Below are 115,365 nucleotides of genomic sequence, written 5' to 3' on the forward strand. Positions count from 1 at the left end.
ATCTCCTCTCAAACTCCTCCTCCTCTATCACGCTTCAGAACTAGGGCACTATCTCTCTGCATTTTATTTCAAAGTCACACCCCTTGGTTTGGGCCCCTCCCACCCAGGGACCACCCATTCACTGCCCCCATTGACTATCCACAGGGGCTTACTCTTCTATTAATCCCCAATGCAACAGGGGATTACATGTGAAAATAGCTTTATTATCATTGGAAGCAAATATAAAGGCATATAGTGCAGGACTGAAATCCACAATACAGTATTGCAAATAACAAAGAAAGCTCTCAAGCAATGACAAAAACATTTTGAATATAATCCTCCCTTCCTTCACAGACCCCTCTAAAACCCCCTCCCTTACTTCCCTCCTAACAAATAATACAAAACTAAGGAGGTTTAATAAAACAATATAAACCTCACAAGTTTGCTTGTTTTCAATAGTGTCTGCCAATGTTTTGGGCCATTCAATATGGTGGCAAGTTCTGCCACTGGCTTCAGCACACAGAATGGGCTAGATAAAGCTCATGCCATTTCCTGTCATATTAAACCTCCTTGGAGCTTTAGAATGAGGCTTGTAACCAAAGAAGGTGGATGAAACCAGGAGATGGGGTGAGCCTATCTAGTCCATTATATGGGCTAAAGCCAGTAGGTGGAGCTTGTTGCAGTTTAGTTCACCCAAAACAAGAGCAAAAGATTATTAGAAATAGCGGACTACCTATGCATGGTCCATCTGTAAAAAGTCTAAACCTGTTCCAGTTGGATAGGCTGTGCCTTAAAAAGTGGAGGACAAAAGGTTTTATTTTATTTTTTCACTTATTTGATAGCTTTTTAATTTATTTGAAAGCTTCCCATATGTAGATATAAATATCATGAAATAAAAATTGAATATCACTAAAACAGCTAAAAAAATTATTGTAGCTGGTAGAAACAGCACTTATAAACTCTGTATTTGTACTAATTTTTCTACACTGTTCTGTACAATACAGATAGCCAAATTTCAGTGAGGATATCCTGTTTCCTGATGGGTTCATTTTAACTGTTGTAATCTGCCTTGGGAAGCCTGGTGTTACAAAGATGGAATATACTGAAATTAAACAGAAGTAAAATTAAACTCTTCTTTTATTGGGGTACATGGAATCACATCTTCATCTGTTTTGTAGAAGTTTACATTTTAGATAAGCAAATGGATTATTCTGTTTTGAACATGTTTTATAAGTAAAAATACAAATAAATATTTTGTTTCATGCAGATCTATTTTGTTTAAACATAACTAAATGGGCTATAAACCCTAATGCAGTCCATTGGTTTTCTTATATTTTGTTCATGTGATGACTTATACTGTGCCAACACTGAAAATGCTTCTCTCTATCTGGTCAATAATAAAAGGAGCTCATTGTGAACACTATCTACCTTAAAAGGTTGTTTTGTGGCTGTACATGAGGAATTATAATATTGAATAGATAAGTGTATGTTTGTGTCCCTACTCATGCATCCAAAGTTTATATAATCCTCTTCAAGAAAGCCAGTTAATCGTTTAACTTATTAGTGGAACAGAACCACAGAGGCATAGTACAGTCACATTTTCAATATGGTAATAGTTAGGGCCCAGCTAAGGAATAGATTATTTTGAATTAATTTTCACTGGACCAAACTTGCTTTCCTTGTGCCGTCACCATCCAGTCGGATAAGCACTGTCTTAAAAGATAGAGGATAAAGGATTTTTTTGTTTTTCTACATTGATATCACACATTATCCTAAGCAAAGTTTGGTTCAATGTGGCTTACATTAAAAAAAATACAGTGACATAGAATAATAGAATTCAGTTTCATCATGGGAGCAAATAAGTGGATATATCTGAAACATTTAACAAAATTGAGATGAACATATATACCCAACTGATCATTTACAAGTCTGTCCTTTAATGATTCCGCATGTTCAGAAATCACAGTCATAAGTATAGACAGTTATTCAAATATTATCACATGCATACACCAGAACAGGCATCCATACACACAATGCAAAACAACTTCTACAGACTGCATCCAAAATGTAATATTTATTTACAGTGCACTCCATTTAAGTGCACGTCGGATAAGCGCATGCTCTGTTTAACTGCATGCCATACTTCAATCCCATTTTGGCGCCATCAATTTCTATGGGGACAAACTTCAGTTTAGCGCACCACTGATAAGTGCAAGATTTGCTTATATGCATGGTTTAAGACCGCTCCCCTGCAGGAAAGACTCCGCTTAAGTGCACACATGGAATATGGAAGCCGATTGGCACGTGACAAAGGGGTGAAAAATTTGAAATCTCATTGGTTACCTTCCACAGGCAGTAACCAATGAGAGTTAATTTGTTAGAATAAGCGAAATAAAGTTGTTAGAGTATACAATGGAGTCGTCGTTGTCGCACAATTGTAAGACTTTAACACTGGCTGAACGATTAGAAGTTCTTAAAAAATTAGAAAAAAAACAAAGTCAAGCATCTATTACTAAAGAATATGGGGTCAATCCCAGTCAAATTTCATGTACCTTGAAGCAGAAAGATCAGCTTCTGGAAGACTGGCAAAACAATACAAATCCACACAGGAAACGTAAACGAGCGGGAAAAGCTGAGGATGTTGAAGATGCTCTTCTTCGGTGGTTTTCTCAAGTCAGGAGCAGGCAGTTTCCTGTCAGTGGTCCACTGCTTATGGAGAAAGCTAATCAGCTAGCTGAAAGTCTTGGACTAACTGAATTCAAAGCCACTGTTGGATGGTTGGAAAGATGGAATGAGAGGAACAACATAAAATTCAAGAAACAGCATGGTGCAAAAAAAGATGCTGATGACTTTGGTGCTGAAAATTGGGTTGTTTCAGTTCTTCCTACCATCTTGAACGAGTTTGCACCTTGTGACGTTTTCAATGCTGATGAAACCGGTCTCTACTGGCGAGCAATTCCTTATGGAACACTTGCATTCAAACAAGCCGAAACTACAGGAAGTAAAACGTCGAAAGACCGACTGACGATCCTCCTTTGCTGCAATATGGATGAGAGTGAGAAGTTGGAACCACTCATCATTGGAAAGAGCAAACAGCCCTGTTGCTTCAAGAATGTTAAGCGACTTCCTGTGTCATACGAGGCTAACGCAAATTCATGGATGACTGGGGAAATTTGGAAGCAGTGGCTAAAGAAGTTAGACACTAGAATGCGGGCACAAAAGCGTCAGATTTTGTTGCTTTGTGATAGTTGTGCTGCATACAGTGATGTCAGGCTGTCTAACGTCAAGGTGGTCTTCCTGCCACCAAACACTACCTCTCTGATTCAACCTATGGATCAGGGCATAATAGCCAATTAAAAAAAACATTATCAGGCTCTTGTGCTACGTCGTTTGATGAGCGTTATGGATGACCCGACTGGCAAGTATAAATGTGCTGTTGAACTGGCTCGTAACCTATCACTGTTGGTTTCCCTACATATGCAGAAAGAAGCCTGGAATCATGTTACACAGGCAACCATTGTGAACTACTACAAGCGGGCAAGCTTCGTTAAGGATGTGGAGAGGGATGAAACAGATGCAGCTGTTGCAAACGCGTCAGATGAACAGGCTATTGACATCCTAGCCGGTGTTACTGAAGAGGAGTTACATAGCTGTTGATTACGATCTACAAACAGCTGCTGACCTCACTGATGTCGAGATATGTGCCTACATGCAGGCAATGGCTGATGATGAAAGAGATGATGAAATGAGCAGTATAGCACATGCTGATGAAATTCAACAACCTCCTGTCACTTTTCCAAAATTCCAGACAGCAGATATACAGATCAGCATGACCCAAAGCAGTCCAAAACAAGTAAAGTCAGAAACAACACAGTTTATACCTGATTGTTCCGCCACCCTTAGGATTCAACCTTTGGGTTTAAAAAGCAAAACCATTTGCATGTAAGGACTGGATAAATTAATTAAAACTAAGTTTAAATCAAATGCCCTTAATATGCAATGCTTAGTAGCAATAATGAAACAGTGATTGAATAGTCACATAGCAAGCAGCCTGAGCCAACAGATGTATTTTCCATTGAACATAATTAACTTTGTATGAACTTGGCGGCTAATGTGCTGGACAATGTTGGCACATTTAGGCTGACACTGGACTTCTGCATGAAGGTAGTTCTGCCCTCATTATTCAATATCTTTTAAATGGTAGTAATAAAAAATATCAAGTGCATTTTTATAATATAACCACTGCAAACCACAAAACAAAAGGAGCAAGTTCCCACATGCCATCTTTTTCATTTAGGCACAGGAACAAAAAAGATTTTAAATGCTCCAAGGTTTCAACCTAATTCATGTTTGATGTGGGATATAAATGTCATATATCTGAAACAGTCAACAGCGATGCAAACCTCTACCCTACAAATTCAGCATATCCAAACTGACAATAATGACGCAACCTCTATTTCACAAACTCAGATCACCACACCCCAATTCTTACGATATACGTAGACTACACAATTGCTGATCATTGTAGTAAATGCATTATATCAAATAATCTGAAACCTGTAATCATCTCTCTTGAAATATGTAAGCCACATTGAACCTACCAATGGGTGGGAAAATGTGGGATACAAATGCAATAAATAAATAAATAAATTGATAGAAACTCTACATGTTGAGCATCTGATTCTCATAGCATGATGTCTGTTTTAGTAGTCCTTTACCAGGTGAAAAAAAAATCTCTGCACAAATATAACACTGCTAGGTTGCCCCTATAACCAGCCCCTCCAAATGACCACACTGATTACGATTTATAACAAATTACTGTTCTACCTATGAAACGTTATTCCGTTATTATTTATTTATTGCATTTGTATCCCACATGTATGATGCATTAGTGAATATTAAGTGTGGCCTTTATGTGTTTTGTTTCTTTCCGTAAATTTTTTCGAAAAGATGGGTCTTCAATAATCTGCGGAAGGAGGCTTGCTCGTTGATTGTTCTTAAGTTGCGCGGCAGTGTATTCCAAAACTGCGTGCTCATGTGAGAAAAGGTTGATGCGTGTAGCGCTTTGTATTTCACGCCCTTGCAATTGGGGAAGTGGAGGTTAATTCAACAACCTCCTGTCACTTTTCCAAAATTCCAGATAGCAGATATTCTCAGTGTATATCCGTATGCTGAGCAAGTGTTTGAAAATATAAGTGAGATTAAATAAAAATGCTACCAAGTTGTACCAACAATAAAAAAACGACAACGAGGATGCACCAGCTCATAGGTTTGTTTGCTCTTTTGAGTGGACTGGGATGACGGCTACGCGGGAAACAGAGCTAACCTAATGTCTTCAACTTGTTGACGTCATCCCGACTCCTGTTTTCATCCAACCTCCTTGCTTGGAGCGGAACTGCTTAGTGGACTACTTCCGTGTTACTAGTTTATCGGTCTTGTCGCGAAGTTATGATGTTCGTAGTCTCGTGGCTGTTGTGTGACAATTTCAATTTTTTGGCGCGGCCAGTTGAGGTCGGCTACTTGGCTTATGTTGTTCCTGGGCTCTCTCGGGTTTTGGTACGACTACATTAAGACCGACCGGGTTTGCTTCGATCTTCTTGAGCCGTGCAGCATGGACATGGACGACAAATGGCTGGAAGAGATGATGGAGAAGAGCTTCACCGATTTGAGAGAAGAAACTGTGAGCGCAGGAGTGTAAGTAGACTCCCAGTCCATTCTGCCGGGGGAGAGAAAGGGTTCTCTTAGCTTATGCCTTCTCAGTAGAATCGTTGTTAATAATTGCCGCAGATGTGTTAGGCGGTGTGATTGGGGTTACCATCCTTTACACAGGTTGAATGGCGCCCTGAACGTGTCTCCGAATCTAACTTTTTAATGACCAACAGGTCTCCGTCTTTTCCTAAAGACTCGGGGAAAGCGATAAAGAATCTCTTGATTATGTTTATAGTCAGGTTTGTAATACAGTGAAATCTCATGTCTGTGATCAGTTCTGTAATTCAGTGGGAAAAAAAATCTTTCTTGATCCGAGTGTGAGTCAAGTTTGATTAGCATTTTTTCTTACTAACTATATCTTCATTTTCGGTGGTGGTGGGGTGGGGGGGGGGCGATTGGTTGGTCGATCCACTGTACTGGCCAATTTTCTTTTGAATTCTATTTATTAAACCGATTTTCTTTTATTGATTTGTAAGATGACTAATCTTTTTTGATTCTTTTATGTGTTAATGTAGACCACTGGACTAGATGAGGCTCTTGGCCCAGGATGCTGGCGATTAAGGTCACTTTTGACCTTACCTGATCTACAGGTTAAGCCTTTATAGCACTTCGCCCTCCTCTCTCTCACTCTCCCTTAGCCCTGTAAAGTTTGCTGGTTGACAGCATCAGCAGCAGTATGATTGACTGCCTTCAGCCAACCCCTGGGTATTCCCTCTTCCCCATTCTGCTACTGGCGACCAGTGTAAACACAGGACTGGGGGGGGGGGGGTGAGAGTGAGAGAGGTGAGGGAGTAGTGTAAGGAGTGGGAAAGAGAGACTGGATCGTGGAGGGGGGTGGGGAGAGATGCCAGCCTGTAGAAGGGGAGAGATTCCAGCCCAGGGTCAGGCAGATTCTGAACCCACTGGGGGAGGGAGGGGGCACAAAAAGTGGTGCGATGGGGGGGGGGTCACCAATGCAAGTTGGCTTAGGGTGCCACCAACCCTTGAGCCGGCCCTGATGCAGACATCCTGTTTCTTTAAATGACAATGGTGGTGGCACATTTTAGGCTGATTTATGGAGGTAAATCGGGTACAAACTTTGAGGACAAGAATCCACTTTGTCAGGACTCATGTTCCTGAAAGCAGGTCCCTCAATTAATTGGTTAGTGTCTAATGTATATTTTTCCTGTTCTAAGACTAACACAGTTACTCCTCTGGAATGTGTATGGATGATTAACAGAATGAGACACTATTTTGGAAAGCGAAAAGTTCCATTTGAATCCTAGCAAATATCCAAGTTGACTGATTTGACTTTACCCTAGTGCCCTTCCTTTAAGGCATTGTTTTAAAAATGTTTTGGTTCTTCCTTTGATCGTTTTTTTTGTATTTTATTTCCCTCTAGTTGCGGTAATTGCACAATGTTAGTTTGTTGGCTTTAGTCACAGAGGCAGTTATTCATTTGTAAACTCTGGTGGTAATGGGAGACATTAATTTTATTTTGATGTTCCTAGTGGAAGCAGGGTATTTTTTTTTTTTTTTTAGGGATTTACATTTTATTCATACATAACGTAACATAGTGGTTGATGAGACCTGGTTTTATTTGTTTGTTTAAAAACTTGTATTCCCCTCAATCCCAAGGTCTTTGGTGGATCACAAAAGTACATACGTAATATATAGATTAACAAACAATAACCAGTTTCTGAATTTGATAAATTTCCATTTTCTCAATTGGTTGATGAGTCGCTGTTGATGTAAATGGAAAGTGAGACCCGTTTATCTTTTGAGTTTGAATCTTACTGACTTGTTAACAGTAGATCAAGATTTTGAAGGGGAAGTTTTTGCACTTACCATGCATTACGTGAAGAAATGAATGCAAGGTAAAGTGTAAAGTGTGCAGTAACTGTTGGGGCATGTCCAGCATGTGCTGTGCAGTTACCTCACAGTGCAGACATTTACTGCACAGTAACTGTATTAGCAGACACCATGGTATAAACGCCCCTGTGCTATCTGCCAATGTAGTTATTGTGGATTGTTGTAGAGATCCTGCAAACCTGGCACCTACTGGGAGTGTCCTTGGTGGGTTAGTGGCAAGGCAGGAAGGATGTTCAGACATGCCTGCCTCATTGTAGCAGGTTTAAAAATGGCAGCTTTGACTCCTAGGAGTAGTACTGTGAGACTAGTGCTAGAGGTCAGAGCTACCATTTTGAACCCAATCTGGCGGAATAGGAGCTTCCAGAGATTTCTTCTCCCCCACCCCCATCCACCAAGGACATCTTGGTAGGTGCCAGGTGTTTGCGTGGGAAGCGTTTCAAAGAACTCGATCAGGGTGGGGCTGGGAGGGGTCAGGAAGCTTATTAGGATTTTTTTTCTCTGCTGCGGACCACAGAAACTGCCTTTCGTGCTGACTCCAATCTCAAAATGGCTGCTGCAATCTCCAGCAGCAGTCTTGTGAGGCTGTCGCTAGAGACTGCAGTAGCCAGTTTGGCGGTGGAGAGGACATGGGCAGGAACGACTGGAGGCTCACTCTTGCCTCGACTACCCACTGCACCACCAGAGAGGATGGACAGTAGGCCTGTTGAGGGGCGGGGGAGGGTTCAAGAGGAGGGCTCGTTCTGTGTGTGGGGCAGAGTGGCTTCTCATTACTTACAAGGTCCAGGCCCTAGCTGCCAGTTTCAGCCGAAACTGTGGCAAATTTTGGCCACAGATACTGAAAAAATCGGTTTTGGTTGCCCTCTGGTAGTAGGTCTCTGAATGTCCTCTCCTTGGATCACCATCCCAAATGTGCTGAAGTTGCTTGTTAACTTGTGCTTAGTTCAGCAATGCACTGTGGTAACCTTGGCTAGCAGATATCATGTGACTCCGTGGCACAGGACACTGTAATACTATCAATGACTAGTATGCATTTTCAATATTGTTTATTGGTTACATTAAATGCCGATTTAAACATACAGAAGTATTCATGAAATGACAAGAAGTGAAAATTTTCTGGCTCCACACCTCCAATAGATGTTTTTAACATTTCAATTTAAAAAACATTGATGTAGAGAGAGTCTGGGAAAATGACCTAGGTATACCACTGGAAGGAAAGAACTGGCACAATACTAGAGCAGGATAAGAGAGTATCTCATTTTGTATTGTTAACCCAATCTTTGCAGCACATACAGCAATCTGGACACTAGGGGGCTCATTTTCAAAGTACTTAGACCAGTGCTTCCCAAACCTTTTTGGTTCATAGCACCGTTTATGTCCAAGTAATTGTTTGCAGCACCTCCCCCAGCCACATAAGTCTCCCCTCTCGGCCACACAGGTCTCTACCCCCCCCCCCCCAGGCCACACACACAGGTCTTCACCCCCCCAGTCACACAGGTTTCCACCCCCACCCACACATTTTTTTCCACTACTCACCTTCACCTGGAGCATCTGTTGGGGGGGGGGCTTCTCTGCAGTCTCCAGCTCCACTTCAGGCTCCCTGCTGCTGCTGCTTCTCTAGATGGGTAGCAGCAGTGGCAAAACAAGCTACAGCCATGCGGCACTGGACTCTCCATACAAACACTGTTGGCTGTGCCCCTGAACAGGAAGTGATGTTCAAGGGGGCAGGATCATCAGCCATGTGTATGAAGAGTCCGGCCCCGCCCCATGTGGCTGCAGCTTGTTTTGCCGCCGCTGCTACTGCTCATCTAGAGAAGCGGCAGCAACAGAGATGAGTATGTGGGGGGGAGCAGAGAGGAGGTGGTTTGGGTGGCGGAGGGAAGGAGGTCTGGATTTTCCGTGGCACCCCTAAGAGTTTGCTGTGGGGCACAGTTTGGGAACCGCTGACTTAGACTTACATAGTAACCTATGGAACTTTGTAAGTCTAAGTGCTTTGAAAATACGCCTCCATGTAAGTTTAGCCATGTTGGATAGTGGTAATCTCAGAAAGAATAAAGGGTCCTTTTCATACCTGTTCCATTGTGCTGCATTGCAAGCACATTGGTGATAAATCTGAGCTGACATATGCCAGATGCTGCAAATATAGGAAACTTTGTCTTATAAAATGATTAGATAGAAATAGTTAGCTTTGACTCAAGATTTGTCCTTGTATAAGAAACGGTTACTAAATTTATTACTTGGTTTTGGCACTTAAGTTATACTTACAACTGGAAAGAAATAGGCTAGGTTAATTATAATAATTGGTGGAATTTAGCATGTTTGACCGTTAAATTTGAATGTGTAGCAGCAAATAAGTCTAATTCATTACTTATATATGAAAGAGTTTGGAAACCTTTTAGATGACATGTTGGAGACTTATAGAAGGTGATTGTCTGAGCTCTCTGTGCTAAAAAGATGGCCATGTTCTTCTAGTACATTACTTTGAAATGGATTGATGTTTTTAAATTGACTATTTAAGATGAATGAAGAGAAGTAAACTAAAAAAAAAAATCACATTATTCAAGATGATGGTGATAAAATATCAGAGCTTGGCTGTCCTCATCCTCCCACTTATCCTGAGCATGAAGACAGATGTAAAAGCAGTCAGCACAGGGCCCTTCATGTGAGGATGCACTCACAGACCCCCATGCTCTGTGTTTGTTTTCAGTCTAACACGAAGCCTACCCAGGGGGAAAGGGGCATGGCCTGAGAGCATTAATTGAATCACAGGCCCTGTGTTGACAGTGTGGAGCATACATAGGTCCAGAGGGAGGGGAAGCAACTCTGTTTCTGTGATCCCATTCGGGGTCTGACCCACAGTTTGGGAACCACTGCATTATACGATAGACAAACATGGTGATCCTTGGTGGTGATAATTAGTAACTCTCTTGTGATTTTTTTTTTCTAACAATTCTTTTAGGTTAAAGAAAGGAGTTCCTGGAACCCCACTCTGCAAAGGCTTGAATAACCGATACTATACTTTGGCTGTGAAGGATGTGCAAAATCCCGGAGGGCTTCCTGAGAAACACCTGAGTATTTCTGCTTCCCAGACATTAGATGATATTGAGTTGTGCATCCTAAAGAATGACTGGTAATGAACAATCTGTGTATAAATTTCTAACTGGTGTGTAACCATCCAAGAATACAGAATGATGGGGAGGTTTGGAGAGTAAGATACTGCTTGTTAAAATGCTTTTTTTATATAAATTTAGTGTCTTGCAAATCTGTCTAAGAAATAGGGTAATAATGTAGAACTACACAAAACTCCATCATAAATCCTACAAAATACGATTCCTTTAATTCTATCATTCCATATCATCAAGCTGATCAATCCATAGACTGGTGGGTTGTGTCCATCTACCAGCAGGTGGAGATAGAGAGCAAACTTTTGCCTCCCTATATGTGGTCATGTGCTGCCGGAAACTCCTCAGTATGTTCTCTATCTCAGCAGGTGGTGGTCACACACAGCAGCAGCTCTGGCTAGGCCTCCAAGCCTAATCCTTAGGTTTTGTTGAGGCCTGGGGTTGAGGGCTCTTTTGAGCAAGTGCAAACCTGGTGGTGCCAGGTCCCTCCTTTTCTCCCCCCTCCCGCTGGCTCCGTTTAAAAAAAAAAAAAAAAAAATTTTGAACGTCTTTAAAGGCGTTTATTTCGACGTTTATTTAAGCGTCTATTGCAGCTACTCACTGGGACACCAGGTCGTTACAACTCGGAGCGGACAGCAGGTAATTTTTACCTTTTTATTGCGGGCAGGGGGTTCCCCGATTCTTCTCCTCGTGGCAATGGCGTCGGAGGGCGAGGGCGCAAAGGGTCGCTCCCCGGGTCGCTCGAGCGCTTCTAGAGGGGATGCGGGGGTTTTTAAGTCTGATTCGCCCTGCTTGGGTGACAGTTTCGTGACCGATGAATGTCCCGGTCCTTCCTCCGGCGTGGCGGTTTTTCCCGCCATAAACGCCCATCCCCCGCTCCTCGCCTCCGCCATCTTGGCCGGCCACGCGGCTCGGACGGCTTCTTCTTGGGCCGCCCTTGAGGTTGGAGACATTAATGCCATGAACGCCCTTAATTTGGGCGACGGCTCAGAAGCGGCTAATATCAAGAGCCGTTCTTCCCGCGCGGCTCCTTCGCGGAGTTTCGCGCCGGACGCCATCTTGGATGCGCAGCATGTCTCTCCCCCGCTATTGCGAGCGCCGGTTGAGAGTGCGCCTAGGGCTGTTGCCCAGGCTGCGGAAGTGCACAGTATGGGGGGTTTTCTCCCCCGAGTTTGTTTTGCTGTTGCATCAGGCCTTCCTCATGCACAACGCTGCCCCTGCTCCCTCGTCTGGTAGAGAGGTTGAGGTTCCCAGAGGTAAACGCCCTCGGGTTGATTCCCAGGCCTTGGAGGAATTTGTCTCCTCCGATGTAGATGAGGGCAGCGTGTCTGAGGTCTCCCAACGGTCCTTTGCGGATTCCTTGGAGGAGACGGATCCCCGCTCGGATGGAGCGGATGACCCCTCTGCGGCGCGGCTTTTTCGCCCAGAGGATTTGCCCAACCTGTTGTTACAGGCCATGGACACTTTGAAGATTTCCTCTCCGGAGGACGTCTCTCCCTCAGCCCCTGTTGGCTCTGCCATTATGCTGGGGACGAAGCGCCCGCCTAGAACCTTCCACGTGCATGATGCCATGCACACCTTAATTTCGGCTCAATGGGATGTCCCAGAAGCGAGCCTTAAAGTGGCTAGGGCTATGTCCCGCCTCTATCCTTTGGCTGTGAATGAACGTGAGGCCTATCTGTGGCCTACCGTGGATTCTTTAATCACTGCGGTGACTAAGAAAACGGCTTTGCCGGTGGAAGGTGGCACGGCCCTAAAGGACGCCCAAGACAGGAGATTGGAGGCGGCCTTAAGGTCGTCCTTTGAGGCGGCTGCTTTATGTTTGCAGGCCTCAGTTTGTGGCTCCTATGTGGCCAGGGCGTGCCTGACTATGGTGCAGCGGGCTTCCCCCTCGGATCATTCCTTGAGGGCTGATTGGCCGGCCCTGGAATCGGGCTTAGCCTATTTGGCAGACTTGCTGTATGATGTCTTGAGAGCCTCAGCTAAAGGCATGGCTCAGACAGTCTCTGCGCGGCGGTGGCTTTGGCTGAAACATTGGTCTGCTGACCACGCCTCTAAATCCCGCCTGGCTAGATTGCCTTTTCAAGGCAAGCTGCTTTTTGGGGTCGAGCTGGACAAAATCGTGACCGATCTCGGCACGTCTAAGGGCAAGAAGTTACCAGAGGTCAGGGCTCGGGCTAGTGCTCGTCCCGGTTCCTCCAGAGGACGGTTTCAGGAAGCCCGTCGGTACCGCCCGGGCAAGTCGGGTTCCTCTGCCCCCTCTTACTTCAAGAGAAATTTCTCCCCCAAGCAGCGTTCCTTTCGCAGAGACCGCCGTCCCGGAGGTGCTCCCTCCGGTCCTCCCCCAGGGGCTCGTACCCAATGACGGGGTATTGGTCCACGCCCCAGTGCAGATTGGAGGACGGCTGTCCTCGTTTCTGGGCGAGTGGACCACAATAACTTCAGACGCTTGGGTGCTGGAAGTCATCAGAGACGGCTACAAGCTAGAGTTCTGCCGACCCTTAAGAGACGGGTTTGTACTCTCTCCCTGCAAGTCTCCGGTCAAAGCTGTGGCAGTGCAGCAGACTTTGGACAATCTGATCCGCCTGGGTGCGGTCGTTCCGGTGCCAGAAGGTCAGCTTGACAAGGGGCGTTACTCCATTTACTTTGTGGTACCAAAGAAAGGAGGTTCTGTCCGGCCTATCCTCGACCTCAAAGGGGTCAATCGGGCCTTGAAAGTGAGGCACTTTCGCATGGAGACTCTCCGCTCTGTTCTAGCGGCAGTGAAGGCAGGGGAGTACCTGGCATCCTTGGACATCAAGGAAGCATATTTGCACATTCCCATCTGGCCTCCTCATCAACGCTTTCTGCGTTTCGCAGTCCTGGGACGACACTTCCAGTTCAGAGCCCTCCCGTTCGGGTTGGCTACTGCTCCGCGGACCTTTTCCAAAGTAATGGTGGTCATAGCGGCCTTCCTGCGGAAGGAAGGAGTACAAGTCCATCCTTATCTGGACGACTGGTTGATCCGAGCCCCCTCTTATGCAGAGTGCGGCAAAGCTGTGGACCGGGTAGTTGCTCTTTTGAGCTCCCTGGGATGGATCATCAACTGGGAGAAGAGCCAGCTGCGCCCGACTCAGTCCCTGGAGTATCTGGGAGTTCGATTCGACACCCAAGTGGGCAGAGTGTTCCTGCCAGACAATCGGATTGTCAAACTTCAGGCTCAAGTGAACCAGTTCCTAGTAGCCTCTCCTCTTCGGGCTTGGGACTATGTGCAGCTGTTGGGCTCTATGACGGCCACGATGGAAGTAGTGCCCTGGGCCAGGGCTCATATGAGACCACTTCAACACTCCCTGCTGCAGCGCTGGACTCCGATCTCGGAGGATTATGCTGTGCGCCTTCCCTTGGATCCAGCAGTGCGCAAGGCGCTGAGCTGGTGGATGCAGACAGACAAGTTGTCTGCGGGAATGCCTCTGGTGACCCCAGAGTGGATTGTCGTCACGACGGACGCCTCGTTGTTGGGCTGGGGAGCCCACTGCTTGGGAAGGACAGCGCAGGGTCTTTGGTCTCCGGCAGAAGCAAAGTGGTCTATCAACCTCCTGGAACTCAGAGCCATTCGGTTGGCGCTTTTGGAGTTCATCCCGGTACTGGTGTGGAAGCCGGTACGGGTCCTGTCGGACAATGCCACGGCTGTGGTTTATGTCAACCGCCAGGGAGGTCCCAAGAGCGCCCCTCTAGCCAAGGAGGCCATGGCTCCATGCCAGTGGGCGGAAGCGAACCTGGAACAGCTGTCAGCGGCCCACATTGCTGGAGTCATGAATGTCAAGGCGGACTTTCTCAGTCGCCATACCTTGGAGCCCGGAGAGTGGCAACTATCGGCTCAGGCGTTCTTGGACATCACGAAGCGCTGGGGCCAGCCGAGCCTAGATCTGATGGCGTCATCGGCCAATTGCCAAGTGCCGCGCTTTTTCAGCAGAGGACGGGACCCTCGATCTCTGGGAGTAGATGCTCTTCTCCAACAGTGGCCGACTCAAGAGCTCCTCTATGTGTTCCCGCCCTGGCCCATGTTGGGCAGGGTGCTAGACCGGGTGGCAAAGCATCCCGGCAGGATCATCCTGGTGGGTCCGGATTGGCCCAGACGTCCCTGGTATGCGGACTTGATCAGGCTCTCAGTCGACGATCCTCTGCGGCTGTCAGTGGAGCAGGGCCTGTTACATCAGGGTCCCGTGGTGATGGAGGATCCCTCCCCCTTTGGTCTTACGGCCTGGCTATTGAGCGGCAGCGTCTGAGGAAGAAGGGCTTCTCAGACAAAGTCATCGCCACTATGCTGAGAGCGAGCAAGCGCTCTACTTCTACGGCTTACGCCAGGGTTTGGCGTACCTTTGCAGCGTGGTGTGAAGCAGGCTCACTTTCTCCCTTCACTGCTCCAATTTCTTCAGTGTTGGCGTTCCTGCAAGAAGGTCTGGAGAAAGGCCTGTCGCTCAGTTCCCTTAAAGTCCAGGTAGCGGCTCTGGCTTGCTTCAGGGGCCGCCTGAAGGGTGCTTCCCTGGCTTCGCAGCCAGATGTGGTGCGCTTTCTCAAGGGAGTTAATCACCTGCGCCCTCCTCTGCACTCAGTGGTGCCTGCGTGGAATCTCAACCTGGTGCTGATAGCATTGCAGAAGCCGCCGTTTGAACCCTTGTCGAGGGCATCTCTGAAAGACCTGACGTTGAAAGCAGTCTTTTTGGTGGCTATCACTTCAGCCAGAAGAGTTTCCGAGCTCCAGGCGCTCTAGTGTCGAGAGTCTTTTCTGCAGTTCACTGAGGCAGGAGTGACTATTCGCACAGTGCCTTCCTTTCTGCCCAAGATTGTTTCTCGCTTCCATGTGAATCAGCAGCTCTGTCTCCCTTCCTTTCGTAGGGAGGACTACCCAGAGGAGTACTCTGCTCTTAAATATCTAGATGTGAGACGAGTCATCATCAGATACTTGGAAGTGACCAATGATTTCCGGAAATCGGATCATCTGTTTGTCCTGTTTACAGGTCCTCGTAAGGGTCTGCAGGCTGCTAAGCCTACAGTGGCAAGATGGGTCAAGGAAGCCATTGCGGCGGCTTATGTGGCCGCGGGGAAGGTGCCGCCTGTCCAGCTGAAGGCTCACTCCACAAGAGCTCAGGCGGCCTCGATGGCAGAGGCCGGTTCCGTCTCCTTGGAGGAGATATGCAAGGCGGCAACTTGGGCTTCGGCCCATACATTCTCCAAGCATTACCGCTTGACTGTGGCTGCTCGGGCGGAGGCCCGGTTTGGAGCTTCAGTGTTGCGGTCAGGGATTTCTATGTCCCGCCCTGGGTGAGTACTGCTTCGGTACATCCCACCAGTCTATGGATTGATCAGCTTGATGATATGGAAGGTAAAATTATGTATAATCATACCTGATAATTTTCTTTCCATTAATCATAGCTGATCAATCCATAGCCCCTCCCAGATATCTGTATTGTTTTTATTCTGGTTGCATTTCAGGTTCAAGTTTAGTCTTCAGTTACTTCAGAGGACTTCGTGTTCAAGTTTTTTCACTTGGATTCTTCAAGAGTTAAGACGAGTTTGTGTTACAGTGAGCTGCTGCATTCCTCTCCCCTCCGTTTTACGGGGCTGGATTGAGACTTAAAATTCTGCCGGCACTCCCTCCCGCTTCGTGCGGCTGTAGGGCAGTTTTGTACCCTTCCCGCTTCGGCGGTGTTAGGGTCAGTCAGCTCCTCCCGCGGTTGCGGTTGCAGGATAAGCCAGATCCCCCCGCATCGGCGGGTGTGGTGTCCCTCCCCCGCTCCGCGGGGATGAGCTGGACGGATTCCCCTCCCCCACTTGTGTGGGGATGAGCTGGGTTAATTCCCCTCCCCCGTTTCGGCGGTGGTGAGCTGGGCAGAGTGTCCCTTCGTGGGTGTAATTCTCTAAGTGCTGAGTCCTGCGGATGGTGCTTTGATATCGACATACTGAGGAGTTTCCGGCAGCACATGACCACATATAGGGAGGCAAAAGTTTGCTCTCTATCTCCACCTGCTGGTAGATGGACACAACCCACCAGTCTATGGATTGATCAGCTATGATTAATGGAAAGAAAATTATCAGGTATGATTATACATAATTTTACCATCTAAATCCATAGTTGTTACACATGAATCCTTTCTTTAGATACAAAGGCTAGAGCTCGAACTGAAAAAGATATTATCAAGTCCTAATAGTCAACAACCATACTTTTTTGGCATTTGCACTGAAACATGTTGAGCATTCACAATATATCTGTTATCAATTATTAGTAAATAAATGGAATTGCAAAAAACAACAAGGCAAACGATCTGCAAAATCCAATATGGGAAAAAAAAAGCCAGCAGATCAATGTCACAACAAAAAGATTTTATTGAAGATACCGTGTATGAACAAATCGCCCGACACAGGCCGTGTTTCGCCCACCTGGGGGAGACTAGGCAAATTCATGGGAGATGTGTTGGGATCTCGGATTGTTCTGACCTTCGAGAGAATGTTGCTGAGTATACCTGGACATTGGGGTATAGGCACGCAGGGAGAAAGACTATTCTTGAGCAAGGCATGCATAGTGGGGAAAAAGTGCGTTCTCAATCACTGGATAATGGACATGCCTCCCTCTTACTGGTACTGGAGGAATAAGCTCCATCAGCTAATGTTGTGGGAAGCGAGAGGAGCGAGGTTAACCCCCAAAAGACAAATGAGGTTCTTGAGTATCTGGGGGAAATATTTAAACATGTTACCACCCCAAGCGCGAAGTCATGTGCTTAATAGACTATCTTGGGATACTGGAAGAGATCGGACAAACTAAAGTATGAAGCATGCAACAGGCGGGAGGGGGTGGGGAAGGAAAGGACAGGGAAGGGAGGGGGGAAGGGCTTAGGAAGGTACACAGACTTGATATTAAAGAGCAAACAAGAACTTAATAGATCATGCTCATAATTATAGGGAGAGGAGGGAGGGGTAAGGGGGGGAAGAAAGAGTTATATATACATAAAAGTTGATGACAGATTGTAAATGTACCTTCAAGGAAGACAAGACACTAGATAACCTATGCGAATATATGCTTGATTGTACTTTGTTGCAATGTTACTGTATGTAGCAAATTGTTGTGTTCAATTCTGGTCACCACATCTCAAAAAAGATATAGTGCTACAGTGCTCTTTTACGAAGTTGTGATTTTGCGAGCCTCTTCTCCTACCATCTCTATCCTAGAATCTGATAAGAAATTGTTCAATATATTGTTGGCTGTTGCTTTACACTTGATTGTTTCAAATTGGAAAAATAATGTGCATCTAAATTATAATGAATGGTGGAGTTACGTGTGTGTGATTAGAAAATATGAAACAATTCTGGCCCATAAACATCGGAGAGTTAAGTCTGTCTTAAAGACTTGGGCTCGTTTAGATTTATTTTGTCAAGATCCTAATAGCACTAACTGACCACTGTATAACTGCTGATTGTCTAAGGGTATTGTCATGGAATTCTGATAATGTTCTGTTTTTCTCATTTATACTTATTTAATTTGCCTTGGATTGTTGTTATCGTTTGATTTTTCCTTTCTGATTTATGTTTTGAAAAACCTTAATAAAAATATGAAACAAAAAAAAAGAAAAGGTACAGAGAAGGGTGACAAAAATGATAAAGGGGATTAATAAGAGTGCAAAATAATTATTTTACTATAAATGTTGGGGGGTGTATACGTTAAAGAGCAAAGATGGTGTTCTGTCAATCAAAACTTGAGCTATAATATTATGACCCTCTGGGTCCACTGAAACATACCCAAGAACACAGTCATCAAAGAAGGATTACTGAAAATGGAGCAGGTCACCACTGACCGTAGCGAAGGTGCTTTGAAGTTATATTCTCCAAGGCTACAAATAGGTCTGAGCATCTACTACCTTCTCCAACAGTTGTGTGCATCCTTCATGAGTAACCTACAATTTAGCCGGGTATAGGAGGGCAAACCTAATTTGTTTATATAGTGCTGTACAAATGAGAGTAAACGTCTTGCGCAGTTGTTGCATGTGTTGCGAATAGTCTTGAGATCAAAGTATGGGAGAGTTTTGGTAGGAGAGCTTTTGCCCCTTCCAGATGGCAGCCAGAATGTGCTGTTTGTGCGCAAAGTTCAGACTTTTATACTACAACATTTTATTGAAGACCAACCAAGCATATACAGCCAATTTGCATTGATACAGTATGTTTACAGATGATTACATGCTTACAGAAAGAATTACCTTTTGTCTTCTATTTATTAAACATTTTTAACCCTTCTCCCCCCCCCATGTTGTACTAAACCGCTAGCACCATATACAGCTTACTACAATTAGTTTGCCCCAATTGTTAACGCCCTTCTCCAAACCTCCCCCCTCCCCTCCCCCCATAAAGTTCAGACTTTTAAAAAACACCAGTTGCTGTCTGTTAGAGGCCTGTCGCACAGGCCCCACACGAAGAGCATGTTCCATACAAAAACAGTCCCCCAGATTTAAAGTCTGGGGGAAATCCAGATTTCCAGAAAGGTAGGTAGATCTTTATCCATGAAAGATTTAGGCAAGCCTATCAAACGCAGATTATTCCTTCTGCTGTGGTTCTCTAAATCATCCACTTTGCCTCCTATTCCAGCACCCTTTGCTTTAAATTGGTTTGAGTCTCCAACATTGTTGCAGTGCGGTTCTCCAGATCCAACGTTCTTTGCAAACCAGCTCCAAGCAGACATTATGCAGCCGTTTGTATGCGTCTTCCGCCTGATCGAAGATCTACAAATTTTTTTTTTATCTAAGGCAGCTTCAACTGCTGCAATTACCTCTGCCATTATTTCAGACACCCATGCCGAGCCCACTGTGGTGGTGGCATGACTGCGCTAGTCAGCCATTTTGTGGTATGTCAGCTGCAATTTCTCCCTCGGGAGTGGGTTTCGAGGTCATCCCTCTCCAAACTCGGCATTTCAGAGCTCCACTAGTCAGCTATGAAGTGCATGGATGTTGATTTATCTAAGGTAAGGATAGAATTTTGGGTGATAATGCAGATAAAGTGCTGATAATAGGGAGGACTATATGGAGCTGAACTATTCAGCGTCCACCCCATATCATGCAACACATCTGAAAATGTTTTTTGAACTTTAGCTTTGATCCTTTGATTATGGGAGAATATTTTAATTTGACAATAAATCCCAGTGTAAATAGCTCAAAAGGCTGACAAGCATAAAAGAAGGAAATTGTAGAATATTTAATAGTCATTGAACCTTATTGGCATTTTGGAGAATAAGACATGGAAATGAGGGATTATACTTTGTATTCACATCTGCATGGAATCATATTGCAAAATTAATATGATGTTAATTGAAAACACAGTGGTGCAGAATGTCCACAGGGTGAAATATCACAAATCATATGGTAAGATCATGCTCCTGTTTATATTGAATTGGGATCTTAAAAGATAGGGTACAGTTTTGGAGACTCAATATGCCTCTGTTAGAGGGTCATGAGACTTTAAAAAAAATAGTAAAAGATATAAGGGGATTTTTTTTTTACTTAATAAAATCATGACAGTGTAATGGCAATTTTCTATTTGGGAAAATTGTTGAAGTAGAAATAATTTTCTTGAATATTTTACAATCTTGATTTAACTCAATATATGATTTGGAGAAGATATCAGAGGCTGATATCTTTTCTGAGTTGTATATTCAACTCCCATCCATCCTCCAAATAATGGAAGCTCATTTTCAAAGCACACAGACTTACAAAATCATATGGATTGCTATGTAACTTTGTAAGTCTGTGTGCTTTGAAAATGAGCACCTATGTGAATGACCTCTAAGGCATTATTTTAATCAACAAGATACAAGAACTATAAAATATATTTTTCTTTGTATATATGTCTGACTAAATGGTAAGATTTTAACATAGTTTACATGCATAACAAATTACTTTTGGACAGTGTATAATTCACCAAACACCTTGACTGAGCTTGCTTGAGTTCTGTGTGTTGACTCTTCTTTGCTAACAGTTTGTAACGTAGCATGCACATAAAATTGTACTGATTTGGATGCCTTGCAAAGAATTGTGTGTAAGCCAGAATGTGTACTTGCCAGGGACCTGCTTCCAATAGAAGCTGGTGACATCATTCATTTGGAAGGAGAAAGTGACTCAGATGGCACCTGGACAATCGATGGAGAATCTGGATATTTGATTATGTACCCAGACGTCCTCATCTCTGGTACCAGCATCGCAAATAGTATTCGCTGCATGAGGAGAGCGGTGCTGAGTGAAAAATTTAAAGTGAGTAGTCTTTCGGCAGCATTAACGCCACTGTCTTTTTATTTTGTATTTAGTAGTACCAGCTAGATTATTCAGAATATCAAACTCACATGGCTGACAAGGTAACGGTGACTTCTGTAGTGCAAAAGAAACATACTTAGATAAGCCAGGAAAAGTCAGCTGTCTATTCTCTGACAATTCTGGATGCTAGCCTGGGGTAAGGCAGTCCCAGAGACACTAGTTTGTGCAACTCCATTAATTGCTGGGAAGCCATTCTAGCCTTCAGCTACTGGTGGAAGTAAACTAACCTTGAAGCAGAATGGAGTTTTCCCTTGTACAACCTAGATACATTTCACATACCTGTCAAGGTGTAGTTGAATTTGTCTCAGTTGACATTCTTTGCACACTAAAATATGGAAACTGGCAGAAGTACAGTAAAGACCCTACTGGGAGAAGTCAGATGGGGCAGCTTCTCAAGTCAACGCCAAAACACCAAGAGAAGCAAATTCTTCAACCAAGTAAGAAGGATGCAAGCAAGCAGGGAATCCCCTTAATTTTCTCCTCAAAGATTTTTATCTTGGAAGTCCTCTTTCTATTATGTTTATGATCTTGGCCATTGAGAGGTTTAATCTTCAGGTGGATTCTCAGTGTTTGCAAACTTTACTTGCCTATATAGGGAGGACCTAGGTTAGAATTTGGAGTCTGTGGGCTCAGCTTTTACTGAGGAGGCAGTGAGGCTTATTTTCAAAGCACTTAGCCTCCCAAAGTTCCATAGAAACCTATGGAACTTAGCCTCCCAAAGTGCTTTGAAAATATGCCTCACTGTTTCCCCTTAAAGGTTCAATCACTTCTGCCTGGTTTTCCTCCAGAGGAGATTAGCCAGAGGCGTAACCGTCACTTCTTGTAGAGGGCAGAGTCCAGTTCTGGCTTGTTTCAAGGGACATGAGCAGAAGAACTCCATAGTAATTCTCTGAGGGAATCGTTACCTTGGAAGATAAAAGCATGTGAGACCCCCAATTTGTATAGTCATCTCTTCCTGGAATCTGAGCTTAGGCCTACTGGCTCTGACCTCATTTCTCTTAGGTCTTGTGGGTTACCATCTCCATAAGTTTGGGTAGTACCACTCTTCTGCCTGAATTTAGGCTTAATATTTGCATTTGTAGGAAAGTCTGGTGAGGACAGGAACCACCATGTTCATGTTGGGCATAAGTCTCCCTTGTAGGTTCCCAGGCCCTTTCAAATGGGTGGAGGAGTAGCCTAGTGGTTAGAACACCAGTCTTGACATCCAGAGGTGGCCGGTTCAAATCACACTTCTGTTCCTTGTGATCTTGGGCAAGTCACTTAACCCTCCATTTCCTCGGGTACAAAATTAGATTGTGAGTCCTCAAGGGGCAGAGAAATTCCCAGTGTACCTGAATGTAACACACCTTGAGCTACTACTGAAAAAGGTGTGAGTAAAATCCAAATAAATAAAATGTAAGATCCCTTGGCTGTGGAGGGGTCCTAAAAATGACAGTGACCTCTAAGGCATTGATCTCTAGAGGAGTTAAGGAGGTGACTGCCTCAGGCTGCACCAGTAAGAGTTTTCCGGTACCAGAGGGCAGATGAGCCTCAGGACTCCTTGGGGCAGAGTTTGAACCTCTCTTCAGATGACATGCATCACCACTGTAAGCCCCAAAGTTCGGCTGTTTAGGCCAGGAGAGTGTTTGTCTTTGGCACAGAGTCCTGAGAGCTGTTATGGCTTCTTCCCATGTAGTCCAGATAAAATTTGGGCAGGTCCTGTTTGTCTGGCATGGACAATAATGAAGATAAAAACTTTCCTATTGATCTTCCTTTCTTTGAGTCCTCTCAAACCAGTTCAGAACAGGCAGTTGAGGATAAAAACAAGTGCATTGTTGAGCATTTTGGAGTTATTTGGGATTAATTGGTTTTTAGTCTTACCTCTGAGTTACTGACCAAGGAGAGACATCTTTTTGACTGTATCAGATTTGGTTTTGATGGTGGTCTAGAAACTTGAACAAAACTAATATTTTTTTCATTGTCTTTGATAATGTGTTTTTTTGTTTTGTTGTTGTTTTTTTTAATCCTGGGTTCTTGGCTTTGGCATAGCTATACTAAAGAGCAAAGGCTGCACCAGTCCCCTGTAGAGGACTCTGCCTTTTTTTTCCTGTATCTGCTAGCAGGGAGACGCTGGGGCTCATTTTCAAAGCACTTAGACTTACAAAGTTTCACAGGTTACTGTGGAACTGTGTAAGTCTAAGTACTTTCAAAATATATTTCATAGCCTACCTATCTAGGCTGATCTGACGGGACTAAATTAACAGGTAAGTTGAAATTTCAAAATCCACTTACTGCACAATATCTGTGAAAATATTGTTTGCAGATATATTTGCATGTTATGGTCTGTGTGAACTTCATATGTGGTCACAACTCTTACAAGACCATACTGAATAATCTTGGGTAATTTCTTGCAGAGAATTCATATTTTATGCTTTCAGCTTTCTGTGTATCAGCACACCAGAAATTATCCCTGTTAGTGTTAATTTGTACAAAATATGTTTTAGTCAAGTTACACTGGTTGGCTTTTGTGGGGTAAAATGTTGCTTATGTGATTTGAAAAAGTGTTACTAGGACACTGTTAAATTTAAAAATACATACATGTCTCTAAATAAAGAAACCTGCCAGAGTCTTTATTCTTTTGTAGGTTTGTGATCGTGGATCATTCCAGATGTTGATTGGTACGATGCTACATGATGTTTTCCAGAGAGCTGTAACTAGTGACTTTACCCAGGAAAATCTACAGGAGATAGCCTTTAAAACAGTGCATGGCCCAAAATACCTTAAAGAAATGTAAGTAATTCCAGCGTGATTCAAGTCTCTCCCATTAGCTGAGATTTGCAGTGCTGAAATAGTGGCTTAAATTCAGGTGCTTAAAATTTTAAAACAAAGCAGAACAAAAGCAGCAATGTCTCTTTTTATTTCCTTTTATTGGGTATAGGTTGTACTATGACAACAGAGGGAGCCCGGTAGTCTTGGTAGAAAGCTGCGCATGATAAACAGATCAGCATAAAAACTTCTAATCGAACTCTATCCACCTTACTGGGCATACTGGATAGACCATGTTGGTCTTCATTTGCTGTCATTTACTATGTTTCCTTCCCTTTTGCATCTTTCAGTCTGCACCTTTGATGCACTTAGACTTATCAACATTTAAACAAATAGGTCATTGGGCATATCCTTGTAGAATGGAAGTACATTATGGCTTTCTGATCTTGAACAAAAGTTGAGCACGGTGAACTGTAGAAAAAAGTGTCTTATGTATGTATGCATGCATGCAACCCTCCCTCCCTCCCTCCCTCCAACACCCCTAGCCTGTCAGGTGTTCAGGATTACCGCAAGGAATTTGCTTATGAAAGAACTGCATGTAATAGAGACAAATTGTATATAGTTCTCTCTCATTCATATTCCTTGTGGTAATCCTGAACACCTGATTGGCTAGATGTGCCTCCAGGAGAGGTTTGAGTAGCACTGACCCATTTATATTTTATGGGCCCAATATTCAAACAAAGCTGAGCCCCTGAGTTTATGCTCCTAAATTTGTGCCCTATTTTTAGCCAAACTTAAGAGCCTAAGGATCTCTTTATCAAGGCTCTGCTAGCAGCTCCCGATGTGGTAATGCCGACAAAGCCCATTCACTTTGAATGGAGTCTGTCGGCATTGCCGTGTGAGAACTGCTTTGCATCTTTATAAGAGGCCCTAAGTTTTCAGCTGAAATTCATCTTAATTTTGGAGCTAAAGTTATGCTTATAAATTTAGGCCTGCCATTCATTTGCTTAGATTTATGAGCCTAATGCTGAAAATAAGTGCTAAGCTAATTATTTTCTCCATCCTAAATCTGACCCTGTTGTCACCCACTGCTTATGCTCCTAAATGTAGAAGTTAAGTGAAATTTAACTTAACTTAAATTTAGGCACTTAGCCCTAGTAAATTTTCACAGACCAATGTAGGAGCATTAATCCTTAAATATTGGGACTATATATACCTGGCGTCATCCACTATACTCAGCGGGTTACACAACATGCAGAAAAATGGACAAAACAAATGTAACGTCAGATAAAATCAATAAAAGCTGACAACAGCAAAGCATAACATTTACTTAATCAAAGGTTTTTTGAAGAAATAAAGCCTTAAAGCGTTTTACTGAATTGTCAGTCAATCTTAGTTCTGGTGTTAATTTCCCATTTGTCTTGAACTGTTAAAAAAACCCAAGTCCATATGTCTGCCAAATTTATCTGCCTAACTGCTGGAATTGAAAGTGTCCTTGTGCCTGTTAATCTCGGTGTGAGTGGGATTATATTAAGGCATCATCATTCAGCTCTTGATGAGCATATAAAAATTTAAATTTAGTCCTGTAAACTACTGGTAACCAAAAGAGAGAGAATAGATGCAGAAAGTTTTATGCTTGTGTCTTAGCACTAGGAAGCAGGCAAGCTGCCAAAATCTGTACACATTTTGGGCTTTTATAGTATTCGCTGGAAATTCTGCAAACAATGAACTGCAATAATCTATCTTGGAAATCACCAGTGCTGATAGTACTGACCTAAGTCATCTGTGGTTAAATAAGACTGTGGTGTATATAAGACACTTAGGGGCTCATTTTCAAAGCACTTAGACTGACAAAGTTCCATAAGTTATTATGGTGTTCATTTTCAAAGCATATAGACTTACAAAGCTTCATGGTAACCTATGTAACTTTGTAAGTCTATGTGCTTTGATAATGAGCCTCTTCATTGATAGAAAAAGTATGCGAACACATACAGAGAGCAGAGCCTAATATATCACTGAGATGATGAACCTGAGAAAGTACAGGAATTATATGATCTTTAACTATGTGAAACAGGGATATGTATATTGCTTGCTTGTTATGTAAAATATATATTACTTAAAAGCAAGTTGATTCACAGTCATCTACTCTTCAGTAACTAGTAAACATTTAGATAGAATGTCTGTTATGATGAGGCAAAAAGATTTTCCTTTTCGTCTACCGGGCTAGTACAGAAATGCATGGGTTGTGCCCCTCAGCCAGCAGATGGAAACTGACATAAGAGCTGTAAACTCTGCTTTATAAGAGGTACCATGCAACACCAGTATTCTCTGTCAACAGCAAATGGACTGTTCTGGTGAAGGAGCTCCCAGACTCACCTAGACAGAGGGCTTGTCCAGAGTCTGGCATGGGAGGTCCTGTGTAGTTGAGACCTGGAAGAGTCCATTCTGGGCAGGCATCTTTAGGGTGTGTTTCCACTTTTTTTCATCTCCCTTCCTCCCATAGTCTCAGATATAGAAAAAAGATCCTTGAGAAGAGTAGAGGCAAGGGGCAGCCCTGCACCTACTGCTTTAGTGGAGGGAGGTTGCACTGGAGCCTGATTGTTGGAGGGGATCATGTCAAGAGCGACTTCAGGATTCGTCCCTCCAGGAGCAGTGCGGCTAACGGGAACTACAGGGAACAGCAGTCAGGCAGCTCAGCCATTTGATTGTTCTCCCTGGTGCCGGCAGCACCACATGAAGTGATGCACCCTCTTTCGGTTTCATGGAAGCACCTTCAGAGTATGATAAGTGCTTCTCCTGGTGCAGTAGATGCCCAAGCAGCTCTGGACGCTGTACCTTTTTGCCATGGGGGAGCTTCTGGTCAGATGGCATAGAGGACAAGCTGAGGAACTATTATTGCTCCTTGGTGAGAAGGTCTAGGTTCAGAGAGGCTAGGTGATACTAAGGAAGTTCTGCCCAGCATTCATGGCTCCAGAATAGATGGTCATCCTTTCATTTTGAGTAAAAGGAGTCTCATAAGGTAGGAAGTATAGAGCAGCCTCTAAGAGTTTTTTTTTAATGTTTTTATTAAAATTTTCTTTACATAACATCAACAAATCCTAACATAACAATCTAGGCACTTTCACATTTATGCATCAGTTTTTAATGAGGTCTTTGGGGGGGGGGGGGGGGGTCTGTTTCTCAGGGGAGTGAATAGGAGGTCTGCTATCAACTTTTTTCAAGGAATAGACTAGGATCACTTCTTACCACGGGTTCTAGAGATGATAAGCAAAGGCTATATGTTAGAGCTTTCCCACCACCTTTCAGATTCATATATAATGTTGTGCACCAGCCAAAGCCAAGAAGTCTGCAGTGGTAGCTAGTTTGGCCAGGCTGCTGGTGTTGGGGGTTGGTGGTGCCTGTTCCAAGAGAGGAGTAGGAAACAGATCATTATTCCATCCATTTTGTGCTTCCAAAAAACAAAGGCTTCTTTGAGCCCATCCTGGATTTAAATGTTGAACTTGGTCATCTTGGCACTGTGTTCTGGAGAGTTTTTCATAGTCTTGGATTTCAAAGAGGCATACTTGCATGTTCCAATTTGAGGACCACATCACAGATTCTTAAGGTTGACCATTCTGGGTCCGCATTCTGTTCCAGGTTCTACCCCCCCCCCCCCCCCCCCAAGAACTGTCTCTAAAGTTATGCAGAGACGGGGTTTTGGCTTATCAGAGCAAAGTCAAAGGCAGAGAGCCATTGAGCTACTGCTCAGGTCGTCTAGTTACTCCATTCCCTAGGATGGGTAATCCACCTTTAAGAAGAGCAAATTGGAGCCAATACACTGCATAGAGTACTCTGGTGGGTTATTGATAGTTTCAGTACCCACCAAGAAAAGATATTTTTGCCCAAGCAGAGAAGGTTGAATCTCCAAGCTCAGATATGGGCTCTGAAGGAAAGAAAGGTGTCACGGACCTCAGTTCCATAGCCATAGCTGTCTATATTGGGCTTGGGCCCTTATGCATGTTCTTCAGTTGTCTCTCCTCATTTGGTGGTCTGCGCAGCACCAGTTACACAATGCTTCTGAGCTGGTGGCGTAACCTGCAAAATTCAATGAAGGGTATGGAATTCAAAGCTCCCAATTGGTTGGTGATGACATCCAACACAAATTTGGTTGGTTGGGAAGCTTATTGAGTCAGGTGGTTCAAGGACAGCGGACACCAGTTGAAGCAAAGCGGTCAATAAACCATTTGCAATTTCAAGCCATTCGGAGAGTGTTGGCAAGCATTCCAGGAATTGTGCAAGACAGTCAGACAGTGTTTTGCAACAGTTTCACTGTAGTTGCTTATGTCAATTGACGGGCGGAACCAAGTATTAGCAGTAGCGAAGGAAATAGCTATATTGCTTTGGTAGGCCAAAAGTCATCTTCAGATGTCAGCAGCACACAGTGCAGGCTCCCAGAATGCATAAGCAGATTCTTTTGAACATGTATGATTTGGATCCAGGAGAATGTGAGTTAAAGGCCTTCTCTGACACGAGGTTATTTAGTGTTGAATTTGATGGCAACAAGTTGGAATGGAGGTAGAGGACAGTGGGAGATGGACAATGGCTTCCTAAGGACAAACCAAGAGGACATGAAAAGTTTAAAAACACAGTTAATTGATGAATGAGAACTCAACACAGTACTGCGTTTCAGCCAACAGGCCTGCTTCAGGAGTCTCAATACTTTATCACATGAGTAAAACATCAAATAGTCCAAATATGACAATGAATACCAAAAGGATATGGAAAAAAGACCTTTGGTAATATATATGTAGGCCTATCGATGCTTTCTAGAGGTTTACAAGTTGGAATGCCAAGGTGCTTTTGCCATGATCCAAAGGTTTCTTGAGTTGGTGTATCTTACTCTGTGTTCTTTCTCCCATAAAAATTTTTGAGAGGGCATTTTTTGGTCAACATTTGCTTTCCTACAGGACTGCTGGAGAGAAGGAACTATATGGTGCCCCTTACAGGGCACAGCTCACAGCTTTTATGTCTCTGTCTTCATCTGCTTGCTGAAGGGCATAACCCATGTGTTTCTGGACAGGTCTGGTTGGACTTGAAGAACAAAACTTTGCAGGTATGATCAAATGTTTTTCTTTAATCATGTCCAACCATAAATTGGCCTTTTAAATACAATTTTATGAAAATAATAGTGTGTACACAAAATATAAGAATAAAATGAAAATTGCACTAGCAGGATGATATGTCTGTTCAAAATAATAGATACATAATAGGTATAAAAACAACATGATCATGATTACAATACCTTTTAGATAACAAAAAATGTAATATCACAATGCATGAAAACAGTGAGATGTGAATATTATAAGAGCAATTTAACGGTACATTAAAATATGAAAAGTGTCAAAATCTATGATGATGAGATACTGTGAAGCAAATGTGTACGTAGTGCAATATAAAACACATAGACTACATTCAAACAATAAACTGAGTGATTAGCGTGTATGTCAAAAAATGAGTGATATGGAGGTGTATTTTCAAAGCACTTAGTCCTTAGTTCCATAGGTTACTATAAAGCACTTAGACTTGCAAAGTTATATGGAGGCATATTCTCAAAGCACTTAGCCTTCCAAAGTTCCATAGGTTTCTATGGAACTTTGAAAGGCTCAGTACTTTGAAAATATGCCTCATAGACATACAGAGTTCCATAGGTTACTAAGTACTTTGAAAATGAGCCCCATAATGTAACTTTATAAGTCTAAGTACTTTGAAAATACACCTCAAATTGATGAAAAAGAAGAACAAAAAGAACAAATTCACCACTTTATCACTTATTTTTTGACATATTTGCATTTCTTGGACATGCTAATTACTCAGTTTATTGTTTGAAGATAGATTCTTAATGCACCCTTGTTGGGTCCATGAATTAAATGCCTTTTTAGTCCAGACTTGATGGCCCTTGGTGCTCTTCTTTTTTGCTGTGTGTGCTGTGTGCTTTGACCCTCTTTTTGTCGCTGTGACTTTGTTATAGGTACGAGTTAAATGTGAATCAAATTGAAATCATGCAAGAAGTAGAAGAATATCTTCCTTCATTTACCAAGTGGGCAAGCTACTTTCTACACAGATCTCATGTCTGTCAGCAAGATATGCAACTAAAACTGTAAGAAACTGTTGCTTAATTTCACATTTCATTGTACCTAGTTCTCTGCACAATGAGTCTTGTATTAAATTACTGGCATTAGTAAATGTTTGCAATAATGTCCATGTTAACTAAGCTTAACTGCATTTTTCCAAGGTGTAGTTAACTATTTTGCAATTGTGCTCATTTTTTGTGTTTTAATCTGTTACTTTTCTATGCACTAATAATTTAAATACATAGTTCTATATTTCATTATCTCAGAAGCATACATTTTAATGGTTGAATCTCTTATAACACACATTAAAAGCTCTGTTGGCAAGCATTTGCATATGCAGCAGTGTTAGTATACTTTAGTACATGCACATGAAATTGTAATTATATGGCTATCCAGTGGTCATATCTCAGCAGCACAAATACATGGTGCATGAACTTCTAGAACAAATCCTACAGATTAGAATGTGTATCTTCAAGAGAAATAGTGGTTGTCATTAGTCTCAGACACACCATGCTACTGTTGTCTGAGCTGATGCTTGTAAGATCTCAAGTAGTGTGTTTTTCTTAAGCTTTTCATAAGTTTTTCACTTGCTCATCTTCCAATGTGGTATATATCATTCAGTGTAAAAAATGTAACGAAGGATGCTATATTGGAGAAACAGGCCAGATGCTTAAGACAAGATTCAATTTACATAGACATCATATGAACAATACTGGTGCCAGCAGGGTTCCCACGCCTGTTGGTCAACATTTTACAGGACCAGGACACTGTACCAGTGATTTCACAGTGAGAATCCTCAAAGGTATCTTTAAAACCATACAAGAACGTAAGACCTTTGAAGTCAGAATGATTGAATATTTTAACACCCAACAGAAAGGACTTAACAAGGATCTGGGGTTCCTAGCCCATTATAAACCATAAAGCTGTATGTCTCTGTTGATCACCCTCCCCTTACCTATCCACACCGACCCTGTTAGAATATCAATGATATGCTTTGATGTCCCCATGCATACTTCCTACCCACCCCCCTCCTCCCACCCTGTCAGACTGTCTTAGTAATGCTTGAATGTTTTCACTTATATACACTGTCAGCCAGCACATTTGCTTATTTCCGATCTGAGGAAGAAGGGCAACCTTCGAAAGCTAATCAAGAAATGTATTAAGTTATGTCCAATAAAAAAGGTATCATCTTATTTTCTTTTCCATGTTTTATTTTGTTTGATTTCTATTGATAATCATAAGCAATAGAAAGATAAGTGGAAAAGTTAGTGGGGTTTGGTTTTTTTTTTTTTAAATTTAAGCAGAAAATACAAAGTAATGTATTCCAAGAGAAATTTGCTGCTTTGTAGCCATGGTTTTTGTTTGTTTTTTTTCTTCTAAATTTTGGGATGCTTTCTTGCAGACCAAGTGATGGCAACAAAGAAGACCCAGTTTGCAAAATTGAGGTTACAGACTTCATAGATATTGAAGAAAATATTTGGTCTCCCAGATACGGGCTGAAGGGCAAGATTGATGTAACAGCTGGTGTAAAAATACATCGCAGGTCTAAAACAGATTTTAAAGTTATGCCATTGGAGCTTAAGTCTGGCAGAGAGTCCAACTCCATCGAGCACAGAAGTCAGGTATGAATTACCGATAAAACAACTGAGCATTCACACTGCTCTTAATAGGTTGTATGCTTCCATAGGTGGTTACTAAACTAAGATGTGTGTATCAGGGCTGTAGAGTCGGTACACCAAACCTTTGTCTCTGACTCCTCTATTTTTCTACTGTCCAACTTCTACTGTGTACAGTAAATCTAAGAGAAATGTATTTAATTATGGAAAGATAGGATATTCTTTATGAACAAAATTAGGACTAATAGACCACAAAATATATTATTTGAAGTTTGAACAAAGAACTTGAACAAAAAATATATATGTTACAACATTAGATTTATCATTTTATAAGTTTTTATTATGAAGTTTGAGTCGGAGTCAGTACATTTTTACTGACTCTGACTCCACAGCCCTGGTATGTTTAACAATGTATTTTTTTTTTTATTAGAAATTCTCTTTATTAAACCAACAACAATGTTGTGCGTTTTTATTTATTTTAATTTGGCTTGCTATTTTATGACTGGAAATACTAGTTAAAACTAGGGAAGAAAGAACATAAGAGTAGCTATACTGGATCAGACCATCTAGCCCAGTATCCTGTTTTCCAAACAGTGGCCAAGTCAGGTCACAAGTATCTGGCAGAAACCTAAATTGTGGGCATATTTTTTGAATTGTGCGAGTACATCTGTGAGCTATCAAGCTGGCAATACTTGAAACATATTTTATTAAAAAAATTACATTTAACATTTTTCAGGTTGTTTTATACACACTGTTAAGCCAAGAAAGAAGATCGGACCCTGAAGCAGGACTTCTTCTTTACCTCAAAACGGGAAATATGTACCCAGTCCCTGGCAACCATATGGACAGACGTGGTACGGGTTCATAGCAGTACTTCTGTGTGTTGTTTTATAGTCCGTGTCAAATGCTTTCTTGGCAATAAAGATTTGGCAAAAATTATCTGCCTTTCATCTGTAAAGAACAGGAGTGCTCAGGGAGCTTAGACACGTAAATATTTTGAGCTTTTTTTTCCTCAAATTTTTCTTTACCTGTCTTAATCATTCCCTATTCCTTGAGTTCTCAACCCAGTCCTTGGGACACACCCAGCCAATCAGGTTTCCAGGATATCCACAATGAATATGCATAGTATAAATTTGCATGTATTGTCTCGCAGATAAACAGGACCCAGGCCATGTAAAGCTTTGAATGTCATAACCAACATCTTAAGCTTTGTCTACCCTACCATGGATAATCAATGCAAATTGCAGAACAATGGCATGACCTGATTCCAACAAATACTATCCTAAAATGGCCCCATTCTGGACATATTGAAATCTTTATTATCTTTCCCAGGAGCCCAATAGAAGTGGGCAATTGCAAGGGGAAAGGATCACCAGTTTTAGGGCAACTCGTAACTCCTACCCATAACCTCCGCTCTCAAGACAAATCACTCCTTTCAGTACCCCTCTCCACCACCGCCAACTCCAGGCTCCGCCCTTTCTGCCTCGCTTCACCCCATGCTTAGAATAAACTCCCTGAGCCCATACGCCAGGCCCCCTCCCTGCCCATCTTCAAATCCTTGCTCAAAGCCCACCTCTTCAGTGTCGCCTTCGGCACCTAACCACTATACCTCTATTCAGGAAATCTAGACTGCCCAATTTGTTTGACTGCACATTTGTCCATTAGATTGTAAGCTCCTTTGAGCAGGGACTGTCCTTCTTTGTTAAACTGTACAGCGCTGCGTAACCCTAGTAGCGCTCTAGAAATGTTAAGTAGTAGTAGTAACTCACATTCCATATAGAGCTTAAACACAGCTTTCTTCACTGTACTATAAATACAGAGCCTCCATATAAAGTGTACCCTCCAATTTAACTCCCAAATCCCTAGCTGTTCTTGCCTCTTTACATTTTATGTCTCCAATGACATGACCAAAGAATTTGACCTTTAAGGGATCACTAGCCTTATCTTCAAAAGCTCTGTTTTAACCACAATAGAAAGCCAATAAGGAAACAAAAATTAAGATAATTGGTTGTTTACCATTTATCCTGGTACAAAGAGTCACACGTCTTTAACGTGTGGCCCAATTGTTCTTACCTGGCTGGTTGGTGTAGTGGGGGAGGAAGAAGGAATTTGGTGAAGGGTGAAACAGTTTTCAAGAGTACTGTTCTTATAATTGGACTCCAGTTGTGGGATATATGTTTTCCTTTAGGGGTTAACACAAACCTTTATATGAGGCTGCTGCACAACTGCAGATTAGGCATTTATTCACTAAGGGGCCCAATTTGATTACTCTTGGTGAATAAATACTTGATATACAGTCACCCATAATCCTTTACAGAATCTGCTGCATTTTCATAATGAGTATTTTGTCTTTTTCCACAGAACTATTAAAGCTGAGAAACCAGTTGGCGTTTTACTTTGTGCATGATATAACGAAACCTGGCAGTGGAAATGATCAGGCACACCTTTCTCCTTTACCTGCTATTATTACTGACAAACAGGCCTGTAAATATTGCTCCCAAATGCACAACTGTGCACTCTTCAGCAGGTAAGGAAGCTTTGGATTTTCTTTTCATGTGTTTGCAGTCCTAGGATTTTAGAAGCAGGTGGGCATACTTCTGGTCTACATACTGTCTTTGAATACAGCAGAAAATACACATTTTACACAATAGGTGCCCATTAGTGGTGAATTTTCAGTAATGAGACTTTTTTTTTTCATTTTAATTGATGTGATCATTGTAAAGGAGCTCAACCCAAATCCCTCTGGTTTTACCAAAGCCAAAAAAGAGGGGATAAAAGTGCAGAAGTAAAAATCCATGATTTAACAAGTGAGGAAAGGTTGCAAAGCATGGTTTATGGATAAGGATTAATATCTTGGGGAATGTCTTGGAATGCAGTTTTGTCACTTTTCAGACTGTACAGCAACAGAGGTGTTCTGCTTCATCCCCTCCTTTCCAAGCAGCCTGCAGGAAACAGCGGGAAAGGGATGATCCCAGAACTGAACAATCAATCTTCTCCCTAATCCCACCCCACTTCTCTCCAATTCATCTTCACCACTTCAGTTGCTCCTGCCTCTGATCCACCTATGCCCTCTCACTGTTCCACTTCTTTTTCTGTAAGAATTAATAGTCCTTGGGGAATTCTGTGCAAATGTTACTTCTCTAACTTCTACAGATTACAGCTGTTAGTTATACCCTAAAAATCACATGCAATTACGTCATATATTTATTTCTGTCCTCATTCTCCATATGTAATTATAATACTAATTTGCTTAGTATCACATTTACTTTGTTGTATCAGCATTACTAAATTTCTACAGAATCAGCAAGTAATTAGGTGAAATTACAGTAAAAGTTAGATTAAGTCATTTCCAGTATCAGAAGGTCATTAGGGTCATTCTTATTTGCGACATCAATGTCCTCATAACCACAAGTTCTGTTTACTCTTACCACAAGTTTCATTTACTGCCTACCACCTGTTGGACTATCAAAATTAGCTGGTTCCTTAGTAAAACTGCTTGCAAACCATTTTTATTTCCTGGTTAGGCCATATTGCAAAACCTTGACAAGAACAGCTGCTACAGGGCCATTTTCAGTAAGTGTCAGTAAATATACCATTGCAAGCATTTTTAACCTTTTGAGGCCTAGTTCAGCACACAATCTGACAGACTATTGTTCAGCCTGTGATATGGTATGATCCATATTAACAGTCGACAGACAGACGACTCTCTTCTCCTGCCACCCGGCACCCAGCCTTGAAAAAAAAAAAAACACCCTGTGAAGCACCTCGCATCTGCTCTGGTCTGCTCTGCTGTAAAGGAAGCAAATCACCTCATCACGTCGGCCCTTCCCTCACTGTGTCCCGCCCTCGCGGAAATAAGAAGTTACATCAAAGGGCGGGAACACAGTGAGGGAAGGGCTGACGCGACGAGGCAATTTGCTTCCTTTTCAGCAGATGCAAGGCGCTTCACAAATTTTTTTTTTTTTAAGGCTGGGTGGCAGGAGAAGAGCTGGTAGGCAGGTGGGGACTGGGTCAGGGAGGGGGGCTCAGATGGGAGAAGGGGTCTGGGACTGGGTGGGGGGGCTCAGCTGGGAGAAGGGGACTGGGTCTGGGGGGGGGGGGGGGGCTCAGATGGAAGAAGGACTGGGGCTGGAACTGGGGTCTGAGAAGGGGGCAGGAGGGAGAATGGGACCATAAAAGACAAAATATATCTGCAGTATGTGCTAAAGCTCAAATGCTGTTACGTGATGTGTATTGCAACATATACAGCGTTCAGTTTCTATCATTGGGTCGTAATTTAACTCCAAAGAAGAATATTTTTATATATGTTTTTTTATATATGGTTTTACTTCTTATGGTAACATTTAGCAATAACCCTCTGAGCAACTCAGCAACAGAATATAGAGTTATTCAAAAGATCTGTACTTAATCTTATGAATCCAGCACTATCTTTTAAATGTTCAATGGGGGCCACCGTTTCACTCCGGCAAGGCTTCCTCAGGAGCAAAGTGCTGTTTAGCAATGCTGAGGGTCTAGGGAGACAAAATTAATGATTATGAATTTCAGAATAATGATGTAAAATAATATGCACATCACCACAATCCGAGGGTTCACTTACTTGCGACGGAAGCGTTCTGTGATACAAAATGGCGCTTCGGAGTCATACATTGAACAGCTGGTTTAAATAGGAACATTGAATGAATTCTTAAAGAGATAGCACCTGAAGTGTCTAAACAAACCTGTGATTGAATGATTTAGTAAAAAATATGCCAATTGACTGAACTATTCAGACCATACGATTCAGTTGTTTTTAGGTTAAAAATCCACCTTGTTTCCCTTCTTTGTAATACTAATTTTCGATTGCCACTTCTGCTCAATGTCTCAACTTTGTCTATTGCAAAACATTCAAGATCTTCAAATTTATGTTGTTTTTCCATACAATGCTCTACAAGCGGTTCTTTCAGAACCGATCTCCTGATGTTGGATCTATGTTCTAAAATCCTGATTTTTAAAGATCTAGTCGTCATGCCGATGTAAGTTAAGTCACAAGGACACTTGATCAAATAAACAACATGATCAGAGAGGCAATTCGTGAAATGTTGAAGTTGAAAAGTCTTGTTAATTGAGGCATGAAAGAATGCTTTAGTCTGTTTAGTGATTTTGCAAATCTGACATGTTCCGCACTTGTAATGGCCACGAATCTTGCTCGCAATGTTTTTGCTTTTGGATGTTATGTCTGCAGGACTTAAAATGTCTTTGATATTGCTTCCTCTTGAGAATGCAATCCGCAAACTTTTTTCTTGAAAAGTGGGAATTGATTGCATAATGTCCCATCTATTTTTAACTAACTGTGCCAAATGGGAACCAGTTTCAGTATATTTCATCGCCATTGTAAATGTGTTGTCATCCTCTTTCTTTTTATTTGTGGTTGATAGAAGTAATTCTCTATTGTTAAATTTGGCTCTTTTGTATGCCTTTTTAAGAACTTTCTTAGAGTAACCTCTCTGTTCTAAATCGCTCATTAAAGATTTTGCTTGTTGCTTGAAAGTGCTCGGATCAGTGCATATTCTTCTAAACCTAAGCATTTGTGAAAATGGAAGGCTGTTTTTAAGCTGAACTGGATGACAGCTGGAATTATGAAGGAAAGTGTTGCGATCAGTATTTTTTTTGTAGACTTTGGTTTTGAAAATATGGTTACTGATGGATATTTCTATATCTAAATAATGAATGGTAGAAAAGGAATGTTGTTCAGTAAATTGAATGTCAGAGCTGCAGCTGTTAATCCATACCATGAATTTTTCTAGCTCTGTCGTTGTACCTGTCTAGAGCATAAAGACATCGTCAATAAATCTCCACCAGTGTACGATAAAGGGTGACAGAGTTATCCATTCAGATTCAAACTGAGTCATATAAAGGTTTGCGATTGATGGGGCAAAAGTAGCTCCCATTGCTACCCCACTAGTTTGTAAATCACAGGACTTGTTCTCTAAGAGCTAGGAGTTCTTTGCATCGGGCACACACATGACCTCTCAGCAACTGGGAGATAATCATACATGTGACACTGAATGCAAAAGACTGGATAGCATCCCTCTCGCTGCTGGACTACTGTCTGCATCTTAGTATTATAGAGTTGTTTAATTAAAACTTCTTAAGGTACTAGGGATATCAAATGAATATTAAGAGTCTTAAGGTTGGTGTAATTTGTAATTAATTTAGTGTTTGCTTCTCAGAAACTAAGTATAATTAAAACTAATGAAAACTCCCCTCTTGTTGTCCTAATTAGAATAATTGACTATAAACGTAGAGTTGGGTGGTTGGGAATGAGGACTGAACTAGGCCCTACTGTGCTTTCTGTTAATGCTGTGACAGAAGATTCAAGTTTTAAAACTATGGGGAAAAGGGTATGGAGACTTTCTAATAGAATTTAAAAAAAAAGCAAACTTTAACTGTGTTTATCAATATCCTACAATTCCTCTTGTAAACCTAATCTTTAAGTTAACAAGCACAGAATAAAATAATGTCACTTTCCCATAGAGATGTTCTCTTCTCTCGGAGCTTCTCATAAAGAGATTACTTCTCTGCTGTGTACTCTGCTGATGCTAGTAGGCCCCAGACCACAATTGATTGATTATTTAACGGACTCTGGTCTGTCCAAACGCTCCCCAGAAGTGCAACAACAACTCCCTGCCCCGCTGCAAGCATTGGAGATTTAGAAAGCCATTAAATCCTTTTCTACATGTACTGCATTCGGCCCAGATGGATTTTCGTCTGAATATTACAAATTAATGTCTTTTCATATTTGTGGCCCTCTTGTAGCGTATTATGAAGAGGCAACATCCCAGGGTGCTTTTCTCCCCTATGCTAATGAAGCTTTAATATCACTAATCCACAAACCGGTTAAACCCCATGATAGGCCTGAGTCCTTTCATCCTATTTCTTTGTTAAATGTGGACCTGAAGATCCTGGCCTGCGTTCTGGCTGACCGGCTGGCCATCCGTCTCCCATCCTTAGTTGGGGATCACTAAGTAGGTATTGTTTGTGGATGTCACTCAGTTTTAATTGTCTGTAAGGTTTTTTTTTTTTTTTTTTTTTGTTACATTTGTACCCCACTCATGGCAGGCTCAATGTGGCTTACATGGGGCAATGGAGGATTAAGTGACTTGCCCAAAGTCACAAGGAGCTGCCTGTGCCTGAAGTGGGAATCGAACTCAGTTCCTCAGGACCAAAGTCCACCACCCTAACCAGTAGGCCACTCTTTTATCAATAGCCCACAGCAAGGATACCCAAGAAACTTTGTTTCTGGTCAGCCTGAACTCAGAAAAGGCCTTTGATGAGGTGCGGTGGAATTATTTATTTTAGGTTCTTCGGTATATTGGTATAAGGGGGTGGTTCTTTAGTGTAGTGCAGACTTCATACGTCAATCCCAAGGTGGCCTTGCTTGTGAATGGTGTGCGCATAACCACCTTTGATGTTCAAAAAGATACCAGGCAAGGCTGTCCTCTCTCACATCTTTTTTTATACTTTACCTCGAACCTCTTCTTTGATTCAGCTCGACCATGATGTTTCGGTGTGAGTCACTCTTTTTTTAACTGTTAAAGTTCTAGCATTCGCTGATGACCTACTGCTCGTGTTCGCCCGTCCCTATTGAGTGCTTTGTAACTTACTTACTATTATTGATGAGTTTAGTTTCTGTTCGGGATTTCATCTGAACTTGCAGAAATCAATGGCATTATTACCGATTCTTTCGTCCATGAGGTAGGACTGGGAAGGGGACTTCTTACAATGGGCATCAGGTGCCTTTATCTCGGTGTCTCTTGTATTTGATTCTGTGCCTTGTTGGCCTTGTTGATTATTGTGCTTTGTGACTTATGTAGACTTTGTTCTTTGTACTGGCCATTTATTGAATTTAATAAATATGATATTGGAAAAACATTCTGTAAAATTCTTCATAGCTTATTTGTAGAGTTCCTCTATCATAAGGCCTGAAATTCCCTCCTGTCTTCGTTTTTCAGGCTCCAATCTCCCCAGTTCCTTCTCTAACTCCAACTTCAGTTTTCTTTCCCTCTAACTCCCAAGACCCATAATTCTGCCCCCAAAGTCTTCTCCCACATACAATACCCCCATCTCTCATTCTTCCTCCCCCAGCCATACCCCCACCTCTCATTCTTTCTCCTTTCCTCCCTAGCTGTTATTGTATCTTTTCCCTACCCTCAGGTTTGATCTCCCACACACCAGTGACACACATTCGCTTGTTGCTCCACCCTCATGACACAGTCCCCATGGTGCACGCTTACCTTGCTCTGTCCCCAATACCCATGGCACAGTCTCACCTTGCTCTTGCCCCATTATCCTCCTCCAAGGACAGAAGCAATGCTCTGTTCCCTTTCTCTGTCCCTCCCCCCCTGCTGAGCTGGCATGGAAATAAGAGGAGGAAGTGAACTGCTGCACATCGGGTCACTTCCTCCTCCATGCTGGGGTCTCCCTTTTTTTCTTCTGGTAAAATTGGATAAACCCACACATTGAGACTGGTTTAGCAGGATTTAATGAAAGGAAATTAACAGGTTAAAAAAAAAGTCTCCTCAGAAATTAAAGGTAGAATTAACTAATTTATGGAACTGTTAATTGTCATGAAATAGGTGAAAAGATGACACTTTGTAGGTCATTATCATTTAGTTTGTGACAGTAACATTTGTTTATTTCATGTATTTAACAGAGCAGTGGAACAAGACCTCGGTGTCTTTTCTCCTCCTGGCATGCTTTTCATAGAGAAGCAGATCCAGCATTTGAAGCCTTCACATTTGAAGTACTTTGGTCTCTGGTGTCTCATGTGTTCTTTGGAAGCACAATGCAAGGAGGGGAAGAAGGGACGCAGAAATATCTGGCTGAGGCCTACTTTAGAGAGGTAGAGTATATTTGTTTTTCATTTGGCTGCCATCCTGGAATGCTTGGATTTGGAAAGCTTGACACTGGATGAAACATTGTCTTTCTGCTACCAATACCATAGCAATTGGCTGTACGTGGCATTGTACCAGCACACCCCATTTAACAGCAGTAATGGAAGTGAGGTGATGCACAGGCAAGTGAACTGTGGTAACACTGGACATAGGACAGCCTTTGCTATAGGCAGTTCTATAGTGCAGATTTCATCACTTTTGTTACAGGCTGGTCTTGGAATAGTCTGTACCTTTCTAATTCTTTAGTAATTGCAAAGCTAGTTTATAAAGCAAGAATGCCACACACATTCCTGGATAAAGTATGTATTTTTATTCTTTTGAGTTGAGCAATATTTTTCAAACAGAAAAATAAAAACAAAATAAACTTGTTTGTAATCACTGAAACGTTGCATGTTTGAGTAGGTTACATTACATTATATCTTTTCTTATATCCCGCAAACTTTCACAATTAGTGATTCGATAGCATGTTTGAGTAGGTTACATTACATTATATCTTTTCTTATATCCCGCAAACTTTCACAATTAGTGATTCGATATGGGTCACAAGGTTAAGAAACTAGGCACATACCAAGGAATATACAGAGTAGTTTCTGGAGAAGAGATTCATAAACAATTAGCTGGATAGACTTAGATCTCTCCATATCATACTTCTGGGAATGAGAGACAGAAATATGCTCATTTTCAAAGCACTTAGCCTCCCAAAGTTCCATAGAAACCTATGGAACTTAGCCTCCCAAAGTGCTTTGAAAATATGCCTCATAGTCTCCCTTTCCTGTTAGAATATGTTGGTTTCTTCCAGGTGGTCCAGACTACCTTCAGTCAGAGGTAGGATGCTAGGCTTGATAGACCATTGGTCTAGCTTAGCATGGCATGTCATATTTGTGCCATCCTCTGTGCTGTCCTATTTGGCAGTCGATGTATAGCCTTGGGGGGCAATTCTATGAAGTGGTTCCTGGAGGTAGGCGCCACTTAGGTACATCAGAGGTGCCATTATTTGGCAGGTCGGTGCCATTATGAGGCATATTTTCAAAGCAGTTAGCCTTCCAAAGTTCCATAGGTTTCTATGTTCACTAGGCACTATTCTATAAGGTAGACCTAAGTGCCACAGTGCTTAACTGTAAGGGAGAGTGTACACATAGAAGAATGGGCAGCCCAGGTGTGTGTCTCCCAGGTACACATGTAGTATATAGAATAATTTAAACTACAGATGTCACTTGGCACACCTAGGCGTGCCAACTTATGCCTGCTATTGACATGATGTAAGAGGGTGCACAAATGCCAACTTACACCAGTATCTACTACTACTACTACTACTTAACATTTCTAGATGGAATCTTGGCACCAAGATACCATTATAGAATTGGTGCTGAGCCCAAGGCATTGGAGTGCATAGGACTGAGGTGCCAATTTATAAAATTTGCCCCCTAGAGGGGCAGATGTTTTCAGGCAAAGAGAGATCATATTTTTCATACAGTTTTAATTTGGATTTTTTTTAAACCAATAATTGCCTTTTCTAATAGGAGTATAGCACTGGGATGTTTTTGCAGGTCAGGGGAAATTCCACTTCACTTTTCAAGCATTTCAGTACCTTGACCTCCAGTTTAAATATTGATACTAAAATCTGAAATTTGATTTAGCCAAAACTGAGATGTTCTGCGTCTTAGTTCTCATTCTCCTCAAGCTGATCCATTTAGAATCACAGTTTACCAGGTTGTTGTAAAACTGATGCTCCTAGGAGGCAGCCTGCGCTTTGTGAAAATTGCCATCATTTTGTTTGCTGAACAGAACTTCTATAACATTAAGCGTCTTTTACTGTTATGATGAACGAAAGAATCAGCTTCATGTTCTGGTTTTAGCTGAGTGTGGATTTCTTATGCATCCCAGCTCTTTCTATGTTCTAGGGAGCAAGATGGAAGCTGTGTTGGAAATCTGATTAGGACAGGGAAGGTAAATGCAGTTTCTGAAGGGCGGTATCTGCATCACTTCCAGCGTACTCACGGCACCATGCCTGCGACAAATCTGATGCAGGGAGATCGTGTGCTTGTAAGTGGTCAAGAAAAGGGGTTTTTGGCCTTGTCCTGTGGCTACGTGTCTGAGATCAACCAGACGAAAATCTCTTGTTTGCTGGACAGGTAGAACTATTTTACATTTAAGAACTGCTTTTTACAGTGTTTGTTATCCACATGAATATTGTGATTACATTTTGGAACATTGGGAAAATGTGACAGGAAAGATAATGTATTTTCAGATTTTCTGAAAGCATCAAGGGGAGTAGATGGGGATGAATGATATGATTGCAATGAAGTGCCATGGGTGGAAGGTGTGTCCAGACTGTTTATGTTCCTGTTTGTAGGAACAGTATCCCACTGTGAGGGAGTCTATATGATGCTACCACTCCCCCTTAATGACATTCCTTCACAGAGTTAGAACCACCTTAAAACTCACAGTCCTGCCCTGGATATGAGAGGGTCAGGGCCAGGAGGGCATAGTCCAGGAAGTGGATGATGCTGTTGTAGTAGGGACCTAGGCATGGTTGAGGTGCTTGTGGGAGGCAGGAGCTGCAGAATGTGGACCACAATAATCCAAACTGTATGTGCACAGTGCCTCAGTTCCATACTAGATGTGGCAACTCAGATATAGACCTTGCTTAAAACATTCCAAACAATGACTTGTGTAGTATGATTTTATTTAGGAAGAAAAAAAGGGCATGTAAGTCCCTCTACACAATTAAAATGCATCCAAGACAGCAAGAAGATCTTTTTTTTTAAATGAGAATGAGCAGCATATTAATTAAAGGTTTTGTTAATTAAGAATATATGTGTGTGTGGACAGGGGAGGGGGAATCCTTAACACTAAAGAAATGTATGTGCTACTGTATAATGTTATATCTTTTTGAAGTGCATGACATATAGGAACCAATGAAGTACAGAATAATTCACAGAGAATAATTGATTGCATTTGTGCTGTGCAGAAACTTGGCCAAGCTTCCTGAAGACACTTTGTTTATCTTGGACCACGAAGAAGGAGTTGGTGGATTAGATGTTCATCTAGGAAACCTTTCCAAACTGATGGAAAACTCTGCTGAAAGGTTTACAAGTTACTACTGTATTTTACAAGTCTTCCTCCAGCCACCTTGTTCTTTTCATAAATTGCATTAAAAGAGGCAGAAGAATTATTTATGTAAAAAAAGTTTAACAGTTGAGAATATTTGATGCTAAATCAAAAGCCAGAAGTATAATTTACAATAATTTCTAGAGACTTTTTTTGTGATGAAAACTTTATTGCAAGACAATTCAGTGCAGAGTGGCACATATTCAGCTTTTCCATACTGCAGTCAACCATACTCTGAATGTGTATCGGAGAACTCAGTCATTTCTCAGTTTTTCTAGTCAAACTTTCTATCATAAACAAACCAACTTAATCAATTTTAGGACATTTTTGTCAGAATTGTATAACTGGCATGGGAGAAATGAGCCTATTATGTGTTTTCAGAGGGGGGAGTTGTTTGTTGTTCTTGCAGAAATCTTGAAAACAAAACAAGCCATTGACCTTTGGGTTATATTTCATTGATCAAAGATATAGGCTGTTCTCTTGGTGGCCATGTTTGTTTGCTGTTTGGAGAGAGAAGGCAAGCTCTGTATCAAAACCACTAAAATCATCTTAACTTTAAAATTTTAAAAGCTGCCTTTATGGAAGATGAAACCAAATCTGTAAGATGTTGGGTTCTCTTCCCACTCCCCTTGAACAAAGACTGTCTCTAGCAATGACTCTTTTGTAATCATTTTTTTTCTTTTTCCCTTTCCTTATGCTCCAGTGAAAAACTGAGAAGTTTAATCATTGATTTCCATAAGCCACAGTTTCTGCAGCATTTAAGCTCTGTGCTTCCTCTTGAAGCAAAGAACACAGTTGCTGACATCTTAAAAGGTACTTGGCGTCACTGTTTGTTTTGGGCCATAGCTTCCATCATTTCTTTCTTCTGCTTCTATTTGGAAATTTTTTTTACTACTTTTCATGATCAAAGTGGGCCTATTTTTGGTATAATGGTGTCTGTCATGATTAATCAAACCCTTGGGCTTTAAAGAAAAAATTAAAATACGTTAAAAGCTAAATAAAAATGGATTTATATTAACTAGAGCAGTGGTGTTCAGACTGGCCCTTGTGCCCCTTACCTATCCAGCAAGTTGCATCTCCAGGATGGCTCTAATGAATTTGCAGATTGCCCTGCTTTCAGAAATGATGCAAATAAACTGGTGAAAAAAAATCCTTCTTACTGTAATCAGCTCTTGACAGTGGTTGCATAGGCTTCAGACAACCATATAGTATGTTATAAATGTTTTAATTCAACTTAAACACTCAATGTGAGAACAGTCACTTAAAACATAAAGCCAGTTACTTTGGTTCTGTAGCATCTTGAAACAGAGCTTCATGACCATAGGACCTGGAGGACTCCTAACAACTCTATATACAGTGGTGGAAATAAGTATTTGATCCCTTGCTGATTTTGTAAGTTTGCCCACTGACAAAGACATGAGCAGCCCATAATTGAAGGGTAGGTTATTGGTAACAGTGAGAGATAGCACATCACAAATTAAATCCGGAAAATCACATTGTGGAAAGTATATGAATTTATTTGCATTCTGCAGAGGGAAATAAGTATTTAATCCCTCTGGCAAACAAGACCTAATACTTGGTGGCAAAACCCTTGTTGGCAAGCACAGCGGTCAGACGTCTTCTGTAGTTGATGATGAGGTTTGCACACATGTCAGGAGGAATTTTGGTCCACTCCTCTTTGCAGATCATCTCTAAATCATTAAGAGTTCTGGGCTGTCGCTTGGCAACTCGCAGCTTCAGCTCCCTCCATAAGTTTTCAATGGGATTAAGGTCTGGTGACTGGCTAGGCCACTCCATGACCCTAATGTGCTTCTTCCTGAGCCACTCCTTTGTTGCCTTGGCTGTATGTTTTGGGTCATTGTCGTGCTGGAAGACCCAGCCACGACCCATTTTTAAGGCCCTGGCGGAGGGAAGGAGGTTGTCACTCAGAATTGTACGGTACATGGCCCCATCCATTCTCCCATTGATGCGGTGAAGTAGTCCTGTGCCCTTAGCAGAGAAACACCCCCAAAACATAACATTTCCACCTCCATGCTTGACAGTGGGGACGGTGTTCTTTGGGTCATAGGCAGCATTTCTCTTCCTCCAAACACGGCGAGTTGAGTTCATGCCAAAGAGCTCAATTTTTGTCTCATCTGACCACAGCACCTTCTCCCAATCACTCTCGGCATCATCCAGGTGTTCACTGGCAAACTTCAGACGGGCCGTCACATGTGCCTTCCGGAGCAGGGGGACCTTGCGGGCACTGCAGGATTGCAATCCGTTATGTCGTAATGTGTTACCAATGGTTTTCGTGGTGACAGTGGTCCCAGCTGCCTTGAGATCATTGACAAGTTCCCCCCTTGTAGTTGTAGGCTGATTTCTAACCTTCCTCATGATCAAGGATACCCCACGAGGTGAGATTTTGCGTGGAGCCCCAGATCTTTGTCGATTGACAGTCATTTTGTACTTCTTCCATTTTCTTACTATGGCACCAACAGTTGTCTCCTTCTCGCCCAGCGTCTTACTGATGGTTTTGTAGCCCATTCCAGCCTTGTGCAGGTGTATGATCTTGTCCCTGACATCCTTAGACAGCTCCTTGCTCTTGGCCATTTTGTAGAGGTTAGAGTCTGACTGATTCACTGAGTCTGTGGACAGGTGTCTTTCATACAGGTGACCATTGCCGACAGCTGTCTGTCATGCAGGTAACGAGTTGATTTGGAGCATCTACCTGGTCTGTAGGGGCCAGATCTCTTACTGGTTGGTGGGGGATCAAATACTTATTTCCCTCTGCAGAATGCAAATAAATTCATATACTTTCCACAATGTGATTTTCCGGATTTAATTTGTGATGTGCTATCTCTCACTGTTACCAATAACCTACCCTTCAATTATGGGCTGCTCATGTCTTTGTCAGTGGGCAAACTTACAAAATCAGCAAGGGATCAAATACTTATTTCCACCACTGTACAACTTTAGGCTGGATAACTACAAAAACTGGAGTCAGGAGACCCAACAACTGCAGTCTCCAAATTAAAAGAATTGTGCGTTCTTATTGAATTTTTCACTGAAGTGTTAGAGGTCTGCAGCTGCTGCAAAGTGCTGCAGCCCATCTGATAACAGGCTGACGAGAGAGGAAGTGGCTTAGTGCTTAGCGCAATGAGTTGAGAACCAGGGAAGCTGGAGGTCAAGTCCCACTTCTGTCAACGAGGCTCTTTGTGACCTTGAGCAACTCACTTTCTCCCATTGCCTCAGGTACCCACTTAGATTGAAAGCTCTTTATCACCACTGTACAGTGCTGCATACATCCAGTTGTACTATAAAAATAAGTAGTAGTAGTATTAGGATTAAACACCAGTACTAGCTGCCAGTAGAATATAATATTAATTTTAAGATTCTTTGCTTGGTGTATAAGGCTCTAAGAAAGTTGAGAGCTGGGTATTTGAGCCAATATTTGCAGTGGTATCTACTGGGGCAAGTTCTTTGCACTTGTCAGACAATCTTTGTAAAAGAACTTCCAACTAAGGCGGTTAGTCGGGTAAGGGTTGGACAGTGGATATTTGGATGTCGAAGATAAAAACAGTGGAATAATTTGCCTTTGCAGATCCAGGTGGTGAAAGGATATTTTTCGCTATCTGATTACAATGCTAAACTTCTGACCACAGGAACCTGCTGAGTGGCAGACTACAGCAGAACAGGCTAGCATAATTTCCAAGTTCTAGGAGAGGAAAGCAGATGATGAGAGTTAACGAGAAGAGAGCAGAGTCATAATGAAAATTATGGGATCCTGGAAGGCCATAGGAATTTTCTTGGAGATTCAAATATTTTCCTTGATATCGTAAATACTTATTTCTGTACTTTTCTTAAAAATGTGTTGATGCTCCCTCTTTCAAGGAATTTATGCAGAGATGGGAACTTGGGCCTCCCCATTTTCAGCTTACTGCTCTAGCCTTGCTCCACCCTCCTAAGTGAAGGGGGAAGAAGGTGTACATGCAGACCTACAAAGGAAAAGGAGATGTTGGTACTGAAAGAAGATTATTTTTTAAAAATTATCAATAACCATTGTGTTCCTCTTGCTTTATGTATAGGTTTAAATAAGCCTCAGAAGCAGGCAATGAAACGGGTACTGCTTTCAAAGGATTATACACTGATTGTGGGCATGCCTGGAACAGGGAAAACCACCACCATATGTTCTTTGGTAAGGCTCTGGCAACTAGAAACCATTTACAGCATCAATATTTTTTTTCTTTGTGATACTAGGTATCTAATATCATACTGCTAAATGATAAAGAAAACATGATATACTCCTATTTCCTGTACATCCTTACCAGACCAGTCTAGACAAGTGTTTATCTTCTCCCAGGAGATGGAGACAGCATAGAGCATAGGGGCTGTGAAACAAAAAAGTGAGGTGGACTCAAGGAGGGTATCAAAATGTAAAAGTCTATTATAAAAGGCATAAAACCGACCCGACACAGTAATGTTTCGGCACAAAGGCCTGCCTCAGGGGTCAAAACAGATCCTGCTGTATTTTCACCTCTAGGCACACTGACTAGGTGCTCTCTGTGACTCCTAATCCTCCCCTTGATGGATTGCTTTCTTGCTCCCTTAAAAGGAGAAACTGGGTTGTCAATCTGTTCTTTGGGCTGCCATCAGACCAGGCCAATCTTTCCTAAGTTTATACATAATGATTCACTGGGAGATCCAGGACCTTAGTCTCTCCCAGATCCTTCACAAGCTTTTCAAGATCCTCTCCAAATAGGTGCATTCCCTTAAAGGGAAGTTTGCAATGACACACTTTGGAGGCTGCATCCCGCTGCCCAATGTTTGAATCAGAGCAACCGATACACTGACATTATTACCACCATCGAATTGGCCCATCTATACCAAATCATAGAGTGCATTCACCAAGAAAGTCACTTCTGACTCCTTGGAGGCTATTACAGGCAAGCAATTTGCTTTCATCTCTTGACATCAAAAGATGACAAAATCTATGAAGGACAGAAAACCTCCAAGCTCCTTTCTTCCACCCAGATTCCTCTCCTTTTGCCTCCCTTGACTTTCATGTGTGCTACTCTACCCATGGGGCTGAGGTTATAATACTAGTGACAACTAGTATTGTGTGGGGAAATCTTGCCTGACCAATTTACTTCAATTCTTTGAAGGAGTGAACAAACATGTGGACAAAGGGGAGTCGGTTGGTATTGTGTATCTGGATTTTCAAAAGGCGTTTGACAAGGTACCTCATGAAAGGCTACAGAGGAAATTGGAGGGTCATGGGATAGGAGGAAATGTCCTATTGTGGATTAAAAACTGGTTGAAGGATACGAAACAGAGAGTGGGGTTAAATGGGCAGTATTCACAATGGAGAAGGGTAGTTAGTGGGGTTCCTCAGGGGTCCGTGCTAGGACCGCTGCTTTTTAATATATTTATAAATGATTTAGAGATGGGAGTAACTAGCGAGGTAATTAAATTTGCTGATGACACAAAGTTATTCAAAGTCGTTAAATCACGACAGGATTGTGAAAAATTACAAGAGAACCTTACGAGACTGGGAGACTGGGCGGCTAAATGGCAGATGATGTTTAATGTGAGCAAGTGCAAGGTGATGCATGTGGGAAAAAAGAACCCGAATTATAGCTACGTCATGCAAGGTTCCACGTTAGGAGTTACGGACCAAGAAAGGGATCTGGGTGTCGTCGTCGATAACACACTGAAACCTTCTGCTCAGTGTGCTGCTGCGGCTAAGAAAGCGAATAGAATGTTGGGTATTATTAGGAAAGGTATGGAAAACAGGTGTGAGGATGTTATAATGCCGTTGTATCGCTCTATGGTGCGACCGCACCTTGAGTATTGTGTTCAATTCTGGTCGCCGCATCTCAAGAAAGATATAGTAGAATTGGAAAAGGTGCAGCGAAGGGCGACTAAAATGATAGCGGGGATGGGACGACTTCCCTATGAAGAAAGACTAAGGAGGCTAGGGCTATACAGCTTGGAGAAGAGACGGCTGAGGGGAGACATGATAGAGGTATATAAAATAATGAGTGGAGTGGAACAGGTGGATGTGAAGCGTCTGTTCATGCTTTCCAAAAATACTAGGACTAGGGGGCATGCGATGAAACTACAGTGTAGTAAATTTAAAACAAATCGGAGAAAATTTTTCTTCACCCAACGTGTAATTAAACTCTGGAATTCGTTGCCGGAGAAAGTGGTGAAGGCGGTTAGCTTAGCAGAGTTTAAAAAGGGGTTGGACGGTTTCCTAAAGGACAAGTCCATAAACCGCTACTAAACGGACTTGGAAAAATCCAAAATTCCAGGAATAACATGTATAGAATGTTTGTACGTTTGGGAAGCTTGCCAGGTGCCCTTGGCCTGGATTGGCTGCTGTCGTGGACAGGATGCTGGGCTCGATGGACCCTTGGTCTTTTCCCAGTATGGCATTACTTATGTACTTATGTAACAGTGTGCTAGAACACAGCAAGTGATTGATATGGGGGGAAAGAAGAAGAAAAGCAGAGTCTGACTCAAAGTTACTGCCAAACATAATCAGGCAGCATTTTTTCTCTGACTTTCTAAAGTTAGGATTGGTTTGAGCACCAGTTTAGCCATCGTAGATGTTGCCTCTTACACCTCTTGTGTCCAAAACATTCAACAAGTCAAACCAAGCTAAATTGATTTTAAAGTAACTCCACAAACCAATTCCATAAAAAATGGAGGAAAAGACCTCAGTAGACCATAATCCATTTACTCTCACAGTGGGCTACAGAGGTGTTTTCCTCCATTTTTTATGCAATTTGTTATAACATAAGAATAGCCATATTGTTTCAGACCAATGGTCTAACTAGCCCAGTATCCTGCTTCCAACAGTGGTCAATCCAGGTCACAAGTACCTGGCAGAAACCCAAATAGTTGCAACATTCCATACTACCAATCCTATGGCAAACAGTGTTTTCTCCCATATCTGTCTCAATAGCAAACTATGGACTTTTCCTCCAGGAACTTGTCCAAACCTTTTTTAAACCCAGGTACGCTAGCTGCTGTTACCACATCCTATGGCAACGAATTCCAGAGCTTAATTATTTGTTGAGTGAAAAAATATTACCTCCTTTTTGTTTTAAAAATATTTCCATGTAACTTCATTGAGTGTCCCCTAGTCTTTGTACTTTTTGAAAGAGTAAAAAAATGTATTCACTTTTACCTGTTCTATACCACTCAGGATTTTGTAGACCTCAATCATATCCCCCCTCAGCCATCTCTTTTTCAAGTTGAGCCCTAACCTCCTTTAGCCTTTCCTTATATGAGAGGAGTTCTATCTCCTTTATAATTTTGGTTGTTCTTTTTTGAACCTTTTCTAATTCCGCTACATCTTTTTTTTTTTTTTTTTTGAGATATGGCAACTAGAATTGAACGCAGTACTCAAGGTGTTATGGAACAATACAGAGGTATTTCAATATTCTTGGTCTTATTTTCCATCCCTTTCCTAATAATTCCTAGCATCTTGTTTGCTTCTTGGGCTGCTGCCGCAGACTGGGCAGAAGATTTGAGTGTATTGTCTTCAATGATATCTAGATCTTTTTCTTGGGTGCTGACTCCTAAGGTGGACCCTAGCATCAGATAACTGTCATTTGGATTATTCTTCCTAATGAGTATCACTTTGCATTTTGTCCACATTAAATTTAATCTTCCTAAGGTATTCCTGCAGTTTTTTAGTCTGTATGTGTTTTAACAACATTTAAATAGTTTTGTCTCATCTGCAAATTTAATTACCTCACTTGTTGCGATTTCCAGATCATTTATAAATATGTTAAATAGCGCCAGTCCCAGTACAGATCCCTGCGGCACTCCACTATGCACCCTCCTCCATTGAGAGAAATGGCCATTTAATCCTACCCTCTGTTTTCGGTCTAATAACCAGTTCCTAATCCACAACAGAACATTGCCTGCTATCCCCTGTCTTTTTAATTTTCTCAGGAGTCTGTCATGAAGAACTTTATCAAAAGCTTTCTGAGAATCTAGAAAATCTGGAGTTACTTTGAAAACAATTCTTGCTTGGTGTATTTTGGACACAAGAGTTACAGGCTCATCTCTAGCTATTTTGTTTGTGATTGCCTCTTACAAGTCACCTTTTTCTCACAGGTCCGCCAACTTTGAGGCTGACCCTGCTCATGTTGGAAAAAGCCTGAACTGTCCATGTTTTCTTACAGGCATGACACTGTACTTTTTTCTTGGCAGGGAGCTAAGGACAGTCTTGGAGCATCAACTGACATTTTCAGAAACATGTTGGGGTTGGACTCAAGTGTTCTGTAGGCCTTAGTTTGCCCATCTCTGCCCTAAGGCTATGGAAACAAAATCTCTTTATTTCAGACCTCTAAAGCCTTCCATTTTATAACTACTGTTGTTTCAGTCTTCATTGCTGTCAGTTATATTAGTCTATATTTAATATAAATATTTTTTAAAATCTTCTGTCTATATTTTATTGTATCCTCTACTGTTTTCAAGAAGTGTCCTACAGAACAGGTAGTTGGGGAGGATAGGTAGCCAAGTACTGATTCACCTGTTAGATAGCCATGTATCGATTGACTTGTTGCAGCTCTTGTTTTGTTTATAAGTAGCTTCTAAATTTAATAAAGGGAGTTTTCTCCCAGAGAACTGTTTTTAAGTTCCTCTTCTAAAGCACACACTGGTGTTTCTTTCCCTTACAGGTGAGGATTCTTTATGCTTGCGGATTCAGTGTGTTGCTAACCAGCTACACACACTCGGCTGTGGACAATATTTTGCTGAAGCTGGTTAAATTTAAAGTAGGATTTTTACGTTTGGGGCGTGCTCAGAAGGTTCATCCAGATATTCGACAGTTCACAGAGGAAGAAATTTGCAAAGTGAATGCAATTAAATCTTTATGCCATTTGGAGGAGCTGTATAATAGCCAGGTAATTTTTTAACTTTCATTATTCCTGCAGCCTGAAGGCAGGCTGGAACCAGATGCTTTCTGCATGCATGCAGCAGCTCTTATTTGTTCCCAGGAACAGCTATCCAATCTCTGGATTAAACTGTGTTTCCATTACTTAGCTTTCCACTATTCCAGAACCTGTGGGATAGCTGTGTGCATCAACCAATAAGTGGAGATAGAGAACTGAAAACTGAGCTGAGACATATCTCTTGGCATCCAGTCTGGTGCCTCTGTTTCTGAGTGATTTGCTACTTGTCCAGTTGGTCAACTGATCTTCAGTTGAACTTTGCGTGTGACTTGAGTCTGTAGAGTCATATCTGGAGCTCTTCAGATCCCTATCTCTGGTGTCCCACTAATTTACTTCTTTCCTCCCTTCATCGCTTCCCTGTTTCCTTTGGAGCTGTCCTTATCCAGCATAACAACCTTAAAAAAAAAAAAAAAAAAAAAAAAAAGGAGAAGAAATGAGGTTTACTGGTGAGCGTGGGACAGAGTATTAGTCCTGATCTTTTCTCATCTGGGATAAGTCTTGTGGAGAATTTGAGCTTGGGGGGAGCAGCCGGCAGTGGTAGGTCTGACTAAAGTTCGACTCAAACTGCTTGGAGGGCTGCAAGTTCTACTTAGTGTAGGGGAGGGATCCTGAATCACCACTTGGGACTGCATTGTGTTGCTCTTGTGCCAGTCGGGGTGAATGGCATCTCCCACGGAGGCAGTTAAGAGGTTTTCCTGCTGTGAGACACACCGGCCAGTGTTGGGGTGTTGCAGTACATGCAAGCCTGGAATCCTGAGGGATGTGGGGAAAACAGTCGGCAGCATGTCTTCAGCTTTGACACAGCATCCAAATATGCCAGGGACTTCGGGCTCTCTGGCGGGACCGTAATGGAAAGAGAACTTAGGTCTTACCTGATAATTTTCTTTCCATTAGTCCTTCCCACTATTCCAGAGGCCTGCCTGAGGTTTTTTTTTTTTTTTAATTGACTTTTGTTAGAAACTCATAGCAGAAAACATACAGTCCATAAAGTTACAACTTAACAAGCCATCAAATACACAGCTAATCCCATTCCAACCTCCCTTCTCCCCCTACAGCTAAGCCAAATAAGCCCCAAAGTATCAATACTGGGACAAAAACCAGGTCAGGCCTTGGATAACCTCGCGAGGTTTAAAGCTCATGGGATTGTGGCAGATGCCCCTGCAGTAGGCTTCTGCCAGTGATGTTAAATGGCCCAAGTCTTGTGAAAAGAAACTTGTCCATACTAAATCTGGTAGATATAATCCATTTTGTAAAGGACGGACCATAGCCAAAGTAGGTGTAGACGGTCACTTTCAGGCCACAGCTAGCACAAGTTTGCTAGCTGTAAGGAAACTGGTAGCTATTTTGTGATGTTCTTCACCCCAAAAGGCTTAAAATGGAGCAAGCAATACTCAGCCTGAGCAGGATAGGCAACCTGATGAATCTGCTGGAGGGTTTGCAAAACAGCCCTCCAAAATGTTTGTATCACTGGACAGGACCACCATACATATCTCCTCTGAAGCCACCATTCCTTCAGCATTGACCAGTTCCAGTTTTAAATATCAGTGAGGCAATATGGGGTGTAGTACCAGTGATATAAGATTTTATAACTATTTTCCTCTAAGCTACTAGCGATTGAGGCCTTTAACAAGTGTGAAAAGGTGATTTCCCATTGATGACATTCCCACTACTTCCCCAGATCACTTTTTCACTTGTTAACATAATATATGATAGGAATGTTTGAAAGAAGCAATGCTTTATACAATCGAGTAGTGCATCCCTGTCAATAAACACCTAGCCACCCGCCTGGGGTTACCCTGTGGTCACTTAGAGGGTCTATCCCCAGCACAACTCAGGTTCACCTGCCACTTGTGCTCTACACTAGCACCCTTCTCCCGCTGACTGGGTCCCAACCGCCTCTGGGCGAGTCTCCAATTATCTCCAGTGATTTCTAGGTTACAGGAGACAACACTGTCAGTGGTTCCACAGTTCCCAGAAAGCACTCACAGACCCAACACACAAACCAACAGGATTCTTTATCAGTCCAGACAGGCAGAGGCAATAAACTTAATTGTTTACTGTCTTAAAAATTCAACAATGAACAAAAGATGTGCAATCAGCAAACAATAACAGGTAACTGAAATATGGATTAATTATAACACTAAAACATTTGTTCACTTTCTAAAAAGTATCATGGAAGACCAGGACATATAGCTGTTGACAAGTTATTAAATGTAACTGTTTACAGGACCTTAACAAAGAGATCTCTCTCTCTTTTCTTCCTAGCTAAGACTGGGGGAAAAAAAACAGTACAATCCAAATGACAAGAGCTCCTGGGCCAATCAGAGCCCAGTAAAGTTTTAAAAGTATATTGCTCATAGTATTGTAGATCACTTCTTCACTGAGTGAAACTAAAAGAGAGAGTATTCACTTTTCTGTAACAGTGTTAACATAAAACATGCACCACCTGCTGGTCACTAGAAGAAATATGCTTCAGGATTTAAGGCAGTTTTACAGGCTTAAAACACACTGTCCTGTCACAATCCCTAAGTACCGTCCCCTCTCAGAGCCGCTCAGGTTTCCGGGAAATGTTAATTAGTGTGAAATAATGGATCAAATAACAATTTGTCACCTTGCTTGGTGCTTGGTGCTTCCTGCATATCTGAGGTCCAGCCTTGTTTGCTTGTCTGGTTCATGTTAGGTTAACGAGTTGTTTAAGGTTGTTGTGTTTATTCTGAGTTTCTCCTTACCGTTTGTCTATGTAAATACTGAGGTGCTGGAGTGGATACCAAGCGATATATCTCAACTCAGTTTCAGTTCTCTATCTCCACCTGCTTGTTGATGGACACAACTATCCCATAGGTTCTGGAATAGTGGGAAGGACTAATAGAAAATTATTTCATTTCATCTTCATTTTATTCCATTTGTATACTGCCTTTATCCAGAGCATTGAACAACTCAACATACATATACATAGGAGTGAAGGAGTGGCCTAGTGGTTAGAGCACCGGTCTTGTTTCGATAATACGGGTTTCCCTGCCCCTTCGCTGGGACGTCCTTCAAGGACATCCTCTGGAAAACTTGGGCGCCCCTTTTGATTATGCTTCTCCACATCATCTTTCCTGCACTGAACTGTTAGCCAGCTTCTAACTTAATACTTTAAAATCATTAACAGCACCTATTGACAATTGCAAGTGCATAAGTTAGATATCCCAGGCGGAAAATGAGAATATCCAACAAGGTCAAGAGCAGTTATCCTCCTGGGAAGAGATGATCCAGACATATTAAAACAAATGAGTCCTGGAAATAATTAAATAGGAGAGAGAATATCTGATGAAAAAAATGGAATTTGGGGTAAAATAGATTTAAGCAAATAACTTTATTCACTGTTTGTTCTTTCAAGTGTTTCAGCTATAACGTTCTAGCAGACATTGGCTAGAGCTCCCTGGAGCTCATATTACATTGAATGACAGAAATGTTTATCTGCTAAATGATGGTGGCACCCTTGGTAATGAGCTGTACAACCAAATTTTGCCCATGTTGAAAATTTGGAGAATTGAGCCCAATTTGCCTTCCAAATCTGACCCTTTGGATGGCAATCCATAAAAGGGCCTATCATGTAGAAGTTAATAAAACAGAGAGAACTTTGTTTCAGTTCATTGGAGAATACTTTTTTTTTTTCTTGTTTTTCTTCTGCTGGATATTTAGCCTGTAGTTGCAACAACGTGTATGGGAATTAAACATCCTATTTTCACTCGGAGGCAATTTGACTTCTGCATTGTGGATGAGGCATCACAGATAAGCCAGCCTATTTGCATAGGCCCCCTTTTTTATGCCAGCAGATTTGTGCTCGTAGGTGACCATCAGCAGCTGCCCCCACTTGTGCAAAGTGCAGAAGCAAGGTAAAGAGAACTATTTTTACTTCTTTTAAAGCCACATATTTTTGTGAACACGGCTGTTCTAACCTCATATTCATGGAGGCAGGGTGTATTGTTACGCATATTTAATATGAGTATTATCTGTGTTTAAGTGCATTATCTGTTTAATAGCTGGCACTGTGTACTTTGGCTTTTCTTCCTCTCCCCTCCACTATAGTTTGCAAAATCCTGTGATTGACTCCTTGTGAGCTTTCCCTATTGGCCATTAGCTCTAAGCTAGGGCCAGCCCTCCCTCTCTGTCCCTGTGAGCTATATGGGGGAGCCCAATCTTCCTAGTATGCCTCTGTGATCAGCAGCTGTTCTAGGGGCTGATCCCTTCTTAATCTACTGTGATTCCATCATGATTTTTTGCCATCTTCCCAAGTCATTTCTCATTAATTTTCCCTGAATTACTCCCCCTTATTCCCCTTTGAGTGTTACAGTTATTCCTCTCAGCTGGGCTGAGATTCTGGCCATCTCTTTGTCTCTGAGATGGCTAGATGCAGGTACTATGGTCAAAAGGCAATAATTCGGTCCAAGCAACTGAACTGTAAGTTGGATTTTCTTTGTTTATAATAGTACTACAACAGTAAAGAAGATTTGCTTAAGAATTGAGAGTCTACTGGTAAAGCTTCTCCTTGGGAGTTGGGGGGTATAGTTTAGTTGGATGTTTAAGCTACACTATATCTAGAACAGCACAGTGAAAATTCTTGGACAATGCATTAAAAATCTCAGGGGGAATGAAAAAGTCTTGAAATAACTTAGTGGATTCTACTGACATAGATTTTAGTGGACATTCTCAAAGTATCTCATGTGTGGATAACAGAGCATGTTGAAGTGCATGTGTGCATACGGATTAATTAAACATTCCTCATTGCGAAAGTGACAGAGTTAAAATTGCATTGCTTGAAAGTACTTATGGTGTCAGTTTCAGTAGAAATTAAGACTGTTAGAATAAAAAGCCTGATAACACTGGCTGCTAGACAGTTCTGGTTCGTTCAAGGAAACACTCTCTGAAGAAATTTATTAAAGCTAAATTGCATAGCTTGGAGCAATACTTTGTGCATTTAAGTGGGACTGGTGCTGGTAATCTTTGCAAATAGAAGCAGACAGCTTGGAGCCTTAGCTCCCATCAGAGCTATAGTGCAAACCTACATAATTAGCTAAGCCAGGCTTGCACAGAGCAAGAAGCTGTGCCACCTCTCCTATCTTTGCTTCAATAACAAACATACAATTAAGCCACACTCTCTGCCTGCAGGCTGTTTAGAAAACAGAAGATTGCTATATAGGGACTTCCAGCTTACTTCAGTCTCAAGCAAAGTATCTGTTTGACTTCAACCCCCAGTCCTGCTGTTCCTATTAAGTAACATTTTGCCACAAAGCCAAGGTTCACTCTGCAGAGGTGTTCTAAGGAAAAACCCCCCACAGAAAAATGAGTTTATTTTACAAGTGCAAGCATGGAAGAGTTTCTTGAGCCAGACAGAGCTGTAATTGAGCAGACTGACACAGGGGACACAGCAGAAGCCAACCTTGGTAGTGAAAAGGGTTCAAAGTCCAAAAGACCTCATATACCTACAGAGAAGGCCTGAGAGATGTATGAAACTGAATTAGAAAAATATATATCTCTTTTGGAAAAACTTTGTCTCAAAGTAGAGCAAGAAATGCTTGAGGTTTCAAAGGGGAGCAAAGCTGAGGGCCTCCATGGAAAAATACATCAGACAGTCTGGGCCCAAAGAGAGAAACAACAGGCCATAGATCTGAAATGCCCAGGCCATGGTGGCAGAAGAAATGAAAGGCACAGAAACACACACAGCCCCTGCAAGGGAGAATGAGTCTCAACACTCTGGCAGCTCCAGACACAGCCCTAGAAATTTGAGGTCATAGGTCCCTAAAATCACACAGGGCAAGTCATTCCAGCAGGTCCAATATAGGCTCTATTGCTCTTAAACTGCAATTGGATATAGTGGTTGCCAAATCAAAGATTCTTTATAGTAAACAAGAAGCAGACTTAGAACTTGAGAAACTTAAGCTAGGAGAAGAGAGAAAGAAAGCAGCAGCTCCTGCTGCTTTGACAGCCCGTGGTAATGCATCTGCTTCTGCTGTGGCCAATGCTAATGCCACCTCTGAATGCAAAAAGGGGAGCGTTAAACATTCCCTGGAACCTACTCCAGCAAGACAAAGAAGCGGCTGTCCTTGAGGCCCAAATAAAAGTATCACAATAGAGTAGTCCTCTGCACTCACCCTAAGTTCCTGCCGAAGGTGGTGTCAGAGTTCTAGTCAATTGTCTTGCCAACATTTTTTTCCCCGTCCTCATACCCGCCCTAGCGAAAGCAGTTTGCATACCTTGGACTGCAAGAGAGCATTGGCCTTTTTACGTGGAGCGGACAAAGCCCTTCAGATAGTCCACCCAATTGTTTGTTTCTTTCGACCCCAACAGGAGGGGAGTCGCCATCGGAAAACGCACAATCTCCAGTTGGCTAGCAGATTGCATTTCCTTCACATGCCCAGGCTGGGTTGACTCTAGAGGACCATGTCATGGCTCATAATGTGAGAGCCATGGCTGCGTCAGTGGCTCACTTAAAGTCATCCTCCATTGAAGAAGGCTGCAACGTGGTCATCAGTCCACACATTCACATCTCATTACTGCCTTCAGCAGGATACCTGATGCTACAGTCAGTTTGGGCAGTCAGTGCTGCAGAATCTGTTCAGGGTTTAGAATACAACTCCACCCCCCTAGACCCATTTTTGTTCTGTTCCAGGCTGCACTCTCAGTTAGTTGTTTATGGTTTCAGGTCAATCTATGTTATGTCCTCGCCATTGCGAGGCCCAATTGATCAATGTTTATTGTTTTGAGTGAACCTGGATGCTAGGGATACACCACATGTGAGAACAAGCAGCCTGCTTGTCCTCGGAAAAAGCGAAGATACTTACCTATAGCAGGTATTCTTCGAGGACAGCAGGCTGATTGTTCTCACAAACCTGCCCACCTCCCCTTTGGAGTTGTTTGTTTGTTTATATGCTTTTTGATTAAACTAAGGGGGCACGTTCACGCGACAGGCGGGAAGTCATTCGCTCATGCGTGGTGTGAGCGGTTTGCGCACCAGAAGGCTCTGGCAAAACCTTTTATTTTTGCTGGTGAAAAATTAGCCGTTTCCTGGGACAACGTGGACGTCAACCCACATGTGAGAAAAATCAGCCTGCTGTCCTCGGAGAATACCTGCTGGTAAGTATCTTCGCTTTACAGAGGGATCTATTAGAGCCGTAGGATTATGGATTGTGGAAGCGAAAGGTAGCGTTACCTCTGTAATACACCAGTGTATCAAATGTTGTAGACTATAAGGCAAGCATTAAAAACAAAGGATGGCAGATTTGCTGGCAGGCTGGCTGAGTACCTTGGTCAGTTGTGACACAATGCACAAGAGGTGGAGCATCAAACAGTAAATTTTGGGCTGTGATTTTTACATTCATGAGCATCTGGGCAGTTCACATTGAAGTTATTGAGTCAATGGATACTTGAAGCTTTGTTAATGCCTTGTGAAATTCTTCTCCATCAGAAAAATCTCAGCAGGAATTCAGGCCAAAGTATCAGCCTGCCTGTCTGACATTGCCGCCTGGATGTCTCACCGCCATCTGAAACTAAACATGACCAAGACTAAGCTTCTTATCTATTCCCCTAAACCAACCTCTCCTCTTCCCCCATTCTCTATTTCTATGGATAACACTCTCATCCTCCCTGTCTCATCAGCTCGTAACCTTGGGGTCATCTTTGACTCCTCTCTCTCCTTCTCTGAACATATTCAGCAGACTGCTAAAACCTGTCGTTTCTTTCTCTACAACATCACGAAAATGTGCCCTTTCCTTTCTGAGCACACTACCAGAACCCTTATCCATACTCTTATCACCTCTCGTTTAGACTATTGCAACTTGCTTCTCATAGCCATCTCGCTCCTCTTCAATCTATTCAAAATTCTGCTGCACAACTTATATTCTGCCAGTGTCGCTATGCTCATATTAGCCCTCTCCTCAAGTCACTTCACTGGCTCCCTATCCGTTTCCGCATACAGTTCAAACTACTCTTATTGACTTATATGTGCATTCACTCTGCAGCTCATCAGTACCTCTCCACTCCTCCCTGGGAACTCCGTTCACTGGTTAAAACTCTCTGATCTGCAACTTTCTCCTCCACCGCTAACTCCAGACTCCGTTCCTCTTATCTTGCTGCACCATATGCCTGGAATAAACTTCCTGAGCTGGTCCATCAAGCCCCATCTCTGGCCATCTTCAAATCTAGGCTAAAAGCTCACCTTTTTGATGCTGCTTTTAACTCCTAACCCTTACTCACTTCAGTACCCTTCTTTTATCATCCCCACCTTAGTAATTCCCTTATCTCTTATTTGTCCTGTTTGTCCAAATTAGTTTGTAAGCTCTGTCGAGCAAGGACTGTCTCTTCATGTTCAAGTGTACAGCTTCATACATCTAGTAGCGCCACATAAATGATAAGTAGTAGGTCCAGCTAAGTAGATCTGTTCCGACTGCGGAACCAACTTTGTGGATGCTTGCAGAGAGTTGAACTTCACATCTACTAAATTAGACCATTCTGCCATTGAGAAGTACCTGGATCTTCAATCCTCCTCACTCTTCTCATATGGAAGGAGCATGGGAGCAAATGATTGGAGTAGCTCATCTTATCCTGGATGCCATGCTCTTGGAAGCTGATCATCTTCGACTAATACAGAAAACTCTGACAAACATTTTTGCAGAAGTCACTGCCATCATAAACGCCAGACCCTTGTTAACAGTACCTTCAGACCCAGAGTTGTCAGCGATTTGATGGAAGCAGGTTCAGTACCACTCGGATATCTTTTGGAAATGTTGAAAGAGAGAATACCTTCCTATTCTGCAATATCAGAATAAGTGGCAAGATAATCAGCCTAACTTGCAAAAAGGCGACCTTACATTACTGAAAGACAGCCAAGCACAGCGTAGTTGGCTTTTGGGGCTCATCACTAAACCTTTCCAAGTGAAGATGGGAAAGTCTCTATAAACTGGAATTCAAAATCTCGAACCAAGGGACACTGAAGACCTTCACCTGACTAGTCACCAAAGTGATAGTTCTCTTACCTCATGAGAAAACGTGAACATCGTGGATTGTAGTCCACTCCAGAGACTCAGATTTTTCTCTCTCCTTTGTGTTTGTTTTTTTGTGTTGTCTCTTTCTCATTTCAGCTCCTGCGAGACTGCCAGAGAGAAGTTGCCAGAGCAACAGTACATTGGAGACAAACAAGAAGTTGCCAAGTTTAAGATCCAAAAATGAATGGACTTTTGCATGTTTATGTTTATGCTTTAAGAAGTTAAATAGTGGTATCTACCACTACCAGGTGGGGAGTGTTTTCTATCCCCATATTCATGGAGTTAAGGTGTGTTGTATGTATTTAATAAGCGTATTTTCTGTGTTTAATTGCATTGTCTGTTTAATAGCTAGCACTGTGTACTGGGGCTCCGTCCCCTCTTTAGTTTGCAGTATCCTGTGATTGACTCCTTGTGAGCTTTCCCTATTGGCTGTTAGCTCTGAGGTAGGGCCAGCCCTCCTTCTTTGCTTCTGCAAGCTGTGTGAGAGAGCCCAGTCTTCTAGCATGCCTTTGTGATCAGCAGCTGTTCTTGGGGCCGATTCCTCCTTAATCTACTGTAATTCCATCAAGAGTTTTCATCATCTCCCCATTCATTCCCTATTCATTTTTCCAGAATTACTCCCCCTTATTCTCCTTTGAGTGCCACAGCTTTTCCTCTCGGCTGGGCTGAAGTTCTGACCATCTCCTTACTTCTGAGGTGGCTAGATGCAGGCTCTATGTGCAGAAGGCAATAATTCTGCCCAAGCAACTGAACTTTAAGTTAGATTTTCTTTGTTTATTATGAGTATTACAATAAAGATTTGCTTAAGAATTGAGAGTCTACTGGTAAAGCTTCTACTTGGGGGGGATGGTTTAGCTAGCTGTTAAGCTACACTATACTTTGCCTAGAACAGCACGACTCCATCAATAGTTGCACCTTCAATGTAATGCTTTGATGTATGTGTTTTAATAGGGATCTTGGAATGAATGAAAGTCTCTTCAAGAGATTAGAGCAAAACAAGGAGGCTGTTGTCCAGCTGACTGTACAGTACAGAATGAATAGGTATTTAAATGTTTTGGTAAACATTAATCTACATTTTTCCAATGATACTTTAGGTTAGTTTTGTAACACTTGAAAATTTCTTTTCTCTAGTAAAATAATGGCATTGACGAATAAACTGATGTATGAAGGAAAGCTGGAGTGTGGGTCAGAAAGAGTAGGCACAGCCACTGTGTGTCTGCCCAACCTAAAGGATTTGAAGCTAGAAATGGAATTGTTTACAGACGATTCAGAAACGTGGTTGAAAGATGTACTCGAGCCAAGCAATGCTGTCTGTTTCCTGAACACAGAAAAGGTGAACTGGATTATCCTCCTCTTCGGTGGGCTCCTTAACTCTGCACAATACACACAGAATGGGTAGCAGATCCTTTACTGATCTTCTGGTTCCATATATCTCTTGGACATGCTAGACTGTTGAATATTTTTGCTCTAATGGTTTATAGTTCTACCTTTTTAAAATAACATAAAATCTGAAATTAGTCCTCATGGAAAAGTAATAACACTTTTTTCCCAGATTATTAATACAAAGTCTAAAGAATAAATTTTCCATCTCAAAAGAATGAGGTGTACTATTATGTCTTTGTTGTTTTGGACAGATACCAGCACCAGAAACTGCAGATAAGGGTGGAGTAAGTAATGTGACAGAGGCAAACCTGGTGGTGTTCCTGACCTCACTCTTTATTAAGGTAGATTTTTTTTTTTCTTATGCAGTTCTCTAACATAATTATAACAAATTTCTTTAACTCAGAGGTTCTCAGTCCAGTCCTCAGGATATACCTAGCCAGTCAGATTTTCAGGATATCCACAATAAATATCAGGAGCTCACAGTAAAAGTACTAGTTTGACAGAAAATTTAAATAAGATTGTGCTTTCAGACCATTGTAACCCTAAATGCTTCATGAAGTGTGTTTCTCTAATGTAAATCGGGATTCTGCTTTGACATCTTGTTTTCACAGAATTATTTGTGTAAATTTTGTTGTCTGATCTTCAGTGACCTCCAGGCAATATCTGTAAAATGCATAGTAGTGTTGACCAATCCAAAATAATCTTCCAAAAACTCAGCAAATCAGCTTCTATCATTTAATAAGATGGTGATTGTAACCCAGTATACAATTTAATCAAAAATATTTCCAAGTAGCTCCTGTCAGTAAATCATGCTGCTTGCACTGTTTAATCAGGCAGCTAGTCCTGAGCTGCATAATATAGGAAATCTGTTCAAGTGTTTACAAAATAGAAATGACAGAACTAAAGAATTGATGAAAAATAATAATATATTTGGTTCACTAAGAATATTCACCCTAGAATTAAGGGTACTATGAAACAAAATAGTCCTCTGAAATCTGGTAGTGTGGAATGGCTTATGAAATTTAATGTGGACAAATGCAAGATGATGCACATTGGAAAGAATAATCCAAATCATAGTTACCTGATGCTAGGGTCCACCTTGGCGGTCAACACTCAAGAAAAAGATCTAGGTGTTGTAGATAATATGCTGAAATCTACTGCTCAACATGCAGCGGCAGCCAAAAAAGCAAATAAGATGCTAGGAATTATTAGGAAAGGGATGGTGAATAAGATCAAAAATAATATAATGCCTTTATATTATTCCATGGTGCGTCCACACCTTGAGTATTGCGTTCAGTTCTGGTCACCGTATCTCAAAAAAGATATAGTGGAATTAGAAAATGTTAAAAGAAGAGCGACAAATGATAAAGGGGATGAAACTCCTCTTGTTTGAGGAAAGGCTAAAGAAGTTAGGACTCTTCAGCTTGGAAAAGAGACGGATGAGGGAAGATATGATTGAGGTCTACAAAATCCTGAGTGGTGTAAAATGAGTAGAGTTAAATCGATTTTTTTTTTTTACTCGTTTCAAAAGTACAAAGACTAGGGGACACTCGACAAAGTTACATGGAAATACTTTTAAAACAGGAGGAAATATTTTTTAACTCAATGAATAGTTAAGCTCTGGAACTCTTTGCCGAAGGATGTAGTAACAGCAGTTAGTGTATCTTGATTTTAAAAAGGTTTGGACAAATTCCTGGAGGAAATGTCCATACTCTGCTATTGAGACAGACATGAGAAGCAACTGCTTGCCCTCAGATTTGTAGTATGGAATGTTATGATGATTTGGGTTTCTGCCAGGTACTTACTTGTGACCTGGCTTAGCCACTGTTTGGATGGACCACTGTCTGACCCAGTATGTCTACTCTCATGTTCTTATGTTCTAATAAATGTGGCTGAATTGAGGGCGAAAGCTTTAGGAGAAATTTTACTGTTCATAAAATATGCTGAGAGGATAAAGATCACGTGACGCCATGGCCGGGAGAGGCTGTTAGTTCAGGCTCCTCTGACTCCCGTTGTCTTCCTCATATAGTTTTTTGTGAATCTCCGCGTCCCCAGCTGGATTAACTGCAGTGGAATGATGCAGCTAGTTTGGGCAAGTGAAACGTGCCGAAGTGCAGGTATGGCAGCGAGAAGCGCCCATAAAGAGAAGCTCCTTGGTAAAGGCGGAGAAGACAGGATGGCGCCGCTGGTGAGTGCGCCGGCCCCCACTGTATCGTCGGCCTGGATCGCTGAGATTACCGCGGAGATGTCCGCGGTACTTGAAGATCTATTGGAGCGGAGACTGACACCGATTGATTTAAAGCTGGAGCAGGTACAATCACAGCTAGCAGAGCTGTCATGAGACTGTGTGGCCTTTCAAGTGCGTGCTAGTGAGGCGGAGGACAAAATCACGAGGGTGGAAGAGACGCAGGGCTCCTTAAAGCAGAAGTTGCTAGCTTTAGAGGAAAAAGTAGAGGACCTTGAAAATAGGTCCAGGTGAAACAATATACGAATAGTGGGGTTGCCTGAATCAATTTTGGACAAAGGTTTGGGGAGTGTTTTGTCGATCTGGGTTGGGAAGGAACTTCATTTCCCAGCAAGCTCGGGACCTCTACAGATAGAACATTCCCACCGCCTGGGCCCGAAGAAGGCAGGAGCGTTTAAACTGCGAGTGGTAATCCTGCGGATGGTGAACTATGTGCACAAACAAGAGCTATTGCAAGCTACCAGGTCGAGCAAACAGCTTACCTATGAAAGAGAGCAAATAAGGTGCTTTCAGGATTATTCTGTGGGGGTGGCGGCGAGACGTCGAGCCTTTTCTCCAGTGTGCTCTGTATTATTTGCCAAGAAAGTGAAATTCGTTTTGCAATACCCGGCGAAACTGAGAGCTACACACAATGGAATTACAAGTGTCTTTGACTCGGTGGAAGCGGCGCAGAAGTTTGTGATGAGTTTGGGAGAAGCAGAGGCTATGGGTTGCTAATTGACATTGGAAGCAGGCATAACGGTTGATTGTGTTCAGATTCTTCAATCAAGACTTTTGGATGTTGGGAGCGATTGTTGACCATGTGGAGAAGAGAAGAAGATTTTGAAGGACTAGCGCTTTTGTTGCCCGGGAGGGGTAACTTGGACATTATTGTTTTCATTTATAGGTTTGGATGTTTGGGTTGTTGAGAAGCAAAGGGGTTAGTTATATCGGTGAATGTATGAATGAGTGGTAAGAGTGTCTAGAGTGTGACTTGGTGCTGGAACTTAGAATGATTGTAGGTGGTCAGGAGGAGGATGCGTTTGAGGGGGGGTCTATTATATAGGGGGTAGTGCTAGGCGGAGTGTATGGATGCTGATTCGGATAATTGGGGAGTGGTATTAAATAGGGAAGAGGGATAGCGGGAGCGGTGTTGAACGTGATAGCTCTGATAAGGGGAGCTGCAATGCTTGGGGGGGGGATAGGAGGAGGGGGAGGGCTAGATGGGAAGGGGGGGAGAGTGAAAAGGGAAGTAGAACTGAGCTTAGCTAACGTTTTGGGAAGGAGGGGGGATTGTTTTCTAGGTAACCACTTGAAGGGTACAGGAGTTAGTGATTTGGAGCAAGATTGGAGTTGGGGGGGGGGGGGCAGAGGCTGGGATGCCCTCTCTGGGTTCACTATGCTTTGCCATTGAGTATAATCAAGACACACAACTTGGAGAGATAGTGAAGATTATAACTTGGAGTGTCGGTGGGATTAACTTACCTATAAAGCGTTCAAAGATTTTGCAATTCTTAAACAGACAAAAGGTAGATATAGCGCTATTATAGGAGACTCATTTGAATCAGGTGGAACACGCCAAGCTTAACTCGTGGTGGGTGGGGGAGTGTGTGACAGCACAGGGAAAGAAGGGGGGTCTAGCAGTATTGTTCCGTAAGGTGTTAGTCTCCCTGGTGAACCCACTACTTGTGGACCCCAAAGGGCTATATCTAATTTTGGACGCGGTGTTAGATCGATAGAGACTGCTTATCTGTAACCTGTATGCTCCAAACACCTATGACCGCAAATTTTATCAAACTGTGATCAGTTTCCTAGTGCAACAGCCCCATGCTGCTTTGGTAGTCGGTGGTGATTTTAACGCAGTCTGGGATCCCCTGCTCGATAAATCGCATCCTGGGGAGAGTTCTACTTATCATCTTAATCAGGGCTTGCTACAGCTGGGCCATGTGTTGGATTTGGTGGATGTGTGGCATTTGTTACATCCTATAGACAAAGATTTCACTCATTTATCGCGTGCGCACTCAACCCAGTCGCGTATTGATTATCTACTAGTGACCCGTCAGATGTTTGGAGATGTGATTAGAGCAGAGATTGGACCATATACCATTTCAGACCATGCCTGGGTTACTTTAGATTGGTCACTGGCATCCTCCCCTAGGCCATGCAAGCGATGGACATTTCTTCTTGAGCTATATAATGATACGATACTTAAAGAGCGGCTGAGAACTTGCTGGGAGTCGTATGCAGTGCATAATGAGGAGCATAAGGAAGATGCTATTCTTTATTGGGAGGTGGCGAAAGCGATGCTAAGGAGAGACATTATTAGTCATGCTTACTTTGTTCGGTCTTCACGAGATAAAGAAATATTGAGGCTTAGTAAGCAGCTATGTAAGGTGCGACAGCAATTTGGTCAGACTCATGAGAGCCGATATAAGCAACAAGTATTAGAATTGCAGATTGCTCTCAATGAATTGTTACATCGGAGGGCGATAAAGTCCCAAATATATTATCGATACCAGTTGTATAAGCATGGGAATAAGATGGGCAGGTTGTTAGCACGTCTGGTACGGCCACGTGGAGGCCCCAGGAAGATCCTTACTATGAAGCAAGTTGGAGGGGGGTATGCCAAGTCAGATGAGGCAATACGGGATGTTTTTCAGGATTTTTATACAGGGCTTTATGCCCCGCCGCCGGAGTCAGGACTTACAAGTCAAATGTATCTAGACAATCTTAATCTTCCAGGTCTTAGGCCTGCGGAGATGGAGTGCCTCAACAAGCCAATAACGGATGATGAGGTGGCCTTGGTGATTGCGCGGAGCCCATTATTAAAGGCTCCCGGGCCTGATGGCTTACGGACTGAATTTTACAAACTGATGGGGGAAGGAGTTATTCCTGATCTTACTAGGTTTTTGAATACACTTATAGAACGTAAAACAATGCCTCCTACATTGAATACGGCCCAAATTATTGTTTTGCTTAAGCCAGGGAAAGATCCTACAGTGCCCGCATCCTATAGGCCCATCTCCCTTTTGAACTTTGACGCGAAGTTGCTGGCAAAGATACTTGCTAATCGTTTGGCTCGTCTGTTGCCGTGGTTAATACATGAGAGCCAGGTTGGATTTGTAGGGGGTAGATCGGTGGCGAAGAATTTGCAAAAGATACTGACTACGTTGGAATATAGTTGGCAGGGGAGGTTGCCATCACTACTGATAAGTTTTGACACTGAAAAAGCCTTTGACAGGGTGCATTGGGATTTTCTTTTTGCAGTATTGGAGAGGTATGGGTTTTCAGGAAGGTTTAAATTAGATTAACACTGAAGATCCCCTCTTTATACCAATTAAACGTGTCAGCGTTAGTTGAAGATACAAAAAGGCAGTTAGATTCTTGGATGGACCTTCCTTTGCCACTGTTGGGGAGGGTTAATTTAATAAAGATGGTTATATTCCCCAGATGGCTCTACTTGTTGCAGGCGTTACTGCTCCGGCTCTATAAAAAAAGATTAGAAAGTGGTGACCAGGCTTTTTAGCCGTTTTTGTTGGGCCCATAAAAAGGCCAAGCTGAGTCAGGAAATACTGACTGGGGCCAGGGGGGGAGTGGGATTTCCCAACTTGTTTCTTTATAACCAGGCGTGTTTACTTCGGCACCTGGGGGACTGGTTTAATTTAACGCAGACATATACACCTACAGACTTTGAGCAGGAATATTTTGGCCCCCATGGGTTCTTTTCACTTTTACATCTGTACACGGGGCGTATGCCTCGGAGGCTAAAGAAGAACATGTTGCTCAGACCTTTGTGGGAGGTATGGAGCTGGCTGGTGAAGCTGCTGGGGGGGGAACCCAAGAGTTACTGATCAACTGCCCATTCGTGGTAATATTGATTTTGAAGCTGGGATGGACAACCCGGTTTTTCGTGAGTGGTATCGCAAAGGTTTCTCTATATTAGAGCATCTCATACAGGAAGACGGGGGGTTGCTTCCATTCGATGTTTTACAAGATAGGGTTGGGCCTGCTTGGGGGAATCGGTTTGCGTATGCGCAGGTCAAACATTATGTGGCTTCTTTGGATCACTTATCTTTTCACCAACATCTGGGAGTGCTGCTTCGTGCTTTCTTTCAAGAGACACCAGAGGAGCGCCTTTCGATTTTAGGTCTTCATAAATCCATAGTCCGTCGAAGCCCTAGTAAAAATTTTGACCATCTCAAAAGTATGATGCATGGAATATTTTGTTTTATCCCCAATGATAGTTGTTTAGGTTCCAACAGATGTTCACGATGGTTGAACAACGCTCGTTTTATAAGCATGTTTAACAATCTTCTTAAGAAGATTGTTAAACATGCTTATAAGTACATAAGCACCGCCATACTGGGAAAAGACCAAGGGTCCATCAAGCCCAGCATTCTGTCTCTGACAGCAGCCAATCCAGGCTTCAAGAACCCGGCAAAACCCCCCTAAAAAAATTTATAAATGAGCGTTGTTCAACCATCGTGAACATCTGTTGGAGCCTAAACAACATTCATTGGGGATAAAACAAAATATTCCATGCATCATGCAATACACCATGTTATCCCCACAAATTGCTAAAATTATCTATAAACACTGGAATATACTGTCAGCTCATGAAGTCTTTTCTACCCAGAAATGCATGGTGTCTTACTCTAGACGAGCCAATTTGACTGATGTTTTGTGTCATCATGATATATGGAGCAATAAAAGTGAGATCTGAGTGGGTCATGTGAAATGTGGCAAGTGTATTATGTGTGATGTTATGGAGGAAACAAATTTTGGGATACAATAAAAAACAAATGGATTTTTGTAAAAAATTATTCTGATTGTATTTCAAAAGCCGTGATCTATATGATCACTTGCCCATGTGATGATAGATATATTGGACAAACCAAACGGATGTTTAAAACTAGACTGTCAGAACATAAGCATGCAATCCAAATAGAGAAATTACACATGCCTCTGGTTAAACATTGCGTCGACAATGAATGGCTATACATTTAGCTAACTACGATGCATGGTTATAGAACATCTTAAAAATAATGACAGATGAGGGGACATTTCCCGTGTTTTACATCAAAAGGAACAAAGATGGATCTATTATCTTCAAACAGTTACTCCAAATGGATTAAATGGACCATTAGAATGGGAGGCGTTCTACTAACAAACAAGTTAGGGTTCATTGATTGGATATTTAGACATGATGACGATAAAGTGGGGAGGTGTGATTCCGGTGATTGACTGTTCTGTTGGTTATCTATTGGATGTTACTCTTCAAATGATGTCAAATTTGGGAGGACCAACCCCCCCAAGGCATCCTATTTAAACAATCGCCATTTTGAATCATTTTGTTTGCTAGGATTGAAAATATTGGTTTATATTTTGATTTTCTCCTGAGGAAGCAGCGAAACAGACGGGTTGCTTTTCTGTCGAGAAATTTTACAGAGATCCAGCTAGGGGATCGAACATAATGAAAGATCAGGACATTTTCGATAAGTTTTCACCAGTAGAAACAATAGTGGCTACATTTGAATGAATTGTGATTCATCTCCGTCTGAAGCTAAGTACAATTTAGTTTTAAGTACAGCCTGGGTAGATGAAAATACAGTACCATTTAGCCACGAATATATTTACCACTAAGTTGATATAAGAGAATAATTTAAGTGAAAACAGAAGGATTTAAAGTCCTATGTTACTTTCAATATCCTATGATTAATAGAGATAATTTTCAATCTTTAAATTTCGAACTTGTTATTGCTTTTCTAAGCATTTAGATCAGACATGTACTATGACCCCTCCTTCCGTTTTTTTCCACTACAGATTTTTTTCTTCCGTGATTAAAAGTGTTTTTGGAAGTTTTTTTACTCTGTAGTTGTTTTTGCGGTTGAAGGTAGAGCCTATGATGCTAGCCATTACAGTGGTGTCCTACTCTAAAGGTACCCTGGGCTTTTGAGGCAATTTTTTTTTAACAAACATTAAGGTCTATTTTGAATGCTTGAATTGCAATTAATTATCAGAGTATTGCTGAGCAACTCGATTGTTTCTGATTTTATATACTCTGAACAGTTTTTGTGAATTTTTGCTTATTAGATAACTAGTAAATCAGGCCTGTTTCTGACACAAATGAAACAGGCGCTAGCAAGGTTGTCCTCGGAGTGTTGTATGTTTGAGAAGAGTGTGTGTGAGACTGACTGTGTTAGAGAGAGAGAGTGAATGTGCGAGTGTGTGTGTGTGCCAGAGAGAGAGTGTGTGTGTGCCATGGGCCCCCCTCCAAGTTCCCGGGTCGCCCCCCCTCCCTCCCTCCGAGTTCTCGGGTCCCCCCCCCCCCCCCCCCCGCCAATTTCCAGGGTCGCCCTCCCTCCCTCTGAGTTTCAGGGTCCCCCTCCCTCCCTCCCCCTCCCTACCTCGCCCCCAGTTCTAGGGTCGTCGTCCCTCCCTCCCTCCCAGTTCCAGGTGCACTTGCTCCAAATTGTAAAAATCATCTTCACACAAAAGCAGTGTTAAAAGGCGTGCAGCCTCGGCCCTTCTCTCTGTGTTAGCTCTGGTCCCGCCCTCATTGCGGAAACAGGAAATGAGGGCGGGACCAGAGCTAACAGAGAGAAGGGCCGAGTATGCACGCCTGGGGGGCGGTGACCTGTGGGGCGTGGCGTTGTGACGAGGGCGGCAGGGGCGGGGCCTCATGCTGGTGTCGTGCTGTTGGTCAGTGCTGCAGCTGACGTACCTGGAAGTACGTGACGTCGGTTCAGTAGGTGGAGCCTTACAGAGCGCAGGAATGCTGCAGCCACGGTCCACGGAGTCCGCTTCAGAACGTTGGAGGTGCTTTTTATTAGATAAGATGTAAATTAAGAGTTCTTTGCCGGGCCGGATGGCACTGTCAAACATGCTGGATTGTAAAGTCAGTGGGAGGAATAGATATGGGGGGGGGGGGGGGAGATAAGAGTTACGGGGAGGATGGGAGAAAATTGAGAAAAATTTCTTTGATGATAGCCTTTATTACTTGCATAGTCTGCAGGGTGTTTTGATACTCGAATTGTTACATGCAAATCTGTTGGCTTTGTTTAATATGTTGAATCATCAATATAATTGTTGAAACAAAAAAAAATGTGCTGAGTGTGGAGACTGTACTGTGGAAAGTGTCAGAAGGCCAGTGCTATGTTTGTCCAAATGAAGGAGCTGGGATCTTGAACCAGGTTAGTGAGAGCGTGCAGAAATAGTGTGTATTATCCAGAGTATGTATCAGATGTTCTGAATTCCATGTTCATTAGAAGAAGCAATAGAAATGTAAGTGAGATTTAGTTTAAGACCTAGAAAACTATATTCCATACCTAGTAAGATGGCGACCGAGCAAGTTGCACCTAAGTGGGCTTCGAGCTCCGAGACTCGGGCTTATGAAGAGCCGAGCGTCAGTGGAAGCAGTACCAGGAGAAGAGCAGCAGCGGCGGTGGATGACATCGGGTCCCGAGCAAGTTGGCGACTACACCCGACTGGCGGCGGCGGACGAGCACGCCACGACCCCCATAGCAGGGAGAGGCAGATGAACCTCTCCCCACGGGGAACCATGTGATACCTGCACAACGTTATTCGCAAGGCCAGCCTACCTCCCACCCGCCTGCCTACCACCCAGCTCAACGATAGGCGATTGAGACTCTCCACTCAGCGCCACCCGGACGAATGAACCAGGCCACGAACCAGGCTCGCTACCAGGACGCCGACACAGGAGAACAGCGAAAATGGGGAGTCGGACCCAGTGCGGTCGTCCCAGAAGGCGGAGACCGAGGAGACGTGAGAAGCTCCGAGCGAGGTTGATGATACGCCAAGAGCCCGGCCAACGGCGCCATGTGGCTCAACAATCAGAGCAGCGGTATCGGGGTAAATAGCAGAAGCAAAGCGGCATTGAACTCCGGGTGTCTCCCTCCTGTGATCCGGCGCAGGGTAGCGACATCCCAAGGCTGCTGCCTCCTACCTCAGCTCTACCTCCAAACACAGAAACAGCTCCAGAGCAGCAGAGCCTCATTGACCCGAACTCCGACTACGCCCACCCCTACCCACAATCACAGCTCTCAGAATCACAGAGACTCAGGGTCCTGAAGCACCACTTCCAAATATCCAACTGTGAGTAAACTATCCAAGTTTACCCAAAAACTGGAACTTTATATAGAAAATGGCCTAGTTACGCCCTGGTGTGCCAAGGCCTTTCCTAAGACACTGTGACTTACAGTGGTAGCAACCAGCTAATAGGAGACAATCTAATGAAGAACTCTACCCCTGAACTTCCCACCCCCACCGCTCACTTATATATACAGGACCGGAGCATCTATCCCAAACTGACACCAAAATGAATACAATCAAAATACTCCTAGTAATCTACTCCCTATCACTGACCCACCTAACACTATCCATCCCACTTACAGAAAATAATATCATACCCATCCTACAAAATCACCAAAGACTGATCAAACACTCCACACTTCACCAAACTGACACCCACTAAATCAAAGGTAGACTATCCAAATACGGACAATATCAACAAAACGGAAGGAAAGATCACAACAAACATACATCATCCAAGGAACAACAACTAACAAAAATCCACATATCATCAAATCCAGCAGCCCCATACCAAAATATCCAAGTGGGCTACATTAATGCTAGGTCCGTAGTTAACAAAACAACAACAATATCAGACTGGATCAGCTCAGAAAACCTCGATCTTATCTTCATCAATGAAACGTGGATCCACGATCAAAAGGACCCCTTAATCCTTGAACTATGCCCTCCAGGTTACAAAATCACTCACTGGACCAGATTGGAAAAGAGAGTTTACCGAACCCAATTCACCACCGAAACTATTGCCAAATCCATAACACCCCAACTAGAAATTGCTTCATTCAGAATCCATAACAAATCCCTGATCGATCATTTGAACTGTGTCCTGTTTTACAGACCACCCAGTAACTGGAACGAAAGCCAGCCTATCTTCACGGACTTCATATCAAACACTTGTATAAACAACTCCAATACACTAATATGAGGTGATATAAACCTTCACCTAGAAGACCCCAACTCCACCAACGCACGTGAATGCAAAGACTTCCTACAATCCTGGGATCTCAAATGACCTCACATGCAAGCTACCCACACCAAGGGACACACACTGGACCTCTTATCACACAAATTGTCCACAGACCATAACCTATTAATAACCGACATCAAATGGACAGAAACACCTTGGACCGACCACTACAAACTGAACCTATCCCTAGACTGGCAGAAGAAGGGATTAAACAGTACACCAGAACATACAACTTACACTAGGAGAGGGCAAATAGACCCACAAGTATTTTGGCAACTGATATATGACAATGAATGGATTACACGAATGGACTCTATACATTACCTCAATCACTGGGAGGATAAATGCAGAAGCGTACTAAACGAAATAGCACCCTGAAAGACAAGAATATCAAGAAGACAAAACTCAATACCATGGTTCAATGATGGACTAAAAAAACTCAAAACATAATCCAGGAAATTTGAACGAGCATGGAAAAAAATAAAAGACGAACATACAACTTAATGCATGGAAACAAATACACAGAAAATACAAATATGCAATAAGACAAACCAAAAGGTCCTACTACAAAACTAAAATAGGACCGGATTACAAAGATTTGAAGAAACTATTCCAACTCATAAATAAGTTACTAGACACCACGCCTATCACCACAACCAACACAAGACATCCCACCCGCAGACAAACTTGATAATTACTTTAACGAAAAAATAATAAAACTACGCAGCACACTTCCTCAGCACAACACCAACATCGAAAAATTCATCAACGGCCTGGACCTAATCCCTGGTGGATACCCAGCTGACCATATGTGGTCAACATTTACCCTCCTCACCACTGAATCAGTTATACAAATGACTCGTAGGTTTGCCAACACCCACTACAAACTGGATATATGTCCCAGTCATCTACTTAAATCCGTCCCCGGCCGCTTCATAGCAGACCTCACATCCCACCTCAACTTCATGCTACAACAAGGTCTCTTCCCCAAGGAATATGGTAATATCCTACTCACACCAATACCAAAAGACACTAAGAAAAATGCAAACGACCTCACCAATTACCGCCCAGTTGCGTCTATCCCACTAGTAGTCAAATTGATGGAAAGCTTGGTGACCAAAAGCTCACGGAATACTTGGACAAGTTCTCAGTACTACACGACTCACAATCAGCATTCCGCCCCCACCATAGCACTGAAACCGTCCTGGCGAAATTCAAGCAGGAAATAGCCACAGGTAAAAGCTTACTCCTCCTCCAATTCGACATGGTAAACCATAATATACTACTAAGACGGCCACTTTGGGATTGATGGAAATGTACTTAACTGGATCACGGGCTTTCTAACCACCAGAACATACCAAGTAAAATCAAACTCAAACATATCACCACCATGGAAAGCAGCCTGCAGAGTACCTCAAGGATCACCACTATCACCAATACTGTTCAATATAATGGTGATCCCACTGGCAAAGTCCCTATCCAATCGAGGCCTCAACCCGTTCATCTACGCAGATGACGTTACAATCTACATTCCCTTCAGACTTAACAGAAATAACCAACAAAATCAATGACGGCTTGAACATCATGGACTCTTGTGCAAATTCATTCCAACTGAAACTGAACACTGAAAAAACACACTGCCTCACCCTCTCATCTCAACATAACAAGCACAAACCCACAACCATAAATGCTCCATGACACACCCTCCATATCTCAGACAGCCTAAAAATACTCGAAGTCACAATCAACCGTATCCTTATCCTTGAGAGCCAAGTAAACTCCGTAATAAAGAAAATGTTGTATTCAATGTGAAAACTTAAATGATTAAAACCTTTCTTCCCGAGAGAAATTTTTTAAAACCTAATACAATCAATGGTCCTAAGCCATGCAGATTACTGCAATGGAATCTACGTGGGATGCAAAGAACAACTCCAGACTGCCCAAAACACAGTAGCCAGACTGATATATGGTAAAACACGATTCGAAAGCGCTAAACCCCTACGAGAAAAGCTACACTGGCTCCCAATCAAAGAACGGATCATCTTCAAAATCTGCAGTTTGGTCCACAAAATTATCTACGGCATAGTCCCAGGATACATGATCTCATAGATCTACCAACCAGAAACAGAATCAGATCATCACGATCATACCTAAACCTACATTACCCAAATTGCAAAGGACTTGAATACAAAACATCCTACTCATCCTGCTTCTCATATATAAGCGCACAACTATGGAATGACTCCCAAAAGCTGTGAAAACAATCCAAGACCATCTAAACTTCAGGAAATACCAACCTCTTCAAAAAGGCCTACCCCACTGATCAACAATAAATCCCCACACCCAGCAACACAGCATAACCAATGATCGTACTGGACAATATACAAAATCATCACTCCCTTCAACCCTCATGTTGCCTGATACACACCTACGTCATGCGACCACAGTATAACCTTGTATTTGTTATCAACTGACTTGGTGAACGCCATTATGGTACTATGTAAGCCACATTGAGCCTGCAAATAGGTGGGAAAATGTGGGGTACAAATGTAATAAATATTCCCTTTATGGTATCCATGTTGAATTTGTAGACTTGCTTCTCTCTTTGGTCTTCTGTAAGTGTTCTCTGAGGACAAGCAGAATACGAAGTTGTCAGAACATGGGTCTGTCACTGACGGAGCCCAGTGCAGAAATGCTACTCCAGCCTAGGTTTCTAGAACCTTTGACAGCTCGCTGTGTATGGGCACCATTTCCTGCCTCCCGTTGTAAGACAGGACCAGTTCAGTCTTTCATTTTCCATGGAGCCAGTTGGTCGCACATTTTTCCACAAGATAGACAATATGAAAAATAAAGTAATCGGGGGGGGGGGGGGGGGGGGGGGGATATATAGATTAAAGTTTATATTACAAACATAAATATACATAAAACCACAAATACTAAAAGGTAATACAGTGGGTGGCCATCAAAATGATTTATAACTCAAAATGAATGTCCACTTTCAGTTATCTCTGCCATATATCATATGCCCTCAGCCTATCATGTTTATTTCCACCAAATATGTGCCCACCATGTTTCAACAGCACACCTGCTTCAAGGGCTTCTAAAACATGAGAAACTTGCAAGAGAAAACCCACTACAATATATCAAAGAAGCACCACAGTCAAACACGTATGGATACCCCATCTAGTGTCAGCTGACTCGCAAAGTGTCTGGCAGAAACAGTTCTCATATTCATTTTCCAGTTTTTGGCCTAGCACTATCCACCAAGGGCACTTTCTAGAACCCTGCAATTATAGGCCCTAAAACCAGTCACCAGATATCATAATTGTGCAATGGTTTGGACTCCTTTCCCTGTACCTAGAGGCTGTCAAACCTGCCTCTTTAGCATCCTCAGTCTTGGCCAATGTAGGTGGAGGAAGACCTGTGCCAGGAATTAAGGGAATCAAATCTAGGCCCTCTGTATGATATTGCATGGCACTGGACTGAACTGTCGCTGTACCAGTAGATTAAACCCTACCCTAGATAAATTCTAGAGGAATAAGCTATATTTTCCTTAGGGTAGGACATTTTCCCTTTTCAGTAGCATTCTTTAGCTGTTAGCTAGGTCCTTGAATTCCTAGAGGTTTTTTTTTCCTATTTCATGCCTCAGTTGTAGTTTGTCATAAATAAATGTTCATCATAGGGCCATTGATTAATTGGAGTAACTGCCACCATGTGTGAAGAACTGAAATATGCGGCTTTTGTATATTTTCACTAATACTTTGATGCTGAGATTTGACACACATGTTCTTCTTTTCCTTTAAGGCTGGCTGTAAATCCTGTGATATTGGTGTCATCGCTCCCTACAGACAGCAGTTAAAAATAATCTCTGATTTGCTGACCAAATCATCTGTCAGTAATGTGGAGGTGAATACTGTGGACAAATATCAAGGAAGAGACAAGAGTGTCATCATTGTGTCTTTCGTTAGGAGCAATACTGATGGAAGTGTAGGTTAACACTATTAGTACTTCTTTCATGTTGCACATAACACAAGATGCATCAGGTTAACAGTGACTCACCAGATTGGTTAAGCATGGTGCCTACTGAGACCCAGAAAAAATTAAGCCAGGTGAAACAGGTGATATTGTGGTCATTCTTGGGGAGCAATTTTACTTTGTCTAAGGAGCACTGATATTCAGCAATGTCCAGAAAAATGTACTGGGTAGGTCAGGCTGCACTAATAACATTTCCAAAGTTATTTGGATAACTTTTTGTACAGGTTTATTAATTAGAAAACCTATCTGGATTAGATCTGCTAAATATCCAGGCAAAGTTGTTTGGATAATTTTGTTTTGTCCAGCACGCTGAATATGGACCTGAAAATGGTTAAAGTAATAATTTTTTCTACTCAGAGTTCATACAGTTCAAGTGGCAATGTTTTCTACTTGCTGCAAAAATCAAAACCTGAACCCCTTCCAATGGTTGCCTTCTAGTGACATGCATTTTTTCCTTAACAGGCCTTATTACACTACCAATAAAAGTGAATCTCAGTGCCACTGCAGCTCATTATGACAAAGTGGATCATACTCCCATCTTGACTCATCAGTAGTAAGTTCCTACCCCCGAAGTACTATAGTTTCCAGATTCCATCTGTCCAGAATTCTTCCAATCTTCTTCCCCAATTCCTTTTGCTAATAAAGGGGAAAACAAGTGCTTTGCACTTTGGACAGGAGAAGAGCATTGGTTTACTGCATCAAACACACAATACAGCAAAGCTTTCTAACCCCTTTTTCTATTTTTTTTTAACTCTCAACAAAATGGGGTTGCCAATCCTCACAAGAACATTATCCAACTAATTATCAGCTTCTTCAGTTTTCATCCAGACTAGTCCAGATGCATGGATTTATGCTGTCCTGACAGAGCAACCCTCCAACAGCTAGTATTTCTCAGTTTTCAAATGTTGGTAGGTTAGCAACCCTATGCATTCATTGGGGCCTGGGTTGGTATTTAGGTTAGCAACCCTATGCATTCATTGGGGCCTGGGTTGGTATTTGGGCTGGTACTGAAGTTGGCCAGAAAGTTCATCCCTCCTGTTTTTTTTTTTTTCTCAGGGCTGAGAGAAGTCTTGGACTGGTTGCTGTCTGGTCATTTTGCCCTTGGGGTGCAAAACCTGGCTGGGTCGGGTCCCTCCCCACATCCATTCCTCTTCAAATCAGTCTGGTACTGAGGAGAAGGCTTTTGGAATTTCTGTTCTCTCTTTTGAAGGGGGTTGAGGCAGGTTGTCGGTGAGCAATGGACAAGCAGCTGGCTGAATAAAGTTGAAAAAAAATGGCTAGCACTGCATAAGGAGCTCAGTCTGGCAGGGAGTGGAGGGGAGGGTATTCCCAAGTTAAGTTCTCAGTAATGAGTTTGGCAAATTCCATGGCACGTCAGGTCAGCCTATGGGAGCCATCAGCACAGCTGGCCAGTACCACACACCTGAAGAGGCATGGTGGTTGGAATACTGCAGGGCCTGAGAGGGTTTACCTTTAGCTGCAGCAATGCTGGCAACACCAGGTACAGCAGCACAGCCAGCGTTTGGGTGGCCTTTGAGGATACCAGCTGAGTCTGAAAGAGGCACTACTTTGGCAAAAAAAAGAGCAGGCCAAAGCGATCCAATTTAGTCTCTCTCTTTCTCTATCTGTCTATCACTAGGAACACAACTAGTGGTTAAGGGAGTGAGACACTTTTATCAGCTTTTGTGCTGGCATTAAATTACATCTTTCTGATTATTTTGCTCTAACTACCACTTGCCCCGATGGAGCCAAGGAAAGGCCAAGTCGAGCATATGTTTTAAACCCCTGCTGTGTTGTTGTTGTTGCTACTTCAAAAATTTTACTTTAGACTACATTGGATTATTCTGGTCTGCTCTTCTTTTTGCCAGTCTGGCGCTTGCAGACTGACTGCTTGTTTGTTTTGTGTAGGCAGTACTTTGGCAGGAACCTCTGTTATTTTACATGCATCAGTTTAGCATAAGACCTTGTTGAAGGGCTGTCAATAGCCTGATGGGGAGGGGGGCAGGGTTCCTCCCAGCACCTGGGTGAAGGTCTGGGATACAGAAAGTTGTGATGGGGAAAGGTTTTCCCCTTAATTTGTCTCTTTAATGCATCAGGTGTTTTATTTAAAGAAGAGAATTCTTGCTGGGGCCCTGGATAAGTTGCCTTCCTTGGAGGATCTTTCATCCAGTAATGGTGTTACAGTTGCTGTGGCTCTGCAGTAAGTTGGCAGATGTGGCTTCAAAGATGTGACTCAGCTTTCATTTAAGGATAAACTCCTCTTTAGGGAAGGTTTAGACAAGAGTATAAAAGACCTATGGGAGTCCAAGGCCCCAAGGTTTCCAGAAGGTTGACTGTGAAAGCCATTGTTTTGTTTTGTGAAGCGGGCATTTTCAAGAGACTCACAAACATCAGCCAGGGATGTCATTGGTCACTCAGAGGAGTCTGTTCTGTCCAAGGAGCAATCTTTTTAAGGCATTTGGAGAGGAGGCCAAGAAGGAAGTCCTGGGGTAGTTGGGGATTATGATGAGTTTTTGGGGACCCATGGTCCTGTAGTGTCTGTGGGCTGTTGCTTGGCACTGTATTACTGAAGATGGACCCAGATCACTTTATTCCAATGGGTTATGGAGGTCATGTGCGAAGGCTATGCCTTTGAGTGCTCACCACTTTTCTGACACTTTTTTATGGAGTTCACCTGCCAGTCACCTCTCAAGGATAGAGGCTGTCAGGGTACCTCTGGAGGGGCTGCTTATAGAAGCTATAATTACAATACCTCCACAGGAATGGGGACTCAAGAAGATATTCGATTTGCTTTGTGGTCCCCAAAAGCAGGTCACCAAGGGTACTGCCAGTACTGTGTTTTTCATATGGAGATGTTGCAGTCGGTAATGGCACTCATGCAAAGGAGGAGTGTTTGGATTCTATAGTTCTCTTGGAAGCTTATTTCCATATTCTCATTTGTCTAGACCCTGCACTTTACAGTCCTGGGGAACCATTTTCAGTTGCAGACAGTCCCGTTTGTGTTGGCCATGGGTCCAATAACATTCTCCAAGGTGACAATTGTGTTAGCACCTGCACTGCAAAAGGAAGGAATTCTGGTGCACCCCTGTTTGGGTGATTGGTTGATTCAGGTGAAATCCAAAGTGAAAGGAAGGAGCTAGTGAAAGAAGGCGTGCATGTTCCAAAGCAGGTATGACCTCAGGCAGTGTAATTGTATGTTTATCCATGCCCCTAATGGACAGGATAATTCTCCAATACTCAACCTGACCAAGTCTGCATATCATGGCCTACTGGGCTAGTCCAGAGCTATAGGAATGATAAGTCTGGAATGCAATGCTATCTGCTATATGATTCTGCCTAGAAGAGCCCATGAGGGAGGAGAGGGAAACACACTCAGGACATGCAAGGGGCCATAGTTGCAGTAGGGCGTTTATCTTCCAGGGCGTGCCTGCTCCGAAAGTCTGCTTGGATGTTCTGGACTCCTACAATATGGGTTGCTAACAGTGCTGTCAGTTGGACCTTTACCCACCTGAATCAGAGAGGATTCCTATTCCACTACTGTACTTTTTGCACCTGACGGTTGACGTATGCCATTATCATGGCATTTTTGGAAAAAATTGACTGCCCTACCTTGTACCAGCTGTTTGAAAGACTTTTTACTCTCACTGGCCCTTCTTTCTAACCTGATTGACTAGTGGGCTTCTGTCTCTGACCAGGGACCCTGAGCTACCTGATTTTAATGGTGAATTCTCCAAACAACCAGGCTAGTATCTGTTGTCCAGGTCTATGCCTGTCCTCTAATTCTGTGACTGCAGCCACCAATTCAGACTGGTTCTGACTTCTAGTGTCCAAGTGAACCTGATGTCATAACTCAGAATTTATTTGGACCAGTTGTCCTGAAAAGACTTCTGAAGTAGCCTTATATGAGCACAAACCCATAGGACCATCTCGATCATTATGACCTGACAACCTCCTATAACTGTGGTGCTTACCTCATGGCAGTTCAGATCTGTCGCCAAGTTTTGGATATCCATTCCACTTCTGGGCTCCCTGGTAGTCCAGGCATTGTGTTGGTTTTGCTTTGCTCTTGACAAAGTTTACAATCCAACAAAGGCTGTCACACTCTGGCCCATTTAAATCAGTTGTCCAAGCAGGAATGCACCAAAATGCATGTAAATTTGGATCATCTAAAGAACCTCTTTCCAACCAGGGTTTCATATCTAAGCTAACAGAAAAAGTCATCTTCTCTCAACTTCTTTCATTCGTGGAACAAACTCTGGTATTATATCCATGCCAGGCAGGCTTTCAAACCCATCATAGTACTGCCACAGTTATCACTTCATTTCTTAATGATCTTCACTCTTTCTTGGATAAAGGTAATATTTGCTTGTTGTTTTCCTGAACCTCTCTGTTGTTTTTGACCTGGTGGACCATTCATACTGCTATCCTGTCTTAAGGACATTGGGCTCTCTGCGACAGCACTTAGCTGATTTAAATCTTGCTGGCTCCATCGTTCTTATGCTGTTAATAGTGTGCTACTGTATAATGACTTGTAAGCCACATTGAGCCTGCTTGTGTGTGGGAAAATGTGGGATACAAATGCTGCAAATAAATAAAATAGTGGGTCTGGTTCTTCCAAAAATCACTCTTTCTTGTGGTGTTCCCCAGGGTTCGAGTCTTTCTCCACTGCTCTTCAATATCTTTGTTAGCCCTCTTTCTGATCTCATTCAGTCTTTCAATATTAAAACATTTGTACATGCAGATGACTTTCTCCTACTGTTTCAGAGTTCCTCTCTCAACATTAATATTTCGCCACTACAGAAATATAGCTGGTTTGGCACTGAATATCCGCACCTAACCAGCTATGTTGCATGATATTGCCAGTTATCGGCCAGCCACTAACCACTAACCCACTGAATATCCGTGGTTAGGCGCTAAAACACTATTTAACAGGCCAGGAGCTGTTCCTGGCCGGTTAAGTAGTTTTGAATATTTGCCAGCAAGAGACTATTCATTTGTTTTCCATCCAGTTTTTACAATAAGTTAATCTGAAATGTTTTTCAGCGAGTCATTGATTATTGGGTTTGGACAGATAGCCAGTGATGACACCCCCTCCCTAGCACCACCTCACTGTTACTGTTAAGTTTGTAAATATTACAACATATTTTGAATTTTAGTTTGTTGAGACAATTCCACTCCCAACCCCATCTTATCTTTTTGGTTACCAGGTTTAACAAACTTTTCCGTCCTTTTTATATAGTACTAGTAAAAAAGGCCTGTTTCTGACACAAATGAAACGGGCGCTAGCAAGGTTTTCCTCGGAGTGTGTATGCTTGAGAGAGTGTGTGTGAGAGAGAGAGAGTGTGTGTGAGAGAGAGAGTGAATGTGCGATTGTGTGTGTGTGACAGAAAGAGTGAGTCTGGGTGCGATTGTGTGTGTGAGAGAGAGTGTGTGTGTGAGAATGAGTGTGTGCAAGTGCATATGTGAGACAGTGTGAGAGAGAGAGAGTGTGTTTCACACAGATACAGTGTGTGCGAGAGAGAGAGGGTTTGTGTGAGATACAGACTCTCTGTGAGACTTGCGTGTATGAGACCAAGAGAGCGTGTGAGTGACTGTGTGACACAGAGTGAATGTGATACAGTGTGAAACATAGAGTGTGTGAGAGAGAGAAAGACATTGACTGTGAGAGAGAGAGTGTGTGTGTGACAGAGATGTCCCCCCTCCCTCCCTCTGGTGTCAGGCCCCCCCCCCCCCCCCCTCCTCACTCTGGTGTTTGAGCCTTACTGTGCAGGACGCTGAGCTCTGGCTGTGCTTCAAGGAACTGACCAATCCTATTTAATAGAATGCACCTCCAACATTCTGAAGCCGAGAAACCTCGTGTGCTTGGTCACGTCTGCTTGTGACAAACCCGGAAGTACGTGATGTCAATTCAGGAGATGGATACAGAGAGTAGGAACGCCTCAGCCATGCAGTCAGCTTCAGAATGTTGGAGGTGCGTTTTATTATATAGAACATTAGCCCTTGAGAGTACATTTCTGGGACAGTCTTTGAATTTTAGGTAGTGTCAGGACAGGACATCTTGCATCTTTTGAGGCAAGATATGACTGCTAACAGACTTGAACCAAGACAGCAAGTGAGCTCCAGGAACTGACTGCAGAGACAAAAAAACTCAAATTTCAGAAGCATTAGTAATGGGACAATATACTTAAGGAGTAGACAGATTGGCAGCAAGGTTGAGCATAGTGAAATTAAATGACTTGCTCAAGATCATACAATATATGATGGAAAGGGGAATTGAACTGGGTCTCAGATTTACCAGTTTTCGCATGAACATGGGAAGGGACGTGTATTCTGTTTGAACTAGGGGGTCATGTAACTCATCTACCAAAGATGGCAAAATACTAAGGAGGAAGCTGCGACTCCTATCCAGCAGAGCCTGTGCTATCATATGAGTAGACACACTATAGTTTACAGCTGGAATATATACTTAGATAACCAAGCAGACTAGAATGGTTTCCTAGACTTTTTTTTGTCATCAGTTGTTAATTTGTATCCACTTTGTTACACTGTCTACATTGACTGGGAAGGAAAATAGAAGTGGCTAGAAAAGGCAATGCCATTTTATTTGAAACAGTAACATTTCAAGTACTTTTGGGGGGGGGGGGGGGGGTTGTTTGTGTTTTTGTTTCTGACTACCTGTTGAAGCTGGGATTTGTATACTGAATAATTTGCTTTATTCTCTTCTATATGCTTTGAGAAAATGCTTGAGGTAAATGGCAGATGAAATTTAATGTGGACAAATGCAAAGTGATTCACATTGGGAAGAATAATCTGAATCATAGTTACCTGACTAGGGTCTACCTTAGGAGTCAGCACTCAAGAAAATGATCTAGGTGTCATTGTAGACAATACGCTGAAATCTTCTGCCCAGTGTGTGGTGGTAGCCAAAAAAGCAAACAGGATACTAGGAATTATTAGGAAAGGGATGCAAAATAAGACCAAGAATATTATAAAGCCTCTGTCTCGCTCCATGGTGTGACATTACCTTGAGTATTGCTTTCAATTCTGGTCGCCGTATCTCAAAAAAGATATAGTGGAATTAGAAAAGGTTCAAAGAAGAACAACCAAAATGATAAAGGGGATGGAATTCCTCTCATATAAGGAAAGGCTAAAGAGGTTAAGGCTCTTGAGCTTGGAATAGAGACAGCTGAGGTGGGATATGATTGAAGTCTTCAAAATCCTGTAGAATGGGTAAAAGTGAATTGATTTTTCACTTTTTCAAAAAGTACAAAGACCAGGAGACACTCAATGAAATCACATGGAAATACTTTTAAAACAAATAGGAGGGAATATTTTTTTCACTGAAAGAATAGTTAAGCTCTGGAACTCACTGCCAGAGGATGTGGTAATAGCGGTTAGCGTATCTGGGTTTAAAAAAGGTTTGGACACGTTTCTGGAGGAAAAGTTCATAGTCTGCTATTAAGATGGACATGGGGAAGCAACTGCTTGCCCCGGGATTGGTAGCATGGAATGTTGCTACTAATTGGGTTTCTGCCAGGTATTTGTGACCTGGATTGACCACTGTTAGAAGCAGGATACTGGGCTAGATGGACCATTAGTATGACCCAGTAAGGCTATTCTTACGTTCTTATGGTTTGATTTTGTTTGATTGTTTTTGGTAAAATACACAAAATTCCTGTTTTCTTTCATTCTTAACAGCTTGGGGATCTTCTGAAGGACTGGAGGCGTCTGAATGTTGCCATTACGAGAGCCAAGCACAAGTTAATAATGTTGGGCTGTGTTCCAGCATTATGCCGCTATCTGTGTTTGGAGACCTTATTCTGCTATTTGAGTTCTGAAAACATGATATCCTTTTCTGTTAATTATGTGTAGAAAAATATGTTTTTCTTTCACACATTATAGATGCAGAAGTATGCTTTTGGGAAAACTGGGCATAAATGCCTGGATTCTATATTTGCGCATCCAAATTTGGGTACGCTGCCGAGAGATATGCACAAATTGGTTAACAAGCTCTTAGCCATCCATAATAGGGTGCTAACAACCAATTATTGATGTTAATTGGCACTCATTTACACACATATCTATCTGCATGCTATTCTATAAGGCAGGGCACCTAACTCCCATAGCGCATATCCCAAATGTCAGGGGCGTTCCTAAAAGTTGCACACATAGTTTCAGAATACTGCTTCAGCACAAAGCATTTGAACCCATGCTTTAAAAAAAAAAAATCCTTTTCCTCCCAGTGCCATAAATTAATGACAATGAACTGCTTGTTTGGCTAATTTATATTAATTTTCATAGACTCCAATGTTAATAATCACCATGAAATACAAATGGTCTATGTGATTCACCATTCAAAGATCAAATATTTTTTTTTGTTTTTATGAAGACCTCAGCTGGATTATTTCATGGAACAGTATGCATAGTCCATTGAAGTAATACCCCCAAATTGTCACTGGTCTTCCTTTTTTGTGTGTGTATATAACTTATAATTTATCTTTCTAAACCGTCTTTTTTATATATATATAATTTTCACATCATATTTGTCTAAAGTCTATGACTCATCTTGATGGTGTCAGTGCCCCGGGGGTGCTGCTGGTCTGACATGAGATTGTGCAGGACCAGGCTTTCGATGTGGGTTCCCGCTTTACCAATCTCTCTTACATTGGGGAAGGGGCCTATGGCATGTTGTGGTGAGTTTGGGGAGGCTGCACCATGGTTCTTCGAGTGAGCTCATGTTGGGGGGCTGAATTTTTGTCATCTGGGTTGTTGGGTCTTGGCCCCTCCAAGAGTGATGGAGTGGGGGAGGGGTTCAGGCTTTTGCTTCACAGTCTGGTGGGTGAGATGCTAAACTAATAGGTCACTATTGAATTTTGAATCATTTTTTTCATACCGTTTTGCTAATATTATTTAAATTCTGGTTATTGGACTCGGTACAGTCACAGGGTGACGCTATTGAAAGGTTCTCCTGCCACATGCTTCTTAAAGCAATGACATCAATGGGGGGTTTGTCAGATGGACAGATTAGTGAAGGTTGGATAATCGAGACTGTACTATATTATGTGGGAAGGGACCACAAAGCAGAAGCAAAGAATGAAAAAAGGCTATTGTTTTAAGGCTAACAAAATACTTAGCAAAGGAGGTGAATTCTCAGGCAGGATATGTGTGCTGACTGAAAAGGCTTGATGAACCAAAAGAACAAGTAAATTCCAGTAGATAAAGTGCAGATAGAGAAGGGCTGATGCAGAAAGCCACTCGGTAGAGCCGCACACCTTTGGTTAATCATGCAGGCTTTATATTTTCACAAGTGGGTGACGCCGACCCGTGTCGCCTGGTCTGGAATTTACAAAAGTCTAACGAGAGCAGTCCATTTCAGAGAATAGTATCCTGCAAGATAGTGTAGCTAAACTTTAAGAATTAAGCAGGTGCTTTGGGCTATATTACGATATTTATTGTTTATGAAATTCCTTGGCTGCAGGGCCTGCAGGCAAAAGGTTATGCACTGATGGTTCTTTTGAGCTAGTGTGACTGTCAAGAATTTCCATGCGTTGTTTAAGGGTTTACCAATATTTTCCGTATCATCCAACTTTTATTTACTTAACCGACAACGGGCTGGTCCCGTTTATGTTAGATAATCAAGACTGTACTTCTTTTTTTTTTTTACTTAAATTCAGAGCTCTCTTGTGTTCATTTCTCTCTTTTGTTGTTTGTGTAATCTGATTTGTTCTCTTTAGCTCTTGTGCCTTTCTATTATATGTAGACAATGCTTTGCTTTGTTTAATATAAATTATTTTTCAACTTTTTGGTTTATTTGTAACACTGATCAGACCTCCTGGGCTTATTTCCCTTTATTTACAATTGAATGGGTCAAAGGCCTTGGCAGTTGACGAATAGCATCATTTAACATGCCTGTATAGGATGCTATGCTTTTGCCTTGCCAAAATCTTCATGCTCTTGTAGATTTTTCATATTCTGCTGTTTAAATTATTTATTTTATTTTTTTTTAATTCTTGTTTATTGCAAGCCAAACAATATCTGTATACATCAATCTCAGATTAAACAGGAAACAAGTACAGTGTTTGATTTGCTTAACTTTTTTGTTTTTTAAAACATTATATCAACTAAACCCCCCCTTCCCTCCCCCCTCCCCCCCCCCTTATCTAAGAATTCAATATTTTACTTCTTGCTACTGGAGTGAGAGTGTCCCAAAATGGCGACCAAATGTCACAAAACTGTTCGCCTCGCTTGGAGGCCAGGTCCTTTATTCCTTTCTTCTCTATCGCACAGGCTTGAATCATTGCTGACCGCCAGTGAGATATAGTGGGGCGATCCGCTACCAACCACAGCTGCAGAATGACACGTTTTGCCATCAAAACTGCTCTTTTCAAAAAAGCTTTAAATCCCACTGGAGCTGGTTGTTGTATTCCAAAGAGATCAAACAATTGTCGTGGTGATGGTTTCCACAAATTATTCCATATCAGAGATACGTGTGTATTCAATTCAATCCAAAAAGGTTTTATCAATGTGCAGTTCCAATACATATGCCCCAAGTGCGCATTAGCACCATTGCATTTTGGGCAGGTGTCCGTATCTCTAATAGTAGCTCTATATGCCCTATGGGGGGATATGTGCAGACAGAGCAAAAATTTATACTGCATCTCCCACCACGCTGCGTTCTCCGTAATTTTGTATAAGGACTTAAGGCACACCCCAATTTGCTCTGGCTTGAGGTTGGTCCGCAGTTCTGTATTCCAGGCAAGAGCCACCATCTGATAGTCATTTGCCTTCAATGAATCCCTCAAATTGCGATGAAAGTATTTCAGAGGCACTCGTAATTGTGCATCCAGTCCTAGCAGTTCGTTCAGCTTCTCCCAAGAAGCAGCACTTAATGAGGTAGTGGGCAAGGAATTTATATAATGTTGCAGTTGCTTGTATGCTAGCCATTCATTTGCTCCCAACTTATACTCTTCTCTTAACACATCGAATGACTTTATAACCCCCTGTTCCGTGACCACATGAAATAAATACTTAACCCCTGCTGCAGCCCAATTCTGGAAAGAAATTGAGGAACTTCCCACCGGAAAGGCCAGATTCCCCTTGATTGGCAATAGTACTGAGACTTTGGTATCTATGTGATGGAGCTTACCTAGTCCCTTCCACGTGGCACGCATCGGGGAAAAAATATATTTGTAGTGCCCTAATTGAGGTAATTCCCTTGAGGGCGCATGGAGCCAATATGAAAAATGCATTTTACCCAGAACTGTCACTTCTGCTTCTGTGCAAGAAAAATAGTTGGTAGTGCGAAACCAATCTGACAGATGTCTCATATTACTAGCCATGGAAAACAGTTTTAGGTCTAACAAACCCAGTCCCCCCCTTGAGCGCGGCAACATTACTCTAGATAATGGCATCCTTGCTCTCTTTCCCTGCTACAGAAAAAAGTTTATCTTCCTCCGTAGCCAACCTCCCTCATTGGTCCGCAGTAGTAGGGGAAGCATTTGGAACACATAGGTCCACTTTGGAAATAGGACCATATTGTACAATGCAATGCGTCCCAATAAATTAATCGGGAGTGCTTGCCATCTTTGCAAAACTTCACTTGTCTGTTGCCTCAGGGGGATAATGTTCAATCTATAGAGCTCTGAGAGATTTACAGGGATATAAACCCCCAAGTATTTAATTTTAGATTGTGCCCATTGAAAAGGAAAATCACCTGCCCATTGCTCTCGAATTTCTGACTGGATTGGTAGTGCCATTGATTTGTGGTAATTTAGAGAGAATCCCGTAAGAAAGCTAAATTCATCCAGGACTGCCATCAAGTGCCTTGTTGATGACCTAGGGTTTGTCAGGGTCAAGAGGATGTCGTCAGCAAACGCCAATACTTTAACTGCCAACGAAGGCATAGTAATCCCCACAATATCTGGATCTTTAATAATTGTGCGGAGAAGCGGCTCTATGTATAATAAAAATAACAGTGGGGATAATGGGCAACCTTGCCGGGTGCCTCTTTGTAATTGAAAGGCTGCAGATTGCGTACCATTTGTGATTACACGCGCGGATGGGTTCGAGTACAATACTGCAACCGCCCCCATATACCAGCCCCCCAGTCCAATATGATTTAGTACTTTAAACAGGTATTCCCACTGCACTTTATCGAATGCCTTTTCCGCATCGAGGCTCAACAGAATTAGCTGTTCTTTTGTGGAATGGCTACATGCTATGGACAGAAGAACCTTGCGCACATTTACTGTGGCCTGTCTGCCTCTCACAAACCCTACTTGATGGTCTCCTATTAATGTCGGTAGATGTTGTGCTAATCTATCTGCCAATATTCTCGCCAGGATTTTTATGTCCACATTCAACAGGGATATTGGTCTGTAAGATTCTACTTGATCATGGGGTTTACCTGATTTGGGGATCAAAGTAATTAGGGCCTCATTCTCCCCCGGAGAAAGATGTCCGCGTTCTATCACTGCTTCGTAATACAAAATAAGAGGTCCCATTAAATCTTGACTCAGAATTTTATAGTATTCGCTTGAAAACCCATCGGGGCCTGGAGCTGATCTTAAAGGCATAGATTTCAGAACTGTCTGAAGTTCCTGAGCTCTTATGGGAAGAGATAACTGCTCCTGTACCCTCTGTCCCAAACGCGGCATACCTGCATCTTCCAGGTAGTCTTTTATCAGAGAGCCCTGTTGCCCCTGTCCTTGGGCATACAACCCCTCAAAATATTCCTTGAATGCGTTTGCAATCTCTTCAGGTTTAGAGAGCTGTGACCCTTTTTGAGAATTTATATAGGGAATAAATTTTTTGGCTGTTTGGGCTCTAGCTACATGTGCTAACAGTCTGCCCGATTTATTCCCAAATCGTTGGAAATTTAATCGTTTAGCATACAGAAGTCTCTGATATTTTTCATGAATCATCATGTTCAAAGCTACCAGAGCGGCTGCCATTTTTTCTTGGTTTTCCTTGTTGGGCTTAGCTAAATGCAATCTCTTTGCAGCTCTATAGGCCGATTCTAGTCTAACTATACCTGCTGCTAATCGTTTGGTGCGTGCACTCATAAATGCAATTATTTCCCCCCGGAGGACTGCCTTAGAAGCCTCCCATAACAATATTGGTGAAGTATCAGGTTGTGCATTTGTATCTATATAAAACTGCCAACGTGATTTCACATGATCTATAAATTGTCGATCCTGATAAAGATAGGAGGGGAAGCGCCAATGAGTGTTAGTCAACCCTCCAGAATTTAAATCTAAATCTACTCCAATTATGGCATGGTCAGAGATCTCTGTGGGTCCTATGAATGCCTTCCCCACTCTGAAAAACCATGTGTGTGTCATTAATATGTAATCAATACGTGACCACGTTTGGTGTGCCTTAGACTGGTGCGTATAATCTCGGGTCTCAGGGTTGAGCAGGCGCCAAGGGTCTACCAATTGCAGTGATTTACATAGTGCTGGAAGACCCCTCCCTCCTCGCAATGCCGCTATTGCCCCTGGGGAGGACCTATCCAAAACTGGGTCCATTACTTGATTGAAATCCCCGGTCCATACCCAGGGGGCATCTGTATATTGCATTCCCAATGCGATTAAAGTTTGAAAAAAATTAGGACAATAATTATTGGGCCCATATACTGTGCACAGATAAAACTGGTGTCCCCGGAAATTTAAATGGATCAACACCACCCTTCCTTCTGGATCTTTATATATTAATTTAGACTGGCACGGGAGGCCTTTCTTAAATAGAACAATCACACCACTTCTACTATTCCCGGAAGAAGAGTAGTGACACTCTCCCACCCACTGTTGAGATAACTTCGCATGTTCGATATCCGAGAGTTTCGTCTCTTGTAAACACGCGATATCAGCTCCATGCGCCTTTAGTTGGGATAAAATTTTGTAACGTTTAATTGGTGAGTTGATCCCTGCTACATTCCATGACAATATTCTCAAGTGACGTTTATCCGTCATCTATATTGGGATAAATCTGTTCTCTCCTGATTCTCTTCTCATACACGACCCCCGGGAGCCCAGCCTCCCCCAGAGGTATCTGTCCCCAGCCTGTGGTCCCCTGTGTTCCTATCATCTTTTTTTCTTCCATCTTCTTAATTACTCCCACTCCATTTATAATACCTCTCACTCCTAGCAGTCCTACTAATCTCCCCCTCTTTCCCCTTATCCCCACCCTTTCCCCTTCCCCTTCCCTTTGATCCCCTTCCCCTTCTCTAACTCTGGCTTCCACCCCCATCAAGAGCGGGCCACGGGTCACTTCTTATGCTTTGCGGGGACTACCCCCCCTCGCTCAATGGTTACAAAGCCTACACACATACCTCCTTTAACATGGAACAAATAACAGCATTAAAACTTGCCATTTTTCCTAGTGTTTAACAATCTATATTCTCAGGTCATATCACTCATTCCATCCTGTGTGCTCACCCAGGTTCGGAATTCTTCCGGGGAGCTAAAAGAGTGCCACTTGTTATTATGCTGCAGCTTCAGTGTGGCTGGATATTGCACTGAGAAACGAATGTTCTTTGTTACCAGCTGCGAACATATTCCTGAGTATGCCCTGCGTTTTAGAGTTAATGCTGTCGAGTAGTCTTGGAATATCCGGATCGACCGGCCTTCAAATTGTAGATCCTCTTTTTGAGATTTAAATAAACGCAGAATATGCGCTTTTTGAGTAAAGCTGTGGAACTTCGCTATCACAATCCTTGGTCTGTCTGTCGAGGTCCGCACCGGTCCAAGTCTGTGTGCTCTATCCAGGCGGATCAGGCCCTGTTCCCCCACCTCTGGGAAATTTTCCAACAGCCAGCCTTCCAGCCATGTCAATAAATTTGAGTCTTTTATAGTTTCTGAGAAGCCCATAAATCTCAGATTTTCCCTTCTAGCTCTATTTTCAAGATCTTCGATTTTGGCTTGCTGTGACTCTGTAAGAGCTTTCAGTGCTGTAATACTCTCTGCATGCTCCTGTGCTGTGTCCTCCACATCCGCGACTCTGCATTCAAGCTCGCCTGTCCGCCGAGACAGCTCTGCTGTTGTTTGAACCATCCCTGCTATTTGTTCCGATAGCTGCACAAAGCGGGAGTCAAGTGCTTTCACCACAGCGTCCGTTAGCTCAGGAATGAAGTCCGGAAGTGCCGGCGAAGCCGGTGGGGAGGAAGCCGCCATTTTGTCCTCGCTATGGCGCGAGCGATCCGGTCCTTTTCTCTGCGTTTTAGCAGGCATTTGCCGTTCGGTCTTGGCCACAAATTTGTCCATTCGCTTCCTTTCCCCTTTAGCAACGGCAAGTTTCTTTTATAAGCGGTTCGTGGGAGGTAAAATTACGGCGGGAGGGAGTCCCCTGAGCAGCTCTCTCTCAGCACGTCTTCCGCTGCTCACAGCATCACGTGACCTGTTTAAATTATTTTTAACTGCATTTTTTAATCTGCACAATATGTTCTCTTTTCAATATGAAATTTATACAGAAATTCAGAAGTAATTAAGAATAAAAAAAAAAGTCTTGATTGCTTAAATCTTCACACTGTGATAGCAAACCCAATTAGCTGTTTCCAAAACAATTGCCTCAGGCAAGGCCCATAATAAGTTAAATTGAGCCTATCGCAATAGCTGAGCTGATTTGAATAGCCCTGCATGAATTGCTATTTCTGTTGTATGAAGTGAATTTGAAGCAAAGGTCTAAACATGCTAATCACAGATCTGCAGAAAGGACTAAAGGACAAGGCTGTTCAAAAGTACAAGTTGAAGAAAGGCTCCAAGAAAATTTGTGTGTTTGAATAGATGTTATAATGCCGTTGTATCGCTCCATGGTGCAACCGCACCTTGAGTATTATGTTCAATTCTGGTCACCACATCTCAAGAAAGATATAGTAGAATTGGAAAAGGTGCAGCGAAGGGCAACTAAAATGATAGCGGGGATGGGACAACTTCCCTATGAAGAAAGACTAAGGAGGTTAGGGCTTTTCAGCTTGGAGAAGAGATGGCTGAGGGGAGACATGATAGAGGTATATAAAATAATGTGGGTGGATGTGAAGCATCTGTTCACGCTTTCCAAAAATACTAGGACTAGGGGGCATGCGATGAAACTACAGTGTAGTAAATTTAAAACAAATTGGAGAAACTTTTTCTTCACCCAACGCATAATTAAACTAGGGCTGTGGAGTCGGAGTCGGCAGCAATTTTGGGTACATTGAGTCGGAGTTGGAGTCAGCAAAAATGTACCGACTCCGACTCCTCATACATTTGAATAAAGTACTTCTCTGCTGTGAATAAAGCTTAGTACCTAGTTGTTTCACTAGTGTGAAGTCCAGCTGAACTATTTTGCTGGAGAGCTTCCCTCTGCTCAGTCTCCCTTTGCATTTACTGACCTGCTGTAGAGCACCTCCTCTCTGACCCCACAGTGAACTTAAGCTCCAAGAGAAGATCATTCAGCACACACAGCTAAGGCAGCAGAGAGACTCCACCCAACTTCCTCTCTCTCTGCAAGAAGAGCTTTATATTTTAGTGGAAGTGGCACACCATTCACAATGGCAAAAAGAATGTCAGGAAACATGACAAAGTCTGCTGTTTATGAACACTTTACAATATCAACAGATGGGAAACATTATGCATGTCAATGTATTATAGAAGATGATGATGGTGAAAAAGCATGTGATGCAAAAATTAGCAGTTTCAGTGGTTATGAAAAAAATGCACCTACAAGAGCATCAAATTTAAAAAGACACTTGCAGCGTTTCCATCCTAAAGTGTTAGAAGCTGTGAATGAGAAAGATAGCAATGAAAACATTCCATCTACTTCAGGGTCAATAAAAGATCAGAAATCTACTGGAGGCCAGACACAACTATCAAGATTTTTTACAGCTGACAAAGTTACTATAACAATGACACCAGAAAAATTCAAAAACCACATCATTGAAATGGCAGTAAAGAATAGTATACCACTATCTTTTTTTTCACAACCAGCCTTTTTAGGTTTAAATGGAGAAATGGCTAAAAAGCTTGGAGTTTCTCTGGAACGAGAAAGTATAAGGAAACTTATACTTGAAGAGGCCAAATGTAAGAAGGAAGAACTAAAAGAAAGTGAAGGGACGTTTTGTCTTTATTAAAATGGATGCATGCACACGTCACAGAATCAATTATTTTGCAATTAATGTTAGATTTGCTGATGAAAACAAAAAAACAATAACCCGGACATTAGGAGTAAAGGACACTCAGGCACATCATACAAGTGAGTATCTGCAGAAGTTAGTGGAAGGTGTTTTAGAAGATTTTGAAATTAAAAAGGAACACATTCTATGTATTGTAACTGATAATGCTTCAAATATGTTAAGCACAATTGAAAAAATGAAGGAAGTTGATGAAGAAAGCAGCATACAAATATCAGAAGATGACAGTTCTGAAATTCAAGAAAGCTGTGAAAGTTTGGATGATATTGTTGGAATGTAATTGTATTTTACATGCATTGCCTGTCACCTATTATTTCTCTGTGATTACTCTGTGACCTCTGATGTGAATTACTTAGAGAGGTCACAGCTATGTAACTTCCTGTGGGGGTTAGACACAGCAGATGCAGCACATGGAGCACATGGAGCTCATGATCTCTCCTAACCTGAGAGGATCTATGGTGGTGTGAGCATCCATTACCATCTAAGCACATGGAAGGAGCTGATAATACAAATGTATAGTAATATGTATATATAAGCCTGTCTGATTATAATCTAACTACAAACTGTGAGTAAACAGATGTTTTGTTACTTCAACTTTAAAGTGACTCAGCAGTGAATTATTCAGGGGTGAATGAGAGAGAGATGAAGAAAGAAATTAACATTTCTAAAGCTGAAGCTGTGTGTACTAAAATCTGCTAATTATTTACTACAAATAATCCAACAAAAGGGTTATGGGCCCAGGGGCCAGGAATTGAAAAAGAAGAGAAATATTACCAGGCAGAAAAAAAGGCCACATTTTTCTCTTAAGTTTTAAAGGAAAGATTCAGTCTGTCTCTCTCCCCCCCCACACAGCAGACAGAAGGCTAAGAAAATGGCTGAGGGAAGAAATTCACCATTGTTCTATTCTCTCAAGGTGCCTAAATTAACTGAGTTTAATTATCGGCAGTGGGAATTAAGATTCATATGTCTCCTTCGAGCAAAAGATTAAATATATGCTTAGATCAAGACAGAACAGCTGAAAATATGGCTGAATGGGACAATGCAAACTATTATGTGAAGTGCATGCTTTTGGAAGCTCTCTCAGAGAAACAAGCCATATTAGTGGAGGGAAAAGATACACCAAAGGACATTTTATATAAACTGAGAACTATGTATGCAACTACATATGCAAAGCAGCAACCAATTTGGCTGGCAGAGTTGAATGAAACCAAATTAAGGGATAAAAGTAAATGTAATGATCACATTATGTATCTTATGTCTTCATTTCAAAAGCTAGAACTTTCTGGAATTCCCATGTGTGATGCATTGAAAAGAGCATTTCTTTTTACCTCACTATCAAGAAGTTTGATGTTTTTAGGTCTGTAAATGAGGCCATTGAAGGGCAATCTTTTGAACAGGCAACATCAAAACTAAGGCAGGAATGCATAATAAATGATTCTGAGGAGATGTGTTCTCAAAGTCAGTCAGAGAGAAATGAAACAAATTTCTTGGCAAAGAACAGAGGAAGGCGGAGCTATGGGAAAACTCCACCCAAGGGCAAGCTGATTTGCTACTCATGTGGAAAGGAGGGACATGTATCTAAATGGTGTAAGGAAACACAAAACACTCCCTCTAGCTCACCTAAGCCAATGGAACTAAAGAATTTTCAAACCAGGAAATGTATGAAGGACAAAGATAAACACAAGGGCTATCTAATGGCAGAAAAATCTTTGACTATGGTAAATAATAATTCAAATGAAAGTACTTGGATTTTGGATTCAGGGAGCACATGCCATTTAACCAATTGTAAGAATTTCTTTCAGGAAATGTGTCCAGAGGAAGGTATTCTTAAAACTGCAAACGCAGGGACTGCTAAGATCCAAGCAAAAGGTATTGGATTCTTAAAATGCAAAGTGTCTAATGAAGTTAAAGAAATTCCTGTAAGTGATGTCTTGTATATTCCCCAAGCAGTTTGTAATATGCTTAGTGTATCTACATTAGATAAGAAGGGATTTGCGATTCATTTTGAAAACAGTAAGTGCACAATCTCTAAAAATGATGAAGTGTATGCTGAAGCTTTTATGCATAATGATGTTTATAAGCTGAACATTTCAGGTGAAGCCTCACATATGGCGCAAGTAAGGAAGAATGATGGTAAATGTAGTCTGGAAATCTGGCACCGCCGCCTGGGACATCGTGATTCTAAGGTGATCCAGGATCTTTACAGTAAGCAACTGGCCACCGGCATTCAGATAAGTGCAGATGCTGGTAAAATGGAGAAATGCATAGACTGTGTTACTCAAAAAGGTATGAGACCCTCATTTCCTGCATACACAGGAAATAGGAGTAATAAAGTACTGGACTTAATACACAGTGACTTATGTGGACCGTTTAATATCCCATCATTGGGAAATAACAGATTTGTGCTAATATTCTTGGATGATTTCTCTAGATATTGTGTGGCCTATTTGCTGAAAGAAAAAAGTCAAGTCACAGACATGCTGAAGAAATACGTAGCCATGGTGAGCAACAAATTTGAAAGAAAACCAAAGGTTCTTCAGACCGACAATGGTGGTGAGTTCACTTCACAAAGCATGCGCACATTTCTAGAACAAGAAGGCATTCAACATATCACAACAGTAGCTTATACACCAGAGCAAAATTCTGTTGCAGAGAGAAAATTTAGGTCACTTGTGGAAATGACCAGATGTATGCTGTCAGATAGCAATCTCCCTAAAAGACTATGGGGGGAAGCCATCCTCACAGCAGTGTACCTACAAAACAGAATGCCAACTAAAGGCGCTGAGCGCACACCACATGAGACATGGCATGGTAGGAAGCCAAACCTGTCACACATAAGAACATTTGGAAGTACAGCATATGCTCATGTACCAAGCAAAGAAGGCATAAGCTGGATTCCACAACAGAAAGGGGCATTTTAGTTGGCTATGCTCCAGGACACAAAGGATATAGAATTTTGAATCTGAAAACTGGCATTGTTGGCATAAGACATGTTACATATTTTGATGAAAACAAAAGGGTTGATAAAGGCTGGATTATCCCAGATGAGCCTTATCATCCAGAATATGAAACTAGAACCATAATAGACATGCCAGTGTATATAAATGCCATACCAAGGCAGATGTCTGAAAGCAACTCATCTGTATCTAACGAGGAACAGGCAGAGGAAGCAGACACAGAAAGGATCATTGAAGAAGACAGTACAGTTGGAGAAGGGGAATCAATTGGAGAAGAACTCTCAGATTTAGAGGATGCGGAAAGGTCAGACCAACCTGTTGTCAGACGCTCATCCAGGGAAAACAAAGATGTTCCACCCCCAAGACTGTCTTACCTAACAAAGTCAGCAGAAGCTCAAGAGCCCTTAACATGGGATGAGATTGAGAAAATGCCAGCAGAAGAAGCTGCTGAATGGCATAAAGCTGCACAAGAAGAAATTGATGCATTGGATAAAAATAATACTTGGATTCTTACAAAATTACCTCCTGGCAAGAAAGCTATAGGATGCAAATGGGTATTCAAGTTAAAAAGGAATGCACAAGGAAAAGTGGAAAGGTATAAAGCCAGATTAGTGGCAAAGGGATATCTTCAAAAATATGGAGAAGATTTTGATGAAGTGTTTGCACCTGTAGTGAAACACACGACAATCAGAACACTTCTGAGTATTGCAGTCTCAAAAGGCATGCAAGTCAACCACATTGATGTGAAAACAGCGTTTCTTCACGGAGATATAACTGAAGACTTGTACATGGAACAGCCAACAGGTTTCATAAATACAAAACAAAGACAGCTAGTGTGTAAATTAAACAAAGGTCTTTATGGATTAAAGCAAAGTGCAAAATGTTGGAATGAAAAATTGCATGAAATATTGACAAATTTAGGATTTAAGCAAGGTGAAGCAGATAAATGTTTGTACACTAGGTGCACAAATGGACAATATGCATACATTTTAGCTTTTGTTGATGATCTGCTCATTGCAAGCAAAAGTGAGCAAGAGTACAAGGACATTGTAAAGTGTTTAAACCTCAATGTTGAGATAAAAGAACTGGGTAATGTGTCATACTATCTTGGTATAGAAATTGAGAAACAAATGATGGTTCTTATCTTCTAAGCCAGAAGCAGAAAATAAATGAGCTTATTGAAAGTTTAGGTATGCAAGATGCCCAAGTTGTAAGCACTCCCATGATCACTGATTTTCTGAAGGATGAAACAGTAAGAGAACCTTTACCAGATAACATCCAATATAGATCAGCCATAGGTAAGCTTTTATATCTAGCTACCACATACAGGGCTGATATAGCAAATGCAGTAGGAATTTTGAGCAGAAGGGTCAGCTCACCTACCAAATCAGATTGGACTGCAGTTAAAAGGATGGTAAGGTATTTAAAGGGTACCATTGATTGTAAATTAAAGATTTCAGCCAATAGTAATCCAAAACTAATATGTTACTGTGATTCAGATTGGGCAGGGGATCATTCTGATTATAAATCCACAAGTGGATATGTGTTTATGTATGGAAATGTACAAATTTCATGGGCCAGTCATAAACAAAGTATTGTGAGTCTGTCTTCTACAGAAGCTGAATACGTGGTTGTATCGGAAGCGTGCAGAGAACTGATGTGGATTGAAAAACTTATGCTGGATTTCGGAATAGCTGAACAGAGACCAATCCAGATAATGGAAGATAATCAGAGCTGCATCCGACTGTCACAGAATGACAAGGTTCAGTCACGCACCAAGCACATCGCAACGAAATACCACAACGTGCGAGAGTTGGCGAAAGAAGGGGTCATCAGTCTACACTATTGTCACACCAGTGAGATGACAGCTGACATCATGACCAAACCGTTACCCAGAGAACATTTTGTGAATCTGCGTATAAAGCTTGGACTTTGTATGAATAAATAATTGCATGACAGTTATGCATGAGAAGGGGTTTGTTGGAATGTAATTGTATTTTACATGCATTGCCTGTCACCTATTATTTCTCTGTGATTACTCTGTGACCTCTGATGTGAATTACTTAGAGAGGTCACAGCTATGTAACTTCCTGTGGGGGTTAGACACAGCAGATGCAGCACATGGAGCACATGGAGCTCATGATCTCTCCTAACCTGAGAGGATCTATGGTGGTGTGAGCATCCATTACCATCTAAGCACATGGAAGGAGCTGATAATACAAATGTATAGTAATATGTATATATAAGCCTGTCTGATTATAATCTAACTACAAACTGTGAGTAAACAGATGTTTTGTTACTTCAACTTTAAAGTGACTCAGCAGTGAATTATTCAGGGGTGAATGAGAGAGAGATGAAGAAAGAAATTAACATTTCTAAAGCTGAAGCTGTGTGTACTAAAATCTGCTAATTATTTACTACAAATAATCCAACAGATATTGCTGAAGAAGCATCTAAGCTTATTACCATTCAACATATGCGTTGTGCTGTTCATACACTGCAACTAGCAATAAGAGATGGATTGAAGGATCGTCATGCGGCTACACTAATTAGCAAGTTGAGGCAAGTAGCTGTTGCAGCCAGGATCCCTAAAACAGATGCTATTCTGAAGAGACGTGCTGGAAAAGGAGCCATTTTGGATCAAGCAACGCGCTAGGGAAGCACTTACTTGATGATAAAGCGTTTGCTTGAACTAAAAGACTTTCTTGAAGAACTGGACAATGTAAATGTTTCATTAAAAGAAAACCAGTGGGCTCAAGTTACAGAATTAGGCTACTTTCTTACCCTTTTGCTGTTACCAAGAAGCTGCAATATGAAGATTTAACACCAGGTAAATTCTTCTTGGAATGGAAGGGCTTGATATATAAACTTAACAAAAGTGGGGGGTTAATTGCTGATGGCATTGTATCTTCAATGAGGAAAAGAGAGGAGCTCTTGCTGGATAATCAAATTCTCTTAGCTGCTATTTATGTTGATCCAATGAGCCGAATTTTGTTGAGCAGTGACCAAATTGCTACAGGAAAACAGGCACTCTATGACATAGCAGTTCGCATGAAAGGGTTGCTACCTGAAACTCTTAAACCACTGGATGAAGCTAAAGCTATAAATACTGGTGGTAATGGTAACTCAGGTTCATCCTCTTCAAATGAAGAAGAGAATTTTCAAGCCTATTTGGACAAAATGGAAGCTTCAAAAGCAAAGTGATGTCGGTTAAGCATGGAAAAGCAACCTGTAAATGTCCATATAAAGAAATTCATGCATTAAAAGAAGTGGAAAAGTTTGACCACTCATCAAAACTGACTATAGAAGAAGCCATCATTGTTTATCCAGAGATTGTCAGTGATGCAGCTAGAACCATAACAGCAATGCCACCCACCCAAGTCAGTGTTGAAAGACTGTTTTCAGCACTGAAAATAATCAAATCAGATTTAAGGGCTTCTATGAAGGAGGATCTGGCAGAAGCAATTCTGTTTCTAAGAACAATATATTAGTTAATTTTGGATTATGTTTAACAGCTATTCTACAGCTATATATGCCAAGTTTAAATAATATATAAGTTGTTTTAGGTTTTCCAAATGTTTTTGGTTTATGTAGGTTAACTTTGATTTTGTTCTAATTTCCAAAGGATGTTGTTCTAGAATTTCCAAAGGATGTGGTTGTTTCAGATTTTTATACTTGCTAATGCTATGATGACTTTATACTTGATAAAAAAAAAACAATAAACATAACCTTGTTTTTTTGTGTGTGTTTTTTTGTTTAAACTTTAGGATTAATGAATATTTATAGTTTCTTTAATAAATAAAATAAAAAGTAACAATGACATAGATTTTAAACCCAAACATTAACATGCAGCCTTGCATGCTGCACTCTTTCAGTCAACATGCAAAAAAAAATACATATTAAAAACTGAGGAGTCGGAGGTACCATAAACTGAGGAGTCGAAGGATTTTTGTACCGACTCCACAGCCCTGAATTAAACTCTGGAATTCGTTGCCAGAGAACGTGGTGAAGGCGGTTAGCTTAGAGTTTAAAAAGGGGTTACACGGTTTCCTAAAGAACAAGTCCATAATCCACTACTAAATGGACTTGGGAAAAATCCACAATTCCAGGAATAACATGTATAGAATGTTTGTACGTTTGGGAAGCTCGCCGGGTGCCCTTGGCCTGGATTGGCCGCTGTCGTGGACAGGATGCTGGGCTCGATGGACCCTTGGTCTTTTCCCAGTGTGGCATTACTTATGTACTTATCTGGGGCACTACATGGTTCATTAATGTAAAGAGGAAACAGTTTAGCCCCACCAAGACACTGCTTCACATAGGCCATCCATCCAAAATCTGTAGTCATGAATTAAGGGAACCACTGAAGATGGTCACCTTAAGGCCTAAAATTACTTTAAAATAACTAGAGGACACTTGCTGAGACCCAGGAAAATGTTGATTGTTCGGACGACAACACCAGGAATAGCAGCCTAGCTCCAGGCAAACCCCTCTCTACAAGCTTACTATTTATCTTCCCAGGCACTTTGGGGGCCACATAAGTTGCACTCATAAGCTGAGGAAACTCTGAAACAATAGGTATGAATGCTTTTGGCAAGATTGTTGATCTGTCTGGCTTTGCTTACTTTGGAGCATCAGGGTCTACCAACATGCGGCTTGAGTCGGGGAATAAAATGGTGCAGGATACATCGCTGCCACCTAGAATGCAGTCCCCGGACCTGTTTGGGGCGTGAGAAGGCTCAGTGCAGCAGGTCGAAGAGCCCTTATAGGAGATCTGTTTCAGGCTCATGGAAATTAAAACAGACCTTAAAGTGGTCCGTATGGACTTAGCTACACTGGGAGCTGAACTCCGGGCACTGACTTGGGCTATTACATCAAGAATTCAGAACAGCACATAGAGGTCCATGCTGAAGCGCTGGGGAGCCTTGATAAACAGCTGCAAGAGGTGCAAACAACTAATCAGATGCTCTTGGAAAAGATGGAGGATTTAGAAAATAGAAGTAGAAGGCAAAATCTGCACTTTCATGGAATACCTGGGACACCTATGTATGTAGAATTCGAGAGCGTGGTGCAGAGAATCACAGGTGCTCTTCTGGATTGGGATGGTACCACCATTTTGATTGACAAAAGTGCCCTGCAATAATAAGCCTAAAGACGTTGTGGCTTACTTCAGTAGCTATAAGGATAAAGAACAGATATTGCAGGTGACCAGAAAAGCAGATATCTTTTGCTGGGACAAGTATCACATTGAAGTTTATCAGGACCCATCTGGGGCAACGCGGTGGCAATGCATTTATACAAATTGGACTACATTTGTTTGATGTTAAAATTAACATCTGTAAAGAATGGATTATTGCTACCTTTTCAAAAGGTCTGGGCTAATTATCAGAAATGGAAGACACAAAATTGACTGTGCCAAAGTATAGAAAAAGATGGCTTGGACTTGTCATCGTTCATTGATACCTTGTGGGGGGGTATGTTACCATGCTGCTTTGCTTGTACTTAGCTTGATCTGTTCAATAAAACCATTATTGTTATTATTATTAATAAAAAAAAGAAAATATTGATTGCTCAACAATTACTCCACAAACATGGCCTGTATAGGAGTATGATGAGAAGGAAGCCACTGTTGAAAAAAAGCCATATAGTGTTTGCAAAGAAGCACTTAATGGGCACTAAATGCGTGTGGGAGAAGATTTTGTGGTCTAATGAGACTAATAAGTTCCCCTTTAGTCTTGGTGTTTAGCTATATATAAATCTGACAGCACCTCATCTTGTTAATACTATCGTTACAGTGAAGCACGGTGGTGGTAGCATTATGTTATTTGGATGCTTTGCAGAAGTGAAGATTTAGGAACAGATGGACAGTGCAAAGTACAGAGACATCGTGGAAGAAATCATTCCAGTCTGCCATAGACCTGGAACTGGGGAGAACATTCACCTTTCATCAGAACAATGATCTTAAGCTCAAAGCCATGGCAATAGTGGAGTGACACAGCAAGAAGAAAGTGAATGTCCTCAAGTAGGTAAATAAAAGCCCAGACCTGAATCCAAAAGAAAATCTGTAGCAATATCTGAAGACTTCTGTCCACAGATAATCCCCAACCAACATGAAAGAATTGTAATCATTCAAAAAGAAATGTGCAAAAACTGTTCCATCCTGCTGTGCAAAGTTAGTAGACACTTATCCTAAACATCTCATGGCTGTTATTGCATTAAAAGAGGTTTCTTCTGAGCATTGAGCAAAGTGTATGTAATCAAGACTTTTACTTCTTAATTTCCTTTTAATACTTGTATAACTGCTCTTTCTAGGTAAAAGTGTAGATGTGTTGACACTCCTGTTGTAATGTGTTTTAAACCATAGAATGTGAAAAAATGTGTAAGGGTGTGAAGAGTTTTGCATGACTAATTTCTTCTTTCTCTATGAAAGTGTATAGACTAGAACAAAAGAGGAAGTCTTAAAAATTGTAATGTTGTGCCTTCTCATTGTGACTATTTTTCCTTAATGTTCTTACATATTCACTCTCCCTGCAGGGGGACACGAACGTTTAGTACTTGCCTCCTGTGTGTAGACATGAAGATCTTGAGAAGAAGCCATTTGATAACCTCTTTGGGGTTTAGGAAGCTGTGTGCAAGGCATACATCTAAGCTATTGTCAGATAACCAGTACTATTTTCACTAAATTTCTTTTCGCTTGTACAGAAATGGAGCCTAACACTCTAAGGAGCCCTTTTGCTAAATTGCAGTACATTTTTGCATGTACTCATTGTGCAAAAATTAATGCAAAATAAATGCAAAGGCTTTGTGTTAATTGTAGGGGATATGCCTAGCATGCCTTCTGCAGTTATCACACAGAAATGTTCTTAACCGCACATTAAGACTGTTTGCAGTTAACAAGGGTACACTTAACACCTCCTCCTTACACTGTTCTAACTGAAATGTGCAGTCTGCACCCATTCTTCACTCATAACCCACCTAGTTCCCTTGCAAACTAGTGCACACTCTTATGGTACCACAGTAAGTTACCACACTTGTGCAGTAACAGCATATGCTAACTTACATGTTAACTGCATAATGTGCTTTATAAAAGGGCCCATAAACTTGCCAGGTATAAATAATGAGAAAGTGGCAAAAATAACAAAAGTATAAAGAAAGCTGAACACTGATTTGTAGGCAGAAAAGAAAAAATAAAACCTGCCATACTTGAGTGGAAGACTATCACTAGTTTTATCAGCATTAATCCCATAAATTAGCATTGTCACCTTGCTGCATGGCATGACATTCCTCTTTTTTTTTTTTTTTTTTTTTTTTTAAGTGTTAGTTTCATGCTAGAAGCATCCTGTCTGTAGCACATCCAGTACACGCTTAGTGGTAGCTTTAATTGTGTATTCTGATTAAAAGAAAATTGAACAATATACTGTAAAACCTTACGGTGCTCTAAAGCAGTGGTTCTCAAAACTGCCCTGGGGGACTCAGGGTTTCAAGATATCCCTAATGAATATGCATATGAGAGATTTGTATATAATACAGGTGACAGGCATGCAAATGCATATTCATTAAGGTTATCATGAAAACCCAACTGGCTGGTGATTCCCAAGGCCAGGATGGAGAATCACTGCTCTAAAGCGGTAATGAAAATGTGTAACTAATGATTTTGCTAGTGAAATTGAAATGCTTTCTAAAGTCTTAGTGGAGAAGGAAACTTTAGTCAGAACTACTGGTAATAATAATTGGACCAATTGGTCAAGTTACAGGCAAGACAGACAAATGTTTCATATATTTTAATCATAATTGCCAATTGCAGAACACACTCTTGTCTATGATGGTTGAATAACACTGTATTTAATTTTGTTTATGAAACCGCTGCTGCTTTTAATGGTGCCTCCTGACTACCTAAGGAAAGATATTGCTAGCAACATGTCTTTTTATTCTCTCCACATGCACATAGTGACATAGCCAGGAAATGCTAAGAAATATGGAGCCCAAACTTATTTTTTATATCCAGGGTTCTCATTCCTTAAAGTTTTCCTAATGTATATTGTGTATGCTAACATCCAATTAAGATTAATGGGACTTGCTGTTAAACAATCTGTAGTATTGCTTGGCACATTTTAGTAAATGTGGACCACAATTGGGTGGAGTTAGAGGGAAAATATACAGTAATCCAAGTCTGAGAAATGAATAATGAAACTATTAACATATTAGAAACAAAACAGTCGGAAAAGCAATTGCATTGTTTCAATTGTTTGGCTTGAATCCAGATTCTCAAGATGGTATACTTGCAGAGTTTCTACTATTAACTGGACTTTCATTTGGACACTACTGATTTCTGGACATTTGAAATAAAGCACGAAGTTGGCATAAACTTCCCATAAACTTTTAAGCTATTAATTGCAGTAGATTTCACAATACAGTTTACTACCTCAATGGGTTGGGACTCCCCCCCCAGATTCTGGTACTGCTCAGGATTACATGTTTTTCTTGATGTCTTTATGAAATGCATCTGTACTACAAGTGAGACAGTTTTCTACGTTGTGGTGTTGGTGTTGTTGTTTTTTTGTTTGTGCGATTTTGTAATATTTGTATTAAAGTAAAACTTTTTCATTATATGGTTTTTGTGGTGTGTTTCACATTGAGTGCTTCTTGAACTGGGTTAAAAACATGGTCTGTTCTGTTGAGTGCATTGTCATCGGGGTTATATTTGCTGTGCTAAGATGATTCCTCTGCGTTGCTAGGTTTTTTTAATCCCTTGCAGTACAAAGGTACTTCATTCCTGACAATTATTAAACTAATTAGCAATGTTTCCTAGAGTTAACATACTGTACGTGTGTAAATATGCTGTATTGATCTGAGTCTGTCTTCTTTTAACATTGGTCAGACTTCTCAGGAAAGATATTAATATAAAAACAAATCTTTTCTAGAGATAGGGAAATGGTAAAACTAGATGACATGAGCTGAGGTTGCGGGGTGGTAGACTTAGGAGTAATGTCGGGAAATTTATTTTTCATGGAGAAGAGTGGTCAATACTTGGGATGCCCTCCCCAGGAAGGTGGTGGAGGTAAAAACTGACAAAATTCAAAAAGACGTGGGATGAACATGGAGGATGTCCAAAAACAAAAGAGAAGTGAAGACAAATCACTGAATACACAACCCACTCTTCACTCTAAGAATTTGCACTGCTGCACAACTACTAGAACTACATAAATATGGAAATGTTAAAAAGATTAAATTTAAAAAAGGAAAAGAAAAAGCCTCCAGAGCCCAGACGCTACTACAACTTACAGCATACTTCATGGGCAATGTTACTTCATTAGCATAAAAAAAAAACCTCATATCGTGTATAGAAAAGTGCACAAAAAAAACAACTTAAGATACAAGTGACGTTTTTTATGACTGCATATGTGTTGAGTGGTGCTTAGATGGTGACACCGGCTATGAAGAACTAAGGCCAGAGCCAGGTAGACTAGAGTCTGCATCCTGTATTTGGCAAGACAGTTTAGGATGGGCTGGGGAGGGCATTGACAGCAACTCCAGTAGTTGGAATGTGAGGACAGGGCAGGGCAGACTTCTACAGTCTGTGTCTCATATATGACCAGACTGGAGTGGGCTTTAACTGCAACCCCAGTAGTTGGAATGTGAGGACAGTGCTGGGTGGACTTCCTTTAAATATTTAGATGTCTATCATATTTCCTCTATCCCTCATTCCTCTAGGACAGGGGTTCTCAACCCAGTGCTTGGCATACATCTAGCCTGTCAAGTTGTCAAGATATCCACAATGAAAATGCAGGAGATAAATTTGCATGCATTACCTTCATTCTATGCAAATCTATCTCCTGGGTTGAGAACCCTGCTCTATGGTCTGTGTTCAAAGTTACTAGGTTAAAGTACTTAAGTGTTAAAATATGCATTTACTTAAGTAAAGGTACAGTGAAGAGCATATTAAAAAATTTACTTAACTGAAAATAAAAGTTATTGCCTAATATAATACTTTTTGAGTAAAATGTAAAAGTACTACAACTACAATGAGAACTACGATAACTATAATATTTTTATCCTAATAATATTATACAATTCAATCCACTTTGCTTTTAGTAAAACTACATTTTGAAAATGACTGTCACTCATGCAAGTGTACTTGTGAGTCATTAATACAGCTAAAAAGGTGTTCAACAATTCCAGTAGCAGGAAGTGGATTGTTCCTTCAAATCAGACCAGGCTGACAAACTACTTATGTCTTTTAACTGGGTCTGCAAAGTGTTGATCAAGGGAATCTGTGCCTGAAATACTTGACTTCCGTATGTCCTCAATCCAATTCTCTGATCCTCTAAAGAATTTAATCAGATTCATTTGGCACAATTTTCCTTTGGTAAAACCATGTTACCTCAGATCTTGTAACTTATTGGATTCCAGAAAAATCACTATCTTTTCCTTCTCCAGCGCTTCTATTACTTTTCTAATGACTGAAGTGAGGCTTACCGACTTGTACATAAGTACATAAGTAATGCCATACTGGGAAAAGACCAAGGGTCCATCGAGCCCAGCATCCTGTCCACGACAGCGGCCAATCCAGGCCAAGGGCACCTGGCAAGCTTCCCAAACGTACAAACATTCTATACATGTTATTCCTGGAATTTTGGAGTTTTCCAAGTCCGTTTAGTAGCGGTTTATGGACTTGTCCTTTAGGAAACCGTCCAACCCCTTTTTAAACTCTGCTAACCGCCTTCACCACTTTCTCCGGCAACGAATTCCAGAGTTTAATTACACGTTGGGTGAAGAAAAATTTTCTCCGATTTGTTTTAAATTTACTACACTGTAGTTTCATCGCATGCCCCCTAGTCCTAGTATTTTGGAAAGCGTGAACAGAAGCTTCACATCCACCTGTTCCACTCCACTCATTATTTTATATACCTCTATCATGTCTCCCCTCAGCCGTCTCTTCTCCAAGCTGTATAGCCCTAGCCTCCTTAGTCTTTCTTCATAGGGAAGTCGTCCCATCCCCGCTATCATTTTAGTCGCCCTTCGCTGCACCTTTTCCAATTCTACTATATCTTTCTTGAGATGTGGCGACCAGAATTGAACACAATACTCAAGGTGCGGTCGCACCATGGAGCGATACAACGGCATTATAACATCCTCACACCTGTTTTCCATACCTTTCCTGATAATACCCAATATTCTATTCGCTTTCTTAGCCGCAGCAGCACACTGAGCAGAAGGTTTCAGTGTGTTATCAACGACGACACCCAGATCCCTTTCTTGGTCCGTAACTCCTAACGTGGAACCTTGCATGATGTAGCTATAATTTGGGTTCTTTTTTCTCACATGCATCACCTTGCACTTGCTCACATTAAACATCATCTGCCATTTAGCCGCCCAGTCTCCCAGTCTCGTAAGGTCCTCTTGTAATTTTTCACAATCCTGTCGCGATTTAACGACTTTGAATAACTTTGTGTCATCAGCAAATTTAATTACCTCGCTAGTTACTCCCATCTCTAAATCATTTATAAATATATTAAAAAGCAGCGGTCCTAGCACAGACCCCTGAGGAACCCCACTAACTACCCTTCTCCATTGTGAATACTGCCCATTTAACCCCACTCTCTGTTTCCTACTTCTTCTCTGTCACCACTATTGTGAAGAGGGACCACATCTGCTTTTCTCCAATTCAGTGGAACTTCTCCTGTCTCCAAAGATTTATTAAACAAATCTTTAAGAGGACCTACCAGAACCTCTCTGAGCTCCCTCAGTCTCCTGGGATGGATCCCGTCTAGCCCCATGGCTTTGTCCACCTTCAGTTTTTCAAATAATTCATAAACATTTTCTTCCATTAACGGTGCTATATCTACTCCATTCTCATATGTACTTTTGTCAGCCAGTTGTGGTCTTTCTCCAGGATTTTCTTCTGTGAACACAAAACAGGAAATATTTGTTTAGCACATTTGCTTTTTCCTCATTACTCTCCACATTGTAGTTCATAGCATCTTTCAATGTTACAATTCCATTTTTAGCCTTCCTCCTTTCACTAATATACCTGAAAAAATTGTCACCCCTCTTTACATTTGTAGCCATTTGTTCTTCTGCTTGTGCTTTCACCAGCCATTTATTTCTCTTCACTTCTTTGTTTCGTCTGGTATTCTTGTCTGTGTTCCTCTTCTTGAGCTATTCTGTATTTCATGAATGCCAACTATTTTGCCTTTATTTTCTCAGCCACTTGTTTGGAGAACCATATCTGTTTCCCTTTTCTTTCCTTTCCTTACATAGCTTTCCTTATAGCTTCTTTCAGCCTGAGCCACTGCCTTTTCACTTCTCATATGTCCTCCCAGCCCATCATCTTGCTCTTCACTCCCCCATTTTACTAAAATCAGCATATTTGAAATCCAGGACTTTGAGTTTTGTGTGGCTGCCCTTCTCTTTAGTTGTATGTCAAACCAAACTGTTTAATCACTAATGCCCAGGTGGACTCCCACTCAGATATTAGACACTCCTCATTTGTGTGAGCACCAGGTCCAACATCACTCCTTCCCTCATGGGTTCCATCACCATTTGTCTGAGCAGAGCACTTTGAAAGGCATCCACGATCTCTTTACTTCCTGATCCACAGATGGAACTTTCCAATCCGCATCTGGCAGGTTGAAATCTTCCAGCAACAACACCTCCCCTTTCTTCCCCAACTTTCGGATATCTACAACCAGATCTTCGTCAAGTCACACTGTTGGAGGATTGTTGAAGGTCTATAGACAACGCCCATGTGAATAGAGGTTCCATTTTATCTTTTCAAGGTGATCCATATTGCTTCTTCCTTTCTCCAGGCCCTCTGCATTTCAATTGCTTTAATATTGTTTCTCACATACAGAGCTACTAATCTACCTTTTCCACCATCTCTATGTTTCCTACATAGATTATAGCCCAGTCTGTTTGCATCCTATTCATGAGAGTCATTGAACCATGTCTCTGTGATAGCAACAGTGAGTGAATTCCTTAGCCGAGATTGGGTGGCAGAGCCGGTGGCGGGAGGCGGGGATAGTGCTGGGCAGACTTATACGGTCTGTGCCAGAGCCAGTGGTGGGAGGCGGGGACAGTGCTGGGCAGACTTACACGTTCTGTGCCCTGAAAAGGACAGGTGAAAAGGTGTGCCTCGCCTCACCCTATGCTTGGAACAACCTTCCTGAACCCTTACGCCAAGCCCCCTCCCTGCCCGTCTTCAAGTCTTGGCTTAAAGCCCACCAATGCTGCGTTCGGCACCTAACCCTTACCGTTCAGTGAATCCAGACTGCCCCAATTTGACTGCCCCTATCGGACCGACCGTTCACTTGTCTATTAGATTGTAAGCTCTTTGAGCAGGGACTGTCTCTCTTTGTTAAATTGTACAGCGCTGCGTAACCCTAGTAGCGCTCTAGAAATGTTTAGTAGTAGTAGGTACAAATCAAGGTAAGGTATACACAAAAAGTAGCACATATGAGTTTATCTTGTTGGGCAGACTGGATGGACCGTGCAGGTCTTTTTCTGCCGTCATTTACTATGTTACTATGTAAAAAGGCAGTAAATAAATCCCAATAAATAAATAAATAAACCCTACCTACCTCTAACATCAGGGCTTGCAGATCATGAACTTGGTTGTTTGGACTGTGAGCATTTGTGGTCATTGCTTCCAACTACATTGCAATGGCAGTCTCATCTTACGTATAGTTTTTTTGTTTAGTCTCAGCTTCTAATGTATTGTTAGGTGAATTGCTAAGATTGTTTTCTTCACTACTGTCACATCTATTCTTTTTCCTGGGGTGAAGTGACCTGCTTCTATATGCCAGTCTTCAGTTTTCCATGGAGCAATGAGGATGTACATCATCAGTAGTCCTACACAGCTTGCATCTTTCATTTCCCTTATTGCGATTTACAGTACTGCTTTGCTGTTTTTCCAGTGTAGAAGTGCTGTTACCTAGGGCCACAGCTCTGATTTCTTCTCTCCTACTTTTAAAAGTGCCGAAAAACCTACCTAGGGAGTTTTCTCTGATTTCTGTGGCCCACTTAGGCCTCGGGCACCTGGTTAGGGACATTTTTCATCATTGAGCCATTTAATTTCTCTTTGGCTTATTTTTCCTGACTTGTCCCATAAAACCTGCAGTGGTTTTAAAAAGTGTTCCAGGTGCAACAGGACCATATCCCTCACTGACACTCGCAACTGGTGCCTGCAGTACCTAGGACCCAATCATAATCCCTCTGCTTGTAAACTCTGTTCATAGATGTTAAAGAGAGGTATCAAGGGCCAAGAGGAGCAGCAATTATGGATTTTTGGCACAGAGAAGTCTAATTCATTGACTTCAGCAATGGAGGCATTAGTCTCTATGACTCCAGGAGCTGCATTGGATCTGGGAAGGCATCAACATTTGTAGGACCTCCACCTTCCTTTGCATTGAATGGCAGTAGCAGCCATTAGGATCAGGCATCCTCTGAACCCCTACTGATGATGAGGAAGAATTCATCATTGTTCTTGTTGCCGCTGAGGAAACCCCAATGTCATGTATTGGGCAGTAGCCAGGAAGCATCAGCATTTATCCACCTCAAAGCACAGTGTCAAGAGCATAGACGTAGTGAAATGGCCAATGTTCTCACACTGCCCTGAACATGGAGGCCACTCAACCCTCCCATAGGAGCCAATTTTTTTTTTTAATTATTGGGGGTGCTAAGCCCAATGGAAATAACCCCTCCCTGGATACATACAAGGAATTTTCTCAATATTGGGGGTGCTCAAGCACCCACAGAGTCGGCTCCTATGCTCCCAGGAACTGGATAGATATCACGCTAAGCCTCAAAGGACATGATCAATCCAGCTGAACCCCAGCCTTCATCTATAGCAGCCCTCAAGGAGTGGCTCAGGGCCTTACTCCCGGAACAGATGGAGTACTTGTTTGCCCGGCAAGAAGCTATGTGATTGAGGGCATAGGTACATGTGCCTCATGTGATCCAACCTATTCTTGAGGCCCATGCAGTACCCATGCACCTCAATACCAAAGCCTCAAAGAGCAGTGAAACCACTGTGCACCAAACCAGTGTCACTCTCCAGTCCCTCGGAGAGGGAAGGACAGCATCCTTGGGGTACTAGGTTCCCTGTTACCACGATGCCCCTGCCCCAGGCCTGACCACAGTGTCATTCATTCGAGGGACTCAGAGACTCAGATGTCTCTGTGAGGAATACTTTTATGAGTCTGATTCTAATTGCTCCTGGGTGTCAGAGGAGGGGTCCCTTGGTCTTTCTTGACCCCAGATGGACTATGAGCAGAATACTATAAAATGTTAGGGGATCTAGTGGCAGCTCTACTGGGAAAGATGGGTATGGAAGTAATGAAGCAGAAGCAATTTGAGGATTATAAAAATCATGCTTATGTAATGGTTCTCCTGAAACCTGTAAGAGAGTTAAGGAGGTACTAGAATTATACAGGTCCATATCTTTATTGAATGAAGCTCATAAAATACTGACTATGATGTTAGCAAATAGGTTAAACCGTGTTATCCCAGATTTGATAAAATGAAGATCAGGTGGGATTTGTTCCAGGCCTGTTTGTGTCTTCAAACCTCTAAAGTTCTGACAATTCTACAGTCTTCCCATGTGAATGCTAACAAGATGGTTCTAGCTAGTTTGGATGCAGAAAAAGCATTCAATAAGATAACATGGAACTACTTAACATAAGTGTTGCTGAAATATGGAATTCAGGGTACATGTTCAGGGTTAGTTAAACCACATGTTGAAAAACCTATGGCATAGACTCTAGGAAAAAGTATCAGTGGCGAAAGCTATAGCCCAGCAGCTTCAAAAGGTATTTTTGGAGCAACAGGATCATATCCATTATGGATACCCACTCACGATACCTGAGATCTGATCTTGATCCCTCTCATTGCATTCTCTGTTCACAAATATCAAAGAAAGGGATTTGTGGCAGAGAGAAAAACTTTTCAGTGGTTAGATTGGCTGTTGGCATCAGAAACATCAGTCTCTGTGGGTCCAGGAAAGCCAGAAAGAGAGTTTAACCATAGATTCCCAACTTTCCTTTGCCCCTCAGATTTCATCTGTTATATGCTCTTGTTTCTCTCCTCTTCATTCGATTAGCATCCTTTGCTCTTTTCTAGACGATGACGTTTGTTCTATAATCCTCCATATGCTAGTCATTTCAAAATTCGATTACTGTAATGCCGTTTATGCTGGCCTTCAGTCTTTCCTCCTCAAAAAGTTACAATCAATTCAGAACACAGCCATATGCATTTTGTCAGGTGTCCAGCGCTTTGATCATATTTCTTTTTTACTCAGTTTCACTGGCTTCCAATTACTTTTTGTGTTCAATATAAAATCCTAATCTTAACTCGGAAAGTACTTTATTCACAAATTCTATCTTGTATCATCTTTGATTATCCTGTATAAACCTATATGTATTTTGCGCTCCTCAGCCCAAAATCAGTGAGCCACCTTTCTAGTAGCACATACCAGACTTCAGACTACTCATCATTCTGCTTTTTTCTCCCTTAGCCCATCACTACGGAAAACATTGCCTTTTGCTATTTGCACTGCACACACAGTCTTATCAATGTTTCAAAGCTGTGTTGAAAACTCAGTATGTTTACTATTGCTTTTTCTTGGGGGGGGGGGGGCAGCTGTGTGTTTCTTATCTGACCTTATTGACTCCCCACCTTTCTCTTTTTAGTTGGAGTGCCTTTTCTATATTGTTTTAATACTTGACTGTAAACCACCTTGTTTTTATGAAAGGTGGTATATTAAGCCTCAAACTAAAATGTACTGTAAGATTATTCAAGATTAGCATGGGGGTGAAAGGTGGAAGGTTGATTAACCTTAAATCAATTCTCTCTAAATAGCTAACAAATCAAACTGAACACTGGTACAAATGTTTGAATAGCGCATTCATTCTGGTATCTAAGACTCCTTGTTCAAGTTTAAATATTTTCAAACTCTTTTTATTAGTATTCACCAGCAAAATGAAAAAAGAAATACATGTTTTTAAACCTTCAATATTTAAAGGAGAATGTTGCATTCCTATAAATATATT

At 41.9% G+C, this 115,365-nt stretch overlaps 1 protein-coding gene across 1 annotated transcript; it reads left to right on the top strand.

Moving 5' to 3' along the window:
• Nucleotides 1-5,463: 5,463 nt before the first annotated feature.
• Nucleotides 5,464-106,878, top strand: DNA2 (DNA replication helicase/nuclease 2). The gene is made up of 21 exons (XM_030203142.1): nucleotides 5,464-5,673; nucleotides 10,496-10,666; nucleotides 20,737-20,923; nucleotides 23,607-23,752; nucleotides 29,736-29,864; nucleotides 31,241-31,460; nucleotides 32,191-32,308; nucleotides 33,816-33,981; nucleotides 40,147-40,335; nucleotides 42,289-42,519; nucleotides 43,359-43,475; nucleotides 44,202-44,311; nucleotides 47,566-47,675; nucleotides 52,180-52,404; nucleotides 56,140-56,333; nucleotides 62,430-62,519; nucleotides 62,610-62,811; nucleotides 63,113-63,202; nucleotides 77,966-78,148; nucleotides 85,895-86,041; nucleotides 104,833-106,878. Exons 1-21 carry the CDS (start codon nucleotides 5,507-5,509, stop codon nucleotides 104,887-104,889), a joined length of 3,249 nt encoding a protein of 1,082 aa, XP_030059002.1. The 5' UTR covers nucleotides 5,464-5,506; the 3' UTR covers nucleotides 104,890-106,878.
• The last annotated feature ends 8,487 nt before the right edge of the window (nucleotides 106,879-115,365 follow it).

Source organism: Microcaecilia unicolor, chromosome 5 (genome assembly GCF_901765095.1).
Source record: "Microcaecilia unicolor chromosome 5, aMicUni1.1, whole genome shotgun sequence".
Lineage (NCBI taxonomy): Eukaryota > Metazoa > Chordata > Amphibia > Gymnophiona > Siphonopidae > Microcaecilia > Microcaecilia unicolor.

What these genes read in the sequence shown, in the direction of transcription:
- DNA2 (XM_030203142.1), top strand. Translation starts at nt 5,507, where the DNA reads ATGTTGTTCCTGGGCTCTCTCGGGTTTTGGTACGACTACATTAAGACC. An exon ending in AGTTGCTGACATCTTAAAAG is followed by an intron (nt 44,312 to 47,565) that starts GTACTTGGCGTC and finishes CTTTATGTATAG; the next exon opens with GTTTAAATAAGCCTCAGAAG. An exon ending in TGACCTCACTCTTTATTAAG is followed by an intron (nt 63,203 to 77,965) that starts GTAGATTTTTTT and finishes TTTTCCTTTAAG; the next exon opens with GCTGGCTGTAAATCCTGTGA.